Source organism: Acipenser ruthenus, chromosome 16 (assembly GCF_902713425.1).
Source record: "Acipenser ruthenus chromosome 16, fAciRut3.2 maternal haplotype, whole genome shotgun sequence".
Lineage (NCBI taxonomy): Eukaryota > Metazoa > Chordata > Actinopteri > Acipenseriformes > Acipenseridae > Acipenser > Acipenser ruthenus.
Window position 1 is genome coordinate 23,735,661 of NC_081204.1, and position 108,076 is coordinate 23,843,736.

The window sequence follows — 108,076 nt, forward strand, 5'->3', positions numbered from 1 at the left end:
TATGACGCTTCTTATACTTTCATACAATTGTATCGATGTGGAAACCTTTGCACGCCTTAAGGGTCTCTCACAAATGTGAACTGAACCAGTTTTTTAAAAATCCGTTGTTGCCATGTAGCTGCCGTTGGTTTTATAAATTTGTATGAAAAGATCAAAGCAAGCACCTTCAAAGCCTATCGAACAAAGCAAGCAGAAGTCTGTAGATAATAGTCTTTAGAAAAACCCCAATAACATTGTAACATTCAACTGCCATCTCTGAAATGCAGACTGCTCAACTTCCAGGTTGTACTGTACCTGTAAGAAGTGTCGGCTGTCAGGAGAGACTCTTTGGCCCTTTCTAGCACACCATTTGCCCCGGTGCATTACATCGAATGAGCCCCAATGTTTTATCTTTAGCTAAAATCTATGCAGTAACACTCACAGTATGAATTACTTCAGAGAAAAAAAAAAACAACCCAGGTTAAAATAAGTAGGCATACCAGTTCCTGATGTAAACAAGTTGCTCATTGGGAAGTTGCGAATTCAAGTCAGACTGGTAGGACAGCATACTTCTCATGTCGAAGGTGACATGCAGAGCAAGCTTGAATGTAATGGGGACTTATTTTTTTAAAGAATACTACAAATTAAGATCTGGTTTGGATAAAACAGAATGCTGTGTGGAAATGTGACCCCATTTCCTGGGGGTTCACAGTAGATAATTAAAAAGGCCTAACCCTTATGCAAAAAGATGGTATTTCAGCTTGAGATGTGAACATAATGTATGCATTATTTCAGTGTAGCATCCACACCACTATGTCAGTGGATTTGCACTGTGACAATATGAAGGAGAAGCATCGTGTTAGTATTAACAATTGAACCACTAAGTTGTTGGGATCACAGGCTGTCACTATCTATCTTCATCAGCTTTCTTATTGGTCTTCTGTACAGCTTGATTAAGCACTTGTAAAAATAACACTCCTTTATTGATGACTAACTCTAGATTAAAAGACATGATTGAGGAATCTATTTTATTTTATTATTGTTCTATAACTTGTAAGATAGCAATTCTGTGTTTTTGTCTGGTGTTGGGGGAGTTTTACAGTTTTCTGTTATAGTGAAACCTGAATTAACAGGTTGCCAAAATTACTGAACATGTGTTTTCTGGGCTTTACCAACTAGTGAGAACAGATCAGATTAGTTCAGAGTTTTTACATTATATATATATATATATATATATATATATATATATATATATATATATATATATAATGTAATTAAAATGAGTAATTGCTTTAAAAAAGCTAATATTCCAAGTAGTTTTTGAACCCATTGTAATATTACAAATCAGTGATTAAAACTAAACATATTGCGTCAGTCTAGGCATTTAGTGAAACGAGCCTCTACTGAATCATTTCATATCCTGACTTTCAGGATATGCAACTGTAGTACTTACTTTTTCATAAATGTGAGGACAAAATGAAGTTCTCAGCAGTCTTATATTAATCTCAATTATAATTTACACGGGGTGCTTTTAATTTTCATTCGTCTTTTACTGTGTTTTTATGTAGCAATGTACAATGTTTAGGGACCACTTACTGATTGTAAATGTATGTGTCTGTGATATGGCACTTTTTCACTTGTATTTTTTCTGTAAAATAAAACCATGATTTCTTTGATGAAATGTCTTGTTTATTTAGAACATCTTCAAAGCTCTTCATTATGTAACAAGCATCCAGTGACGCTGTTATTAAGACCTGATCTTGAATCTCTAGATTTTTTTTTCTTTTAACCAAACTGAACCAACTTGTTTAACACCAAAACACCAGGGACAAAAAAAGGTCAAGTGTGGGTTACTGTGTATTACCTGTAATTATGGGAACAATGAAGAAACGCATGCAGTCTCTGTGTGGATTTTGAATGATCTGATATAATATTTCAAGTTTCATCAAAATGTGACTAGCGTTCTTAAGGTATGTAGTAAACCTTCAATATGTCTTTTTTTGTTGTTTTAATGGGAATCATTACTTGTTGGGGAAATCAAATGCAATTGGTATAGAACAGCTGTCTTTAAACTAGAAAGTGCACGCGTTGGCAGGACACCATCATTTTCTGCTCAGTTATGTTAATGTGGCTTGTTCTGCCTCAGAGACTCCTATGCACCTCTTGATGAAGTTCAACTCCCTGTCTCAGAGGAAGAGCTGGAAGCTGGGTGTATCCAGCCACTTTGCTGTTGGTGATTGTTAGCTTTTCCTGAATGCATAAACACTTATTTTTCCCCACTGAACTTAACGAACCTTAAAAAAAACAAACAACAATGACAAGTATTTCTTCCCACAGTGGCTTAAAGACTTTGCATGCAGAGAATTACATGCAATGTCCATTTCCAAACCAGTTTACTTTATTAGTGGGTTAAAGAGGGATATTTTGTGTTTATGAATATTCTTACTGAAACAAAGTTCATCACAAAAAGTAGTTCTCTTGAAAGGTAAACGTGTGGCATACCTAGACATGTGCCTCCATATATATCCCAGATTCTCAAATAATTTAAGCTAAATAATGTCCTTTCCCAGTGTCGTCACAGTTGCAAGTATCCGCAGGTATTGACACCCTCAAATAATTTCAATGTGATTCCCCTGAGGAGCATGCAATATTCTCTGCGATTAAATATTATAAAACTTGGGTGAAAACATCAAAGTTCTTGTTCAATAGCCCAGACTGTCTCCAGTTACCCAATCAACAATAATTGGGTGTAGTGATCAAGACTTTACTTGGTCCCCAAGTGGCTCACCTGGTAAAAGCCTGGTCACATGATGTGCAGGGCAAGTCATAGTCAAGGGAGAGCAGGTTTGCATCCTGGCTATGCAAAGGTCACGGTCTGCGCTGGGGATTCCATAAGGAGTGTTGCAATTGTTCTGTTGCTCCTGTGGATTAGGGATGCAAAACTGGCATCGTGCTACAGTGGACCATAAAAGGCCAGGCGCCTGGTGAGCTTGCCTTTTGTCCTTGAGGTGCCAGTAGCTTGCTGAAATCTGCTGTCGAGCTCCTGGGTGTAAAGAGACAATTGGCTTGGTCAAGGGATCGGAGGACGGCCACTGACGTTCAGTTCTCCTGAGCTGTTGAATTGACTTTAACATATAAATCTATATTTAAAATTGGTATGAACAGTAATAAAAGATTTGTAACGTCAAAGGTATGTCACTGAAACACAGTTATTTAATACTGCAACTTTCTATTTCTATAGTGTTTCAGATTTTAACTACCTGTAATAGAAAATAAGAAAGCAAAGCAAGTCCGAAATAGTTACTGCAAGTTTTTTTTTTTTTTTTTTTTAATACATTAAAAAGGTGATTAGGTAATGGTCTTTAATTATGCCTTCTTATTCACATTCATGCACAGAGGATGCAATACTGTATATTACAATGGAATGTTACAACACACATTTGCATTGGATTTTTAACATACACAAAAATAATCCATATCTCAACACAAATTAGGTTTAGAAGTGTTACATTATACCTAGACATAGATAATAAACAGAAACATAAAATTAGAGAGTACTTCCAGAATGCCACTTTCTGTCACTCGACAGACATGATTAAATATAGGATGAACTCGCCTCAAACCTGAACTCAACGGTCTTGCTGGCACATCCGAGTTAAATAAGAAGAACATAAGAAAATGTACAAATGAGAGGAATCAGTTACTGATTCATCTCATAACTTTGTCAAGTTGGATATTAAAGGATCTAAAGCCAATTCGCCCTCAAATATGGTGGAACTTGGCACTTTAACAAAGATGAATATGGAATTAAGAAAGATTTTTTTCTTTTACATATCTGTCAAAAGGAATCGAAATGTTACTATTTAATAGCTTGTTTTGGTAACACTTAGATGTTCCAACAGATACTTTGTATTATCAAAGTTTTATGGGTCCTGTAGAACAAAAAAAAAAAAAAAAGGTGCAAAAAGAACAAAATCTTTCAAATAGCATTTCATTGTTTTGTTGTTGGTTTTATTTTTTTCATGAGGTTTTTTATTGCTTTGGAGTTTATTAGGTTTTTCCTTTAGGGATACACAAATGTAAACAACAAAGGCTCTGAGTGGATTGTCCAACTCCCAGATGTACATCATCCCTTGGAAATGGATAACATTTAGGGACTGGACTGTTCTTGTGAGAAGACCTTTCATTAAAATCATTTACATTCATTTGAACAGCTGAAGGTTTTCGATTTTGTTGAATGGTGTTCAGAATATGCCTTCCCAACCAGTCACCGAGACCAAAACTCATGAAAATATGTCACTCTGCTCTATACACTCAAGAACTTATCACAAGTTTTATAACATGATAAGTGGTTCTCAAAATAGAGCTTCAGTGTGATATGTACTGGCGCACTATATTCTCATCACTAATACTTATCACAATCCTAGAGGGATAATACAACTCTTCATTGGAGCACCAAAAACACCACTCAGAACCATTAGAACAGGGTCAAGAAAGGACAAAATAAAATAAACAGCATCTTCTCAGTTAGCACAGGTATTCATTTAATTTTTAAGGATTCATCCAGGCTATTCAGTCTTGATCAATGGAATGATTCAGCATAAAAATTGTGATAACAGCCCTAATATTTTAAAATATGTTTATGCGCCATCCTGGGGAAAAAAAAACTAACTGCAGAGTGGTAATTGAACCTGGTTACCTACAGGTTCATGGCAAGACTTGCTAAAAAAAAAAAAAAACTAAAATCACTGCACATACAAAAACCAAGGACCACATCTCTTTCTCTCTCTGTGTCGTTATGGACTTCCTTATTGGTTTTGAAGGAAAGTGTTTAAAGTCCTCATTGTCACTACACATTACCAAACATACTCTGCCAGGAAGTTGGAGGTTTAAACTTACTATAACATCTCAATATACACCTGAAAAGTGCAATACATATGTAGGGGATAACGCAATCCTGGGAATGATCTGCACATTTAGATTATCTCCGATATTCCTCTGACTGTATCCTTGCTGACTATGACTTAATAAACTGAAGTCAACATCCCTGCAAATAATAATGTGTACGGATACTCCTGCTGAGAGTGTCGTTGTGATTGTGTATAACCAGATGGAGAGCTCCTTAACAAGGGAATTAACAGAAGATAAAAAGGTTCTACGGAGAGTTAGGAAAGAGCTTTTTACAGTGTAGTGACATGCAACAGATCCATGCAGCTGGCTCTGACTGCAGTTACAAACTCACGCAGGCTCTGCCTTTGTTCTGGCAGTGGGGGCGTGCTGGATCACATCTCTCACTTTCATTTGTTTAGATTTTGCCTTTGCCAGAAATCCCCCAGCGTGAAGTGAAAATATGCTTCATTATAATAACAATACAGTAGAACCCTTTTAAGACAATGTCCCCAGTCCCAAGCGCACATTTTAATGTAAATCCTTACTAGGTGCTGGGAACCAGCTTGGTTTTTAGACAGGTATTTACTGTTACCACTAATAACACATCTTTGCCCCTGGATCTGGGCTCAAGTTTAAAGTCTTTAAAAAACATTTCTCATTAATATGTCATCATTCTCTCAAGCCCCTTATAATCTTACATTTTGTAGACTTTGACTCTGGTGATAATTAATTGTGCCACCAGCACAGTAACTGCTTGTGCAACTGTTATTAGGACAGCAGCGCTACACTCACAGTCTCGGAGAGAATCTATTTTCACCAGTGCATGTGCAGTGATTTTGGACTAATACATTAGTTTATTCTGCTTCTCAAAACCATTGTATAATTAGTTTTCCTTCTTCGGTGTCAAATAGATCAAATAATATTACTGATGGAGGGATCACAGTTTAGTTTCTTGATTTATGAAACTGCTCTGCACTGTGCAGCTTGTGCAAGACGCATGGTGAATGCTGATGCACTCTCAGAAATTGCAGAGCATTCAGACAAAACCAACCTGTGCCAGTGCGTGCCTCCAACAAACCAGGTCTAACAGATGAAACACAAACACTTTCACACCCGGGAATTTACCAGCACGGTCCTGGGAAGTTTAACCAGAGATGCCTTCCCTTGTCAGTATCGAGTCCCAGAATCATCCTGCCGCTGTCAATGCCGCATTATATACCAGGTTTGTATTGTCCCTTCATTGTTTACATACATTAGAGGAAATCAGCAGTGCCCGACCCTGATTTACTGTACAGCTCCGACCTCTTCAAGTTGATATGTTAAGGACAGGACAGAGATCACGCAGCAATGAATATCATGTCCAGTCATGTTTCTATTCAGGATCGGCTGCACCACAGTGGCTAGTATGGGTCCCCTGTACAGGTGATGCTGTGTTCGATTCGACACAAAGGAACCCAGGTGAAAAGACACTCCCACAGATAAAGTAGTGCAATTAATCTGACCAGTCTGTATGAAAAGAAGCTAGTGGGAGTATCCCGTCATCCTGTGTGCAGTCACAGTGAAGGGGAGGCTACTTCAGTTGAAAAGAATGGAGTCTGGGTCCTGATTTACTACCTGGGCCATGTGTTTTAATATGTCCTTTTTCGTGATAATTCCCAGAAGGCGGCTGAAAGGAAGCAGACATTTTTTTAAATTAAAAACAAGGTCTATATACATATGTTCTTGCAAAATTGAAGCGCATGTGTCATTACCAGGACAAAGTAGGTCACCGTGGCCTTAATCTATAATATGTACAATAACAGCTCATAACAAACGGACAGGCAGTTTACTAAAGAATACAACAAGCTGATCCCAAGAGAACTTCACTAGAGTAGCTAATGAGCCCTGAAACTTTCACAGTACAGCATGTGGCATGATTACTAAAGACCATGCAAAGTTTAATCAAATTCAGAATCGATGTTAACCCCTCTTCCTGGTATGCAAGTGTTAATTCCCTTAATCTGTCCCAGTCACTACAAACTGTATACTGCGCTATTAAGTGTACCTATGTGTGAAGAGGTTCTTAAGATGCGAGTAGCAATGTCAAATTTGAAAATTAAAGATAATTAGTCCAGCAGATAAACCGTTTGTCAGCATTGAAAGATTTGTCTAAATGTATGTCTACTAGTTTATTTCATATTCCATAAAAAAAACAAGCATAAATAAATCAGTGTTAAATTGGTGAAAATAATCCACTGCAGATTACTTTAGACACAGATTCACCACTTGAGTTATTTATCCCAAAATATTTGCAATTCAACTGATATTCATTCAAAACGTGACTGCCGAATATCACTGAAAAGATCAAAAATGTACATGTCACAGATCTCAGGAATTAATTACAAAATAAGTGTTGACAGCTACCAGTCACGCAAATGAACTCGAAACACTGACATTTCAATGACATAAAATACTGATTTTCAAAGTGATTGACTTTCAGAGAGGAAAACAAGCAATTGACTAACAAATCCACAGTTAAGACAAATTCACAGTTCTTTGGACAACATTGTGGATCTCAAACTACAGAGCAATCGGAGCCCACGTAGGAATGCAGTTTCATAGGTGTCTCTAAAGCTTGATGATCACCCCACCCCACTCACTGAGCCCCTGGGCTGCCTCTTACCCATTGTGAGTGACCAGACACTGGCGCAGGCCCAGCTTGCGGAAGATGTCCACCACAATCTCCATTGCCGTGTGGTCGGTGACAGTGAAGGGACTCAGGTCCATGACTTTGCGCAGTTTGAGCGTTGCTGGGCTGCTGGGAGGCTGTGGTGGAATGTGCTCTGTGAAGTAAATATCTGAAGAGCTAACAATACCATCCTGCCTCTTTCGAGCATTTTCTGTAAAGACAAAGATAGAGGAAAAGCTCACTTTATGTACAGTACTTCTGTAAACAAAACTGCATTGTGATGGCACTTGCTGAGATCAATGGACTGGTTCTGTACAATTTTCTGAAAAACATCTTTTAGTCTCTCGTGCCTGAAACAAATTTCCTGCTTGCTTGAGACTTTTACTAACAAGATCTATTTAAACTTGATTGGAATTCTGGAGAAATGTTAGCGCTGTGCTATAAAATGTGGCTATATAGTGGCTATGTTAGTAAGGTTCTGTAGCAATAGCCGGATTGAAACACTAGTTCCCTTTGGCTCTCTTTTAGCTGCCTGCGGACTACCCAGTGGAAGTTATGCAGAAACCACCAAGTTCACATTTCACACTTGCAAATATATAAAGATCCATCAACATATTTTTATTTTAAACTACAAAAGATAAAACAAAAGAAAATAATAGTAATAATTATTTTATAATTATGATAAATATGATAAATATGTGAATATCTCTTACTCCACTCATTTTATAAAAGGAACAATCAATACTGAGTCTGTGTACAGCTATGCTAACTGATGTATAAGAGCCTGCCTCAGCCTACTTGCTCAGCTCACAGCTCAGAGACAGTACTTGACCCAAATCAGAGATTTATTAAATAATTTAAAAAATAAAACTAGAAATGGGAGTTTGTGAACTGGGGGCACAATCAAAGGGGACTGGCATACCATATTGAATGGATACGTGAAAAAGATGTGTATCATCGATATGTAATGGTTAAAACAATGTGAAATTAGCAACGAGTTTAGCTTCACTGGTGCATAACTACATAGTTTCAGTCTTTTTTTCAGCAGGGACAATGTTGTTACTGTGACCCACCTACTCAGGCCCCACAGGCCAGTTTTTAAATCATTATTTGTCAAACATTAATACGCTTAAGAGGCTAACTTTCATGCTAGATGTTTCATTTTTAAAACTAAACAAAATAGCCCTTTTTATTGTAAACAGTGGCTTTACTACGTATGTGGTAAGGCGTCTTTAAAATACCAGTATATATATACACTGCTAATGGACTGCAGATCATTTATATTTAACATACCGATGAACAAAATGCAGATCATCTGGTTTCAAAGCCTTATGGCAATAAAGGTTTTAATGTTTTCTGGCAGCAGCAAAGCAAAAAAGTTTAAGACACCACCTCAGTCATGTGAACAACAAGCAGGAATGTGTGGAAGCCAGGGCACAGGAAGGGGGTGAATACCAAGCTGGTGGTGCATGGCGTGGAAAGGGCCAGTTCTGTGCAGCTCTTATCTAAATAACTGTGATGGGGCCAGACTGAGCTTCAATGGATAAGAAGATTGAACTGGAACACGGTGTATAGAACCACACCTTTTTGTTTAGGCAGAAGCCTTACTTGATCTTCAAAAAAAGCCTTTTACCAGACAAAGCTAAATTGTATTGCCTTAACGCACATATTGCCTTCAGGCTTTCTCTTTTTAAATTTAGATGAGTCATAATAAACTGGATTTAGACTGTATAAAAAGCACACAGAACCTACTGCAGTGTTTTAAAAAAAAAAAAGGCTATGACTTTACCTTTACCCGTGTTGTCCATATCGCAGCAATATATTTAATTGTTTTGATATCTGTAGTTATCATAAACAAATAAACTAGGGAATTAGTTTTCTTTCACTTTTCCACTGTTTTGTAAAGTGCAGTGTATCCAGATCACGCTCTTTCATGCAACAATGCTTGATCTGGATACACTGCGATCCTTATAAGCCACATTCTCTTTTCCAGGCGAACACTCCTGAGTAAATTTTGAGTAAAGTATTTCCCAATTGACCTTGAGAGTGGGCAATCCATTTAAAACACTGAGATACAGACAACACAGGACTCAAAGATAACGTAATGTGTTTCTTGTAAACTGCAGGGTGTTCTTTAACACTTTAAGACACATAACTTAACCAAGTGGTATTTAAAAAATAAATTACATGTATTACAGTTTTTAGATGTAACTATTGCGAGCCATCTTGCTAGTGTCAAATTAGAAATAATACACAGCTTTGTTTTCCTCCCAATCACCAAATGTCTCCCCAAAACATTCACAGATACACTGTAGAAAGTTGTATTTCCCTCAGTTATGTCTGAGGACAATTTCACATCCCACTGTACAGTATAAAAGTAAAGGGAAACAGGGACATACAGAACTGGGAAATAAGCAGAACAAGGGTAGCCCACATCCTAAGACCACCCCTCTGTGTATAGAAAGGTTTTGGATGACAGTCAGGGTTTTTACTGGATTTTGTGTTTAATCTGTCAGGTGGGACATCCATTTATACAGCTCTTCTTTGCACATGCTCCCTACCTTGGAACTCTATGATGCAGCACATCTGAAGAATTAGACTCTTACCTATTGATATAACAAGATCTCTTTTCAGAACGAAGCCGACCAGCCTCTGGGACTCTCTCGACACTACCACGGGGAAGCCACTGTACGTGGTCTCACTGATGAGAGTCTCCACGTCCTCCACCTTCAGGCCGTCCTGTGTGAGCACGGTCAGCGGCGGGTCATTCCTGCGCGGCCGCATCACATCCATGGCCAGGGTCTTGTGTGTAAACTCCTCCTTGGCCTCCAGGAAGGGGTATCCATTCAGACGTATGTGGGCGTCATAGATCCCCTCTCGGCCAATCGCGTCTGCCACCCACTTGCTGGTCATGGCCGCAGCCATCAGAGGCACAATGTATTCCAGCCCGCCGGTCAGCTCGAACATGATGACCACCAGGGACACGGTCATCCTGGTCACCCCACCTGGGAAACAAGATACCGTCAACTACAGTCTTAAATGAACTATATCAACATTGATAGAGGGGAAAAAAATGATAGTATACAGTGTAATCACAAATGACAGCTTACTGAGAATCTGTGCAGTCATTTTTCAGAATCATATTCTGATGCAGAATTTAACCAAATCTGACCGATTTTTGCAGATCCCCCACTTCCCATTTCTTCCAATTGTCTCACTCACAGCCCACTTCTGTTCATTTCTGAACTGAGCTTCCTCTAAACCGGCAGCTCTACCATAGTGGCTTTAGACAGCAAAAGGTCAAACCATCAGAGGATATTCTGAATTTAAGCATTACTGTATATATAGTAAAAGTCAAATCTACTAGACCTTTGTCTTAAATCTGACATAATAACTTTGTTTAGTAAATGCACGATGTGGAAAGTTACACAAACGCAACTTCCTTCAAAAGCATTTAAGTGGTAAAAGGGCTATAGGAACAGAATATAAGGACATACAAACCACTTCAGCAGCAATACAACTTCAACAGCTGGCACTCCATTCCTTTGTGGAGGGGAATAGCAGAGTTAGCAGAACTGTAATTGAACTGTAATTTAAAGATCATTCCCAAGAGCTGGATCTGTTAATGAAGATATTAGCACCTGGGGCCAGGGAGGGAGAAGACACTGAATAGACTGGCTACTTACCAAGGCATGCTGCTGCTCCCACCATGGCATAGAGCCCTGGTGTGATGCAGTCTGCCCCCGGGCTGCACCAGCCTTTGAAGATGACCCAGTCGTGGTGGTAATAGGCCAGCTGTTCCATTCCAATTCCCAGCAGCCTGCCCGCTATTGCACCCACAGCCAGGCTCGGGATGAAAAGTCCTGATGGGACCTAAATGCACAAAACAGAAGAGACATATTTAAACCAGATCTATGACAACTGCAAACCCACCCTTTCTATGTAAATATATACAGGGGTTAGACAGGGGTTGGGTAAATAAACATGTACCCCCTGTAGGTCACTACTAAGGCATTTAAACTAAACAGGTGTGGCCCTGCTACTACATGCAACAGCAGGATGTTATAAACAAAAACTGCAGGCTGCGTTCCAGATATTGCTTGTATATTAACAATATAAGAACATTTACAAACAATGAGACCATTCCACCCATCTATGCTTGTCCAGTTCCTGGTCTTAAAGTATCCAAGTGATTCTGCATCTACAACATGACTAGGTAGCCCATTCAATACCCTGACCCTCTGTCTGAAGAAGTGTTAATTTCCCTCTATCTATCTGTCTATCTGCACTTAATTTCCCACCGTGTCCTCTGGTCCTGGTTTCTGCGCTTTCCTTCCAGTACTGGTCAGCGTTAACTTTGTCAAGTGCTCACCTTCATGCCAAAGGTGATGATTGTGATGAAGATCTTGAAGATGAGCGCCAGTGCGAGCTGCCACATGGCAGTGTAGACGTTGGGGCCGGCGGCGCGGTCGTCGGTGGTCTTGGTGGTGTTGTCGTTGATGTAGTCGCAGAGCTTGGAAGAGTCCAGCAGGCCGCAGTCATTGAAGAGCTCTGATATGAGCTCACTGGTGCTGATGCGCGTGTAGTCGTTGGGGAAGGCGATGATGGCTGTGATGGCTGTCACCACCAGCACCTCCAGCACGGGGTAGCGGCCCAGCTTGGTGGTCTTGCGGCGGCGACACCAGGCTATGTTGGTGCGGATGAAGAAAGCCCCCCACAGGCCCCCGAAGATACCTAGCATGATGAAGGGGATGAGCTCCAGTAGGTGCCAGGGGGCGTGGAACTCGACATAGAACAGCACCAGCCGGCTGTTCCCAAACGGGTTGATGGAGCGCAGGGTAAAAGCTGCCACCAGGGCGGCGAAGAAGGACCTCCACAGGGTCTTCAGGGGGAAATAGTAGCTGACCTGGAAACAGGGAAAATAAATCAGCTGCACATAATGGGCTCAATTTTAATGATCTAAACACTTGCAAATCTAAAAATACATCCCCCTTTGAACTCTATGAACCCTGCTGATGTGTTGTTGTTCTCCCCCCCCCCCCCGTGACATTTTCTTTCCCATTCTTTAACCCAGTATAATGCCACATTAAGTTGAAAACATTACAAACACCCTACCTCCTCCAGGCTGAACAGGACTCCTCCGATAGGGGCACCGAAAGCCACTGAGACTCCAGCCGCTGCTGCTGCAGACAATACCTGAAACAAAGCAATTGAAGACATTTTACACATTTTGCAGAAGCTGGGATTTGTAAATAGACATAATAATTTGAGCCATCTCTTCATTATTGCAGCAAAAAGATGTGTATCTGTATAAAAGCAGGAATAATAATATATCAGCTACCAAACTTCTGATCATTTTGAAGCCTGACCTACAATTCCATAGCTTTTTAAAGCATTATTATTGTGGATTATAATTTAGTTTATTGCAATGCTTCTCATAGAACAGGAAAATAAAGTACATCATACAGAGGTGCTGAACTTTTGCATTGAATCCACACCTAAATAACTAAAGAAGTCAGTCCAAGCCTCCCAGAGTGCCCCCCTGCCCTCACCTCTCTCCGCTTGGCCTCATTCTTACTATACTTGGTGAAGAGGTGGCAGAGGATGTTGCCACAGCAGCAGGCCACGTGCACCAGCGGTCCCTCCTTGCCCAGACTGAGCCCCGACGACACAGCCAGAACCAGGGTGACGGTCTTGATCACCAGAGTCCACTTCCCAAGATACCCCCGGATGATGAAGCCACTCAGAATGGTCTTAATCTGAAGAGCAAGGTGAGCAACAAGGCTCTGTAACAAACATTCTGCTAACTCTCAAACCGTTTGCACGTTAGATACCATCATGCACGGATGGCTTGAAATGACATTATTAAATTCAAACTGTACAACACAATACTATATATTATCTAATGCTGGGACGACCACAGATTTCTCATGTTTGAATGCTTAAATTGCTACAGTAAAGAAATACAGTATAGCAGGAGTAAAATGAACCCTGTCTATTTCTTTACCAGCGATGGAGAGAAATACTTTTCTGTACAGTAGATAGTAGCACTTATTTATTTCAGACATCAGGTAATACATTATGAATAAATCTGACTACTCGGGTGGAAGGTTTTCAGTACACTAATGTCAACAAATTATGTCTGATCGATTATATGTTGCAGCAATAGTACTAGATATAAAACAGGACAGCAATACAACATCATTGTAACATCAGCAGGTTATTCCCCCCACCCCACTCCTGCACCGAGAAAGACCCCAATGGAAATACAGGGCCCACTTGATAGTTTTACAAGTAATACATCGAGCAAGAAACCTAACTAAAATCTGGTCTGTTCAGAGCAGATGACTGTTTTTATAAATCTCTACAGGTCTGTGTTTTGAACTGACATTGTAAACACATTAGAACAGCGCCACCTACTGGCAGTTGTAGGTGCATTCTGTTAACATCTCAGTACAACATTTTACTATAAGTTCACCAAATAAAGAACTGCATATTTAGCCCTTGGCTCTCTACCCTGTGTTACAGGTGAAAAGACCCCACGTGGTCTTACTTGTTTCCTATGGGCAGCCTAGGGCTCAGGTGGGGTTCTATTACATGCAACACAGGAAGTGAACTATTGTGTGCTGGCACAAATTGGCTTCACCAGAATCATAGTCTGGAAAATGTATGCAACAAGACAGCAGACTTGTGACCATGATGTATTGCTTTGGTTATTCCACCTTTGCAGTAACAGTGCGCAGGTACCAGGTCTTACCTCTGGGATTCCAGACCCACAAGCATAAGGAGCGAAAGACCTGACGAGGGACACAGCCAGGAATGAGAACAGCAGGGCCCAGATGACGTACATCAGGTAGTTGACTATGTAGGCAAACGCTCCCTGTAAGGCGGAAAGAAAATATTTAAGCTTCTGAGATTTTGTCACAAAAAACAAAGCAGCCAGGAGCACAATCAAAGGTAAATGTTGTGCAAGTTTGAACGGTTTGTAGATTTATTTGCAATAATGTGGAATGTTTTAAGTCCTGTTTATAAACATTCCCAATAAAATTGATTGAAAAAAAAAAATAATAATTGGAGATATTTTCATTTACCTGGCTGTTTAGTGGAAACAAATGCTATATTAGAAAAGAAAAACTAGAGCCTGACACCAAATGAAAGATGTCCACAATTACTTTGTGTACATGTAAATGTAAACAACAATATGCTATATTAAAATAAAATGTACAAATGGCTGAACTTCGGAAGAATGTACTAAATAGGTAAAAAAAAAAAAGAACAACAACAACACAAAAACAGCAGATGGCGCTATATGTAGATAAAATAAGTCTGGAAGTTGAAAGCACCTTGGCTGCACATTGGGGAATCCTAGCCAGCCTATGACACTGTATGATTCTCTTATGATATGCTTGTATTCTGAAAGGCACTCACGTCTGGCTGTCCGACAATGAGCTCGGCCCAGCTCCTCCACTGAGGGCACTTGTCTCTCTCGATGAACGTGGTCTCATTGGAGGTCCAGCAGCAGTGCTCGTGATTGAACCAGAACCCAGAGAGACACACCCCCTCTTTCAGATCCGTCATCCAGTGAGCAGAGATATCGATCAGACCAGCAAGGGAACCTTGAAAAGCATCATGCAGTAACATGAAAAATAGACACTCCTGCATTAGCTTTATGAATACATTTGAATGTGCATCAAGCATTTCATTGGGATGGAATTATTTTTACTGTTTTATACCCATTTAAAATAAACAAATAAACTGTGGTCAATCACAAAAATATCTATATTATGAGCTACAGGCGCCTGGAGAACAAAGACCAGCCCTGCAGGTGTCTGCTTTTGAGCTCACACGGCGCTTGGCCAGTAGGGTTCGGCTGTAGCATGATGAGGAGAAACAGTCCCTGCTGGTTTTGAGTGCCAGAGCCAATGTGACGTTCCCTTCAGAAGCCCCAGTGAAGACTTGCGACTTCGCACAGCCAGAACGTGGACCTGCGCTGGACAACTCTTCCATATTTATTATTTACCAGATTCTGCCGAGTCAACGCCCCGGTTTGAACAATTGCATCCCCCCTTTCCCCAAACTGTTAGCTGATTTTCACCATTAATTTCACGTCTTTAATAACCATGCACATATAATGTCCGAGGGGAAATATCGCGGCTCACGTGAAAAAGTAGTTGCTCTGTGCATTAATGATTCAGACAATTGCTTGTATAACACTATGTAACACAATTTTTGTTCCTGGGTAGTAAGTGTTATTTCCTAATTGCTTATGCCTCAAAAGTATAGAAAATGGCTATTATTCCCCACAAACTTTGCTTTTGTGACCAGGACAGTGATATTTTGAAATTTACCTATTTCCAATGAGAAAACGGGCGAATTTGTGTCTTTTCGTTCACATAAAAAGTCAGAAAAAAACAACATATGAATCCAAATGAACATGTATTTATACTAAAGTAATACAAAAATGACTACAAAAGATTTAGAAGCGAGTAGTTTTTCGAGATTTACGATTATACTGTAAATCACGTTCACGAATCAGCCCCCAAATGTAGTCTCCCATCATGTTCTCGTTATACTGTCCTTCATTGACAGCTCATCCAGGAGCCTCAACGCCGTGCTGCTCCATAATGGTAACAAGTACCCGTCTCTTCCCCTGGCTCACTCGGTGCACCTCAAAGAGGATTACAACAGCATCAAGACCTTGCTGGACGCCTTGAAGTATGATGAGTACGGCTGGGACCCCCGGAAGGTGCTGATGCCACCACTGCACATCAAATTGGGCCTTATGAAACAATTTGTCAGAGCTCTAGATAAGGAGTCGGCAGCCTTCAAGTACCTTCAAGACTTCTTCCCTAAGCTGTCTGAGGCAAAGGTCAAAGCTGGTGTCTTCGTCGGACCACAGATAAAGAAGATCCTAGAGTGCAATGAACTCCCCAAGAAGCTCACTAGTAAGGAGAAAGCGGCTTGGAACAGCTTTGTCGCAGTGGTTCGGGGCTTCCTGGGCAATCACAAGGCCGAAAACTATGTGGAGCTGGTTGAGACTCTGGTGAAGAACTACGGCACAATGGGCTGTAGGATGTCCCTCAAAGTCCATATCCTTGATGCTCATCTTGATAAATTCAAGGAGAACATGGGAGCGTACTCGGAGGAGCAAGGCGAGCGCTTCCACCAGGATATACTGGACTTTGAAAGCCGCTACCAAGGACAGTATAACGAGAACATGATGGGAGACTACATTTGGGGGCTGATTCGTGAAAGTGATTTACAGTATAATCGTAAATCTCGAAAAACTACTCACTTCTAAATCTTTTGTAGTCATTTTTGTATTACTTTAGTATAAATACATGTTAATTTGGATTCATATGTTGTTTTTTTCTGACTATGTGAACGAAAAGACACAAATTCGCCCGTTTTCTCATTGGAAATAGGTAAATTTCAAAATATCACTGTCCTGGTCACAAAAGCAAAGTTTGTGGGGAATAATAGCCATTTTCTATACTTTTGAGGCATAAGCAATTAGGAAATAACACTTACTACCCAGGAACCAAAAAAAATAAAAAATTTGTTACACGGTGTAATCAATGATGAAGGTTCAGATGACAAAGACGTGGAGTTTGGTGGTTTCGGATCAGATGATATAGACTCGGCAGTCTGATTGATTACACTTTCCTGTTACGCTACAATGCATATTTTAGATTATTATATATTTTTTTAGTTTAGACACTCCAAGAGCTTGTAACAGGCACTTTTTGTATTGAACATTTCAATGCTATAGTGCTACTTTGGATGTTAATTTATCATGTTGTGTTGTTTTTTCACACTGGACACTGCAATTTCTTACTTATAGAGATTATGTAAATCTCTTTATTTTAGTGTACTGGAAATTTCATGTCTTTATATATATTTTTAAATGTATCATTTTTCACCTACATATGTGGCTTTTCATGACGTGCTTTTGCATTGCACACTGTTGCTTTAAAGTTTAATGTTTGTTTTGTGAAAATATTTGAATGAATAAATATGTTGGTACTGTTTTGTACAGCGCAGCTAATACTACTATAGCTTTAACTGGAAGACCTTACGTACTGCGACATGGCTGTTGAACTGTTTTGAGTTCAGCTGTGTCTTGGAACTAGGGAGAGAGATCGTTACCACGAGGTATGTCGAGTGAATGTCTTTGAGCTCTGTATTCTAATGCTGTAACCAAAAGCAATAAACCTGTGCCAAGGAAATAAAGAATATTGAACAGAGAAATCTTGTTTATATACTTCATGACCATGGCCGGCTCCTCTGAAGAGAACACATAAAATTTAGCGGCCTACACCTGTAATTCAGCCCCTGTCTGAGTCAACGCCCCCCCATCCCCACATTATTAACCTGGCATTTGGGCTCTGTAGTGGGGAGGGGGGCGTCTAGAATGGCTCCTGTGCGATTCCTTTTAGTCATATTGACTGGGGTTTCTTTAGCCTGTAGAATAACGTCACCCTTTGGGTACGGAAGGCTCAAGCCAGTATTTATTGAATGAATAAGAATATGGAACAGGAACTGGAAGCAAATAAAAGACTAAGACAGCTAATGAACACGGTGATTCGTAAACCCCTGGTGGCACTCTCCAGCAGGTACTCTGAGACACAGACAATAGCAATAGACACGAGACACGAGCTGTGGCCCTGCTTGGAATTTAATCTGCATGGTCCCGCCCCCACTCAACACAAGCTGCCACTCCACATTCGTGCTACTCACACTCGGGCTCTCGACACCCAGCCATTCAGTATTCACTCCTCCCCCCCACCCGATCATAACGGACATCTACCCCCCTCTTTCACACTAACAATCAACAATACCCTCAATACACACCACAGTTGAATGTAATCTTTGGAAACTATAAGAATTTCCACAGGAATATAAAGCTGTGTATTTCATTGGAAAAAAAAAGGCACACAATAAGGCAGTTAAATAGGATGCCAGGCAAAAAGGAAACAACTGATGTTTTCTTGTTCTACAGGGTGAAACTCTGAATACGGGAAACAGAAATGACGTGGTGTTTGTACCTGCCATAAGACCAATTAGGAGCATCAGCAGCCAGCCAGAGAAAGCATCGCTCACACTCTGTAGAAGTGCCCATGTTGACTCTTTGCTTTTATTTGCAATCTGAAAAAAATAAGCAAATAAGGCAGATGAACTCAATTATTTAGATACAGTACTCATTGCACATTGCCCCTACTGAAGAAACACTCGTGCTTCACAATGCTGGCAATGGTTTAAAACTCATATGCACCAACTATAGAATCTCCATATTTTAAACTACAAAGCTATGTGGGTGCTTAAAGAATCCACTAATCTATACCGCAATTTAAGCACCTGGTTACACATTGAGAAAATTTAATGTTTAACAAGAGAATATAAAAGTTCACAGTGCCATGATTAAGATGGACCTTTGGGTTCTGATAAGGATTACATTGCACTGAAAAGACTACTTTATTGTTTTACATTAGATGCAAGAAAAATTGAATCATTAGGAGAAAGGGTGAGAATATATTTGTACAGCAGTAAACGAGTAAGTTAATAACATACATTCACCCCCATGGCTGCTTCAAAATTAGAGCTGAATGAATAAGGTGATGACCATGATATACAGGTGATTAGAAAGCAAGTTTACCACATCCATAATACTCAAAAACTTAAGCTAAATACTATTAATACCAAGTTCAATGATAATTGGATAAGCGGTTTTCCAGACACATGGCGAATGTGAATGTGCAAGACCCGTAAGTACACACAATCTGTCACCTCCACTATATCCCCTTTGCAGGGAATTTCATCCACAGAGCGGATAACAACATCAGAGTATATTGAAATACGTGTTTATTAGGAGGACTTCTTTCTGCATGCTTCCATTAAAAACTGAAACATTTTTCACTTCAATTGGTCTAAAGGGAAAGCGTCAAAATGGTACAAGTATTTTAGTAAGACACTTTTCTCGCCATGACTATTAATGTAACATTAAAACCATCGGTTGATCACCATGACCTACTGAATATCCACAGTATGCACATGTCAAAATGTACGTGTGCCACCTTGACCACACCATACACCATACACCCCCAGATTCTGATCCTCACAATAACCTGTTGTAACAAGATGTTTCCATAGTTGGAAAAGCAGCGTAAATGTAGGCGTGACATTCAACCCTATTGTATTTTATCCATAAGCATCTCCTTAAACTCCAGATTCATACGCTTACTGTACTGAAGGTACAACCTGCTGATGCGCCGATGACATGGTTAATAGTAAGAGTTCTTTGTTGAACCTAACAGTCAGGTTTAATTGAGATTAATTATTAATTTGATGTGTACTGATTATCAATTGTGATTGATTTCAAGTCAGCATATCATTAGACTTATGATTAATATATCACCTCACTAGTGTTGTTTTAAAAAATAACTGAATGTCATCAACTGAATCTTTTGGTCGATACCCCTGGGTGACTGAGAGTGCAGGTAAGAGATGGTAGAAGATGCTAAAGACCTCATAAAGACTGCAATGGGTGAAAGGACAAAATCTTTACATTGTAATTGTTGGTATTTTGAACAGGGCTAATAAGTGTTGAAGCTACCAGGTAGCATAACTTAAAGCTATTTACCCTCTACCTCTCAAGCCACTGAATTGGTTGCTTCCCCATATTTCTTTGCAGGTCATCCTTGTGCCCCCATTGCAGCAGGCAGGCATATCTTGTGGCCAGTGTCTATTACTCACCTCTCTGTGCCTGTCTCTGTCCTTTGACTTCTCCCTCACCCAGTCGATAGTATTGAAATCTTCATACGTTCCCACCCCTGGGATAGGCTCCTCTAGGAAATCCATCATCTTACTTGCACCATTCAAGCCTTCTCCATTAAAAGTGGAGTGTCCTGCAAAAGAGAGAGAGAGAGAGAGAGAGAGAGAGAGAGAGAGAGAGAGAGAGAGAGAGAGAGAGAGAGAGAGAGAGAGAGAGAGAGAGAGAGAGAGAGAGAGAGAGAGAGAGAGAGAGAGAGAGAGAGAGAGAGAGAGAGAGAGAGAGAGAGAGAGAGAGAGAGAGAGAGAGAGAGAGAGAGAGTCTAGATCCCTGCTACTCAATACTGTAGATGTGGCCTACAATTACTTATGAGTGGCTGTGGCAGGGCACAAGTCTTGGATTACATTGAAGAACCTCCATTATGTTAAAAACCAAAAAAAAAAAAAAAAAAAAAATCAGTACTACAGTAAAACAAAAAAATCGAATCCAGCCCGAGCTGGCATCCTGATTAATTTGCCACTGTTTTGGGGTCTCGACCAAATCCCTATTGAAATTAATGGTGTGACTCTACATAATCTGGAGCCTGTCTATTCTGGAATTTGACATTATTTATAAGTCTTGTCAGCCTAAAATCACTGTACAGTCCAGCACCAAGTCATGTGATTTTTCTTTTCTAAATTTATAATTCAAAAATGTTAAAATAGTAACTTGTACCTTTATTTTTTTTAGGTACAGTATTAGATTTTGCAGTACTTCCCTAATCCGGCACAGGTTTCCAGCCCAAAGTGATACTGGAATAACAGGTTTTACTGTATTAAACTTTTCTCATAGAAAATAAACACATCAGAAATGAGAACAAATTCTAGTTGAAATGCCTGTAATTGAATTGAAGTTTATTTGAGCATTTCTGCATAAAAATAATAAATTAACACACACATTTAACATTATAAAGAACTAAATAAAAAGGATCATGAAAACTACCTAAATGGCCAAATGTAAAACTTTAAACTAAATTAACTTGAAGTTGGATTGTAAAAAGTTGTTATAAAAACAAGTTAATGATCCCCATAATCATTGCATGACTAAAATGCTTGTAAGGTTGTATCTGTTTAAGGATATGCTACAGTATTACCTCCGATACAATGTTTTATTGTTTTATATGGATTGCACAATGTTTTCTGCATGCACAAATTTGTTTTGTTTTTTTAAAGGTACATGATTTGTATGGCCAGGTAGGTTTTACTATGCACACACTATAAAATGTATTTTTCAGTCCTGCAGTATATTTCACAAGCTCATATTCCCATGCAGTGTGTTTGGCCCGGAGGTTCAGATCATTTACATTGCAGCATATTGCAGTGATGCAAGGCAATCAATACAGATTGGAGGGCAATATTATTGAGGGAAGGATGCACTGTTATTATTATTTGTTTACTTAGCAGACGCCTTTATCCAAGGCGACTTACAGAGACTAGGGTGTGTGAGCTATGCATCAACTGCAGAGTCACTTACAATTACGTCTCACCCGAAAGACGGAGCACAAGGAGGTGAAGTGACTTGCTCAGGGTCACACAGTGAGTCAGTGGCTGAGGTGGGATTTGAACCGGGGACCTCCTGATTACAAGCCCTTTTCTTTAACCACTGGACCACACAGCCTCCTTATTATTAATGTAAGCCGTGAAGCAGGCACATTTGAGATAACAGATGGTAAGCGTGTGTGCAAGCTATGTGCTGGCTAAACTGTAGTATTGCCAGAACGTTGCCTCTACTGTTCCCTGCAAAAACAACCTGATAGAAAGCACACTTTATATTCCTCAGCTCAGTGGGCATCCTCGTAGCCCCTGAGTGCCAGCCCAGCGGCTGTCCGCTCAAGATCATTGGGTGCAGTCATGCTTTTAGCAGGTGAGCCATTCAGGAAACACAAATTGACTGTGAAATGCGTCTCCTGCACAATACTATATTGGAGAGTAAAGTAATATTGCGGTGATGCTCTTTGTACATGCTTTTATGCATCCCAATTGTTATATCAAGCCTAGTATACTGTATATGGGCGGGCGGTGTTTGAAGCTACAGTATACAGTTCCTAGAAGCTGTACTGAGACAACTTTAAAGCCCCAGGGCTTGAATTTCATTTTTGTGCGCTGGGGGGGATTCCCCCCCTAAGCTGCAGCCAATGGGGGGGGATTCCAAAATTTTAGAGACGAAATGGCAAAAAAAAAAAGAAAAAAAAAGGCACTTCTTTAGTTTACTGCATCATCATTCACACATCATTCACAATGGTGTTGCTTTAAAAAAAGCTGCTTTCAGGAGACCTAACAGCTGTTCATCACTGTGAGACAGAGCTAAATGAAGTTTTTGCATGCAGCAGAAGAAAAAGGTGCTTTTCTTTTAAACCAGAGCTCCATTTCCTTTTTTTTTACTCTTTACACTCAGCCCTATGTCCACCTGTTTTTCACGGTTTAACTACTGGTTAGTTTGTACTGCACGCATGTAACATATCAAACAAAAGGCCACAAAATCTGATTTCATATTATGTATGTTGCAACATGATCAGGCATAGTATATGTGGTAGAGTTAAGAATATATGTTTTTAAAAAAAAAAAAAAAAAAAAACGCTTTTCCAAAAAAAAAAATCATGTTTGGTAACTGCTATATATATTGTAATCATAGATGGCTAAAAAAAACAAACAAAACAAAACAAAAAAAACACTGCACCATTGAACCTCAATATGAAATGAACATGGGGGGATGCTGAGCTTCTAAACTTTCCAGCAATACCGCCCCTTTCAGCCTAGCTGCTACAATGACGGAGCAGTAGACTCAAAATGAAACCTCAGCTGTGAACTCTGTCACACGATGAGATGCTTAACTTCAGGCAGTCGTAGTTCCGGCTAGGAGTACCGCATACACACACTGAATACGTGTTTGGAAAGCCCAGAGTCTGTACTTTTAAACAAGCCATAGTTAGGTGGCTAAACAAACCAGTTAGGTGGCTTTTGGGTGCCTGAGTAATATGTGCGTAACCTTCAGTGTGCTGGCACCCCAAAATGAATGGGGCTGAGTTTTATGAGTGTTTCTATAATGCTTAAAGGTAGCGGCCGAGAATCACATACAAGAGAATAAAGTCTTGCGGCACTTAAAATATGCAGCACTACTTTTATTTATTTATTTATTTTAACCAGAACTACTCTGAAAGTGGCCCATAGTGCTTTCGTCACTGACACCCACTTCTTTATAGATTGTTGTAGCGTTTCAGGCATTCTAAATTGGGTGAAAAATACAGTAGCTTGGTGTCTTCAAATATCTCTGTGGGATTTCCCTGCACTGAAAGTTGCAGACATGCGGGAGCAACTTGGAAAATGCGCGATTCCGCACTGAAATTCAAGCCCTGAGCTCTTTTCTGAAAAGCACAGCATAAAAACATAGTCCAAACTGTGATAAAGATCTAGCCAAATATATTTCACATTCATAAAACGAGCCAAGACAGAAAATAAAAAGGGACCACATGTATAAGATGTGACACAAGAGCTAAAGTAGGTTTTTAAACTGAAGTACTAAAGTTTTTCACGAAGCAATTATCATTACAAACAGTGCTTTTGTTACAGTAAGATACTGTACAGGAATGTTATTGCTTTTAGTGTACATTTAGCTTTTGAACTTTGGTATACAGAAAAAAAACAGGAGGAAAATTAATCAATTTGTTTATGAGTCTCTAAGATCTGTTTCAACAAATGGTATGCGCTGGTAAATTCAGTCACAGAGGCATCAAGGTATAAAATACATCCCAGTCTTGTATCATCAGCAGAATAGATAGCAGTGGCATTAACATTAATGGCATTGTGTCAGGCTCGCCAGTTCCTTTTAAGATGTCAATATGGTACCATTTGGCTAAAGTGGTTAATAAATAAACAATGACATGGCTTCAACATTGCTTCTTAATGCTGCTTCACATCTGCCATCCAGCATTCATCCTTACTGCTTGAGGTCTTCCTGGCCAGCATCAGTGATGGGCAGTGAAAGGAAAGATTAGAAGTCATTAGCTTAGAAGAGCTGGCACTGCCGTTTCTTTTCTGAAGTCATCGAAAAATTAAGTCAGGGCTCAACGCTTTTTTAGTTGCTATTAAATCATTACAAATCCACCTCTTCAGGTAGACTGCAAAAAAATAAAATAAAGCACAGCTTGATTTAAGGGCACTCTTCTCCATTGACTTATTTACAGGTAAAGATTTTGCTACTGAAGGTCTGGGAGGGGATTACTTTATCTATATAGCATAAAACAGAAAAAGGCAATTTCTTTCATTTTTATAACTAAATGATATACCCAGCTTCTAGGGAACATCTTGCTTCCTCATGTACTAATTAAAGCCAGCAATGCAAGTGCTCAAGAATACACCTTTATGACAACGAGAAAACACAAGCTGTGATTGTAAAGCACTGCACAGACTCAACATTCGAATCCTCACTTACAGGCAAGGCTGTAAATCTATGTTGTGTACTGAAATGTTTCAAGCTTTCATTTACTCCCTAAATTCTTACTATAGACATATTTATATTTAAACCTTCATATTTATTTCAAATTAATTTAATTTCCAAATACAGTATTTAATTAGAGTGGTTTACAATGCATCAATGTTATAAATTGGTATGTGTATAAAAAAAAAAAATTAAAAATCCATGCAAGATCATGCCAAAACAGGCCATTTCTCAATTAAATGTTTCGTTAAATACTATACCATTTAGGATTTGTATTGTTGAAAACCTTTATAGCCTTTAAAAGGTACTATGCTGTCCATTGTTTTTTGCCCTGTTTATTGGAGTGAGCCACTTAAGCACTCCTGGCTATCCCAAGAACCTAATTAAAGTGCTGCAGTGCAGCTCTCATGTGCCATTCCTCTGTAATTCAATACAATGTTCTATCTGGAGCACAGCAAATATGTTTAAGTACAGAAAACACAAGCATTAGCTTAGATAGCAGTCTAGACATTTGTTGATTTGTTACCTTATAAAGCTCAAAGGGATGCTTGTTCATGAAATCGGTATTGTATGATATAATACAATATGTTAATAGGAGTATCTGGTCTGGTAACAAAAAGATCTGAGTAGAGCTTTTTACTAAAGTGAACCTGATTTTAATACTGGGGAGGGATCTATCGTGGAGCTCAGCCAATACAAAGGTTACACACAGTGGAATTCAATCCGAAATCTTGTCACATGCACTACACCACATTTCCTGTTTCTTTTAAGTGGTTCTTAATGGAATCCTGAAACCCAATACAATATTTTTAACCAATTAATGGCCACTTACTGTGCCCAGTAAATTCACATTAGGAGGTGTCTGTGACTCCTGCACATGGGACAGGTGCCTTTATTTAAAGGATTAAAACTCTGGCTAAGTCAATGGGGATCTGAAGAATTTGCCAGGGCTGATATGAACAGGGTACAATATTGGCTGAGGTGCAACACACTACATAGAAACGTAGGTTACTTGGGCTATAGAATACAATCAGCTTTCATTCTAAACAAGCTGTTTTTGCTTTAACAATGCCTAACATACCAAACTGTATTGCTGTCTCCTTCCTGCGCTTTCATTTAAAAGCATTAGTCTCTATGTATTGTTAGAAAATACTTCGGCACTTAAAGGACTTACCCCACACCATGGTAGTGTCTTATTCATAGATAACTGTTACACCATGGTTAAAACCATTAACTATAAACATGGTTAGTCCTGAGTTATTCCCAGACCATGCTTACTATACGGCACCACAGACAAATCATGTTCAACAGCAGCAATAAAACTAATGTAATAATTTGATTTAGCTTTTAGGGCTGTGTACTCCAGTGTGGGCAGCACTGTCTGTGTCCTATTTGAAAGTCACAGTCAAAATAAGTCTGCCCTTCAGTACTCTCACAAGCAGAGACTGGCAATTTGATGAAATGGGTCAAACTGTGCTGTTTCAGCAGTGCCTGCACTTGAAATAGTTAATGGCTTTATATCGTACACAATGGTTTGCACTGTTTTGTACAGCAGTGTCCAACGACGTGGTCCAACTGAACACAAATATAAAATCAATGTAACCACATTATCACACTGTTTAATAATCAACACACTGTTACAAAACCAATATTGTTGACTGCTTTGCAAAATTGTTACTACTTTCAACAGTAGAAGGTTAAAGAACATTTTAAGCACTGGTAGTGTTTTTGAAATTACACAAAAATCTCAATTGCGTCCGACCTCGTCTCTCTAAACTTTCAGCAAAACAAACAAAAAAATACTCTTTTTCATCTACCCACACAGACAATGGAAACAATCACACACACACACACATCTGGCTTCAGTGTTTCTCAGTCCCCTTGCTGACTAAAGCACAATTCACAGGAAATCTAAAATGTTCAACGTCACTGAAACAGTGCTTTTTTTTTCAAGTTACATCAGTTAAATGACCAAGCTAAAAACAAGGAAGCCATCTGATTGGCTGGCCTGTAATAATCTTCTGTCTATGAGCGGTCAGCATATAAATATATTTAAGACAACAGTTGATCAGACCACAAGGCAGTGAGTGAATGCATGTGGTGATTTTGCTCTGCTCTGATTTTTACTACTGTGTATTTTTCTGGTCTAAATTTTAGGTGATTATTTTACGTATCAAATGGTTTAACCCTCAAATGATTATCAATAATCACTTTAAATCAGTGTTGGAGGTGTCAGGTGACATGTACAGCTAAAAAGGATAAAGCTACACTACTCAGACCCTTTGTTCTGCTCTTCCTGTATGTACCCTACACCATGCACCCTAATTTGTCCATATCGTGATGATGGGAACAAGGGGAAATTACATTAACTATCCCCCTTTACTATGACAGAGAGCAGTGGTATGGCCATATTTAAAAGCCACAAGTGAAAAGCTGGCAGGGTAAAAATAAAAATTATTTTAAGAGCGCTGACAAAAAGGAGAAAGTTAAAATAAATGAAAAGTGAAGCACTGAGTCCACAGCATTAGAATTTCCTCGAGCAGATAGAACTATAGTCAGTCCGTGCAACACTATGTTCAAAAGGTAACAAGCAAAAATCTTTAAGAACAAGCCTGTTGGCACCAGACTTTGAAAGTAACTTTGAACTGACATTTACCAGGGACTAAACAGTGTTTCTTTGACATGAAATAAAGGAGGTCTGATAAGAACAATCCAGTCATACATAATACAGCATTTACATTCACAAGCACACCAGCTCTTACTGATTAGTGCAAAGCACACACACACACACACACACACACACCTCCCCCGTTTCTTACCTTGTTATTTCTCCCCTTTCCATCACATATTTTCTCCTACGTTTAAGGACACAGTCCCTAAGTTAAAGCATGCTGTTGAAATGCATGGCTGAGGAAAGCTGCATGGTGCTGTGTATTCCAGTGTGGGCAGCCTTGTATGTGGCCTATTTGAAAATCGACAGCCTTGAGATCGCTCTCCCCTCAACACTCTCTCTCACCCTCCCTCCCTGCACAGCATTCCAATTCACCTGCACTCTGCTCATGATGTCATCGGCTGCAGGCATGGCCCTTGCTACATAGAGGGAGCTGAGAATATAGCTGCATCATGGTTCATTTCCTGGGGGGCTGCATTTGTTGTCATCTCCCAGGTTTTTTTTCTAATTTGATTTTTATTGGGTACTTGATTAAATGGGTCACATTGCCCCTAATATTATTTTTATAGGGAAATAAACCATTAAGAAGACAGAAGTGTGTGTATATATACAGTACTGTGCAAAAGTTTTAGGCAGGTGTGAAAAAATGCTGTAAAGTAAGAATGTTAATAAATTATATTTATCAACTAACTAAATGCAAAGTGAGTGAACAGAAGAAAAATCTAAATCAAATCCATATTTGGTGTGACCACCCTTTGCCTTCAAAACAGCATCAATTCTTCTAGGTACACTTGCACAAAGTCCGGGATTTTGTAGGCATATAGTCAGGTGTATGATTAAACAATTATACCAAACAGGTGCTAATGATCATCAATTCTATATGTAGGTTGAAACACAATCATTAACTGAAACAGAAACAGCTGTGTAGGAGGAATAAAACTGGGTGAGGAACAGCCAAACTCAGCTAACAAGGTGAGGTTGCTGAAGACAGTTTACTGTCAAAAGTCATACACCATGGCAAGACTGAGCACAGCAACAAGACTGCATCAGCAAGGTCTCTCCCAGGCAGAAATTTCAAGGCAGACAGGGGTTTCCAGATGTGCTGTCCAAGCTCTTTTGAAGAAGCACAAAGAAACGGGCAACGTTGAGGACCATAGACGCAGTGGTCGGCCAAGGAAACTTACTGCAGCAGATGAAAGACACATCATGCTTAGTTCCCTTCGCAATCGGAAGATGTCCAGCAGTGCCATCAGGTCAGAATTGGCAGAAAACAGTGGGACCCTGGTACACCCATCTACTGTCTGGAGAAGTCTGGTCAGAAGTGGCCTTCATGGAAAACTTGCGGCCAAAAAGCCATACCTCTGACGTGGAAACAAGGCCAAGCAACTCAACTATGCACGAAAACACAGGAACTGGGGTGCAGAAAAATGGCAGCAGGTGCTCTGGACTGATGAGTCAAAATTTGAAATATTTGGCTGTAGCAGAAGGCAGTTTGTTCGCCGAAGGGCTGGAGAGCGGTACACGAATGAGTGTCTGCAGGCAACAGTGAAGCATGATGGAGTTTCCTTGCAAGTTTGGGGCTGCATTTCTGCAAATGGAGTTGGGGATTTGGTCAGAATGAATGGTCTCCTCAATGCTGAGAAGTACAGGCAGATACTTATCCATCATGCAATACCATCAGGGAGGCATCTGATTGGCCCCAAATTTATTCTGCAGCATGACAACGACCCCAAACATACAGCGAAAGTCATTAAGAACTATCTTCAGCGTAAAGAACAAGGAGTCCTGGAAGTGATGGTATGGCCCCCACAGAGCCCTGATCTCAACATCATCGAGTCTGTCTGGGATTACATGAAGAGTGAGAAGCAACTGAGGCTGCCTAAATCCACAGAAGAACTGTGGTTAGTTCTCCAAGATGTTTGGGCCAGCTTACCTGCCGAGTTCCTTCAAAAACTGTGTGCAAGTGTACCTAGAAGAATTGATGCTGTTTTGAAGGCAAAGGGTGGTCACACCAAATATTGATTTGATGTAGATTTTTCTTCTGTTCAATCACTTTCAATTTTGTTAATTGATAAATATAAACTATTAACATGTGTATTTTTGAAAGCATTCTTACTTTACAGCATTTTTTCACACCTGCCTAAAACTTTTGCACAGTACTGTATATATATATATATATATATATATATATATATATATATATATATATATATATACACATATATACACACACACACATCCATATATACATGCGTGTCTGCAGATAGGTGCAAGGAATCTGAATTTACAAAAAAAAACACACAATAGTTGTACTGTGTTTATAAGGAAAATTAATAGACTGATCTATAGGTCTGTGTTGCATTTTTAAAAAAAAAGTATATTCAGTTAAGTTTTTTTTTTTTAATAAAAAAATTAAAACAGACTACCTCTAATTTTCTCCACGAGACATCCTCCCTCTCTTATGTGTCGAGACCAGTTACACACACACACGCACGCACACACGCACGCACGCACACACACACACACACACACTAGAGCTTCTGGCTTTCGGTGTTTTATTCCTGACTTTTCACCTCTCCTTTACGAATTAATTTCACAATTAACAGTTTCTCTGTTTTAAGTCAGAAACGAAAACACATTAAACAGTACTCAGGGTCATTTAAAAATGGGAGTTGGAGTTAAACACGACGAAAACACAGATGCTGGAGAGTAATATTGTGTTAAATTAAGGTAGGGCTAAGGAAAGGTCACGTGTGTGACAAAACATTACCATTTTGCTAATTTGCATTTTGCGTCGGGTTTTGTATCATTTATGGCAGTTCTGACAGCGTGCATGAAGAAGATGCCAGCGCCCAGAGTGAAAGGAAAGTTTGCTTTCAAATGTTTTTAAACATTAGAAAAACGTCCTCGATCACACATGTACCAGCAGAGGAAGTCGAATTGACCACAACGAGCGATCATATCCTGTATATGCCAAAAAAGACACGCTGAAGTCCTGCTACAATGTGAACACGAAATGTGCTGCATACAAGTGTGAAAAGTGGTAAAAAATGATGGTCTGAATGGGCTAACGCTGCTTCTAAAACACAGAGTTACTATGAGGCACTCACATATGAGACCATTTCTGAATTCCTAAAAATGGATTTCTTGTAGGAAATCCATATGCTGACTGACTCTTACTCACAAGTGCTTTTTACTGCCAGAAGACATGCATTTTTTTGTTTTGTTTCAAAGAATAGATGTAAAGAAATGTTTTAAAGCTATAACATTGAAAGGTCACCATATTACTTTTTTGTTCTGTATGCCATAGAAGGCTAAAGAAAGCAGACAAATTTATATATTTTAAAACATTTTTCTAAGATGTTTTATGCAAAAATCAATGAGGTATGTCTTTGCTAAAGTTCACAAAACAAAATGCAATGTACAGTCATCTTTTTCAGACAAAAAAAAATTGGTTAAGAACAAATATGTAAATAGATATTGGTCTTGTTAAAATTCATTACCTTGAAATTTGACCTTTGACATTTTTTTGGTCTCAGAATGCATATAAAATGACCCAATCTTAATTGTTAGTAATTTGCACATCTTAAATAATAAATCGTGAAAAAACAAAAAAAATCTATCTGCGTTATTTTTAAACCTTAACTGTCTCAGTTAGTGGTACGCAGTGGTACATAGTCATCTATTCGGGTGATGATATCATGTTTTTGAAAGCTACAGGAAAGCATACTAAGCTGATCAAAAGGATAACAAGCTGACTGTCCAGAGATTCTTGGGCAGGACCTTCTTATTTTATTTTTTTTTGCTGGTGGGAAATAACTTGTGCGTTCAGTGTGCAGACTACAGGGAGAGAAAGGCAGCGCAATGTTAAAGAACTCACACATTCAAACAACCAAGTGAGCAAAGAAACCTGGACTAGTAAGGCACCTTATTACTAATTAGATTAAATAATGTTAGTCTGTATTTCTTGACGTTCATTAGTCTGAATTTGATCAGAGTCAATATGGAGGCTAGGGTTACCACTGTTCATTGATGTTTGGGTATGAGCTACTGTCTCAAAGCTCCACTGTGCATTTTTCTTTTTTTTTGTAATTTACTCCTTCGCAGGATATGATTTCTGACTCATCACAAGCCATTGATCGAAATTGCATGGTGTAAGCCTTTAAAAGGCACACATCGTTGATTTAGTATGATCGGTAAAACGTCTTTGGTTCTGTTCCAGAGAATTGTCTTTTAGTACATGCCAACTTTCCTTTATACAAAAGTGTGCACTAGAGAAAAACTGATTCTGAATGTTAACGATGTCAAGGTCTTTATTCAAACAGCCAAAGCTCCTTCAGTTCCAAGGAGATGGCAAGTTTTTTTTTAAAAAAAGATGAATTCACTGCAATCCCCAATCTGCTTGCCTCCAGACAATCTCGACAATGTATTTGCCTCTTCACATTCTCGTAAAGCGTCATTCAAGCTTGAAAACAGTTCAACAAAAAACGAACAGATCCCACAGCGACACTTGTTGATACGAAAAGCTGTAATACACGTCAGGGTGTCCAAATATCTGAACCAGCACCAGGCAAAGGCATACGTTAAACAGCCTAGGTCTGTTGTTCTGGGCCATATTTGAATACCCTGGATTGTGTTCCTGCACTTATAAAATGGCACCCCCACTCTACCGCACCACTCCGATGGTGAATTGGTTGTCAAGGGAACACTTGTTACCATCAGCTGCGAAAATCCAACCTGTTCAATCATTAACATTTCATTGCTTTTTGACTCCTCTCCCAAAGTTCAGCATTTTGTCTCATGTTTCCTACATGCTTGCTCTGGCACAGGTTTATGAATATGCATGACAAGCCCTGTATAATCACAACATCTGTTTTACAGACCCCCACCCGGTTTGAGTGAATATGCAAGATGTACAGGGGGTGTACCTCCAGCCATATGAATATTTGTGTTTCTACTCAAAATACCTGAAGCATAACTAATGTGAAACAAAACTAGTAATAAAACCCGATTTATGACCAGCAATATGTTCGCAAAAATATCAAAACAATCGCAATTATGCTGAAAAAGATATTGCAAAAATATGTACAAAGCAGCAGAAATTGAGGTAAAGTAATGCATTGAGTTTTAACCGTACAGCCTGTTCAGTAACACTTTAATGTATGCATTTGAATTGTGTGTTTTGTACTGTACACTACAATATTTTTTATCCTAAATGTTTTAAGTTTTTTCTTAAGCCTTTACATTTTTGAAAAGGTCAATCCACGGTTCATCGCGCACCAGCGACCCCTGTGGCTGATAGGGCACCTGCGGGTCTGCAGCGGAGCCATTCAGATCTGTGTTGTCCTCCGGCACTATAGGTCTGATGGCTTCGCTGTGGATCCACAGTGCGAAAAATTATGGATTGGCAGGGACGCATTTCGGAGGCTGTTTCCCGAGTCGCCAGGGGGTTGCAGTGGTGAATCGGGATTAATAATAACACAATTGCCGATTCCAAATTGGGGAGAAAAATGGGATAGAATCATGGGCAACGACTAAATTAAAAAAAAAAAAATAATAATTGATTCGGTTTGATCTCTTGTTTATTTTGGATCAACTCTGTCTCCTGGCCATTTGCCTTCTCACACGCTATGCACATTTACATAGTACGGTCTGTGATAAACTGAACTGTACAATAAGCCAGTCAAGCATCATAAAGAAGAACCACTGCACAGATGAAGCATTGTCCTTTCTAACAGAAGGTACAGCAATCTACTTTAAAAACAACAATGGCTAGATATGAAATGTATTCAATTCCCTGACATTAAGAACATGATGCAAGATCATTTTAGATTAGTACTCATACTGTATCTAAGGAAAATCTATTCAAGTAGAAATGTTGGCTTCATTCACAACGGCTGCTAATCTGATGAAGTCGAGCGCCTGAACTAGAAAAAGTCAACTATGTTGACTAGTTATACCACTTAAACTTTAGAGCATCTGACCGAATGGATTTCTTCCTCGTAATGAAATCTGGCAGGTTAAAAGAAGCTAAAGTTAATAGATATTAATTTAATGAGCATAGACTCAGCTGCAGAGAAAACATAACATGTATGGTTTGTGGAGTACCGGTTTTGGGGGGTGACTATCAATGTTACTGTCACTAAGTCTGTGCTATAGATTTATATAGCTGAACACTGCAGATTATAAATGCAACCCAATAGCAGGATCCTGCTTGTGAGAACTAGAATACCCTAAAATCAGCAGCAACAGATACTGTGACCATGGTAACAGCTCATTAGTGTGATGTGATGGTTACTCAGTGTTTATATGTAAAGGAAAAATGAACACCTTTCAAAAGAAATAGGAACGTTTATCACAACTGTGGTTAGGTTAGGGGTCCTGGCAGAGTGTACATCTGCTGTAGTAGCAGAACACTGTTAAATGATGTCCATATTTGAAAAAAAGACTCTTTCATCCTGTCTCAAGAGCACCTAAAATAAAAGATTAACAGAATTGTACTTTGCTTAGCTGAGACCGGCTGGTGACAGCAGTCTTAACAGCCAGATAGTCCTTAATCTCTGCTGCAGTGGCTGCCAGCGCTATGAGCTGTTCTAATCAGAGCGCAGAGCTCTGCTTGATTGAAGTATAGGAAATGACAAAAGAGCAGTGAAAAGGGAACCGGGACAGTGATTCCCACAGCGCTTTGAGGGACAGCCCCTTCTCTCCCACCTTGTTAATGTTGTCTCTCCTACACTACTTAAGCCACAGTTGATCAATTAGCTCAAATCAAAGCTAGCAAAGAGTTGAATTCATACATTTATACCAGGGGTGTGCAATTTAAAAAAAAAAAAAAAAAAACTTCTTGTCCAAGTAACAAAATGCTAGGAAAATCTACTTGCCCCTCTCCGTCACACAAAAAAGTAGTTTTGGTTTTTACTTAACACAATCAATCAATCAATTAGTGATTAACAGGGGCGGATCTAGCCTTGTAGCTTGACTGGTTCACTAAGTTCTTCAAGATACACAAAAGGTTCCCTGTGACCCCACCTCAGCTCACCTCAACAAATGTATAACATGCTTTTAGGAAATGTTCCTTTCAGTGCTGATGTAGAGGTGTTTTAGTTTGTTGCATCACAGACACGAAATCATTGCTAACTATTACTGCTGCTTTGTGGAATTACGATTTTTCTTGACGTTCTTTCAGTTTTGTAACTGCTGAACCTCAGATTTTTAAAAGGACTTGTGTATAACCTGTCAAGTTCCTCTGTATTTTTTTGTTTTTCTACCAAAATGCACACAATATTTACAGTAGACTCCACTAAAATTCTGCAAAGACAATATGTTTTTTCTTTTGTTTATTTCTATTATATAACCTACGTTGCTATGTACCATATTTACATCTTTTCTTAGATTTAAATACTATATTTAAAAAAAAAAAAAAGTTTTTACTAGATTTGAAGATAAGCTATATTAGTTATTTATTGGACATGCACAATCCTTCAAAACTATATGTGAAACTATTAAAACATGAAGATTGGCAATATGTTTATAATGATAGAACTGAAATGATTATATATGATTAGTATTTCATTATTTTTTTTTAATAAAACACAGACTGTAAATCTCATGGCAATGTGTTTATGTATTGAGAATAGTGCAGGGAATGTTGCCCTCCCAAAATACACAACTAAAAAAAATAAAAGCCATCAGGGTATGAACCCTCAGAATTTGATGGATCCTACTGTAAGTATTGTGTGCATTTTGGTAGAAAAACAGTAAACAATGCAGAGAAACTTGACAGGTTACACAGGTCCTTTAAAAATCTGGAGTTACAAAACTGAAAGAAAGTCAAGAAAAATCAGAATTCCACAAAGCAGCAGTAACAGTTGGCAATGATTTTGTGTCTGTGATGCAACAAACTAAAACACCTGTACATCAGGAGATGGATTCAGTACTGCACTGAAAGAAACATTTCCAAAGTATGTTATAAATTTGTTGAGGTGACGTAGGGTCAGAGGGAACCTTTTGTGTATCTTGAAAAATTTAGTGAACCCGTCAAGTTACAAGGCTAGATCCGCCACTGTTAATCACTAATTGATCGATTGTGTTCACTGTTATCTAAAATCAAAATCCTACAAGGTATATTCTGCTTTCCCCAAAATGTCCCACCCCTGCTTATAACTGAAGATCACTTTGCATGAATCCCAATACAGCAGGTAGGCAGAGAACAGTTTTGCATTAATTAATTCAAACAACATTTTTTAGCTGTTACACAAATCAGCAGGTGAGATTTGTTTGCTGTCTGCTTAAAGACCATGAACCCAAACATGAGAGCTGCACGACTCTAATGTTTAGTATGGGAAACTAATGATTGAAAACATACCCCTGGAAACATCCCTGTCCAATGGTAGCACATCGTCTGTCACTGAGGAATCCAATGTGGCTCCAGCTATCTCCACCATGTCCTCATCACTGGTGCCGCTCTGCATGCTGTTAAAGCTTCCTCTGCGGTACTCAGGGTTGTCCATGTCTTACCAGCAAAGACCTGAAAGAAACCACATCAGTTTTATTGTTACATGGTATTACATCTTATTAAAAGTGCTCCTCTGTTTGCCTTACAAAATGCCTCAGGTTTCCCATGCTGTTTCCATGCCTTACCATTGTGTTCCATGCTTTACATGCTTAAATCTGGGTTTTCAATTACTGTAGTTTTGGGCTCCAGAGTGGCGCATCCGGTAAAGGCAATCTGCCCGGAGTGCAGGATGCTCCCTTTAGCTTGGAGATCGCCGGTTCGAATCCAGGCTATGCCACTGCCGACCATGACAGTTCTTTTTACTGCAGTTAAGTAAGCTGCAGTACATTTCATTTTCACTTCCCTAAATATTTTGTTTCTTTTCTCAGCAGTACGCTTCCTAATTACAGTCAGAAGTATTTCTATGGTGACCCTGACCCTGCTCAGGTACAAAACTCACCCTACATTACAGTTTTTCACTACGGTAACATCTTAAATTACCATGCTTGCTTCTTTGGCTGAAGAGATATTATCATGCCATCATCTAACTAGGGAATCTCCTGTGCAATTAAATCGTCCTTAAAATCCTGATGGTAAAAATGTTGAGGCTGTTAAAGAAGATGCAAGAGACATAAAAAAATCTGTTTGTGGGACTCAAAACTTTCTTTAGGCACTCTGTGATTTGACTGGCGAAAGATAATGTTGGTTGATTGGAGTTCACAAAAAACCTAGGTACGATAACCTTTTCACTTTCTTTTTCGTTTAATTATGGTGCTGCATTACAGTCCTTCAATGAAATGATTTGTGTTAATGGCAAGTGTGCAATACACAAACCTTAAGTGTATTTTTATTTTAGTTTTTTGCTGTTCTAAATTTCTTGAATGCAACTGTTCATTTTAACTAATTTATTTATTTTTTACACACAGTACTTACACACGTTTGGTCACCATCACAACTGTTACAGGAAACTGGGGTTACCGTATACTGCAGCACCTCTCTGCACTGAAGCATTTGTATATCAGCCAAAGGCTCATCTGATATCCCATTATGCCTTTTTTCTTAAAGGTGTACAGTCAAAGAACCCCCAATATCTCTGACAAGCACCTGGGTACACATTTTTATGACATATCACAACAAAAGCTATTTTTGCTATTTCAAGATTTTCTCAAGGGTCAGACAACTGACCCAACAAGCTGGGTTACACAGGTTTTTTTCTTCCTCTGTGTTTATAGCACACTGCTCTCTCACCTCGTCCCCATCCAGAACACCACTTTCAGCCTGTTTAATCTAGGTTAGGACTAACTGATCTGACAAGAGTTGGATCCAACAGCTCGAGTACAGGTGCTTCAGGCAGACTTCCCTCCCTGTTCTTCCCTTCTCTACTGCATTGTACCCCAGCACCTTTTGTTCTTTGTTCCTCTGTACTTAGGAGTGGGATAAGATTTAATATCCCCCCATGTAGTTAATCCTTAGTTTATTGTGGAAATGCAATTCCTCAGTAGTTTATCCAGCACCTCGACTGCACCCCGAATCTAGTAATTTGATGCCATTTAACCACAACTTTTATATATTTTTCCTAGTCTTTGGATAGCAGAACAAAGTTGGGAATAAGAACAGTTCATTCTAAGCCAATTCCTGCTGATATACGAATATTGGAAAGTTTTCATAAGAATCTCCACTCCATCCTGAGGCCCCAGTTTTGCCAGGATGCCTGGATGTGATGTGGCTGGCACTGTCATGGGATTCAACACCCTTTCTGTCGGACGTGTTGCAACTCCTGGAGTGCTGCTACAGTAATTCTACAGCCCTCTGCTGGAGCTCTGCTACTTGCATTTATTGCTGCTGCAATGCCACAAGTGGGTCAAGATTTACTCCATTGTTTTTTTGTTCCTGTAGCAGGCAGTGCCAACCCCTCTCTGGTACCAAACAGAGAAGGGTCCTGGTGTGACGCACACAAATATACTTCAAATTCTTTTAAGGACATTCTATTTACACAAATAAACAAAATAAAAGATTTCCTCAAGGGTCAGGCAAATGCCCCAAGAAGCTAGCTTACATAGCGCACAGCTTTCTCACACACTGTCTCCATGCAGGACAGCACTTTCAGCCTGTTGAGTCTAGTTTAAATAGAGCCTCATAGAGACTCAAAGAACTCCTCACATGAAGATAAAGTGGTGTGGTGACCGCACTAGTAGTATTTACACGGTATTGTTAAAATGTTAGCAGAATTTAGCAGAATCCTATACCCTGCTATGGGATGATATACAAAATCCAGGAAAAGGAAAAGAAAAAGATTGTAGTTTTAAACACTGTAGAAAACCTATTAAATCAAAGCACACTGTAATAAAGGTTCCAGAATGATTACCATTTATTATACTGTCTATTACAGAAATGTGTTTGAGTTCATCCAGTCAGGTGGGAAAACTAATGCACAACTAACTAGCATTGTGTCTCTGTATTTTCTTGGAGGTGGATGCCTTGGAAGTTTCATAAGTTTAATGCAGTGTTTTGCATATTGAAATCCCAGATCTGGAAAGGTAGCTAGTTCAGTCCCTTTGGTGACAGGTCATTCAGGTTTAACCAGCCTACATACCACGAACAAGTCTCAGATTAAGCAGGTGCACTTTTTGTGAATAGCCCATTGATCTGTGTATCAATGGGCTGTATTCATAAAGCAATATCAGGCTTGAAGGTGAAGTTTTCTAGATATTCTTTGAAATATGGGCCTGCAGTACATATACGTGCTGTACTGAAGCAAGCATATTTCACTCTAAACATTGTTATGTACAGTACCATCCATTTCTGACAGGTTAACTAGAAGAATGCAAACCGTATCATTGTCTGTAGACTTAGAGCTGCTTGTGATTCTCTCATAAAGAACAATGTACGTAAACACATCATTATCCACACAGTTAAAAAAAAAAAAAACTCCCAGTACCTAAAATCACCATTCTGAGATTCGAAATCACCGATTCCCGATTCTAATTTCCAAGCAATGAACTATGTGTGTGTAACTACGTATGACCCTGCCGAACCAAAAATATACATACATATCCAATAAAACCGATTGCTTAATTAAAATGCATGACCCTCAAAAGCACCAGTGAACATGTAAACTGATTGACGGGGTAAACAAAAAGCATAAACACGAATCAGTAATAACATTTTAAAAAAGTACAATTACACTTTATTTATAAATTTAAAAGGTACAATTACATTTGAATATAGACGTCTTATTTACGGTTAATTGATTCGGTGTCCAGTATTATCTCAATTTCACTTCAACGTTGCATTTTCATCCACATTCTCATGACCGTTCGTTCAGTAGCCTTTTGTATATATTTCGTAACCTATGTCTATATGGAATAAAACGATTACCTACCTTTTTGGACAGTGTGGTGTCGTGAGAAACTAGTCGGTCTGATTCCCGTGTCTTGTGACACAGCTTTTAAAATGTAAGTCTATACCGTCCACAAGTAACGTCTTTGAAGCTTGCCTGTCCAAACCCTGCTTTACGTGTTCATGTTCCTTTGAGAAAGACATTTCCCGTGTTCTTCATAATAGTCTTGGCGATAATAGTTATAAGCACGTTGACATGTTTTCCTAATAATATGCGCGTAATATTTAGAAGTTATTTTGAAAACCCAATCACTATGACAGCTACAGCGACTCTCAATCCCAGCTCATGCCAGTTTCCTGTTGGGCATTAAATCGATCTCAGAAATGACGATAGAAACGTTCAGTGGAATCGGTGATCAACTATACAGGCTGCTGTCATGCCCAGCACGATTAAGGTTAACTATGAGAGTGTATAGGGCAGACCATGTGTAAAAATCAGTCAACTACACAACATGTAAACTTCATAATATATATATATATATTTTAGTTATTGCACGACTTCTCTATAACTGATTTTTCTTCCTTGTATGTTTTATACATATTGTATTTATTTAATGTTTTGTCTCTGTGTGTATCATAGCATCTGTATTGGTACAGAAATAGTAACAAGACTCACGAATTTGCTCGCGGGTGTTTGCGGATAAACATGACGTGTGTGCGGTGCAACGTTATATAGGCGTGACTGGTAGACTCATCGTTCCTCCTGGTTTCTCAGAATCCCTAAAGTGACGTTTTTCACAGAGCTGCACACTTGATTAGTCAATTCCCACTGCAGTCTGAACCAGAACAGAATACCATCCAGGTGACCCGCAAAATGACGTTAAAACCCGGCCCACAGACCAGACGGTACACAACCCGCTAAATAAAATGTTTGGGTGATGCAAAAAAACGGAACTTTGTCATTATCAACATATGATTGTATGTAGACCCCATTCATAGAAGTGTTCTAATTCCCACTCTTCCGCACCAAAGTCTGGACCAGCATTTCTGTTGAGGAAACTTGGGACCTATGCAGAATTATTATACTCCCAAAACATCATTTACGGAGTTCAGATGCTGTCTATCATTTTAATTATTTTCTTATAAAAGCGACATCTTGTATCACATGCTTACTAGCCCATAGAAGCGGATTTGCATGATTTCGTTTGAACAGGCTATGGTCTCGACAAATTATATATGTGCTGGGCCACAATAGTTACAGCTATGGCAAAGCAAACAGTTGAAATGATGAGCAAAGTAGATTTACTTACACACATGTTGGATTTGGATATCCAGATAAACATCGACTACACTGACAGCAATACAACATACAGCAAAAACATTATGCTCCATATAATACTTTACAGTATACTTCTGCTCCTGTGGTACAATGTGGACATATGTTAAACAATGGGAACTGACAGCAAAATGCAGGTGCAGACTGAAATAATTCAGGGGGTTTCCAGCGTGTTTCAAAAAGGGAACTTGGGAAAAGCTGCCAAACTGTTGCCATCTGTTGGATGTAGGCAGTAGACTGTTACCATGAAACTAAGTTTGCTGTACTATATCATATATCCAGTGTTACCCTGGCCTCCAGTGACAGGGATGTAGTTCACGTGCTCATACATTTTTATTGATCATATCTTGAGATGCATGTATTAAGAGTTGAGACTGTGACCTGCATGTGTCATTTGTCAAAGCAGAGGTAATCAATGATGTAACTAATGGGGTCTTTGATAAGCATGATATTGACAGAGAATATACCTCATTAGTCAAGCCACTGTATGTAGAGCACAAGATGAAAATTCTGCCTACAAGTGACAGCCAAAGATGAAATATTTACACTAAAACTTCTCTAATTCAGCCCCTCTACAAACCTGTATAATTCAGCATAATGGCCTAAACCCCTATTGAAATAGTGGTGCGGTTCCCACTACAATCCGGAACCTGTCTATACCTGAAACCAATGTAAATCTGACTGCAGTCCTGCACCACGTCATGTATGTTGTGTAAATACACAGTAAAATCTTTATTTACAAAATGAAGACCATAAATAAAAATGAATATAAACCTTGACTTCCAGGTTATACCTGGACACGACTACTGTATGTACTGCAATGTACTTTAAAAGTTATTAAAGTGTTCAAATAGTTAGTCATTATATATATATATATATATATATATATATATATATATATATATATATATATATATATATATACACATACATACATACATCTTTTGGTACAGCATTAGATTTTGCAATACCTGTGTAATCCAGCAAGTGATTACTATTGGAATTAGCATAGGTTATATTAATTTGTCTTTTGCCACATTTTTAATTTTTGAATCCTATGTAGGCCACTTGTGTGCTCTTGCTTGTTTTAAGGTAAGTTTTCTCACTTTGCATACATTTATTAATGCGAGTGCCATCTTTAAAATTGCATAACTGTACAAGTGGGCCTACAAAGGATTTGATACACACACACACACACAAAAGAGATTGTAACAATAAACAACTTACTTTCTGCAAAATAACCTTCATAGAAAATATTTCATTTCTGGCCGTCACTTGTAGGCAAAATCCCCATTATATAGATGCCATGTCCTTTCAGCTTTGTATTATCTTACATTCTGTAATATATAAAAACTGCATCTCTATGGGCAAAACAGCAGAACTGACTTTGTCATGGGGTTTATAGGTGCTCAACATTTACTGATGTTGCACTAGGAACAATGTTAAAAATGCGAACGCTATTCTGGAGAACAGATTCGGTTCAACTACCCCCCCTAGCTTCCTTGACTGTAATTGATGTGGTAATCGTTGAGGAATTGAGTTATCCCTTCATAATAATTCAGAAACTTCTGGCTTATCACATCTCAACTAGGGGTAAACCCTAGTCAACTAGAAAAGTGCCAGTCGACCTCAGAAACTGACAGTCAACCAATCGCAAGCTTCAATTTCAAAGCAGCAGCAGAAATATGGTCCTGTTTTGTGAGTTTAAAGTGTATTCTAGTAACGAACCAGCAATGTAAATGTATTCATTGTATTCATCTGTTTGAATTAATTGTGAAGCACGCAGTTTCAGATGGGTGGAAGTGTGGTTGCGGTTGCAAACCATTACATGAAAATTATATTTCATAACATTAATAAATATTTCAAGCAGTTTTAAAATATAGTGCTCAAATAGCAAAGTGGTACAAATCTGTACACACAGAGAACCAGTTTATTAATATTTTATTTTAAAGTGGCAACTAGTCAACTCAGGTAAATAAGTAGTCATTCTACCATTAGGCTTTAGTGGCAGTGCTGTGTTCAGACTGCACATACCTGTTTTTAAATAGATATGTTCTTTAGCAGGAAGTAACTATGTAAGAAACTGAAGCTGAAATATTGTTAACTAAAAAAAAACTCCACCCAACATCCAGAGAAGCTGTGGGTGTTGCTTCCAAGCACAGTCCGTTCTGAGAGATAAGGGCTAACGAGTCACTTCAGAGCCAGAAACATTTTCCAGCTAAGCTTCATCACACAAACTGTGAAGACCAGTTTAATACTGCATGTGAAACCTAATTCTTGATGTCTTGTTTTTTGTTTTGTTTTTCACCTCAATGATTGCTCGTCATTATTTTAATTTCTTTGAAAGTATTTAGCCAATTCAGTGCAGAAGTTCATTTCAAACACAGCATCTATTACATACAAGGGATCTATGGCAAGAATCCCTCTTAACAACTGTAGTAATTTTATCAAAGTTAAGGGTAGAGGGAAATATCATGTATATTTAAAATGCATTTGTTTGAGTATATTATTGGCTGGTAGCGAGATTCTTTGAAAATGGAGCTCCTATAACATTTTCAAAGAGACTCACTACCAGCCAATAAATCAGTTTTTATATAATCTGTTGTGGATTAAACATTTAGAATGCTTTGTCATTGACATTCAAAGTAGATCTAGTCTCAGTGATATTATAAGTGTAGTTGTGGCTAATAGGTTCTAAGGGGGGCATAACTTTGGAGGCTTGGTGGTCCAGTGGTTAAAGAAAGGGGCTTGTCACCAGGAGGTTCCATGTTCACCCCAGCTCAGCCACTGACTCGCTGTGTGCGACCCTGATCAAGTCACTTCTGCTCCATCCTTCGGGTGAGACGTAAAACCGAGGTCCTATTGCAAGTGACTCTGCAGCAGCAGTTGTGATGCATAGTTCACCCTCAAGTCTCTGCAAGTCACTTTGGATAAAAGCTTCTGCTAAATTACTAAATAATAAATAATAATGTTTGTCTCAACAGCAGCAGCTGAACAGAAATTACCCTGAACAACCCAGAACCATGACCAAAAATGTAAAAAGCAAGCAACACCAAAACATTTGTTAACATCATTTATATGGCAGGAGAGTACAGGTTACAAAAAAATGCAAAATACAGTATTCAAATGAACTGTCAAATTTACACACTCTACAAATTTCTTAATTAAAAAAAAGGATATAGTTATAACTGAAGTATTGTTTAAATACAACTTTGGCATTATCATATATAAAGACAACGAAGGAAACTACTGTACAGCACTGTTAAGTCAGAACCATATAAACTTAACATTTAGCACACACATATAAACATGGTTATACCGATAACTTTGTGATCCCTCACTCCCTCCATCTCCAGTTTGATTGTCACTAGCACGGATGGTTTCACTGAATGACTAGTGTCTCAACAATATTAGTGTTATAATGACAGGCTCATAGAAATTACTCAAACTGTGTAATGTCTCCAACAGCATGTCAACAGGTTACTTTAGTCTGCCCATTTCAATTGTGCATTACAACGAGGGCGGTGTCTTTACACAACTTCACAATAACCCTATTTTTGCACCTTATCAAACTAAATAGCTTTCTGATAAATCTACATGATGAATAATGTGAACTTTCTGACCTCACACATAAACCGTTGCCCCCGGTAACTCAAGTCAGCCATAAGCTTGTAAAGGCTCATTATTAAAGGGTACATAAGGACCTTTTTATTTTATTGTGTTACACTTTTTTAAAACTTTTAAATTGCATCACCCTCCTGCTCACATATGTAACTGAGATGGATTCACCAGTGAGCAGGAGGATGATGGGGAATGTAGTTCTGAGAGGTCCATGCGGGTACATGGGAAGCCATCTTGAGGCAGGGAATGCAATTTAAAAGTTTAAAAAAGTGGTCAAAATGTAAAAAAAAATAAAAATTAAACAATACACGCACCTTATGTAAACAGTTGTAGCAACACATGGGAACATGTAACACAATAAAATAAAAAGGTCCTTATGTACCCTTTAAGTTAGCTGCTCCCTCATTCAGGAACACTCTACCATCTAGTATTATAGAAATTATAAATTGAATTTAGTATGTTAAATAGGGAGAGAGATAGTTACAGTGAAATTAAACTCTGTAGTAGTGTTTTAATTAAGGCTAGATGTGTATTGAGTGTACAATTCAATATCAAATAGGGTTCTAACTGTATAACCCAACCCTGAACAGTGAATGAATGGCACTTCCCTCTTAGACTGGAAAGAACCACGAATACCATGATATGAAATGGAGTAAACATGCAGAAGTACTGTGTGGTCCAGTGGTTAAAGAAAAGGGCTTGTAACCAGGAGGTCCCTGGTTCAAATCCCAGCTCAGCCACTGACTCACTGTGTGACCCTGAGCAAGTCACTTAACCTCCTTGTGCTCCGTCTTTCGGGTGAGACGTAGTTGTAAGTGACTCTGCAGCTCATGCATAGTTCACACACCCTAGTCTCTGTAAGTCGCCTTGGATAAAGGCGTCTGCCAAATAAACAAATAATATTAGGTGATTAACAGTTTAATTGCTCACCAGTCCAGATTAAGTCCTTGAATCAATAATCCTTTTTGTTTTGTTAAAGCACCGTCTAGGTTAATGGATACATATTAAGTACATTTACAAATAACAGAAAACGCTCTTCATCAACCCCCCCCCCCCCCCTTCCCCCCAACAAAACACTTTGATATAAAGCAGACAGTTTGACTGCTTGCAAGATAAACCAACACATTGATATGGTATATGATATGGCTCAATACTATTATTGGCAGAATATTATATGGGTTTAATTTAGGAGGGTATAAAAACCAATAGGACACCAGCCTTTAAGCTTGACACAGGGTAGCTGAAATTATATATATATATATATATATATATATATATATATATATATATATATATATATATATATATTCAGATTATTATACAGATCACCCACAGACAAAGACCTTCAAAGCATGTCATTAACTCATCTTGGGCAATCTGTAGTTTCAAATAAATTACGTATTCACAGTTATACATACGTTTGACAGTTTATAAAATCAATTTAAAAAGTCCATTAAAAAAAAAAAAATTAAATGAAAACAAAACCAAAAGATATTTGGCAAGCTAAGTCAAAAACTTTTTTGAAAAAAAATGTGAAAAGAAATGTGTATGTGCTCATTACAGAGACGCGATACACTAGTATTTTCATAATATTATTATATATGGTACTGTGTTATATTTTACACAATTATTTTGCAAAAACCTTTCGTCCTCTAATTGCAGGTGAACTGAAGGCCTGGCAGGATGAAGCCTATATATCTATAGAAACACATATAGATACAATGCATATATACATATATTGAAATATGAATAAAGGATCCCTGTACTCCAGTAGGATTGTCCGTAATATTTTGCTTCCATGCGGACTCCTGAGTGTTTCATTATATTTGACGAGGTCCCGAGATTAAAGTACAAAACGATTTACTTCATTTAAATAAAACTGAATTGCAGCAAACCACAAATTAATTAAACTGAAAGATTTTAGTTTTTTTTTTTTTTTTTACAAAATGTACCTAACAATCTCCTGCAGTAAATATTTCATAAGAATTTCCAGTTTTCCATTCTCAGTTTTGTTTGGCATGAACAAGGCACTGTTTTCAGGATATAAATACATACTGCTGGAAAGCAACAAGAGAACAATTAACAGTGTGCAATATAACTTTCACGGTATACGGTATATAGGTTTCAGGAAGCCTTTACAGCTATATACTAGTAAGAAAGATTAATAATTTGCAAATGCTTTACCATTGCTTAGAAAAGGTCCAGTACTGTAACTGTTTGGTCTGGCTCTCCAATGACTTCAGAAGTACGATACTGCTCGGTTTGTCATTGCTGATTGCCTAAAAATAAAATAAAATATTTAAATCGCCTTTGCAAGACAATAAGAATTTCTTTTAGCGATATTTCTTTGGCATTAAAAAAAAAGTACTTTTTGCATAATTTCAGATTTTCGCAACTGTCAGAAGCCTTACAAATCCTACTCAAGATCCACTAGTTCACTAGGATTCACACATAAATTGATATTTTATTTTATTTATGTGTACGTAGGACTTCTCTAATACTGGTCACTGCACTGCACTGCACAGCATTAAAAAAAAAAAGACTGGGTTCATTCTAGACCAGTATAACTAGGTTCCTGGTTGTTTGTTCAGCAGTGTGCGAGGCCCATACTCAGGCTCCTGGTAGTTTGTTCAGCAGTGTACGAGGCCCATGCTCAGGTTCTAGTTAGTTTATTCAGCAGTGTGCGAGGCCCATGCTCAGGCTCCTGGTAGTTTGTTCAGCAGTGTACGAGGCCCATGCTCAGGCTCCTGGTAGTTTGTTCAGCAGTGTGCGAGGCCCATGCTCAGGTTCTAGTTAGTTTGTTCAGCAGTGTGCGAGGCCCATGCTCAGGTTCTAGTTAGTTTGTTCAGCAGTGTGCGAGGCCCATGCTCAGGTTCTAGTTAGTTTATTCAGCAGTGTGCGAGGCCCATGCTCAGACTCCTGGTAGTTTGTTCAGCAGTGTACGAGGCCCATGCTCAGGTTCTAGTTAGTTTGTTCAGCAGTGTGCGAGGCCCATGCCCAGGCTCTCACGCAGGCACCGGAGCTGCTCCTCCCCCAGCCGGATCTTTTCCTCCAGCTGTCTTTGCTCGATGATGAGCCCAGACTTCATCTTGACAAAGTGCCGGTAGTCCTGGAGCTGCTCCTCAGTGAGGTATCGGGACAGCACCTCCAGCACCACGCGCTCCCGCCTGTCCACATGCTCCTTCAGCTCCCGAGCCTCCCCGAGCTGCTCCGACAGCTGTTTCTTCTTTTCAGTCAGGGCCAGCTGGGAAGAAACCATGACAATCTGGAATTATTTTGCTTGCTACAATCACTTTAAATAAATGGATCTTCCAATAGAGCTGCATGAACAGCTAGCTATTAGTAGACCTACAGACTCAAGTCAGATTTATTCATTCTATACTCAAAAAAGGGGAATTTGGAAAACCAGGACTGGCTGCATTACTAGTTTTTCTAATGCGGATTAAAAACAACCAAATTTACAGAGAGACTGTTCAAGCCATGCCACATACAACGAACTAAGCTAAAAAAAAATAGCAATACATTACATTTTTTACATTTAAAAATGAGATACAAGTCTAAATAAATAAATAAATAAAAACAAGATAAACAGGTCAAAAGTCTGTTTTTTAAAAGGGACACCAGGCTAGAATCACTGATTGAAACGACCTGGAAATTCCAGAGGAGCTAGGCTCCTGAAATCATTGAAATATTCAGCAGAGAAAGACCGGGGATCAATCCCGAAAACACACTGGCAGCAAGTGACTGGAAGTGAGGACAGGTGTTATGAGCCCAAAGAACAGGGATCTCCTGGTTCTTACTTGATCTTTCCCCAGCCTGTCCCCTACTCTACGAGCTCTTCTTACCCTCTCATCATGGCTGGCCTCGAGGCCTAGGCCGCTCAGAGCGTTCTCCACCCTGGCCAGGCGGCCGGACAGGGACAGCAGCAGGCTCACCACCTTCTCCAGGTCTCCAATGAACATGCGGAACTTGTCCAGCTCGTTCGGCTTGCAGACGGTTTGCACCAGGCTCTCCACCTCCTCCCCCAGGGTGCAGTTTGCACCAATGTCCTCCAGGAGGCTCTGCTGGGCTTCGCGGAGCACCGACAGCTTCCTGCTCAAACTGTCAATCAGCTGTTGCTATGGAAATGGACACACCAATGTTAGGAACAGTTTTAAAAGGTGAACAAATTCAAACAATTCGATGTGATTTAAAAAAGCCCCATGCCTGCACTCTCCAGTCTGCCAAATACAAACCCTTCTTTCTGTGTTTATACTACACATTTACCATAGATTACCCTGGCTTACCATGTTTTATAATTCATTTTACCATACCTGTCTGGGCTTTACCGTGCTTTCACTATTGTAAACTTTTATAAGAATCTTAGAAAAAGCACACCACCAAAATGAATGTTTACACTTTAAATGTTTTCCACGTGTTAAACATGTATCAACCTTACAAGCTCTTAAATGAATTAGATTTAATTTTTAGTAACACTACTGGGTACATTTTACCTTTTGGAAAACACGATAACGAACGATAATTTTGAGTAAATAGTTTTGAGAATCGAGCCCAAATGTCTTTAGCGTTATACTGCAGAGCATTAAACAGAATTTAACATCGCTGCTCTGTAAACATCGTGTGGGCTTTACCTTCTTGAAGGCGAGCTCATCATCCTCTTCCTCCTCCTCCTCCATGCCTGGCAGCTCCTTCACCCTGTTGAGCAGCTCTGCCTTGCCCGCGGAGATGCTGTAGTAGGAGGAGCAGGAGGTAGGGCTCACCGAGGGGCCAGGTGTCGGGGAGGGGGCCAGCGAGGAACACCTGACAACAGGCAAGAGAGTTCACTGAATAAATCAGGACAGCAGCTCCTTATCAATACAGAGTAGATAGGATGCATTAAAACAAGAGAGTTCACTGAATAAAGCAGGGACAGTAGCTCCTTATCAATACAGAGTAGATAGGATGATTTACATTAACACAAGAGAGTTTACAAAATGAGAGGCCATTCGGCCCACCAGTGTTCGTCTGCTTCCTAGTAGCTGATTGATCTCAGAACTTGGTCAAGTTGAGTCTTAAAGGACTCCCAGCGATTCTGCCTTCACAACATAACTGGTAGCCTGTTCCATACCCTGAACACTCTGTGTGAAGAAGTGTCTCTTACCCTCTTACCTAAGTCTATCTTCACTTAATGTCCAACTATGTCCTTTGGTCCTGGTTTCTGTGCTGCGCTTGAAGTAGTGGTTTGGGTTAATGATGTCAACTCCTTTTTAGATTTTAAAGACTTCAATCCCCCTGCCCCCCCCCCTGCCCCCCCCACTCTTTTTTGTTTCAGGCTAAATAGATTCAGTTATTTGTAGCTCAGTTCTTTAAGCTCTGTGGTTAGTCTGGCTGACATGTTTAAGAACGTTATGTACACTGCTGAATTGGAGACATTAAAAAAGACTTCTAAATAAAGTCATTGAATTGAGTTTTTCTAAGAACATCCAGGCAGGTCAGGGAAAACTGGTTCAAAATCATAGAACTAGAGAAGATGTTACATCTAAAATATTCTGTGGGATTTTCCCGTCTTTCCTGTCGATTTATACCATTAGGCCACTTGATGGCAGTGTATACATTTATTTCAGTCCACTTGGGGAAAGGCAAATGATTACCTTGCAATTTCAAAATATTGCCACCAGATGGCACTCAGTGTAACAGAGCAGTAACTGAGGTCTTTCCAGGCAGGTTGCCCATATTAGCACACACTTATATGGCCAAATGACCAAATACAAATATTTTCCTTGACATGTATTCCATAATAAATAAAAGCTTTTAGAAGTTTAAAGGTGGTGATCATTGAAGGTTGGTCACATATCCCTCAAGATCCTTGTGGACACACTGAATGCCCACGGTGGCCAAACCACTATTTTGACAGTGGTATGGCCGGTATTTATATATAATATATAGTAGACACTGATATTTATGTGATGCAGCTATCTGAAATCTCTTTGTATCAGACGGAACTGATGTCACATGACTGACTATGCTGTTAAATGTATCTTTTTTTAACTACTATAAAAAGAATAGCATAGTAGTGTGCTGGAAATTAGGATATTTTCACCCACTCAAGGTCAGAGCGGTGGAGTTAATATCAGCTTGTAATATGAAGTCTTAAACAACAACACCAGCTCAACTAAAACAGCGACTCACCTCTCTGGCTGAATGTCCACGTTCAGTTGCAGGACGTTTCGATTGTTCCTCCTCTTTTCAGCCGGCCTATTCTCCTCGCTTCTGGGGAAGATCTCCTCTATGAGGTCTGCGGCTGTCACTCTGGAGCACGGGTCCAGGATGCCTGCGAGGGAGCTGTCTGTGCTCACAATGTCCCTGAGGAGCTCCTCTGGAGTCAGGTTGACCAGAGCTGCCTTCACCACTTCCAGCTGGGGAGGCTCTTCCTCCTCCTCAGGAACGGTATCAATATCAGTCTCTAGAACACTCACAGCAAGGTGTGTTGGAGTCTCCTGGGGGCTTTGATAGCAGGCCGGGAGATCTTCACTTAAGGCATCTTCCTGTCTATATTCGTCTATGTTAGTTTCTAAAATATTTTCTTCAGGTTGAATGAGAATGCTTCGAGTAGTTGTTGGAGCTGCCTTTTTAAACTCCTCTGGTCTCCTACAGAGGTCTCCGTTTTGTTCGTAGTTCATGGCAAAATAGGACTCAACCAGTCCTTCAGAGCCCTTCTCAGGCTTGATGCTGAAGCAGAGCAGGTTACCGTAGACAGACCTCTTCTCATGGCACATGACCTTCTGGTGTGTGTACATTGGCACCCCCATTGCTTCTTTGTCCACTGATGTTTCTGATCTCCTACAAGACAAATGGAAAGTTAGCAAGCAAATATTTAATCAGAAAGGCATGAAATTATTTCTGTCGAACTCTATGGACATTGCAAATGTAGTTTCCGTCTTTTGAACTGATAACAGATAAACTTTTTTTATGACTTGTTTTGGTCTATAATGCACAGTATATAAAATTACATTTAATACTAATGGCATACACAAAAAATTTGGATTCAAGCAATGTCCAAACATTTAAAATTCCCCGGCGCTGTAATAAAATATTATATGTAAAACCTTTCAACTGCTGTTGCCTGTGATAATGAAATACTGCTGTAATCCAGTTAAGAAGTGGCCAGGGTCCAAGCAATGACCTAACTGTAATTTAAACTGGGCAGACTAATGCTAGGAGTTGTGTTCTTTCTCTGGAATAAGGAGACTACAGGGACCCAACGCCCACGACAAACACCCACCTCGACCGCAAGCCAGCCGCTGCTGGCACAGCGAGTGCGTCTGGAATCCTGGGTGGCACAGGGTCACCATGAAGCTCGCAGCTGCTGTCTTGCCTGCCTGCGCAGCAGAGTTGGTTGCAGGTTTTGGGCACAAGGGCAGATCTGTGATTGGCTGGGAGCAGCCCATGTGGCTCGTGGAAGCACCTCAGGTAGTTCTCTGGTGGCTCTCTCAAAGGGAGGCTTCTCGAGCGCTGTCTGGATGTCTCAAGGTTGCAGGGTGGAGGAGAGGAATCCGAAGGGCTGCTGTTATACCCGAGTGGCGGTGCGCGCTGGGAAGTCGGCAGGCTGCAGAGGGCACTATGGGATGCTCTCCTGTGCTTGTATTTCTCCCAGTTTGGGGGTGGCGGCCTGGGAGGTGGTGGCCCCTTCTTCTTGCCAGCCTCCTCTTCCCTAGGCCTAGGCTCCTCCAGCTCGCACAGCGCCGGTGGCCCTCCAAACTCCCTCATGTGCAGCCGTTGCAGCCGCTGCAGGTCCACCCGGATGTTGCTCTCGGACAAGGCCCTTCCTCTTTGGGGGTACTTGACAAAGCCTTCCGAGTGTCCTTCCAGGGGAGTGGTGGTCCAGCTGGTGCTGTGCTGGTCTTGGGAGAGGTCATAAGATGATGCTGCCCGGTGGTGAATCCACCTGTTCTCAAAGGTGTCCTGAGGCTGTCGAACAGCATCTCCAAGCTGGCAACTGTTCCTGCAGCACTGGAAGTCTCTGAAAACACTGAAACACAATACAAAACAATACTGTACAAGACATTTTCTTAGCTGCTGCAGAGAAAAAAGCACTGTCAAATAATAAGAAGGCTTCCTTTGTAACCCCTTATCTTGGCAGTTTCAGTTATTGATTTACTACAGGTTTTTTTTTTTATGTTTTATTTATTTATTTTAAAATCATGTAATTGTCAGAAATAAACAGATGTTAATATAACATATTCCTAAATAGGGTTTTAAAATGATGCAAACCTTTATACATTTGTTTAATGTAGAATATTGAGATATTAAATGGGTGTTAAGTGTTCTATATAATTCCCCATCTATCAACAAAAACAGTTGTTTTTTTGTAAGGTCCAGATTCATAGAAATCAAGTATACTTCAGAAAGAAAGATGAAAAATAAAATCTCAAAAGAGAAATTTCTCTGGACTTTCCAGATCAAGCTGTTGTTATTTTTTTTATTTTTTTTTGCATGACAAACAATCTCCCCATCAAGTGACTATTAGTCATGCGTTACTGAGACCCACAAACAAGGGAAGTGCCTTACCTCTCTGTCAGACTCGCCTTCCTGTTGATTTTTGTTTGCTCCTGTTCCTCCACAGGAAATGTCTGCAAGAGAGGATTGCCAATTTAAATGAAGTGAAAACGCAGCTGCCACAATTACTGCAAGGTAACTAAAATAAGAACAACAAAAAGGTCATGAACAGCATTGTTCACATTTTTGGAGGCTGCGAAGTGCCAAATAATCAAACATGCTTAATAAATAGCAATCGAGGGAGGGGAATTCAGCACTGGAATTTTGAATCCAAATGGTGCCTAGGTTAGTTAGCCTTTGCTATTTATAAATTGGAAAGGGCAAGACGATGCTTAGATTCTTAGGAATGGTAGGAGAGGGTCCTTCACACTGGAGAGCAGGGTCCTGGAGAGGAGGCTAGTGGAGGAACATTATTTATAAAAAAAAAAAAAAACACTATAATTTCCTTAGGGGACGATCAAAGTAATTGTGTAGAACATACAGTAGCACTGTATCCAAATGTGTATTACCACATTTTAAATAGTCAGTACTATAGTTTAGACTTCTTTGTATAAAGTGGTTAAATTAATCCAGTAGTTTAACAGTATGATTTAGGCAGAACTTCAGTGTTCATTGCTTGCTTTTCAAAAATATTAAAACCAGAAAAACTGACCATTAGATAGGATTAGAGTCACAAAATCTGTGCAATACATATACACCAAAACACAAGCTAACCAGGAACCCAACAGGACCATCTAAAGCATTGCATTATTATAATTCAAATTTCTTACAGATTCAATATCTATGCCAACCCCAACTGCTGTCTTTGTTCTGACAGAGAAATTGACAGGCTGACATAAAATATAAAAATAAACTGCTTTTACCGGATGCGCCACTTAGGAGCCCCCCCTGTTTTTTGTTTTGTTTCTTTTTAGTTTAAATTGGGACGTAGTTGCTTTTTGAAAAAAAGGTTCTTGTAATTCACGCATTCCCTGGTCCCGGACCGCACGCACCCTCACAGCACACAGCTTTCACAGCCTAATGCTGTACTTGGATCACAATGTAGTGTTTGGAAGCTCTAAGGGGAATGTAGTGAATTGTTTTATCCGACAACATCCTATTGTTTTCACTGCCAAAGCACTCTGGCCTGGGCCAGTGGTCAACATTTCTCACGGTGTCAGCTGGGCCTGCCTAAACACAGCCGGGACGATGGAATCTAAAAAACAAGGCCTGGACTTTCATTTTACAGGCCTTTGTTTTCAGTAAGTTAGTAACGTTTTTATAGAAGAAGAAACCAATTCAGTAACAAAAAGAAATAAAAAAACAAATTGTGATTGTGTTTAAAAATAAAATCTGTACCATCAGTAGCATATAGGAGGCAGAAACAGGAAGCAGTGAGTGTTGAAGAAGAGGTGCTCACACGCCCACACACAAACATAACATATTTCTATTTTTGAATTACAGCAGCTTATAGAAATCTGCTTAACACAAAGTGGATGTGTAAGGTTATAGTGTGCACTTGGTCAGTGGCCCATAATAATTCTGCATTCCAGACAGAAAGTGGGATCTGCAGTTACTGTTGTGGTAAAACAGTGATGTTGTTGCTTGGCCGGCCCCTGCTGCTGGGCCTGTGGTGCCCCACAGGAATTCAGTAGGGCGGTGCGGCCACAAGGACAAAGGGCTTGTTTTTCTGGACTGATATGTATCTAAACAAATAAAGCTATTAAAGCAAAACATTTCCAAGATTTTTCAGAGCCCCCTGTCTGAAGCAGCTCTGTTCCAATTATTTTTTTTTTTTTTTTTAAATAAAATGAAGATATTTACTTAAAGCTATTTTTGGAGGGCTGGATTTTTAAAGTACACATTTTATTATTTTCAGCTTGGTAAACTTGTGAAGAAGATGGTGGTCCACTATGAAAGGTGCTATATAAAATAAATATTGATTGATTGATTGATTGATTGATTAATATCCTCTGCCATGCTCATCCATTCATTATATACTGTAGGTCCCAACAGTTTGGATCTGTTTTCATTTAAAAGCATGATATCTGGTACAACACAAGGTTAAAGAAATGTGTTTCAAGCCTTGCTTTCACATTGCCTGACACTTTCTTGGTTATTTCACCTTCACTTAATGATTGATAGTTTGCAGCCAGTAAGATGCTATAACCCCGAAGACCCTGATGAGGTGAAATGACCTGGGAAGGAAAGAAGCAAAATACTTTCTGGAAAGCAAGGCAAGCAAACTGAGAACTTTCTTTACCCACGTGTAGTACCAGATGGCATGTTTTTAAATAAAAATACATACTAGAACATAACTGCATATTTGATACCGACATTGTGACCTAAAGGTACAATTAAAAAAAAAATATGATGTTCCTTACAATGACTTTAAAATGGGAGCCTTTGGGAGGCTCCTGAGTGGCGCATCCAGTAAAAGCACTCGCTAGAGTGCAGGATGCGCTCTATAGCCTGGACGTCGCCGGTTCGAGTCCAGGCTATTCCACAGCCAACCGTGGACGGGAGCGCCCAGGGGGCAGCGCTCAATTGGCCGAGCGTCGTCTGGGGGGAGGGAGGGTTAGGTCGGCCAGGGTGTCCTCGGCTCACCGCGCACCAGCGACCCCTGTAGTCTGGCCGGGCACCTGCGGGCTTGCCTGTAAGCTGCCCAGAGCTGCGTTGTCCTCCGACGCTGTAGCTCTGAGGAGGCTGCACGGTGAGTCCGCAGAGTGTAAAGAAGCGGGCGGCTGACGGCACACACTTCGGAGGACAGTGTTGTTCATCTTCGCCCCTCCCGAGTCAGCGCAGGGGTGGTAGCGGTGAGCTGAGCCTAAAAATAATTGGGCATTTCAAATTGGGGAGAAAATAATAAAAAAAGCTAATTGGGAACAAAATTTTAAATAAATAAATAAATAAATAAATAAATAAATAAATAAATAAAATGGGATCCTTCTTCCCTCACAGAAGGCAGCTGGAAATATCTCACTATGACATGTTTAACTTACCTCAAACAAAGGCTTCCTTGCCGGGTTGTAGACATGATGGGAGGCACATTCCTCATAAACTGCAACAGGCGTGGGATAAAAATCTGAGTTTCTAGTGTGTAAACAGTGATCACAAGGCTGCCTATGTCTGTGGGGCAACGTCCTGCAGTCTTCACTTACAAAATAGGCCTTGGGTTTATGTGCCACTGTCTCAGAAGCCCTGATCCTGTAACAGCAGCTGTGGTCCAGATCTGCTTCATCCTTATCTTGGTTGCAGCATGTTTGTTGTTCCACGGGTCTGAGCTCTGTGGGATGAAAGGCACTTAATACTTCATGACTGTGATAGGTTTGTCCTGTAGAGTATTTCCTTTCTCCTGGACAATATGAGTGGTTAGGATTGCAGTTAGGTTTTTCCAGGTATTTCCCACTTAGATCAGACTTATTGCGCCTGACCGGAAGGTTTGGTAGATAAGATGAAGAAAGGCTCTTGCTTGTCTCCTCAAAGAACTTCCTTCTGTCTGCAAAGGGCAGGATATCGCTCTCTTTGGAAGCCAGGGTTGGAGCTGGCTTGGAAGGTCTCACCATGTCTGAGGTCCTACTGTGGTTTTCCTTCTCTGGTTTCACCTGAGGTTGTAGCTTGTGCTCAGGTGTCCACTTCCATCTTCCACCTCTACCGTGGGTCTGGTCTTCTTTCTTCTCTGAAATTTCTGGGGAAGGAGTACGATGTGTGGTTTCTCTAAACCTGCTGCCAAAGTTCTGTGGACCTGTCTGCTGTAGGGGAGGACTCCTGCATCTGCTATTCTGTGGTAATTTCAGCTGTGGAGGACTTCTGCATCTAACATTCTGTGGACCTGTCTGCTGTGGAGAAGGACTTCTGCAGCTGATATTCTGTGGACCTGTCTGCTGTGGAGAAGGACTTCTGCATCTAACATTCTGTGGACCTGTCTGCTGTGGAGAAGGACTTCTGCATCTGATATTCTGTGGACCTGTCTGCTGTGGAGAAGGACTTCTGCATCTAACATTCTGTGGACCTGTCTGCTGTGGAGAAGGACTTCTGTAGCTGATATTCTGTGGACCTTTCTGCTGTGGAGAAGGACTTCTGCAGCTGGTATTCTGATGTACTTTCTGCTGTGGAGAAGGACTTCTGCAGCTGGTATTCTGTGGTAATTTCAACTGTGGAGAAGGACCTCTGCAGCTGATATTCTGTGGACCTATCTGCTGTGGAGAAGGACTTCTGCAGCTGGTATTCTGTGGTAATTTCAACTGTGGAGAAGGACCTCTGCAGCTGATATTCTGTGGACCGGTCTGCTGTGGAGAAGGACTTCTGCAGCTGATATTCTGAGGACCTTTCTGCTGTGGAGAAGGACTTCTGCAGCTGGTATTCTGATGTACTTTCTGATGCCAAGGAGAGCTCCTGGTCTCATGTAAAATAGCCTCTTGGCTTCTGGCATCAGGTCGGCTAATGTGCACCTCAGCAGGGCTAGTGGTTTTATTTAATTTCGATTCCCTCCCTTGTGAAGAGGGTGAGCTGTCACTACAAGGTGAATCATATTCCGGTTGCTCGTTCACCTCCTCCACTGTTTCTTCTCCATACAGAAGGGTCGAGGAGCCTCTGCTTTTCTGCAGTTGTGCCTTCTTTCGCTGGATCTCGTTGCGCAAGTTGGTGGCAAACCGTTCACTTCTACGCCTGGCTTTGGAAGACCTGTGCTGCCGAGAAACTGCTGGCTTAGCAGCGACCTCAGGCTTGCTTTTCTCATATGTCCTGGCTTCCCCCAGTAGTGTGTCTACCCTGGAAGCTGAAGTCAAGCCTGTGTTTTTGAGGTCAAGGGTTTCTGGCACAGGCTTTGGCATCTCACCAGGAACACTAAAACACCTTCCCCAGGTTCGATTGTTGCAGCTTCCAACATCCAAATGACCATCTATGGTGTCAGCTTCTGCTCTGGGCTCCACAATTTCTGAAGCTGTGACTGATCCAGGTGTGGAGCACCGGCTTTCTGCCCACTCGGCATTATAGCCTTTGGTTGCAGAGTGAGGGAATTCTTTGCTTGTCAGGTTCTCTTCTTCTTGGGGATGCAAAGGGGACCCTTTCCACACGTATGGATGATGAAGAGCTGGCTTTTCTAAATTACTGTCTCGATGGCCTGAGAGGTCAAGAGATTGCAACTGTGATGACAAGAGCTTTTCAGGTGCACTGTGTCTGTGCCCATGATGTCCCATCAAATGCTCTTTCTTAAGACACGTAGACACAAGAGGACCATCTGAGGACAGCTCCTTTCCCACAGCCTCACTCTTTCCGCCAAGGCACCCAAACTCTTCAGGCACACAGGGGCTACAGTTCTTTTGCCTTGAGGCATCTGTGCTATGCTGATTAAGGTAACCTTCATTTGGAATGGCCTCTGGGCTGCAGCTCTTGCACTGATCCAGTTGTGAGCTCAGCATGTAGTACTGGTCAACAGCACTGTTTTGTTGGAGATTTCTAGCATCTTTTGAACAGCCTGGATTGCAGTTTGGCTTGTTGGACAGCAGGGTATCGGAGGTCCAATTACCGGACTGACTCAACATGTGCACAGGATCAGAGGCTCTACGCTTGTCCGCAGATCCAGGTCCAGTTCTGGTGGCTTTGAAACTCTCCAGGCGGATAGGAGGTGGAGGAGGACCTTTTGAAGCACTGCTGCTGCTGTCTTCACTGTAACTGTAAGAGGACGGACGCCCCTTTACCTCCGAGTGCTGGCTTAAGCAACAGGGCTTACCGTCTTCTGATAGTCCACCAGACTCAATGACACCGGGAACGCATCTCCCTTCAGCGTACCTGCAAGGCCCCAGCCCATGCAGGTTGTCCATGGAGCTGGCCTCATCAGGCTTCAGAGAGACAGTGTAGTCTGAGGTGTTGGAGCTGGCAGAAAAGGAGCTGTAGGCAGAGTCCCTCTTGTTGTGGAAGACGGACTGGTCGACAGGAGAAAGTTGGCCCTCGTAGTAGCCCTGGCTGGGTGGGTCCAGGCTTTCCATACTGCCGATGGAGCTGCTTTGGTCTGTACTGCAATGTCGAGAAAGCTGGTTCCACTGCATTGAAAGATCACTGGAAAAGAAGACAGAGTACTTGCTTTATTTACCAGCCCACTTGAGAAACTTTATAAATAATTACAGTCAAACTTCTTTTTTTTACATCAGAATAGCCCAACAAAACTGAATTCAGAACAAACTAAATGTAAATTACTACTGATATCGTATGACCTTGTGTTTTTCAAGTCGGTTTTAAGGGCACAATACTTACAGTACATGGCTAACAAGCAACATTATTATAAAGAACAACAACTGACCGAACCACAAAAGTCTGTTTCATTTTTTCAGAATCAAACTCCCAAAATAAAACATGCATCCTGTCAATGTTGAAATTCAACTAAACTTCCTCATAACAGAGTCTCATTGGGAACATGTTACTGACAGAAATAGAAATGTCCCTTTTTCAATATAAACAGAATCGTACAGGCACAGTACTGTATGTACAGCTTTAAACCTTACCTGTGCAAACACATCTCTTGTACATGTGTATGGCAGCATTTCCATGCTTTTAACAATGTGAACAAAGAAAGTACATTGTTTCCTATTTAGACTTCTCTTATTGTTATGTATTTGACTTGTTTTTCAGGTTTATTTTATATTTATTTGATCCCAGAACTGGCCCTTCATATTTTAATCTGATAATGTTGCGAGGGGAGGGGTGAGGAGTGAATAGATAACAGTTTTTTTAAAAGAAGGTATAATAATATCGTGCACTTTGTGTATGAGATCAAATACATGAGAACACAAAACACTCCCAATCACACTCTTACTGCTCCACCAGTGGGTTTAAACTTTGACCTGGAAGTTATAGTCGATAGCAATTAAGTGCATGTCCTTAAAAGCTGGAGGATTTGATCAATTACCAATGAGTTATTGAGAGTTATGCATTAAACTGTGATTTATCACTTTTTGGTCATGTGATACTTATTAATATGTAGTTATTGAAACTAACAATAATTCATACTTTTTTTAGAACTATTTAAACAATTGACCCTGCCATGCTAAGGATTCTCAATATTCACTAATTACAAAAATAATCTTGTAATAAGTAAACATTTCACTTTATATTTAAAATGACCAAATGTAACCAAATTGCAGGATAAAGTTTTGCAGTATATTACAAATACAAGTAAAAGTGAAAGAAGTCGTCCAAAGTTCAACAAGAAGGTAATTAGTTCTTGGCTCTCGGTTGTTAAAAGCTTTCGTTACAGCTCACTACAGAAGTACATTTTACCACACTGGGCCCCAGTTTGGTTTGCAGTCTTCACAAGATATAAAACAGAGCCCACTCACCTAGATTCACACCCAGAGTGCCAGGACAAGCTGAAGGAGCCCGGGTGAAACTGCATGGCAGCGCTGTCAGGCTGATGTTCGGAGAGCTTGGCCAGGTGCCATGAGTGAGGCCTGATCACTGGAACATTCCTCCTGTAACGAGGGGCAGCAGTGAGCCAGTAAACCCGCTAACATTTCACAACTCGCTGAGATAAGACTGATTTAACTCAGTGTTCTGCATTGACTCCATGCCAATGAAGCAATAGACTCCACTACTACCTGGTGTGGCTGTTAAAAGTACAGTATACTCTGGTTGGAACGCCACAGTCTGACGGTATATAGATTTCTAAAGTAAAAGCCAGTACCTCGTTTAATTAGTTTTTAAAGAAAGGACAGAACACTCTGTTGTACTCTAGAATGTGTGTTACTTAGTTCATAATATCTTTACATTATATGAACAAAAGCCACACACTACACTAACCCCCCACCTCCAAATATATTGTATAAACAGTTATTGCCCTGCTTTGATTAACTAGTGATAAAAACCCCTACATTGCGAAGAGAACATGTAAAGGTAGTACAATGAGTGGTTTGTGGTGGGGGAGTGGGATGTGGGAGAGATATTTGCCTGATGGAATGGTAAGGGAAGACCAGAGGGCAGATTATTTCAGTTAACCAGAAGTACAGTGTCTTGGGTGATCTACAGCCTGTGTTTGAAATGAGGTAGCTCACATGCCTCTGGGTCGGAGGAGCCAGTGCGGGAGTCTAAACAGCAGCAGGGTGCTATAAAATCACTGTCTGTCTTTCTTAGGCTCAGCATCAATTTCCCTTCAGACTCAGACAAAGTACAAATACAGGCCGGAGTGATAGGAGTGAGAGAAAGCAAGCGTGAGCCTGTGGGGGGATGCATTTCATTCCGCACTGTGTAAAAATCTGAGCCGTTTACCAAGATGAAATATTATTTTCCCCAAAGTTCTTCCAGACGATACATTCTTAGAGAGTAAGAAATTTTTCATCAGTTAAATGGCAAATTCCATTCCTTGTTCTAGCCATATGAAACTTAATTTTGGTTTGAAGGCAAATATGTTAATATCACAAATTAACATATCTACTACTGTATGGTTTTGATGTACAAAGGGGAGGTTTTGAAACTTCACCCTGAACATTCTTTTTTTTTTTTTTTGCTGGGGCGTCATTGTGGATCAAACTATTTTGTACCATGGTATTCCATTGAATGTGAGTGTGTGAACGGGTGGGTCCCTGGCTGGTAGTTGGTTCAAAATGGCTGCCACAAAAACTCTTTCAAACCTCCCGTTCCTATGGGCCTTGCGCTCAGCAACCATGTACCGGCAGAGACATTCACTCCAATGAGGCTTGACTTGTAATCCCGTTTCTACTTGACACATGCTATACACCCCCAATGAATAATCTTCAGAAACAAGGAGCAGTGGGTATTCACCGTTTCTTTCTTCATTTCTCTACTTTTACTGTTACCTTCAAGACCAGTCCAATTCAAACAAGACTACAGCTCACTGCACAGCCCATTTTTCTTTTCTTTTTTTTTCGGCTTGACAGCTGTACAAATACACCATGCTTTTTTTTTCTCAGAGGCAGCTTTTCATCACAAAAGGAACGCAACACTCATGTATGTAGGGGCGAGACAACTTGGGAATACATTTTATTTATTTATTCTTTCATTCCTTATAATATGTCGTCTTTCTGAAAGCATGGGTTGCACTTTCGAATAATGTTATGGTTTTAATCTGCTATTCCGTTTTTAGAAATGTAACTTTTGTTATTCATAATTTACCTTTTGCTCACTATCCCTCACCTTTCATGAAAACTGAATTCACAAACATCAAACATATTTAAAGAACTGTTTATATTTACACATTCAGTAACCAAAGCTGCTTGTTCACAACGGTTCTCGAAAAACCCAATTGGATTGATATTGTAGCCCATGTGCTATACTACCCATGCCTAGGGGTGTAACGATTCACTGTGTATCAATGAATCGTGATACTCGCTTTACATGATAGATCATATTGTAGTAGAGGTATATATCGTTTGTAATGTGACCAAAAGCACAACATAGCTCATCTGACAAGTAGACCACCTCATGTATCGTGATACATATCGTATCATGGCCTGCATATCGTGATGCGTATCATATCGTGACATTAGTATATCGGTTTACCTCTACTCCTGACAGGCATGCCATTTCTTCTTGAGGAGTTGCAGGTAGTTATTTTTAATAAATGGAGGTGGGCTCTCTTGGGACAATAGTTTCTACAACAACCCTCCAGGTGTTGGCCAGCATTCACCGCTAACACACCTTTGACAAATACAATGTGAAAGACGCAATGAAGCCCTGTTTGGACAGTGCTTACTTCAATGGGAAGATGAATGCAAAGGACTTAACCACGAATGGAGCACTGGAGAAAAAAAAATAATTTAGAATAAGCACATCTTTTTTGGCTTGCTCATTTCTATTTGCTGCAGTGTCAAAAAGTACTTTTTAATTGGTTGTTCCAGGAAACCAGCAATTTCATTTCAGTAATTACCTTATCATCAGAAGTTTTATTTACAGATGCAGTACTCAGTGGACGGAAAATGAGAGTCGGACTTAGACAACTATCAGAGTATGATACAATTTATTACATTGTGTGGTTTTGACGCAAACTGGGGACAAGCTTTTAAGTCGTTGCAGTGCACAGGAGTGAACACCGATCTCTGCAGTGCAAAACTTTGTATTTATTATAAAGCTGTGACGAGTTCCATACATATTTAATAAACAAGGTTCTAAAACTGTATTGTTTAAATTGTAAATAGTTCAAATCTTTTACTGCAAGTACAATTATAGACCATCTGCTATTATAATAATGTATCCTAATTCCGGTTTATGGTAAATTTGCACAGTCATTTTGCAGTTTTCCCATTCTTTGCCATGGTTATACTATGCATTTACCATAGTTTACCCTGGTTTGCCATGCTTTTCAATATGCTTAACCTATCCCACAGGGTTTTACAATGCTAACCTGCAGTATGCCTAGTCTGTTCTTTCACTGTGCTTTATTACACTTTGCTATTAAGGGTTGCAATGCAGTTGTAAGAAACTGTTTGTTTTTCAACAGAAGGAGAGGTTCTTTTCAGTGGCACGGCACATGCACCAAAATGTCTATTACTGAGCATCGATGCATTTTGTAAGAATGTGATTACTTTCACATTCTTAAAATATTTTTGGAAATGCAAATATGTAGTATGCAAAAAGTGTACAAAAACACAATTATATTTCTATGTAAATTAGAAGAGTTTCATGGCTGTCACTTTCGTGATTTAAGCCATTCATTTTTTCATTTTATTTTGTGTCCAAACAAAACGTCTCACTGGAAAATGTTGTACTTCCCTGTCATCCCCTTTACAGCTGAATGGGGCTGCAACCTCTACAGACAGACTGACAGACGTACAGATAGACGCAGTCAGCTCGTCCAGTTCATACACAGACAATCATCTTGATTCCACATGAAGGGCATCTACAAATATCAGCTCAAAGTTACAGAAATAGCTGTAGAGACTCATATCATGGCACATTATCTAAGAGCGGAAGCCGTCAGTGTCACTGTGAGTTACAATCAAGTGGCTTATATATATATATATATATATATTATATATATATATATATATATATATATATATATATATATATATATAATGACCTCAATAGTACAAGCAGGATTTTGGAGATATAGTGTATAGACTACACACCTCAAGCACTCACACTTCAATGCAATGACACATAAGACATAAAGTTAAAATAAATGTGCAATGCAGTTCACACTGAGCCTTGAAAAACAGATACAGTCACACAGCAGATAGACCTTTAAATGTTTAATACTTACAGTGCTCCTCATGCATCAAGATTCAGCTAACATTTTAAACAAGCCGTGTGGAGACCGAATGGCAGTCAGTTATCAAATCCATTTCCTGGACAGACTCTTAATCCATTTATGAATATTTTCTTTTATCCGTGTAAATCCACAACAGGAATTTTAAGGCTGTCTCAGAACAGAAATAGCATGCCACTTCAGTAGCATAGCATTCCCAAGTCTTACCAAGTACAGACAGACAGAAGCACTATTGAGTCACTATATATGTTAACCCAACCTGTTGCAGTAAAGTTAGAGTCACATGACCTCGATGAACCTAGACGTCACAGAGCACAAAATGTATTAAAAAAGGAAGAAGATAGAACAATCAAGTAGGCTTTGGGACCTGCCCTCACGCAAGGGCCAGTCTCTATGCCCTTGGTTTTGTATCTGCTGCATTGAGCTTTCTTTCATCACTGCTCCAAAGCCAGCCCAGACTCCAATCAGATATGCCCCCCCCCCCTCCCTCTTATTCTCCTCTCCCCACAACACACCACAATATTATAAGGCAGGAAACCTGGCACGACTAGTGAGGAAACAATGCTCGGAAAAGATAAAGCTGTCGCAAAAATAAAACTGAGGTCTTTTAAAAAGCAAGCCCATCCTGTCATCTAGAAACTGATTCGTGTTTGGCTCTGGAGCACAAGCAGAAGCTGAAGGAAGCAAGAAAAGAGAGCTAAATGCTTTGGTGGACGGTTGCCAAGGCAAATGCTTTTTTTGTGTCTGTTTTCTTTAAGGGCTTTTGGAGATGCTGATAAGTTGTTACAGAACACATCTAAATCAGCTCTGTTGAAGGCCGCCTCTACAACTCTACAAATCCCCACCACCTAAAAACGCAATTAATTAACTTAATGGTGTTGCAATAGCTATACTTTAAAAATGATGGTGCAGCCAAGCAATTTTAATCTTAACCAGAGCCCCAATCTTCCTGCCCTGTACACAATGCTACAGGAGGGGTGTTTGTCGTGCACCAAAAGTGTTTGAGTCAGTAGGTGACAATATTGAAGGTCTGGTGATCGATGCATGATGTGGGTGCCATCCTATGGAAGAAATGCAAACCGGACCTTATTAAAATTCCTCTAGTCCATCTTGTAAAAACAATTGCATGACACGGCAGTAACAACTAGAGGTTCATAACTCAACACAGTTGTAATGCTTTAATTGGGAATCAGTTGGGGTAATATGGCCACGTAATGGGGTAAGGTAATACCTCTGCAAGTCCCAAACCCACAATTCTACGAGCAAACCAGAATTTTCATGTGGCATGATGACATGCGACCAATTTCAGCAACCCTTGCGAAAGGCAGGTGCATTACATGATAAATCAGGAGTCTCTGTTTGAGAGAGGTCCAGGACTGAATGGCAGGCAGGGGGTTGACACAAACCACAAACCATACTGTTCAAAGAGGAACATGTTACCATTCAACTGAAGAACAAGCTCAGCAGACGAGAGGTAAGCCCCTGTCTTGTGCTGATGTCAGTATTACTGACTGATCAGCTGCTAGGAGGAGATTCATTACATTCATTACAAAGCTCGTCCTTGAAAACACAAGTGTGAGTCCACCTCGGCTCAGGGAGTTTCAACGTTGGGCTCGTAACCGTGACCACTCGCCGTCCCCCAGGCTTCATAGGGACTTTACAGAATCGCATACCTCGCAAGCCAGCATACATGCTATAGTGTACAATAATGCAAAGAACACAGACATGAAATTACCTGGCCACTTTGACTGGAGTGAAAATCAGTTTGTAAAAATACTTAATTCATTAGCAACAGCATAACTAAAATGAATGGGACACCATTTATTTCAGATGGCTGTTTCACATCAATAGAAATGTGTACAAAATAATAATAATACTAATAATAATAAATTGAAGCCAGATTGCTAAAAATGTAAATAAAAGTTCATGACAACACTAAGGATTGCTGAAAACCTGTGGCACTAGATGACTTATTCAATTACAAATTGGATTTGACTAATCCAGCCCACGGGAACAGGCTAGCTTACCAGACCATTGCAGTGGTCTACACCTGCATTCTTTGAGGACTTTTCTTTAAAAAGCCTCAATTCTCCTGTCCTTGACCTCCCTCCTACCCTCCGTTTGCTTCGTTTCCACCATTAACTTTAATGACTTCTTTATTTTATTTTATTAGCAACAGGGAGTCTGAATAACAATGAGGCTCCGCTCCGCACAGGTTTATAGGATGAGGTCAGTGTGTGCATTAGTCACTATCCCTGCTGATGTCATGGGAAGGAAGATACAGCAATAGGACTGATATGCCTTGAAACGCTCATGTTTCCACGTGTCTATGGAAATACAGTAGGCTGCTTTATGAGCAGTAAGGAATGGCAGTAAGAAAACCTAGCAATCAGCACTCTGCAGCAGTGGGCAGATTTCTAAAATTCAAGCACAGAGGAAACAGCTTTAAAACAAAAGACTTTTATAAGTGCAGGACAATGAAACAGACTTTAAAAATGACACTATCCTGACCAAAGAAACAATGAACACAGCCCACGCTTTCAAAACACTCAAAACATTCCAGTAGACTTTTAATTTGTTTGTACTTTAAAAAGATGATGATATATAGGATATTATTCCTTTTTTCTTCTGTGAACTGATCGCAAATCAACAGGTCGGCTGAACAGTACCTGTACTACTGCTAATGACTTGTTTTAGGGCCCTGGTCTTTCCTGTAAAATCAGTGTCTAGATATTCAAAACCGCCATCAACACACAAAAGTGTGTTGGATTTAGGATTGGATGATAATGAAACGATCAGTTATCAGATAACCACAAATTACGTTTTAACTCCCATTAATTGAGACTTTATCCATAGTTAGTAGTTCTTCCTCTCTCACACACTAAACACCCCTCCAAGCATCTCTTTATGGAAAAACAAGCTGTCTACAAGAGAGGAACCAAACATAATCAAGATTATACTAATTGAAGGAAGATACTTTTTTTTTTCTTCACAATACCACAACCAAAAGTAACACTAGTTTTAGCGATTTTTTGGGGTCTAGACTATACATGCTGGAAATCAAGGGAGTCGCATGATCAGACAGTGACAGGAAGAGGGTTCTGAATGCTGCTGGGAAATCTGCACTCCAGTCTCTATGGAAGTACTAGTTACAGAGCTTTTGAATAAATGAAAAGCGGTCAGAGTTAATGAACTCATTCGATACATTACATCTATTGTGCTCATTCATTCATACGCTATAGAGGTCTCACATGTGTAGTTTTGAAAGAAGCGCATGTTGGGTTAATTCCAATTTCCCCTCACCGGTCCCTGATTACAATTAAGTTTATTTGTGTTGAACACCAGCTTTCCAAAATAACACACAGATATGCATTCCATTGAATGAGCTGCGCAGGACATGGCCGTGACTCGGTCCACACAGGAAGGGCGCTGCAGGGGCTTTCTCAACACAATGCCCTGTTTGTTATTTTAAAATATACAGGAATGAGTTCTGTTAAGAAACATCATTGTGAATGAATGGAAGTCCCTCTACTTATACATTAAAGGTTGCTTGATTACAAAAACGGACCAGACTGCTTTTATAACACAACACTTGTATTCCAAAACACTTTTCAGTATGCGTTTGTATACCATATACTGTGTGTTTTGTGACATCATATTTAAGGGCTAATGGCATTGCTGTGGAGTGTTACAAGGTAATAATGGAACTCCCAAGTCAATAAAGCCAGAAACTGGAGGAATGCCATTATCACTATTAAGTACTACAACTGTTTAAAAGTTATTTATTTATTTACTTCTGTGTCTGAAATAATCATTGTAGTCCACTGAAAGAGCTAACTTTGAGAGTGTCTGTGTGAAGCATTTCATCAGTAAGCAATGGTTTTAGAACAGGTGTCAATTAGTGTCATCTCAGCTGTGCTTTATTTGCCATTCTGTCATGGAGTTATAACATAATATAAAACAATGGGAAGGAAGTGTCTGATTGTTGTTCAATACAGTGCACCCTCGCTACAACGAACCCGCTGGGGTGCCGTCATATAATATACCCATATTCTATACTCTCAAGAACTGCATCAACAGAGATGAAACCAACAGCAATAGGTCAAACAAGGAGACTGACATCAACATACAACCAATATAAAAACTAGACCAAGACCACATTCCACACACCAGCCCACCCTCCCACCCCTGCCAGCCTCACAAGGCCCCTTGGTATGATAATTGCTCATTACCTAAATTGACTAAATTGACCAGATTCAGGATAAATTACCCATTTAAATAAGCATGATTGCAATCTCTGGAATAACACCCCCCAGGGGATTAACTCTCGTGTCTATGAATAAAGCAAACCTGACGTTCCAACTGAAGCAACAACAACACACTAGTAGTGTCGGTCTATGGTTGATACAGTAACCATGTACTCCTCTTCACTTGGTGCTTTTCAAACGTGCTTAAATGCCATACAAGGCAGCCACATACATGTTGGTTTTCAATAGTATTACATTTTAACTTCTTGGATGCATTTCATTTCCTCTTTAGATTTTGTGACGCTGCTTGTCTGTACCCAAGAAGTGGTAACCTCTATGTTAGTACGCTGTTAAACAGTCCTCCATGTAACACTGGCTTTGAGTTAGAAGCATGTACAAAGACACAAAAGACAACTAGGCTAGGGATGAGATCCATTGTGAAGGAGATATAATGGAGGCGTCCATCTGTATGTCACTGTGACACTGTGTGCAGCTGGGACGCGGAACAGGAGATGCGTTGCCACCCTGTGCCCCCCCACCCTCCCCCACGCCACCCCCACCCTGTACGCCACCCTGTGCCCCCCCCATGCCACCACCACCACCCCCGCCCCCCCACCCACCCACCCACACCCCGTGCCCCCCACCGGCCAGTCAACAGAGAAAAGCTTCTCAAAATGAATAAACACTAAATGTCTACTCCATAGTAGACCAAATACATTCTTTGGCAAACATCTACAGGAAACGAGCATCCTGGTTAGTGTTTTTTCCTCTCAGACTGTGTAAACAGATCTTTCTTGTGTTGTGTATGTGGTCTGGAATATTGTAAAGTACTGTTTTTTTTGTTTTGTTTGTTTTTTTAACTGATGTAGGTGGAATTCCAGAATGCTTGGTGTCAGTCAAAATGAAGGTACCATCTAAAAGTCTTCTTTAAGGATTAGTGATCTTCATAGTCTTTATATTATATAAACACCAGCATTCATCAGATTTGTTACAATAGCCAGATGGTCTTTTATATAGGGTTCACTGTACATCTAAACCTTTCAGACTAGAAGTTTAAAAGAGGAGTAAAACCACGATATTATAAAACTCAAGTGTCTTGATTCCACACTCAAGAGCTAATGAGATTTTGATGCATCCAGTAGATAGAATAACGTGGAGATAAGTTGCTGTATTTGTCAGTGCAAGTCACTTTGGATAATAATTCAAGTAGGACTGTTTCTACTAGTTTAAAAAGGCAAGAATAGTTCTCTCTTATTGTTTCACGGCCCTCTTACGTTTTCATGAGGTTTACAAAGATTCGAAGGTGTTCTTGTAAAAATTAGTTTAATATTGTGAGTTTTAAGTCTGTATTACAGTGAATTCTCAGCAACCCACATTACTCATGGAGGAGTGAGGAAAGTGTTTGTATTCATTAGCAACAAAAACTAGTGCTGCATAAAAACTTGAAATTATATATTTTTTAAATGTATTTATTTATTTATTACATAGTCTCATTACTTAAATGCCCTCGCCTTTGGCGCAGGGATTTAACAACACGAGGCGGGCCTTACGAGACGGCAAATGCCTCTATTGCTTAGTTCATTCATGACGCTCTAGAAGCAAGCCCACTACAGTGAGAGTGACCTACAGCCCAGGAAATAATTCGGTACCAGGAAGCTACAGCAACTTAATTGATGGTGTTGTTTTAATAAAAAATCAGTGATAATGTTTATACTGCTAATAAGAGGTAAGATTATTAGCCATCACTTTAAGCAAGGCGACATTTCTCCAATGAATAATAATTCTACTTGGAACAGTTTAAAAAGATCAGAAAGACAACATTATGTGTTTAAATCACCTTGTTAAGTCCAGTCCCCCTACAGAATAACACACTGACATGCCACACCATCTTTTTCCACAACAACTTTTTCTCTTGCTTCACTTTGTTGCAAGTTAACACAGTATGAAATACGGCCCAATGATGTTTTTGCTTTGATGCTCTTGGACCTAATCAAATGGTGCAAAGCGGGAAAGACCAAGGTGGGAGGAGTGGAGGCTTCTCCAAGCTCCAGTTACACTGGCAGTAATAAATCACTGCAGAATGGGATCGGGGCACCCAACAGCATGCAAGGAATTTTCATTATTTTCAGAGGGACGGCTCCATTTCCTCCCGTCCCGAATCAAAGAAGAATACACTCCTCTGTGGATCAGCTCCAGTGTCCTTATGGGGAAACAAAACGTTTCCTGATGTTTTAAAGCTTTCTAAATGCTACACTCTGCCTTTCCCAATCCCCAAAAAAAATCTGCAGCTGATCTCAGCTGGCCTAATTCTTATCCTCTTTGGCACGCTGCTTTCGCCGTTATGAAAAATCTGAACAGTACCTGGTCATCATTATTACTAACCCTAGCCATCTCCAAATTGCTCTTGAACGGCACTCATTTTGTGCAGCTCTCAAAACCAGACACTCTCTGTTGTGACCCTGTGCGCTCATAATGGGGTCTATTTAAAGATGCAAAACAATCAGATGCAATTCAGCATAAAGGTAGAAGACACAATGTCTTACATCCTGTTGCATGTTGGCATTACTAGGGACAGAACTTCTGCATACAGTACAGGTAATACTACTGTAGATATTGGCTTCTATTCATCTTCACATATATACTAATCCAGTATGTTGAGGCCTGTCCCTACAGGAAAGTGTCTGCCAAAAGCTCTCATGGAAAAGCAGTGCAATACACAAAGCCAAACCCCCCATTTTACAAATACTCCATTCTCTACAGCACTCAGTAATCACCTGACTCCAACTTGTAGCCCTGTTTACTTTAACAATGCAAACATATTAAAACAGAACTGGTTTTATTGCATTGCCAGTGGTGTAGAGCAGGCAGGAGGGATGACTCCTGCTATTATCACCCATTTAAAAACAGATTTCTTGGATACAGGTGGTTGAGCAGGGATTTCCTGGACTGCTACCTCAACAGTAAACCTCCACTGTAGCTCTTGGCGACAGTTAGGTGTCTTGACAAGAATTGCTGCAGAGGGTATTGGCTCGCAGGATGCAATATCAGCTAATATCCCCTCCTCTGTATTTTCACTTGATAGATAGATATGTATGCTGTAGGTAGTATTGGCTGCGATATGTAGAATATACCCTTTTTCCCTCAGTTCTGACTATTCCAGGATTTTAAGTGTCTTATTCATTACTTAGTTTGGTTTTAGGTGCTTTAAATTGTCTGAACCTAATCACTAATTCTGTTTAGCTGACAGTAGACATGTATTAATTGGCTCCACTATTACATTGTGATGTGTGGTCCAGTCTCATAGCAGTGAGGATACTTACTGAAACGTCTGCACTTAAACTGCCTTGTCCTGAACATTTAGTTTACAAATATGTTTTTGCATGAATCGTTTTTTGGACTTTTTTCTCCAGCATTAGAGCGTGAGTCTATTACTTTTGCTTTTCATGTATTTTTTTTTTATTTTTACGCACCTGTACCATACATGTGTTGGATGTATTAAGGCAAGGCACAGTAACTTTTAGATTACTAATGATGTTGTTTATCAAATTTTCATAACAGTACAACCATAATACAGTCTCTTGAACCAGCATGACCAGTTAAAAACCAGCATAACTACCACTGCTGGCCTGAATTTCTACCAAGGAGGGAACTTTCATCATAACAAAAACAAAGAAAAACAAACTGCTCCTATTTCTTTCACAGGTTTGAGCTATTTGTCCCCATTTTCTAAACAGCATTCTTTCTAATTTCAATACAGTGTTTGTGCATACAGTGGCCCATTCCAGGCCCCTCTTTTTCGCTGTTTCCACAGCTGCTTTTTATTCTCAATAAAAACAGTTTAGTCTTCACTGAAAACCCATGTCAGTCAGAGCTGCCCCCCACCCCTTCTGGCCCAGCTAGTTGTCAAGCCTGGGGCTCCCACAGGAAGTGGAGAGGAAAACAGCAGGGGCCGAACAGGAAGTGTGATGTCATGCCCAAAGAATTCCTAAACCGCCCGCCTCAGACTGTGAGAAAACCCAACGGCCTGACATGGAAAAAAAATATAATGTTAAGAATTTTCCCTTCATAAAATAGGACTCGCTTAATTAAGAGTACAGGCTGCCACCCTCAAATATATTTTAATAGAAATACTTACATGTTGTATAATGAAACTGCTACCTGTGTTTAGTAAGTCATATAACATGAAGAGCTAGTGTTTGTGATAAGCCCATTGTATCACTTAATTCAACAGACAACCCCTCTATTTAATATACAGTATTCAAATTATAAATTCCTATTGATTAAGAAAGAATAAAACGTCTGTGCGTTCCGATAAATGTTTAAACCTGACTTTTCAAGCTTCGCTATTTGGGCAAGGTGGCAGTTGCTATGAAGTGATAATTCTAAAAAGGACCAATAAGCTGAAATTGAGTCTGCAATAACAGACCTTAGTTACTGATTGATGTTCTCATGGAAGGGAATTTTTTTTGGCAATGAAAAACCAAACAAACATCACCTGGTTTTGCTACAATTGTAAAAAATCTTTCTGTGTGTTCCAACGGTAAATATTCTACTTGAAAACAGCAACCAAGGTTAGGCTGCTATTAGATATTACAGCCCAAAATGAGTGACTATTATTGAGAAATGAAAATGATGTTCTTTTAAATTGCACAGTACACACATACTGTACCTATCATTTAGCTACAGCAGATACTGTAATGGCAATTACTGGTATATTGTAAATTGTCTACATATTGTAAATTGTCTACAAATTCTAGTTACTGTCAACTGCAATTATTAGCTTTACTAACATCACAAACGTATGTGGGAATACTATAGGTAAGAACTAATATTGTGTTGTCTTTTGGTATCCAAGTAACATTAAGCCAACTTAGGGGGGGGGAAGGGAATGCAGGTGAATAGATATAGTAATTTTTACCAAATGACAATTTTGTATTTGTCTCACACCAGAACCCAGTTTTTTAATTGGAGACAGCAGGCAAAGCACATATTACAGTGTTGTCTTTAAGTACTGTAAGTGGTTCAGAACTGAAGGGCCATATTTAATTCCGTCTGTCATTAACTCTTTTTTGAAAGTCAGAGCAATTTATAAAACAATGTCAGCTTGTCAAGATTTATCAAGCAATCATCGTCACGGCTACTTGTGCAACGTATACGTTTGTCAAAAACAAAAAAATATCAAGCTCTTGCCAAATGCTTCATAATGTCACAGAGATTCCATACTGACATTTGATGCTGTGGAGCCGATTGAAAAGGAAAGCAAACAAAACTACTTGCTAGAACACACTGTATCAAGACCACTGTTAGAAGGGATGTTTTTTTGGTGAAAAACCCTGTTTAATATTAATGGCATAACCCAATACCTCAATACAAAGGTTACCACTGTATCAGTTCACCTATGCCTTTATAAATCTGAACTTAGCTGTCACTTGCCTTCCCAACCTGCAAACCCCAGAACAGATTTTATTTTCAATACAAATGAACGAGGGATGCACCTCAAGTAAGCAGCCACTCATTCATTTTCAGTACAAATGAATGAGGGACGCACCTCAAGTAAGCAGCCACTCATTCATTTTCAATACAAATGAATGAGGGATGCACCTCAAGTAAGCAGCCACCAATGTAAGGTCCCATTGGTGGCCAGCTAAGCGTCTGTGTTTGGTCTCATATTAAGATGGCAGGCACTCAAGGAACATGGGTGTTTTGTGCAGGGTTTTGGAAGTGACTGGATACTGTGTTTTGCTTTACATTGCAAGCCAACCGGTCTAAATAAAACACTACATGCATCCTTCCTTCAGATTAAACAGGAAAACCAAACAGGCTGAATAGAGGTCTATGGGAAGAGAACATCATGAACGTCGGAGCTTTATTCAATTACCAGCATCTGACTAATAAAAACCATGATGTAATGAGTACTCCACCTCTGGAATTACAGGAACTAAATCGTTGATATTCTGAGGTTGTCTTGGCAATCTTTAAAATACACTGTAAAATAATTTAATTAGGTGTGATTTACACTAGTCCCAATTACATTGTAGTTAAAGTTTCTTTTTCAGACCTTGTGGTGCATATCCAGTGAAGGATAGAGAGGTGGTTTGAAGACTATTGCCATCAACTAGTCTCACCAGTGCACAGTAGGAAGAGGAGCTCTTTATAAATAAATTTATTTCTTATTTCTTAGCAGACGCCCTTATCCAGGGCGACTTACAATTGTTACAAGATATCACATTATTTTTACATACAATTACCCATTTATACAGTTGGGTTTTTACTGGAGCAATCTAGGTAAAGTACCTTGCTCAAGGGTACAGCAGCAGTGTCCCCCACTGGGGATTGAACCCACAACCCTCCGGTCAAGAGTCCAGAACCCTAACCACTACTCCACACTGCTGCCCGGGCATTTATAACCACATGTAGCTGCATACTTCTATGAGCCAAGGACAAAATAGGCTGTAATCTTAATAAGAGACTACATTTAACTCAACAGTGGTCTGGAACAGAGTCAAAACAGCACAGCAGGCAGAGAAATGAATCTATAAAACACTGAAGCTTAGACTATCTGCAAGCAGAAGTTACTCTCAGTTTCAATATGGCAGTCAACTTACTTGACGTTCGATGGAAGGTAAAGCATAAGAAAGATGCAACAATTTCCACATGCCTGTTTTGAGCTCTGTAAATAATTAACACAATGGGAAATGAAAACCTCCAGCCCAAAAAAAAATAATTCCCCCCGCCCCCATCATCACTCATCTAAATGGAGCTAAAGGAATGTTTGTATTTTGCGCTTGTTAGCTCAGATAATAGTTGGCTTCAGGAAAGAGCCATGGAATCCTGTTGAGATGGGAGTTCAGAATTAAATTACAGCAGTTTATTGGGTTCAATGTGAGGCCGCCTGCTTGCCTATTTAACCTTCAGCAGCAACAAGAAGCTAAAGGTAAATAAACATGTCCAAATGGTCTGCAACACTGAAGAAGACGGTGGGTCTAAATGTTTGTTTACCCAAGTGTGTTTCTGTATCAGACAGTATCTTATGAATCACTCCTGACCAGCGTGCTTACTAAAGCAATGTTCTTATTTGTTTATTTTCAGGAGCCCTTTCAGTGGCATGCTCCTGTATTTGTTATTGTATTTCTTTGTTTATATGCAGCATTCAATTTGGCCTGAGGCTGTTTTTCAGCCAGGGCTATATTGATACAGATTATATTCTTACAATGTAAACAGGTTGATTCAACAGTAACTGACTCCTATCCCAGCAGACCCAGCTTCAGCATGAAGACCACCATCTCTTAAGTAAAGTGTGGTTATGAAGATCCTTGTGGACTTGGCAGCAATTGAAAAAGGTATTAGGCTACTGGTGTTATAGGTGATGCACTCCATAGAAAGTAGCAAGAAGTCAGTAACAAATCCCTCACCACAGCCACAAATTCAAATTAAAGCTGATGACTAAGACATACACCAACTGTACGTACAGGAGAAGATAGGATAAGAAGTGAAGTGTTTAAATCTCCAGATATAGGCAAAAATGTAAGTGTGACATACAGACGAATGGATGAACGGACATACATTTATATTAAATTATATTAATACCAAATTCATGACAATTGGATAAGCGGTTCACCAATGTGAACTGTGACATACAGTACGTACTGTACATACGCCTTCACTATTTCATCAGCAGCAGCAGGTAATAATTTAATGATTGGATAGCCAACCTGGCTTTAACTGGCTAAAAACATCCACGGCTAACACAGATAATATCTTGCGTGTCTGTTCGAACAGGACAAGAACTTCTGTGTTATTCGTCAGTGCTTGTCCCCCCATGCACCCCTCCAGCAAGTTAGTTGTGTCCAGCGCAGACAACATCCTTACTTTGGAACATTACCTTAAACCACCTATACCTTGTCAATCCCAACAGCAGTGCCCCCTAAGAGCCGCAATGGAAACTGTGGCACACATCATGTTGCATCTCTACCTGCCTAATGCCACTGCTTCCTGCAACATTGCTTTTTAGACCCCAGGATGTCTTTATCACTATGGTGTAGAAAAGTTCAAACTGTGTGAATAAACTGTATTCATAATTCTGGAACAGATTCTCTCAAAAACAATAAAATAAAATTAAAAATGAAAGTATTTGCCACATAAATAAAATGAACACTTGCAGGCTGAAAAGATTTTGCTATTTTTTTTTTTTAAACAAACCAAAACATACATTTTAAAAACAGATTCTGATAATCCCGGAACCTGTACTTTAAGATTTTCTAAAGATAAATATAAATAAAACTTAAGCTTAAAACATACAAACATTATATCCCTGTTATTCTACTAGATGGGGGATTAAAACAGGAAAGACAGTGGCTTATATAATTGATTGTGGTATTTAGGAAAATGAAACAGCTAAAATGCTAATTCAACTAACCATACTGGTGCATATTAAAAAAAAAAACCCTGAACAGATAATAGGCACATGCATTATTATGCTGTGACACACCCATATTTGTTTAATTGAATTGTCAATTTCAACATGTATGCCGACAAAGCATCAGGAATAATGTGGTGGACACGGTAAGTGAGAGATACATTGAGATCCCAAGACAGTGAAGTAAGAACTTTCAGGTAAACTGATCACCTTGCAGTATAAACCTGGATCTGGATAATAATAATAATAATGATGATAATAATAATAATAATAATAATAATAATAATAATAATAATAATACATCACTAGCTTTCTGCCCTTTCTTTGTTCTGGTTTATTTTAACAGCCCTCGGAAACGTTCCCAGAACTGCACCACACTCACTGCAGCACTAATCTGCTCCAGAAGTCTCCACCTCACTGCTGCGGTTCCCATTCCTACCACAAGGGGTCCCCGCTACACACTTTTAAGAGATAAAAAAAAGGAAATCTCTCTGGCTCAAAACTGATTGAAATTGAAAACTAACAGGGACAGCCAGCCCGGTAGTGTGCTGCTGACTGCCTCCTCCAAATGTTTTATATCCTCAGGCTTCTCATTTCAAGAAACTAACAGATTCCAGAACAAGGAATGTGGGAGATGTTAGCCGACAGAAAGCACTGTGACAGCCAGCGCAGTGTTAGCTTTGAATCTCAGTTGTAGCCTTTCGTGAGGTCTGAGGTGTACTGGTATGGTTTAGACCAGTCACAATGGGAACTTCCAAATCTTTATGTACTGTAGTTTAGATAGGAGAGCTAAAAAAAAGAAATCATCAGGAGTTACAAAGGCAACATGTATGTTACTAACTTATGTCCACACATTTTGATACTCTCAAACTAAAAAAAATAAATAAATAATTCCCAATCCAGTTTCATAACTTGATTACGACTTTTATAGATTTAAATATGAATTTACAAGCTCAAATGATTCGTGAGAGAGTAACAGTTATAAGTGCTAAGGTTAAGGCTTGCAAACTGATGCAATCTCCTCTCCCTGGGATGCTTAATTGCAGCTGCTGGGGTGGGGGGGGGGGGCAGTTTGCAGAATTTCAATAGTGTCTCTGACCAATTCATATAAATGCTACAAGATGCTCCAGTTCATTAGTGAGCATGTAAAAACCTGCTGGTTGTAGTTGGAGCATTAGGATTCCGGAGATGTTCACGTGTTGCCCTAGTGTGAGTGGTAACCAACCTGCCAACCTGAATCCCACAGCAGTGCAGGGAAAGGGGAACCTGGTACAGAGAGCCCCCAGGCAGCTACACACGCCAGCCCTAAGCCCTGGAAAGTGAGAGAGACTCTGGGAGCGAGTGTGCCCATCCAAATTACAGACAAAAATGCAACAGCTACGTGAAAGAGGAAAGAAAAACCTTCCGTCCAAGTGAAAACAACGTCTGATAAACGTCTGATGAAAAGGAAAAATGTTGTAATTTTTTAAAATACTCGGTTACTACAAGCTGAAATCTGGACACCTGAACAGATGTTGGACAGAAGAGGATTTGTATCCAGGAAACAGTGCAGCAAAGTATCTTACTCAGGTGTACACTGTACGGACAGGGACATGACAAAGTTGTTCATTTAAAGTGCGAGTGCTAGATTTTGTTTAATTTTCTAACCATTAAACCTTTAAAATTAAATGTTGGTGACCACTCAGATAACTCATATTAATGAGCATAAGACTACTTGTGTCTGCTGAGCATATGGAATATGAATACATACTGCATATTACTAACCTTACTACTGTATGAACTCCAAGATTATTATCTAAATTTCAGAGTCATGTTTCTAATAACCGTTAAACACTTGTTAAAAATGCTGACCGTGTAATCTTTGAATAACGTTTCAATGATTAAACCCTCAACTTTAAGACCCCCTAATAAAGTGTTGTTTCCACTCTCAACACAGTATGGTGTAACTTCTGTCTGTTCCTGTGTGACGATCACCTCAGGTCTGTGGTATGAAGAGAGTTTAAACTTGAAATATTTTCAAATAAAAAATTTAAAAAAACTGTTCCTATCCTAGAATTATAAATGACTGTAGATGAGGCTGTTTAAATCAGGAGTTATTAGCAGTTGTAAGTATTAGGATTAGGCTAAATTACTGAAACTAAATAAAAAAAAGAATTACAAATGACTATCAAACTGATATCATGCAAAGGAAAGCAATACACAAAGAACATCTGAAATGAATAACACACGTTCAGCTATGCAGAAAAGTGTTCATTTGACAAGGTTTTACAAGTATTTTACTCCAGAGATATTTCTTTATCATCACTGTCTCCCACAATGCCTCTTACCTGCGGACCACCATCTTGAGAATCCTGTAGGATCCCTTGATGAGAACGAGGGCTTCCTGTCTCGAGCCGTACAGTGCAGAGCCGTTGATGCTCACCAGCTCGTCCCCGACTCCCAGCTTCTTTGACAAGGCAGCCTTCCCTCCATCCTCAATCTGAAAGGCAGGTACCAGTCATTACAAAGAACACAGAAACACACACACGTTTGCATTCCTATATTTGTATTTACTATTTCTAACTCCAGTAAGACAAAACTCCACACCAGGTGAAAGTCGACAACAAAATAAATATTTTGGCTTTTTTTTTAATTTTTAAAGGCATATTTAGTTCTTAAAAAAGGTGTTTTACAAAGTGGGGGTGCCCCCACAACGTCGTTTTTTCAGGAGTTACTATCTTTGTGGGGACTTTTTCTCAAATTTTGTCCGCACATTGATAGTAATACCTGCCCACACACACAGTGTGTGTTTCGAATTATTACATTTAAATGTACTCACTTGACATATTTATGATAAGTAGCAGGCCAAACTGTAAATCACAAATTGGGCTAATATCTAGAATACTGTCTGAAGCAGAGAAATACAGTAAGAAACAAATACTATATAGTAATTGTTACTGCACTAAAATATTCAATAGAGCAGATTTAGAAACACTAAAAAAGAAACCTAATACATTCAAAGATAAACGTTTCAACTGGAAGTCTCTCAATGTCTTCCTCTTAGTATTTCTAAAATATTCAACAGTATAGGCTTTTTTCTGTGGCAGTTCCATTTGAAAGTCAGTCTTCAAGGAGATCAAAGTGCCTACTCTTTACACAAGGAGATCACATTATGGCATGGATGGAATTTCCCCAGGGTGAAAACAACAAGAACACTATTTTTTCTATTAAACAATGTTCCCAGTCGAGTTAGCATGTAACATTTACAATCAAATGCAGCCCTCTGCCATTGAAGTCAATGTCTGAGGTTTCCGCACTAATCTTGGGGCCAATATGTTTCCCATCTGTGCTCCTTGTCCTACATGAGTAATGACTAACGTTTGCGAAAGCTTTATAGTTCTGTATGTAATATGTTATGCTTGAAGCAAACTGGCTCAGAAACTGGGAAAAAAAACATTGTTTTCTGATAAAAAATAAATGGAACAGTCCCCAAATCCAGAAATGACCCTCTCAGAATAAAGAAGGAATACAGGTTTGCTTCCTTGGTTCTCCTTTAAGTACCTTGTTTGGTACGCTATCAGCTGTGTCATCGACCCTGATTAACACTAATCTTGAACAACTTCAACATTACAAAATTAGTGCTAAAGCTGTCTGCGAAATGTATGTGCAATTTATACAGAGCTCTAGGTCATTTCAGCCAATTGGTGCACACATTGTCATTCCTTGAGCACAGAACCAACCCTAACCATGTAGTTCTACTGCTAAAGGGGTCATTATTAGTTAGAGGAATTCAGGAATTTTTGCCAGCAGCCTTGTCCAATGTCAGCAAAGTGGCACCTGTGAGGGCGCTGTGTAAAGGGAACAGAGTGCCCTGGACTGGATGGCCAGACAATTCATTCCCAGGGTTAGGCGGAAGTCGGCCATCTAGAAAGGGGGCGGAGCTAAGGTACACTAAATTATCGACCCGGAAGGTAAACGATGTGGCAGCCGCAGACCGGAGGAGCGGTTGCAATCGTTAACCAAGGGGTCATGATTGACGTTATATAAGGGGACGTAGCGAAGTGATCTGTTCCTTTGTTATGGTTAATGCTAAACCGGAAGGAGACCCGTATTGTAATCGTGAATGTTTTGTTTCTTTTTCGTGTCTAAAAACTGTTTGTTTGTTGTTATTAGATGGCTAACACGATCCGGAGCTGTCGCTAAAGGCCATCACCAAACCCGGACAACATTGCACTTGTGTCATGATTAACTATATTTGCACCACGAGCACTATAGCACTCACTGTGGACTTGTGATCGTGTTTGTGTTACGTGTGGGCGTTTAAAGATCAGGACTATTATTTCGGGGCCAACCTGTGGATTAAACAGAGCAATACGCAAACCACTGTGTATTGTCTGTTCTCATTACTGTTTACTGTTTGTCACCAGACTTTGGATTACACAAATAAAAACACCATTGCACCTGGATTATCGTTGTCTGTCTGTTTATTGTTCACCGCAGCACTCCTGCACCTGCACACTGTTAACCACTTTGCCACAATCCTCCACAGAGGAGAATCCATGAATGTAGTACTGTAGTTATTCCAATAACCCACAAGCCCCCAAAGGGTAGAGTGGGTTGGTAACGGCTCTCCTCATGACTGAAATAACCACAGCCCTGCATCAACATTCCTGGACTATAACTGTTGAATAACAAGAACAATGTGTAGAAAATTAGGTATGCTTAAACTTCAAATAAAAAACAGAACTGTAAGTTTTCTTTTCTAAGATCAAGTTCTGCATCTGCTTGGCAACTCGTAATTTGGAACAGTACAATTCAACCAGTCGTTGGATTGGAATGAATTAAATATTCCAAAATGAGAAATATGATATGCATTTCACCCGGCTCCAGCAAAAGTTATTCGATGCTGGCAGTTATCCTCTCCTCCATGTGAAGATCCCTGAAACTGAACTGCTGATACAGCTCTCACACACAGGATGCCCCACAGAGCTACCCTACAGAGCTCAATTTTTGCTTGTAAACTTTTTGTAACACACAAGATATTGCTTCAGATGTAATATGAATACCGAGGCAGAGCTATTTAGACAGCTCTCTGTTAAGTACCCTCTTATCAGAGTATTGCGTACAACTCTGTAGTTATACAACTCCTGCGTTAAATGGGTCACTCGTGGATAAGAGCAAGAAAAAGAAAAAAAAAAAGAAATAAAAAGTTCCGTTCACAGCAGCCCAGTGAGAATAATCAGCTATTTCACAAAGCTAAAAAGAAAATCCAGCAGCTTCTAATCCACACAGTCTCAGAGGTATTAGGCGGCCCCCCGTGTGTTAACCACATTCAGAAGATTTTCCTCCATCAAACGAAAACGAGGTATTTATTTATTTAAGCAGCATGGGTGAAGAGCCTTCAATTGGCAACGAATCCAACTGTGCAGCGGTTGGTTAGTGTGACGTTTTGGACTTGGAAGTTGCAAATGAATCTTAGTCTGGACAGCCCTCACAAATCACCAGAAGATGCGCACAGGCTGTCTGACAGTTTCTAAACAATTTACTCTTGTAGCCTGGTTGATCTCAAGTGTCTCCTTACCTCTGTCCTACATCTATCTCCACTTAGTTTCCAACTGTGTCCTCTGGACCTGCTTTCTGTGCTGCACTTAAAGGATTGGCTAGGGTTAACTTGGTCAGCTCCTTTTAGGATTTTGTAGACTTCAATTAAGCCTCCCTTAATTCTTGTTTGCTCTAGGCCAATGACATTCAGTTCCCTTGTAGCCCATTCCTTTATGCCCTGGGATTAGTTTGGTTGTCTTTGTTGGACTTTCTCCAAGGCCGCACTCTCTTTTGTGGTAACGTGATGACCAGAACTGAGCACAGATGTGGTCTCAGCAGTGTGTTACACTGTACAACCTCACCTTGAAACCTTTAATCTGTACTAACAACACAGGCCTACTTTCTTTTGGTGTCATTTTTCACTTGAGTCACAGGGCCGCACTGAAAATCAGCAGTTGTTTTGAGTGTGTTCTGTCCAGGCAGGCCAGCCCTGGCACTGTATATTTATATGAATGGAAAAAACAAGAGATGCAGAACAGAAAATAGCCTGCAGTTTCCTTCCAGTGCGACCAATGTTAAATTGGGATCCAGCTGAACATAGCAACTCTTGTGTTTTTTTAGCACTCTCAAACTGAGGCACACCCTGTTCCAAGCATTTCACAGCTTCTGTCCCTTCCTGGCATCTCTGCGTCACCCAGCAGGATACAGAAACACTGTGCTTTCTGTCTAGTGTAAGCCGAGTCTCCCACTCCGACCCCAAATTATAAAACAACAACAGCATCTTAAAATACAGTTTATGGCTTTTATTTGAAATAAACACCACTTCACCTCTCCGTACACCATGATAAAAATATGTTGGTTTGCTGTAGCACTGCCCATCATTTTCACACCTACCCAAATATCTTTTCACGTACATATGAAAACAGAAATCCGAGGTTACAGCGAACACACAGTATGTTAGGGGTGGCTCGAATTGTTTCTTGACAGTCAACTTTGCAGATGAAGTCAAACTGGAAACAGATTCACAATACCCTTCCACAAGTATTCAGCTGTCCCAATTGCTGTTTAAGGACAGTGTATAAAAAAAGTGGCAACCATTATATTGTTAGGCTTAAAAAAACAAAAAAAAACCACAACAATGCAACTTTTACAATAGTGGCAGGAGTGACGGATGACAGTACTGGGTAGATGGAATGCATTGGAAGTTTTCTCTCTAGAGCCAAAGTCATTGGCCACTGTCTTTAGTTCAGTTCTATGCAGTAAAGATTCTCCCAGTCTGGAGATCGTAGACCACAGATATCAAATTACACCACGGGTGCTGTTTACAGTGCAGACATTATTCAATCCACCAGCAGTGTGCTACAACAGACATTCCCCTGATCTTTGGCAGTTAATAAGGATGATTCAATTTATAATAAGTGGAACAGTTGCTTTTGCTCCACTTCAGAGTTTGCCAATTGTTTTGAGCCAAGAAGCACTATATATGACGTATATATATGTAGAACCTTCTAAGTATTTCCTTAGCTGTATGTCCCCCCTAACATGTGGTAAGACTTTACACTCAAGTAAAAGTTTAGAACACTGTCTAGTCACAAAGGTGCTTGAATTCAGATACATAGCACAACCAATCTGATGGATAGACACCAGGTAAAGTGTCTGATAACATTTCCACAACGCAAAGGGAAACCATTTTACTCTGGCGGAGGCATTGAGAGCAATGTCACTGCACTCAGAATCTTTGTAAACCATTTTTTATTGCTGCTGATCCAGCAAGTAGACAATATTGCAACATGTTTCTCCCTATTTGATGGACGTTTTACTATAAATTAAGAATGGCTTTGTAATGTGCTGCAATTATGTGGGTTTGACAAGAGATCTGACATTTGAAATCCTGATGCAGCCAATGCTTTTAAACAGAGATGGCAACAAACAAAAACAAATGCAAATAACTCAAAAACAACACAGGCTCCCTGGCCTAGCCTAACTTCACAATACTCATTGCAATTCTGTAGGTACTGCTGATTAGGACATTCAGAACACAACACATTAACTAATCTAATCTCTATATGTTAAATAAAAAATTCATTAGACAATTAGAATGTGCATCAAGATACTGGAGTCAATCTGTCAAAGTATTGTATGTATTAGAAAGAAGGCATCCACTTACTCATTTAATACGAAACTCATTAACAGCAACTGAAAAAAACAGAGTTGGTAGGAACACAACCAAGCCTTGCTTGCTTTAAACAGAAAGTAGAATGGTACAATGTTATTTTCTGCTTGTTTTCAAACACTGACTGCGACACTAGCTGAAATACAGAGTACAAATCAAATGTGGTCATGTACTGTGTCCAATCTGGTCACCACAGTACCAAAAGGACATTGTGGCTGTGGAGAGAGTCCAAAGATGGGCAACTAGATGAATCCCAGGACTTCAAGGAATGCTCTATGAAGACAGACTGAATAGGACAGAATGTTTTTAGCCCGTAATAAAAGATGAATTAGGGGGAGTTCACTGAAGTCTTTAAAATCTTAACCCGAACCAATATTTTAAGTGAAGCACAGAAATTAAGACCAGAGGACAGAGTTGGAAATTAAGCGGAAATAGACTTGGGTCCTTTAAGCCCCGACTTGACAAGCTTTTGAGATCAATCAGCTACTTGGAACCGGATAAACACATAGGTGTAATTTACAAAGGGGACACGCCCCCTCACTGTTTCAGTGATGGGGAAATGTCCTGCTCACACTGTAGCAGTACTAACACTTTACAGTACTAGCATTATTTTAATAGCAAAACTGTATTTATCTGACTTATTTCAATTGTGGGGAAACCTCAACGTTTTTAGAAATGTATTTCAAGGGCAATTCTCATCCCTCTCATTAAATCTGCCACACTCGCTCTAGCGCTCAACGCTGCCTCAGGGGCTGGTTGAACTAAAGGGATCTGATTCTGGATCCAGGTTCTGATCCGAGTGGGGCTTCCGTGCTCTTCGAAGACTAAAGTCATGGCTTCGTAATTCCATGACTCAGAAGCGACTGAATAATATAGCTATTTGCCACACTCATCAAAAGAAGAATACTGCCGAGGCAAACAGATTACTTGCACATAGGGATAACACATACTTACAAATGTTGTAGAACAAACAGATTTTTTTATCATATTCTTAAAAATGTTGTGAAATCAAATATATTTTGAAAACATGCGATAAGGTTCATAGGAAAAGCAGCAAATGATTACAGCACTGAGGACAGTAAAAGCCTGAGGCGTCTAGGAGTCCCAGAAGTAGCCAATCACTGCTTGCCCATGACTCATGTGTTTTCATTGTCCAAGCACTCTTTATTTGACCTCTTGCAGAACCTCTTGCAGCACTGAGATAACTGCAAAGAGCAATCACATGTTGGTCTTAATATCTTGGCAAAAAAATATCATTGAAAATACAAATACACGTTTACCAAATGCGTTTGTCTTTAGTGAATGTGAGATTTACTAAATGATGGCCTTCCATATCAGGTAAGATATACAGGAACTATAATCCTATCAAAACGATTCCTGTATTTAAAGTTAAGACAGCAGTGACATGTTCTAATCTCATTGGAATCACCCGGTGGGTCGTTTATTACTGCAGAGGCTAATCAACACTTCCCCTGAGCAGCAGAGTGCAATCACGTTGGGACAATAGGTATGTCAAGGAGATAGTCTGATGTGCTCCCAGTGCGGTCTACAATTACTCATTTCTTGGCAGGAGAGAGATTTCCTTCCCTTTCCTCCAGATTTAGATCCCCATTCTCAATCTCCAGCTGACATGCTTTGCGCAAGATAAGTACCACTTGGACAAATCCCAGCCTAGAATTTATTGCTCTTCTAAACTCACCATTTTCTTTTTCAGAGTTTGTAATAACTATTGCTGAAAAAATGCACCACACACAGAGACTAGTTGGCCAAGTAGACAATGGCTATCACACAAACCCAGCACGGACTACCTGAATCTCATCTGCATTTAATAACTCAGTGGAATGCAAGAACGACCCATGAGTCCTATACTACTGTCATATTAAATCCCAGCATGAAATTGAAGCCTTGCAGATCTACAGTAGATGAACATGTTTCCTCATTTCTTTGACAATTGGTTCTTGTTGCTGTAAATCCCACCTCGTCAATCACTCAACACACCATTCAGCCTGGCACAGCTCTGACACACCTACAAAAAAACTGTATTACCAAGCTCCCCTCGGAAAGGGCAGGCCGGGCACTCTTGCAAAGTTTCCCTGAAGAGGGATACACACTTTAACACAGGGCTTACCTAGTACCAGGACCCATCTATTTGTACTGTTTTAGTCTGGGGTTTTATTCTTAAAAGGACAAGTTGACACAGTGGGTTAGTTTACAAGGTCACATATGAAATGCATTAGGCAGTCAGTGGACAGCAGTAAACATTAAAAAGCACAATTGGAGGTCCGACAGGGAGTAGCAATGACAAATGTATAGGGGTGAATTGTGAATCTTTACAGTATACATTGTATCATAATAGATGTAGTGTTTATATCATGATACAAGCCCAAAAGCACCTCATAGTTCAGTAGGTCACTGTTTATAGCTGGTATGAACTCTCCCTATTTATTTTTGTTTTTTTAACAAAATGGTCCATCCTTTAATAATCTTATTATTCATCATACAAATAGCCCATCACATATATCGGGATACATTCTGTATTGTGACCTGATCGTGATACGGATCATATCGTGACATTTGTATCATTACAAGTGGAGTCCCCAAATGATGAGAAGCATGATTCTCACCGCTACGGTTTTGAAAGAGACTGATCAACAACAATACACAATGCAAGATCCAATAAAACAGGGCATTTCCTGTAAAATGTTTAGTTTAGGATTTTCATTTTGGTTTAACATTTTAAACTTTTACAGCCTTGGTATTAAGTCTAAAAAATATAGTTTAAATACCTTGTGCTAAGGTTCGGAAAAAGGCTGTGCATTACATCACATAAAATAAGATGATCCAGTCATTAATTTACCAGGGGGAAATAAATCTGGAAACTATAAACAGAATACAGACAAGTTAAACCAGGCACTAACTCGTTCCTTACTGGGAGTAAAAACAGAGAGCGGTAAATAAACACTTCCAAACAGAAATGACCATTTGCAGAATCGAGCTCCACTACGTACTGTAGTGATGAATGTTCTGCTGATAAAGTGGTTTACACTGGTCCCAGAGGAAAGTACCACAGATTAGGTATCAGCAATTGCAAGCTCACAGCCAAACTCCCACACTCAGGTCAGGACAGAAATAGGCCGAATGAGAGAAGCCTTGGCACACCTAATATCTCAACTAGAAATGAGTGGTTTAACAAAAACAAGTATGTCAGTAGCATCCAATCCCAGCCACTGCTGTGAAATCAGAATTCAGAGCTTTCAGTACGATGAAAACGTTGATGGCCATGACATATCTTAAAAGTATGTACAGAACTGGATCATATGAAAAGCACCTCTCGAGATGTATGCAACAATGTAAATGCGACATACAGAACAGATGTATGGACAAACAGACACAGCAGGTGTTAATAAGGCAGTCTCCATCCATCTGTGATTAAGTCATTTATGTAGCTATTTAATTCCTTATGGAGATACTTAAATGTTACAATGTGTGATGCCAAACCTAATATTAAAACAAGTGTGTGAGCAATATACACCCTCTTCCATGGCTATCAATTCTAAATTAGATATATCAGTGTAATGAGAAGTTGAGGATTGTGATGTATAGCAACAGTATGTACAGAATAATATAGAATAAGAAATGGCAATAAATAAATAGACAATTTAATGTATGGTATTGATTATATATATTCATTCAAATGACTGATTTACAGTATGTGGAAGATGCATGTAAAAATGTGTGTTTGCAGGGGGATAAGATTCATAAAACTACCTTAGATAGAGGAAGGGTCTGCATGCACATGTATTTTAAAGTTCCTAGGTTTAATTTAAGTGCTGCAATAAACAATGTGGCCACTATTCCATAGTTCCCAAGATTAAACCAGCTTTTCTGTGGTTATTAGTGGGTGTACCAAACCTACGACACAGCCCCTTAGCTGGGACTGCAACAGTGCTGGGAAGCAGCTTTATGCTCTTTCATGAGGGAGGTTTTGTGGCTATTTCAAAAAAAAAAAAATACATTGAAAAGAAAAAAAAAAAAAAGATGTGCATGGAAAGAAATCACAGAATTTCATACAAAACCGAGTCACGAACGACACATAATGAGGAACATATGCACTACAGTATGTATTATATAGCATATATAATTTGATGATTCCAGGAGGCCTCTCTTCCTGTCTCGAAGGAATCAGCAGAGATGTCAGCTGGGAGGATGGCCTCGTCTTCAAGTAATTGAAGCTAACAAAACAGTTCCATGGATTTTCTCTGCTGTACACAAGCATTCAGTATACAGGTCTTAAAATGTGCAGTTTTGAAAGAAACATGTTTTTTGCAAACTTGACTTATTTTAAAACATGACATCTGGTTGTATCTCTGTTCGCAAGCCATGCTTTTAGATGGTCTTGCATTTCCTGGGTAATTTGACATGGAGGGTGAAATTGTCCCCGCCCCTTCAGTGGCTCCTTTTTTGTCAATAACCAATCAGCTTCCCCTACCGACTGACATGCTTTCAACGAGTATCATGATTTGACTGCTGGGGTGAAATTACAAAAGAAGTAAAGTAGTAACAGACTTCCTGGAAGTCAATGCAAGGTAAGGAAAGGGAAGGGAAGCAAACCAAGACCTTCTTTAATTTAGTGTAGTACCAGATGTCTGTTTTAAAATGAACATGTTTACTAGTACATGTGTTTCTTTCAAAACTGCACTTTTGAGACTTGTGTAGCCAATGAAAGTGCACATTGGGAACTGTAAGATTGTGGGTATTATTTGGTTAGCTACAATTCATTTCAGAACTAAGGTGAGACCACAACAAAGTTTCATTCAATTACAACAGACTTGAATTGGAATATCATTAAGAGACAATAATGGAGAAGTTTCCCAATATTTACTTGTGCTTGGTGAGCAAAATGAGTCGTCCTATTGCCAAGCTGGGACACGGTTTCAGTGACGTGGGGAAAGCCTTGGTAATCCAAAAAGCAAATGGCTGCAACCAACATAGAACAACCTTTCTGTATGCTGATTACATAAAATGATCATCCCCTTGTTTGGCAGACTGAATTCCGTGCAACATAAACCTCAGCCATAAAAAAAGCAATTCATGCCTTATTCATTCATTCACTGAAATGTGTTTATGAATTATAGTCTACAAAGCCAGCCTTGCACGAAGCACATAGATATTGCATGAACACAAGCTACTCTACGGGAGAGAAGGACTTCTGGTTTGAGGGCAATCTAAGAGAAAACAAGCCAGAAATGACTCCAACCACAGTGCCTTGTCCCGTCATGAGAGTGCATTTTCTGTACAGTAAAGGCACAGAAGTCTCTGTCCTGGTCGGTGTTTCTATGCAGTTGTTTGGTCTGTAGTAAGGCTGAGCTGTGTTCAGTCCTTTCACGTTGAATGGCCATAGTCTACAAAATCCCCCAATGTTTGAAGGTTACAGGTTTTGTACAAAGAGATTGGGACTTATTGGCTCCTATCGGACATTATTATGAATCTTACCAAATACAAAAGGTAAAATGGTTCAGCAGGGTTTTTCTTAATTCTTAGAATTAGAAACATGTATGCAATGGGACTTTTATTTCTAACCCTGGAAGGCATGAATGCTACAAAACGTTGTTGAGACGACGCACCTAATACCCTTCCTGAATATCCTCCTCAAAGACACCGACAAAAAGACGCTTCTAGTCAAAATAACTTATCAGAGTTTTCATATCCAAGGCGCACACACTTCACAAGATATTGCAGAACAGGAAATAAAACTCAAGAACTTAAAACTACTTTTGAATATACCTTACAACATGATAACAAATACTGCAGGTAACACTGAGCTTCCCTCTGTGTAACTTTGTTCTGCATTGAATAGGCATCGTGCACCTTGTTGTGGAAGTATCGACCACGTGTATGGTTGTTTACAAAGTGGCATTTGTGGCACAAGCCTCTCCCAGCAGTAGAAGCTGTGGCAGCAAACAGAATGCACTGGCATTAAATACATTGCTGGGTAGCTGTTAGCATAAAATAGACGTGTTAGCTGATCTTGATAGAGAACTCTACTGAGGCGTTTGAGCTTTGCAAAAATAAGAGCATTCACTTTTTAAAAGACAATGGTTTTAAACAACTAAAAAAAAACAATGAATAAAAGCAGTCCCATAAATTAATATTTGGCATGAGGCCACAGTTGCCCTTTTAATAGATTGAAGCCACCTTGCTATAAGACTTGCTCACATTAACATTTTGTAGAACAGCACTATATTCTCCAGCCAAGTGCAACATTGCAAAGCGTATCTGAACACTTGATTGCTGTTAGGAAAGTGTTTAACTGTAATGATGTAATGGAGAAAAATTCTCATTAATTCTGCAGTGTGTTAATAATTTAAAAAACTCATTTACAATTAGAGAACTGTTTAACCTTTAAAAGAAAACACATCCTAGCGCATTACTGCTGAGCACTCAATCACCTGACAAAACAAATATGTAATTCTCTCCCAGAGCAGAGAATGAAATAGCAGCTCTGTGCTGTGTCTCATCTGAACCACACCTAATGTTTCCAGCAGGGTATTTAGTTTGTTTAGGCACTTTGTTTTAGGTGACAGTGCATTGACTTACAATGGAGACTTTGTATGAGCTGAAACTAATCACTCATTGGTCTCTGAAGACCGGCTGAGGAAAAATTGGTCATTAAGGCTCATAAAAATAATTTGTTCTCCTTATTATTTCACATAAAACTGGGGAGGTCAGGAGGGGTCCATTTACAGCATTATTTTTAGATGTCATGAGAAATTTGTCATTAGCCCTCGTAAAAAATAGTTCCTTTTAATTTATAAAATAAAAAAGAAAACTTTTTTTTTTTTAACTTGGTCATAAAATTTGCCACACCTTATATTATAAAGGCGCATTTGGCACTTTCTTCAGTATTAGTAGTTTTACATGTATCATGGTGCAGTGCTTGATACAGATGATGCTGGGGACACCCTGAAGGTATCTGACAATGTCAGTAGTAAAGGGGTTTGATTAAGTTATATTTGGGGGTCCTGCAGCAGGGACGTATTTACGTTTGAATGGCTCAGATGAACGTCCCTCCTCGCTCTGATTTTATCCTGTACTGCCTTAACTGCATACCTCAGATCAGCCCTCTGTTCACCAATGACTTCAGCCCCACACGCTTATAGAAAGCATGAATGCCTGTGTACTGTACACATGCAGTCAGACTCCCTTCACACACGTACTGGGACATATGAAGAATTGCAGAATGGGACTGTTGCTCATTTTCCCTACCCGAACCCTTTTTTTTCGATGATAGATGATTTTCTGCTCATAAAATATGTGCTAAAAAGTAATGACCCAGTAGTTCTAAACAGATTATAAAGAGATTATTCTAAAACAGCAACTGCTTGGATGATGGTGTACTTTGGACATTGATTTTCTCTAGTTAGTACCAGACCACTCATTCAACAGCTTAAACTGTGCTGCATCCCACTTCAATCATAAAAGGGGCAACAGTAGCACCTGGCAAACACCAATTTCCCCATTCAACTAGCATGAGGTAGCAAGGAACTAGCTTGCAATAAAGCCTGAACTATTGATTAGCCAAGAGTTAATGAATTATTGACAGAAAGTGTATCATTGTGAGAATGTCACTGGCCTGTCCTTTCTCTAGATGGAACTGCTTATGTACACTCATTAGCATTAATACTCCAGCATCAAACAGGTCCCAATAAGATCAATGATTCCACCATTCAGCCAGTCAGTCAATTGGAATGCCCACCAGCAGTAATGCGTTGTGTTGTTCCTCACGCACCATCTAGCAATTAAACAGGCTAATTCATCCGAGTGGGGAGATGACAGTGTACACAGAGAGAAGCTCAAACATATTAAACACATTAGAAACCACTTCAGTCTTTAAAAAGCCATCAGTCTCTGCGAGCAAATAATGTAAGCAAAGCAAAAACAAGAGATGTTAGCAGTTAAATTTGTTATTTGACTAGAAATAAATTTAGCATTGCACAATTTTTGTTTTCACAAAACAAAAATAAGACACATATATTGGAAGGTTTATGTAAATTAAAGTGTAATTACTCCATATTCAACAAATATTTGTATGTTTTCATACTCTAGGTCGTTGACTTTAGAAGCACTTAGTCAGCACAGATTTCCAGTAATAAACGCGTAGGTTTGTTTTGGGTGTTTACTTTTGAGGAGTGCGCAAACTACAGTAATAACTTTTATTTTGAGCAGACTGGATTCTGAATTTACAATTTACATTTTATTTTGTACAACAGGTTTTGCCACGCAATGCGATTTAATCAAGGAAACAATAGGCAAGTGAATGGGTTGGATGGAAAACATGGATTTGGTACTTAGGTGTCACTCACTCAGGCCCAATGTTTAAAGCAGCTGTTCAAAAACAAATTGAAAGTTACTGCATTGCAATCCAAGTTAGAATCCATTGCAATCTGTTCCACAATTAACACGTTTCAAAGCATTAATAGATCTACTTGTGGAATTGCAACCTCAAATTTACAGCAACAGTTTCCGAGAACGATGACAAGTTTCTAGCAACAACTTAGTACAAGGGTTAAGACTGACAAGATTATCTTGTAACAGCTTGTTTCTGTAATAAAAAAAAAATAATTTCCTTCCGCCAATATAACCTCACAGCTTTGTTGCCTGCCTGCTGACTCAAGTTCATCAGGAAACGACAATGTCAAGCCAACAACAGTCTGGCTAACACGCTCCCAGCTCTCCCACTCGGCGACGGGTTAATGTCAAACTCCTACCAGATAAACTAAACATAAAAGACCACACAGCCTCGCACTCTATTACAAAATGCATTTGAAATAAACAGGTTTAACCCACAGTCACAATCTGTCCAAGAAACAATGTGGGGTAAAAACTAAAACAAAACTGAAACAAAAAAAATAAATAAAAATGAAAAAACAATATTCTGATTTGTACTGTATTACTACAGTTTCATGAAAATGCTATATAAATAGCACAGCCAAGCTGCAATGACTTCCTGCTTTGTGGCTAACTTGTGTATTACTGTTATCAATATGAGCCTTGATCGAACATAAGATTAAACTCACAGCTCTGGGTCCCTCCCCAATACTGATAACAGGTCGTGGTATGATTTCGTGCTCAAGTATCTGGTTCATGTGCAGTTAAAAATGTCTGCAAAATCAACAAGCGGCAGACTAAGAGAATGCTCGACCTGGGAGCATTCTGAGTACCTGGTGAGTATATAGGCTATATATTTTGTATTATCTATTTATATGACGTAATACGCATTAATTGATTAGCCTCCTAACTTTAGCTCTGTTGCAATTAGGCATTCATTGTAAGCCCAGTTGGAATTATGTTTTCTTATATTACTGTGATAGTTGGCGCCGCCTAATCGGGATACTGATAATTGGGATTTCTGCTTACATGGGATATAATGGGATATGGTTCTTCCCAATGCTATTTATGTCATTTAATTGGGATACAGTATTTTCAAATGATGAACGGAGATCGCTTTTCAGAGCAAGACAGGTTCACGTAGCACTGTGCAGCCAGTACGTGACTACACAGTTGATAACATAGAAAATTGTACCATTGTTTAGGCCTGGCTGAGTTGGGCTCAGTGGTAGTGTGCGAGAGGCGAGACCGCTGCTGATTATAGCGTTCGAACAGGATTTACATTAAATATTTGTCCGTCTTTAGATCGCCCTACTCATAAAATCGTTACAATGTGGATGAATCTGTTTGCACTGTCAAAAAAGTTATCTGGAATTAAGTGATTCATAATTTTTTTTTTTTTTTGCAGCAACTCAGCATGAACCTAAAAAAAGTCTCTTAATGAAGATGCTGAAACTCTTTTTCTAAAACTGAAATATATATATATATATATATTTCTGAATTTAGTTAAAAAAAACTAACACTGAATAATAATTTAAAACGAAAACTAAGTAGAAGCAAAATAATAATCTTACCAACTATATAAAAACTGAAACTGAATTGAAATGCCAAAACTGAAAAAACACTGAATAGGAGAAAACAATAATGAAAATACAGGACCACGGAGTTGTTTTCCCTTTCCCTGGGTCCTGCTTCACATTGATAAGGTGTGATGTCACCGACTAGACATCCTTTATTGACATGCCTCACGCCAAGTCTCTCTCTGAATGTTTGCCTTTGTGCTCAGGTAGTTACTCAGCAGTCATGTGACGATGTAAGCATTAATCCTGTGAATCTCCAGGGGACCTTTGTATTATTGTCAAATACCACTTGGTTTAGATGACCACAGATTCCGTGACAGAAAACTTTTACAGATGGGGAATAGGTGCTCCTGGGTTATATTGGCCATATACATATTATCAGCTTTTACTTTTTTGAGAAATGACTAATGGAGGCAGAACAGCACAACTCTATTAACCCTTTCGCTCAGAGATCAAATATAGATTTCAAGAAGTACTACTTTTTTGGCAATATATTTTAATAGGATCAGCTGAATTTATGTAATTGTTTAAAAATGCACTAGCTTTCAAGACCTCAAAGGTCTCTTATTCAGATGGAAGCTGAAGGTAAAGAAAGTTCCTCTTACAGGTCAATTCCACCTCAGTTATTTTTAATTCAGCTTTGTAGTGTCGAAAGCTAATGTGCCTTTGTCTTACTTCTATTACTGGATGTGGCCCAGCACAGCTATCCTATCCTACAGAAGGAATTTCAGAAACTGTAGCTGAAACGAGGAAGGCCTGAATTTCAGAACCTATTTCAGCCATAGCAAGCTTTAATATTCTAGGGCACAGGCTACTTCAGATGGCGCTCATATAGACACCTAGCTGAAACAGCTATGTAATGGGAGCATTGTGGCTCATATCTCATGAATATCACCATCAATAATAATTAACAGAAAATGTGCATTTCTGCATAATACCCATTTAATGTTGGACTATACTTTTAATCAGATTTAGATGGCCTTGAAACCAGATTTACATGTCAGTGTTCTCAGGGTAATAACCCTTTAAGACACTGCACTATTTCAAAAAATGGGAAAGAGGTATTAGCAGTGGAGAGGTGTGGGGAGGCCTGGCACTGAACTAACCCCAAGAATAGACTGGAATGCTTACCAACACTCACTGAACCTCACAGCTACATCACTTCCCTAGAGTATGACGTTCCAACAATGCTGTCTTTTAAATGTGACCTACGCTGTGCCACAGTTTAATCTCAAACGTGTTTCATCAATGTTCCAATGAATAAACTCACAACTCTTCCTAGTCTCAAGTACAACTCCAGCACACTGCAAGGACCACCTCCAAACTCCAGCACACTGTAAGGACCACCTCCAAACTCCAGCACACTGCAAGGACCAACTCCAAACTCCAGCACACTGCAAGGACCACCTCTAAACCCCAGCACACTGCAAGGACCACCTCCAAACCCCAGCACACTGCAAGGACCAACTCCAAACCCCAGCACACTGCAAGGACCACCTCCAAACTCCAACACACTGCAAGGACCACCTCCGAACCCCAGCACACTGCAAGGACCAACTCCAAACTCCAACACACTGCAAGGACCAAACATGTTACATACTGCATGAAAAAAATGGAGACCCTTACAGTATTATTAAGAACTTATACTGTTAGAGCCATGAAATGCACAGCTATGCATCCAGCCTGTCAGAAAGACAGAGAGCAAAGGATTACAACCCATCAAACCCTGTGCAAAACTACACAGTTTGCCGCAGCGACACCATTGCCCAGTTTTGCACATAAGAGCAAAGGACAAACTGGCTGATCAAGCAGTCCTTTGAAGCTGCTCATATGTTCCTAATTTGAATTTAAATCCAGCCCTGTAAACAGTGCCCTGTCTGGTAATGAGGTTAGACGTGTTGGTATGAACAAGAACCAGTTCCAGCTGCTCGCAATTCATATGCTGGGATATCAACTATTTCTGTTCAGAACTGTGGGTACTGTGTGAAAAAGGTACAGTTTGGAAAACCAAGCTGAGCAAGGGGCACTCCAGGAGATAAACCCTGGCTTGGTATTGGAGGAGACTTCCTTCAGAGGGACCAGGGAAACCAAGGATGGAAACACTCACCAGTGTGGTATGGCTTTGGCCTGCAAACACAACAAGGTGCTTGTGAATCTGTGCTCACGAAAGGTGAGGGACAATGAGAATGGAATCATAATCTCTCTCAGCTCTGCAAATAAATCTAGGGCCTCTCTCAGGGCTGCCAATCCTGTAGTGGTTTTGTGATGTGAACTGATACCCTCTTGCCACCCAACTCACTGTCGTATTGGTCTCCAGAAATGAAAGGCTGCTGCGCCACCTAGCTGGACCCATTTCTGATGAAGAAAAGGTCACATGCAAGCAATAAAATCAATAGCAAGCTAGGCATTGAAGTTTATTTGCATTAGGCTGGGGGAGCCCGCTGAAGAGTCTGAAACTGTCCCATGACGCCTGGTGTGTACGCTGAAGTGTGATTCAAGTGACCATGGGGGTGTTCAAGAGGACAGTTAATGATTTACAATAGCAAGAAGCCTAGCCATAAATACAATCGTTAAACCCCCCCAGCACACTGAAACTCACACCTTGAAAAACATACCTGGCAAAACTTTCAATTCCAACAGGGCCAAGTAAAATATTAGAGAAATGGCCACACACTGTTGACTTTCTAAATGATATTCTTACTTGAGAACCTACACTGTGAAGTGGATGAGGTACATGAATATACATTTCAGAGCTTGTAGGAAAAAGCATAAGCACACACACTGCATACTGTACACTGCACCAATGTTATAGAAAGAGAAAAGGAGCAATGCTTTGGTATACTAAGGTTTTGTACATAAATACATTCATGAATTTTACTTTAGTCAAATTAAAAATAAGTTCTAAAAATAGGTTCTGCAGAGAACAAAAAACGGGTCAAATTTTAAGAGTGTATCTTAATGACCATCAAGTGTCCCACAATTAGTGCACAGTTTACCCTTCTGTGCATTCTGTGAAACCCGAGCTGGTTGGCTCATTAGTTTATTTCCATTCTGTAAGGTAGTTTCAGCTGCAGACATGCTCCCTCTGCTCGAAGTCTTCTTGTCACGGAGAACTGACATGCAGGAGGTAATGAATGACATCTGCAAGCTCTGCTGTAGCTCAATGAAGCAAAAGAAAAAAAAATAAACAAAGGAAGCACCAGAGACCCCAAAGGGTGGTTTTTTAAACTCCAGTTGATATTTTCAACATGGGCTTACAAGCTATATTTCAATAAGCTAAACTCTCATGAAATTCTTCATTTTATTATTTAAAGATAAATTCTTAGGAAGAGCACTCCTTGTGCTAAAGCCAAATTTGACATGGCTGTATTCACACCAACATGTGGAGTCAGCAGAACTTTTCAAATAGTGTCAAAGCACATTCAGTGGCCAGATGCAAGCAGGGTATTTATTGTTATATGGATCAAGACATTCCATTTACAATGGGGGGGGGGGGGGGGGGGGGCTTACTTTCCAAGGTCACTGAAGGTCAGACGGTTCAAGTCACAAAGACGATATGTGTTGTAACTTCATACTGCAGTCAATGTAAGGATTTCAGAATGCTTGTCAGTCTCCAGAGACACTTCATCATGATGGCATTTTGCCCATTTGTCTGTTAGACCCGTAGCCAGTGCCATTTCTTGGATTTTTGTAGTGGGTGAACTTCACCACCCCACTCTACAATTGCCTTTAGGACTCTGAAGAATCTTTATGAGTTTATTTTAATACTGAGATGACTGAGATCTCTAGAACGGTACTTCACAGAGTGTCCTCAGCACTTTATTAAACTGGCTACCATGAAGAGGTTAAAAGCCACTGCTAGCCTCCTCCTGCCATCCAGTGATTCATTTATCCTACAGGATGTGTGTCCAAGACCCCCATGCATACTAAAAATAACATCCAATTATAGGAGAATGTGCTAGCATCAGCCTAGGAATTCCCTCTTCCTTTCTTCTGATACTATTCAAGTCTTTAAAGCAGTGTCTTAACATCTAGGATATATCAGGTTTAAACATCTGTAATTCTGCTTTTGTAGGTGTTGCATGAGGATTAATAGAAAGAGGCACATGGTATGTTTGATTAAGTATATTAAATGGCAGTCTAGAGCTTGACCTGAAGACACTATCAAGCCTTTAAAACACAGACGAAGGTACTTGTTTAACCTCAGTTTGAACTTGGTAAGTTATTCAGTTATTTGCTCCCCTGGGGTGGGGGTGGGGGGGGGGGGGGGGGGTCGGGGGGGGCAAGCAGGGGCACGACTCCTCCAATAATCATCTCCAGAATATTGATTTCTGCTTATCTAGGGTTACCATATGGCTCCAGATTAACCGGACGCTTTGAGACAGACCGGAATTTCAAAATTCCCCCTAAATTGAAAGTAATTCACGTATAAATGAGCTCCACCTTTGCTGAGATTAATCCTGCTGTGGCGGAATTGATTGGGCGCAGCAAACAATTCACACTGATCAGCTGCTTCTGATCAGATCTTAATGAACGAATAGCTAATTTATCGATAGAGCAACGAGATGATGATGAAATTGTATTTGCAGAATAATATGGGCGATTGAATTTTAACAAACAGAAAAAAATAGCGACTGGCTGCAATTCATTCTTGTTATAATACAATTATTTGACGCGCATGCGTGTATTTAAGCACCATTATTAATTGTAGCTAAGGATGGTTCATTTACACCTTCATTTATTTCAATTTAGGGGCACGTTTGAAATCCCGTTCTGTCTCACAGCGTCCAGTTAATCTGGAGCCACATGGTAACCCTAGTTTATCAATGTATTGCGTTTGCACTTTCTGTCACTGACACTCACCAACTGAACGTATTTCCTCATAACGTGCAGCTATGCACGCGAGTGTACTCGGTTTGCACACGTTCCGCCGTAACGTGCAGTTAATGACTGGCGCGTGTGTTAAAAAGCTCCACAGCGTATTGGCTTTCATTGAAATGCCGAGTGTAATGCTATTTATTTATGTAGACATAGCAACACACGCACACACACATATAGATATTGTTTAATGCCCCCCCCCCCCCCCCAGTGGTCAAATGTTTATTCCTGCGCACGCCCCTGGTTGTATCTGTAGCCTCACTTCTGTTGAATCTGTAGCCTCACTTCTGTTGAAGGTAGTTCACTGAATGTTGTCTCATAGGGACATGCTGTTTAAATATTTAAATTTAAATAAATAGGACCTCCAACGCAATGCAGCCCGGAAAAACTTTTTTTAAAAATTATTTTCCACCCCCAACAACAGTGTGTGACGCAATCCTGGACGTTGGACCACAAACCGCCGAAGCTTGTTTCAATGCTCCTACTGTTTTTTTTTTTTTGTTTTTGTTTTTTCTTACTTTGAAATGTAGCCTAATGACACACACACACACATAAAAAAAAAAAAATAAGACTAACGTCTTAGTGGCTTTAAAGCACTGTTGCGTGGACCTTGGTATTAAAAATAGATTTTAAATAAATATTTAGGCAAGACTGTTAGTGTTGCCTGAAAAACATATTTGAGAACTTCTGTCCTTAACCATCTTTAATGAAACTCGAAAGCATGCAACCTGAACAGAACCCGGACATCCTTTAGGACACTTAACACTCACCAGCGAAGAGCCCCTGCCCTGGAAATCCCAGGAGCAAAACAAATCAAACCAACAATATGCTATTCTGCATCTGAAAACAAAGAACTTGTATGAAGTATCCAAATACAAAAATATAACAGCTGCTGTCAAAACAGCCTCCCTACCAAGTACCGTTTAGAAATGCATACCGCAAACGTGAAACTTGGTCCCCTATGCATCCCACAGAGGGCACCCTACTACCTATTACCTAACATGACATAATAGAATGCAATGGTAAGGTTTTAAATAACTATGATTTGATAGAGAAAGACGTGTAAACGTGGATAGCATAAATATTTAAATGGGGCAAATAAAAAAAAATGTCTTCCCCTACTTAGTTTAGATTATACAGGTACCAGGAATGACGCCATTGAAAACGCGCTTACATATTAACCTCGTCCTGCTTCCACGGATGAACTGTCATTCACAACTCTTCTGGATATTCGAACACCTAACTAACTAACCTGCATTTCACAGTAGGCTACGATGAAATGGGTTTTATTGTTTCCTAGTGCCAATCCATATACAGACAACAGTAACAGCGACTGAGGGGCATTCTTGTTTGTGGCGTGTCCCTTTAGTTAAACATGAGATGTGACCTGAAACATGAAAAAAATGCACGCGAACCTGAAGCACCAAAATCTGCAAGCTTGTCACTCACTGTGCGTGGCAAGCCTATAAAAAACAAAAAAAAACTGTACTTTCGTGTTTAAACTCATTCTTTCATTACATGCTTTACTTGTTTAAACATTTGTATGACTGGGTAAAAGCCAAACATACAGATTACAGATCATCAATAATATATTCCAGATCAATAATTGCCTAATGCAGTACTGTTTCTCATATGTTACATCTGTAATAAATGATAGAAGCAGCACCCATTCATTCTGTACCGATGCCCTCTTAGTTTAGCACTCTTGAGTAATTTCCCTGCAATACTGTAGTAATAATTCATGTTGATCTGTGAGCTTCCAAAAACAAAAGCGAATCACAATATAATCTCCGTTACCCATTAAATCTAATCATTAATCTTCCTTTATGTATTTACTTTTTTAGTGCTAACTAAAGTAATTCTACACGTGTGTTCAATGACAACAAATAAGTTAAGAGTGAATTTTTTATGTGATCTATAAAAAGTTTGAAAAACAGACCGGGATTTAAGCATCCAAAAACTTAAAGATATCATTGTTCTCTGCTCCGCTTTGATGCTGTTACACAGGGCAACTCCAGGAACTCCGTTACAGACTAGTCGTCTGTTACCAAGATTTCAACAAAATGTAACCTATAACCGCTGTGGCAACTAACGCTTTCTTCCCTTACTGAAATGCACAGCCGTATACAATAGATTGCATTTAAAACGTACCTTCGATACGATGAGCGGTTCCCCATGCTCCAGACCCCCTTTCAAAGTGAACCCCCAAGGAGCCCCTCCTTGTAACTGGACCTGGATATGCTGGAAAGACACCAATTGATCAATAGTCTCCGCGCTCTGATCCATCATTGATCATGTGTGTCCCCCAGCATCTCCTACCGTATTCGCTAGAAACCCCGCATCTCCAGCATCACTGGCATCTACTCTGTTTCATTGTAACTAACAAAAAACTCAACAGGAGGAAGTGACACGACTGCTAGAGCCCGGTGACTGACAAGGAGAAAGACCGGTAAGCAGAAAGGATTTAATTCAGCAGTGTCCATGGGGGAGGGTTTATGCATCAATTGTTCCATTGTTTTTTGGTTTTTTTTTTATTATTATTATGGAGAATTGATGGATGTTACAAAGAAACCGTGTGTATCAACTGTGGTATCTGGCGTGAAAGACGGAAGTTTAATAAGAATTAAAACGTGCAAACACATTTAAAAAATGCTTTCTAGCTCACTTTCAAAGTTGCGGTGTCGAACGATTAAGTTACATTTCATACAACAAAATATGATTCCTTGATGATTTTTTCTTTCTTTAAAAAATGATGTGTGCACTTTATATTTACAAATTGCTGTTCCAATGTGTTTACATTCCCTCAATTTACTGTTGCAGCTGTAGGCTCACACGTGTCCGCCCCCCTGGACGCCTCTGTCAATGAACTGAACAGCAGGATGCGTTCTGCGAACTATGCAGTAATCCGGGGAAGCAAAACAAACAGATGAATCAAAGTGCGGTATCCTGAAAAAAAACAATATAACTATAAATGAGTTTGGAATGGAGACCAGTAGTGAAACGGTAAACTTGTCCACACAAAGAAGATGACTGGGTATGGAGACGAGCTACACTCTCCTCTTCCCCTTGTGTTTTGTGTACTGGTTCAGTTATGCAAATTGCCATTTGGCATTTTTTCTCTAACTATACAAGCTGCACCTCCCCGTTGTAAGACAGCATCACTCGTGGACTTTGAGAGAGTTCTGAAAATAGTCTTATCAGTTGTCGGGCGCCTCCAATGCTGCCCGAATGATCCATTTCAGTCTCAGAATTTCTACCACCAACTTATTTTAAGGAATTAAGCGGGCAGTCATTGAGGAATGGTCACCTATCGATCCAGAACATGTAAAATCAGAATAATAAATATATATTTTAAATGCACTTCTTTGCTGCAAGAAAATTAGAGCACCCAATATTATTGTTCACAAAAATATATATTTTTTATTTCACATTTTATCGGTTTGTGATGAAACTTCCTAAGAATCTTCTTTAGCACAAGTTATTGTGGGAATAATACCAATATGTGCTTAAAAAATAGTCATAAACAAAACATTCCTTAAAACAGTCTTTGAAGGTGTGCAAATTGGCCCCCATAATGCAAATGTAATGTATCCCTACTAAAAGTAACTGAGCAGCATTTACCTTCCCAGCTTGAAGTCCAATATATCCATGATTTGGGGTTAAAGTTGCTCACACTAATAAGTAAGAACATGGACGGTAAGCCTTGATTAGCACTCTTATTAGGTATGGTACACTCTGCCAGCTTGTGTTGATTTAATAGGTGGGAAATGTCTTCTAAACAAATTCAATTCTATAATTGATACTGAACATTGAACAGCTGTTATCTATTAACAAAAGTCATATTGTTTTTTACACAGTGATAATGTTGGCAGGATATTGTAAGGACACCATGGTCCCAGTCAATTACATTACACTTTGAACAGAAGGAAGGAGACATTCTTCACACAGAGAATAGTGAAGGTATGGAATGGGTTACCTAGCCATGCTGTTGATGCTGAATCATTGAGATCCTTTAAGAGCCTACTTGAAAAAGTATCGCGATCAACCAGCTACTAGGAATTAGAAGAGCAGTGATGGACAGAATCGTCTCCTCTTGCTCTTACATTTTCTTGGGTTCTTATTTGCTGGGATTTTATATACTTGCTGGGTACACACTAAGAGGCCAGCATATATTTATTCCAATTTATTGCAATTTATTTACAACAGGAACAACTCATAACTGTGATCCCCTATTCATGCTTTTTGTAATTTATTTGTGAAAAACCTATTCTAAACCAATGAATGTGAAAGCTAAATTATTTAAAAATAAAAATGAACATAACACAGCTTAAACCTGCTTCTAAAAGGCATCTATGTATGTTGGTGTTTTTTTTAACATACTTTCATAATGATATTCTGTATAGTAAAGCCAGGCCTGTCCTGTTCACAGGATAATCAGATTAGGTGTTGCATGAAACAGTAAACTTTAGTAGCTTAATTAGAATGCATCACTTCCCACCGCTATGTTAAAACCCTTAGGCGGAAACCACAATATAAACAGGTGGTAACAAAGGCATCACACTAAACCAGGACACCTGCTGTACAGGCCTGGAATAGCTTGCTGTTTTGCTTTTATAAGATTGTTCTTACAGTAGGAATATTATGTTTTTTTTTTTATTATTTAATAGATCTTTGTCTACACGATCTGGCAAATTGTATAATGAATACAAAGGTTGAGAACATTTTAATTTTAACAATTGCAATAAGCTATGAAATCATGTGGCTTACCAAGGCTTTCACTTATACGTGGTTTACCATATTTGCATGCGTTTTCTATGCTTTCGTTATGCTTTCCTATGCTCTTCTATATTTGCTATGCTTTTATCATTCTGCTGTACAATCTTCATAAAAAGAGCTCCCACTTCATCAAGATAATAAGTATTGTATTACTTAGAACCTGAAGCATTGAACAAAAAGTATGTTAGTGTCACTCATCCCCTGCCACAACTGTAAATTCAAAATGAAAGCCATCAGTAACATGAAAAAGAATCCTCCAGGATCCACCTGCTGTTTGAACATATAAGAATGAATTTCTGACATACAGGGTATTTTAATTATTTAAACAATGGCAAATCCTAATAATGCCACTCTTTAACGCTATACTATTATATATGTAAAAACCTAGTGTTACATATGGATGGGGAGACAGACAGGTTTTGTGTTTCTATACACATCAACCCCAGATTATATTACATTCAGTATGCCAAAGAATGTCCTTAGCAAGTTTCATCAGAATTTCACAAGGGGCTGCTCTTAGATCACCCAAAATGTCTCTACATCAGTAAGCGCCAGCGCCATCTAGTGCACAGCAGAGTATTGCCAGCAAAGCAAAAAGAGACTTGGTCCAAAGACCACTAGATTAATGTTATGAAATATAATTTTCATGTAATGGATTGCAACCGCAACCACACTTCCACCCATCTGAAACTGCGTGCTTCACAATTACTTTCTGTTTAATTCAAACAGATGAATACAATGAATATATTTACATTGCTGGTTCGTTACTAGAATACACTTTAAACTCACAAAACAGGACCATATTTCTGCTGCTGCTTTGAAATTGAAGCGTGCGATTGGTTGACTGTCAGTTTCTGAGGTCGACTGGCACTTTTCTAGTTGGCTGTTTGATTCTACCCTTAATACACAGTGCATTTATTTTTGCTATTATGTGACAACTGTAGTAGGCAGGGGTACCCAATAGCTAAAGTACCCGTCCTTTGTAAAAGAACCTAAACCCATCCTGCAGCTCTTTTTCCTGCCAGGATATACAGTAGTGTGCAACATTTTTTTAGAACACCCCATTGCTTCTGTTGTTTTGATTTGTTGTGTATATGAAATCAAACCACTGGCACATCAAAATAAGCAAATTAATGATTGCCTAATTTAATGGATGACTTTAATAGGCCACACATGCAATTCATTTAAAGTAGTAAGAGAAAAGGAACACATAGCCACAAATGGTAAATTGTTGTTTAAGAAGTGGTCTAATTAAAGCACAAAGTGGTCTAACATTTTCACACATGAGAGCCTAATGTTTCTATATCACTGATTTCTGACTGGAAATTGAAATTCTCATGCAGGTAGGTATGTAAAAAATCTAAATGACCGTTCTTGAGGTGTTCCAATACATTTGTACACTACTGTAAATGTATACTATTTGACCAGCAGTTATACCAGAATTTGTTTGCCCTCGTTACAATTTAGTTTCTTACAGTTTCCAGTGCTGTCCTTTTAAGTTACACTAAATGTACACAGTGATTCTGCAGTTTTCACATGCTTTTCCTATGATTATACTAGGAACTAACCGTGACCTTGTTTTCACTATGCTTTATTAGACTTTGCTATGCTTTTACTGCCTTTTTTTATTAACTTGCATTAAAAAGGCTCAATATCACATTGTGTTTGACAGAAACTTATCTCTGGATAAACATGACAGCTTATATCAAATATGTTGTTATCAAATTCCTTGTCTGGTGTTTTTAATTTAAGCCATTGAGGTCTTGAAATCACACGTCAAAACATGGACAGAGGGCAAAGTCTTTCCCGGGGCATATCTGTGTAAACTAAAACAACCGCACAGTGGTCAGAGTTAGTCAGAAGCACTTTGCCAATCAAATGTGATGGAAAAACTGTCAGCATGCAGGTGTAACATGAATCATAAAAACCATGGGTTACATTACCATGCTAAGTGTGTTATACATTTAATTGCACGTTTGTTTTAGAAAAGGGAAGTCAGTAGTTTTTGTTCTTTAGTGTATCATTTTAATTCTGAGATATATGAGCCAATTCATTCTGTATTATATACTGGATCGCACACAACAACAATAGCTAAATTCCTTTTGTTTTGTGCCAACTGATCGTGCCAGAAAGACCATGTTGTTTAATATGAGCATCTCCTGCATACTGTAGATTGGGGAGCCACTATATATACAGACACCTACGATTCGTACACGTTTTGTGTAAAAGGGCAGCTATACTTCCTCCTGTAATATATAAAAGCGGCATCTTCCTGTAGCCATTTTCAGTTAGGGTGGGAAGGACAGCAGATCCAACAGACTTTGGCAGAGGGCTGACAGGGTTTTATTATCCAACAGTCCACAAATTACTGATGCTTGACAAGGAACAGTGTCAAAACGGATGGCTCTGTAACAATTCTGGAGTGTCGCGTGTCCCTCCAGGACAATGAACCCGCCTCTGATACTCATTGAAACAGTGCCATCCTGGCTGTCCAGTGTGACCCAACCCCTGCTCCAAAGAGCTGCACATTCTTAGCAACTGTTTCCCATACGATTACGTTTATGAGGAAAGCAGTCTGGTTTAGAAAACTAATAACACACTTTAAACCATTGTAACACTTCCCTATTGATAGTTAAATCTCCCTGGACCCCCAAACCAATCATTTTATTAGGTATTAACTGACGGATTTTGCCCTTAGCTAGAGACTCAATTAAAAACAGTATGTTCCCTTAAAGTTTAAAAGTTTTACAAGCGTATATATTTTCTGTGTTGGTTTAACCATTCAACAATGTTGGGTGCGACTCCTGGTTTGATCAGGGGTCTGCTGCCGGTGGAGATGGACTGGACTGTTTAAAGATTTAAAGACTGTTGAAACAAGGTCTTGGACTGGAATGGATTGAAAGTGGAATGGTTTGATCAACTGAATTCCCTTTGAGCCAGAACACCTAAATCCATGATTTATATGTAATTAAATGTTGTCAAAGGACAAGATGGGACTGTTGCCTACAAGTGGTGGCCAAATATGAAATATTTACCATGGAAATTGGTTCACTTTTAATGAAGCTACCATAGGATATATTTGCAAAAATGTGCTTGTCTATTGCCACAGTCTTATTTTTTCCACATGCTATCATATGTAGGTCCACTTGTGTAATACATATTAAAAGATGATATTGTTTAAAATTGGCGCTCATATTAAAAATTGGATGCAAAGTAGGAAAAAGGATTTGATTCATGTGGAAAAAATAAGACTGTTGTAATAGATAAGTTCTGCATATATAGCCTATGGTCGTTCCATCAAAGGTGAAACAGCTTCCATAGTAAATATTTCATTTCTGGCTGTCACTTGGAGGCAAAATTCCAATTATATAGACCCCTTTCTTTTCCCTTATATCAGTCAATTCTAACGATGTTGTTTTAATAAAATAATAAACCTACCAAGAATAACACTGTCCAGGTCAGGAACCTGGACAGTGAGCCGCAGACACACTTCATTGTCGGGTTTCACTCATTTTGACTGCTATTACTTCATGCAGCATAAAAAATGTGGTAGAAATAAATGAATAAATAAATAAATAAATAAATATGAACTCCACAGAGTTCATACAAAATACATTCCTTAGTTTGTAGCTCATGGAAATATTTTTTCCAGTTTTTGACAGACAATTTTTCTTGACACATGACAAGACAGATATTGCAATGCTGTGCAGATCTGTCCAGAAACATACACATATTGGCATGCTAGGAATAATGAATTTATCATAAGGTGACGAATAGCAAAGTCTAATAAAGCATATTGAGAGCATAGCAAAGCATAGGTAAGCATTGTAAAACCCAGACAGATACAATAAAGCATGTTTAAAAACATGGCAATCCATGATAAACTATAGTAAAGTAAACTATGGGAAAAGCCAGGGAAGACTGCAAAATTACCATGCAAATATGCCATGTTATACTTTTATAAGCGAGCACTTTGTCACACAATGGAGTGCTTCTATATATAACCATGTGTGCATGTAACTGCTGCACAGATTGAAGTTCAGACTGGAATCCATTGATCCATTGACAGTAATTCATTGCATGTAACGGATTACTGTAATCTGATTACATTTTTCAGTAACTTCCC

General features: G+C 39.5%; 3 protein-coding genes across 7 annotated transcripts in view; 1 reads left to right on the forward strand and 2 right to left on the reverse strand.

Annotated features, from left to right (window-relative positions):
• LOC117412593 (tumor necrosis factor ligand superfamily member 10-like) overlaps positions 1-454 on the forward strand; it is a 17,019-nt gene extending 16,565 nt beyond the window's left edge. For both annotated transcript variants that reach the window (XR_009307489.1, XM_058989104.1), the window contains one exon: positions 1-454. This exon is cut by the window's left edge. The gene's annotated coding sequence lies outside the window, so the exon portion shown is untranslated.
• A 1,231-nt stretch (positions 455-1,685) lies between these two features.
• On the reverse strand, positions 1,686-39,745 carry LOC117412376 (H(+)/Cl(-) exchange transporter 5). 2 transcript variants are annotated; one of them, XM_034020716.3, is made up of 13 exons: positions 39,327-39,745; positions 35,816-35,977; positions 20,291-20,442; positions 18,586-18,685; positions 14,966-15,153; positions 14,295-14,417; positions 13,090-13,296; positions 12,653-12,733; positions 11,910-12,443; positions 11,224-11,410; positions 10,144-10,542; positions 7,532-7,748; positions 1,687-6,535 (listed from the first exon to the last, which is right to left on the reverse strand). In XM_034020716.3, the coding sequence occupies exons 2-13, from the start codon at positions 35,958-35,960 to the stop codon at positions 6,445-6,447; spliced, it is 2,424 nt and encodes an 807-aa protein (XP_033876607.1). In that variant the 5' UTR covers positions 35,961-35,977; positions 39,327-39,745; the 3' UTR covers positions 1,687-6,444. The 2 variants fall into 2 exon arrangements, with proteins under 2 accessions (XP_033876608.1, XP_033876607.1); XM_034020717.3 differs by lacking the exons at positions 35,816-35,977; positions 39,327-39,745 and adding an exon at positions 27,599-27,745 and having other exon boundaries at positions 1,686-6,535.
• A 3,934-nt stretch (positions 39,746-43,679) lies between these two features.
• LOC117412579 (protein Shroom4-like) lies at positions 43,680-101,623 on the reverse strand. 3 transcript variants are annotated; one of them, XM_058989106.1, is made up of 10 exons: positions 101,326-101,623; positions 78,963-79,114; positions 60,089-60,220; positions 55,757-58,811; positions 52,788-52,849; positions 51,502-52,239; positions 50,409-51,059; positions 48,872-49,040; positions 48,086-48,358; positions 43,680-47,484 (listed from the first exon to the last, which is right to left on the reverse strand). In XM_058989106.1, the coding sequence occupies exons 1-10, from the start codon at positions 101,461-101,463 to the stop codon at positions 47,215-47,217; spliced, it is 5,640 nt and encodes a 1,879-aa protein (XP_058845089.1). In that variant the 5' UTR covers positions 101,464-101,623; the 3' UTR covers positions 43,680-47,214. The 3 variants fall into 3 exon arrangements, with proteins under 3 accessions (XP_058845089.1, XP_058845088.1, XP_058845090.1); XM_058989105.1 differs by having other exon boundaries at positions 51,502-52,248; XM_058989107.1 differs by lacking the exons at positions 78,963-79,114; positions 101,326-101,623 and adding an exon at positions 63,967-64,364 and having other exon boundaries at positions 51,502-52,248.
• Positions 101,624-108,076: the final 6,453 nt, after the last annotated feature.

Coding starts and splice junctions, on each gene's coding strand:
- LOC117412376 (XM_034020716.3), bottom strand. CDS start 35,960: ATGGACAACCCTGAGTACCGCAGAGGAAGCTTTAACAGCATGCAGAGC. Junction 20,443..35,815: donor GGACAGGGATGTTTCCAGGG/GTATGTTTTCAA, acceptor TCTCTTTTGCAG/GACACTCCACTTTTAATGGA. Junction 10,543..11,223: donor GGGAGCAGCAGCATGCCTTG/GTAAGTAGCCAG, acceptor CTTGTTTCCCAG/GTGGGGTGACCAGGATGACC.
- LOC117412579 (XM_058989105.1), bottom strand. CDS start 101,463: ATGATGGATCAGAGCGCGGAGACTATTGATCAATTGGTGTCTTTCCAG. Junction 52,850..55,756: donor CAAGGAAGCCTTTGTTTGAG/GTAAGTTAAACA, acceptor CCTCTCTTGCAG/ACATTTCCTGTGGAGGAACA. Junction 49,041..50,408: donor GTGGACATTCAGCCAGAGAG/GTGAGTCGCTGT, acceptor GCCTGTTGTCAG/GTGTTCCTCGCTGGCCCCCT.